This window comes from Dipodomys merriami, unplaced genomic scaffold (genome assembly GCF_024711535.1).
Source record: "Dipodomys merriami isolate MVZ:Mamm:240054 unplaced genomic scaffold, mDipMer1.0.p SCAF_1524, whole genome shotgun sequence".
Lineage (NCBI taxonomy): Eukaryota > Metazoa > Chordata > Mammalia > Rodentia > Heteromyidae > Dipodomys > Dipodomys merriami.
This window is the reverse complement of record NW_027202854.1, coordinates 5716-143478: the sequence shown is the minus strand read 5'-3', so window position 1 is coordinate 143478 and position 137763 is coordinate 5716. Positions and strand designations below refer to the sequence as shown.

Below are 137763 nucleotides of genomic sequence, written 5' to 3'. Positions count from 1 at the left end.
GTTTTCTTTTGCCTGTCCTGGGGCTTGAACTTAGGGCCTGTGTTGCCAGGTTCAGCTGTGGGTCAAGTTCTCTTGCACCAGCATATGGCAAAGGAATTCATACACTTTTCCCAGGCCCTGACTTCAAGCCACAGGACTGGGAAAGAGAACAAGCCCTGGGGCTGAAAACAAACAAACAAACAAAAAACTTAGAGAGTTTGTTGGGTTCTCCTCACCATTTTTTTGGCCAGTCCTGCAATTTGAACTTAGGGTCTGGGTTGTCTCATTCAGCTGTGGGTCAAGTGCTATTGTGCCAGCATAAGACAAAGTAAATTTAAACACCATTCCCAGGCCCCTGACTTCAAGCCCTAGCACTGGCACCAAAATAAATAAATAATGAATTTTTTAAAAACACCTAAAATGGGGGCTGGGAAGGTGGCTCAGTGGTAGAGTGCTTGCCTTGCATGCATGAGGCCCTGGGTTCGATTCCTCAGCACCACATAAGCAGAAAAAGCCAGAAGTGGCCCTGTGGCTCAAGTGGTAGAGCGCTAGTCTTGAGCTGAAGAGCTGAGGAACAGCACCCAGACCCAGAGTTCAGGCCCCATGACTGGCAAAAAAAAAAAAAAAAAAAAAAAAAAAACACCTAAAATGTTTGTTGGGACCTCCTTGCCATTTTCTTTCTATTTTTTTTTTTTTTTTTTTTTTGCCATTCCTGGGATTTGAACTCAGGTCTTGGTTTCCTGTTTAAGTTGTGTGTCAAGTGATAGAGCATCAGTCTTGAGCAAAAAAAGGTCAGGCACAGTCCCGAGGCCCTCACTTTATGACCCATGACTGGCAAAGGGGGGGGGGGGGAACATAAAGCAAACATAGAATGTTTGTTGAGACCTCCTGGCCATTGTTTTTTGCCAGTCCTGGGGCTTGAACAAAGGGCCTCAACTGCCCAGTTTGTCTGTGGGACAAGTGGTAGTGCCCCAGCCTAGTGCTAAGAAAACTCAGACAGTTCCCAGGTCAAGACCCAAGACTGGCAAAGAGAAAATGCTTCAGTATTTTGAAGGGGGCAAAATATGTAAACCTTTTATTGTGATCTCCACACCACTCATTTTACAGTCCTGGGATTTGAACCTAGGGCCTGGGTTGCCCAGTTCAGCTGTAGTTGAAATCGTAGCATGCCAGCATAGGGCAAACAAATCTCAGGCACATTTCCCAGGCCCTAATTTCAAACCCAAGGCCTGGCAAAAACAAAAACAAAAACGGCACAAAAATTTTATTGGATCTCCCTCTATCCTCTTCCTTTTCATTTTTCTTTTTTTTTTTTTTTTATCTTGTTGCAACTCCTGTGATTTGAACTCAGGGCCTGAGTTGAATTTGTTGGGGTGTTGGTGATGTGGTAGATAGAGCACTGGACTTGAGCAAAAGAAGCTCTGAGATAGTTCCCAGGTCCTGCGTTCAAGCTCTGGGACTGGACAAAACAAAACAAAACAAACAAAAAACCCACAAAAACTTTGTAATGATCTGCCTTACATTCTCTTTCTCTTTTTTCTTTCCTTTTTTCTTTCTTTCTTTTTTTCCTACTCCTGGGATTTGAGCGCAGGGTCTGAGTTGCGCTGTTCCCTCAGTTTTTTCACTCCATGGTAGCGATCTAAAAGTTGAGCCACAGCTCTACTTCTAGCTTGAGCTAGCTGTTTGGAGACATGCTTTTCATGGCCTTTCCTCCTTCTAGGGCTGGACTCCCACTGAGATCTTCCTGATTTCAGCTTCCTGAGGGAGCTAGAATGAGCACCACTGCCCCATAAATGATGAACCAAACAAAAACAAAAACACACAAAAAGTTTGTTGGACTTCCCCTCCATGTTCCTCCTTTTTCATTTTCTCTTTATTTTTGTGCCAATCCTGAGACGTGAGCACCAGTGCCAGTGCCCCACATACAAAAACATACAAAAAATATGAATGAGACTCGAGGAGGAAACAAATGAACACCCCTCTGTCCAGCAGACTCCATCCATCTTCAGTCGGGACATGCATGTCCAGAAAGATACTCTGGTTTGTAAAGTAAAAGATGATTGTCAGGCAGAGTGAGGTATTTGGATGTTAAATAGATTTTAATTTAATATGGAAGAGGTTGTGCACTCTCTATAGCTAAAACGAATTGTAAATGTCAGTCTAGAGCCAGGTTATTATGATAAACTTTTCCTGAGGTTTGGAAGGTACTGTCAAGCCAGGAGGGCACTGATATATAATCTTAATTATATATAGTGAACAAATTAATATATACTTTATATTATATAAAATATAATCATTAAGCTGGGTGCTGGTGGCTCACACCTGTAATCCTAGCTACTCAGGAGGCTGAGATCTGAGGATCATGGTTCAAAGCCAGCCTTGGCAGGAAAGCCCATGAGATTATCTCCAATAAACCACTAGAAGTGGCACTATGGCTCAAGTGGTAGAGCACTTGCCTTGAGCTGAAGAGCGCAGGGACAGGGCCCAAGCCCAGAGTTCAAGCCCCACGACTGACCAAAAAAAATGTGTGTATATATATATATATATATATATATATATATATAATAATTATAAAATAATACTAAATATATATTTATGTATAGCACAATACATAAATATATTTAATAAAATGAAGTATATTATAATATAATATAAATGTATACAACATAATTATATAAATATATTAAATTATGTCATATATTAATTAATACACATTTAATATGTTTAATGTAATATTAATATATGTTATGTATTTAAAGTTTAGTATTTGTTGCCAGAGCAGTACTAAACACCTAGACAGCTGCAAGGCACAAACAAATTGTATTAGACCTCTGATACTGAAAGATTAAAAATTACAGTTACATTTTTACAAATGCTAACTGCTGGTTTTGCTTCTGTAAACTTGCTAGCACTGACCCTTCCCCTCCCTGGAGATATAGAAAAAGCTTCGGAGTCTAGGAGTCTAGGTGTCGGCCCTGGGACAAGCCCTGTAGTCGTAAATAAAGAGCTAACAAATAATTTCCCCAAATGGCCAAATGGGACCCAAGATAAGGAACAAAGAGTATGTTCCTCGGCATTCCTGTGCAGAAATTCCCAGTTTAGGGGGCTCAAGATAAGGGCCATCTGGTGAGCTCTGCAGACTAGGCCAAATTGTTAATCAATCACAAACCTGTAACACTGTAAATCTCCTAACCCTTTATCTCCCAGAGTGCCTACCTTTGTCTGCACTAATTGTCTTATTACAAAGAGTGTTATAAACTTCCCCGTGTAGTAAACTGAGCCAATCCCGGGGAACCTGGGGTCTTATGCTAATCCTGGGGCTTTTGTCTTTAAAAGTGCCTGTAACAGCTGCTCAGGGCTCCCTGTCTGCCCTGGACAGAGAACCCTTTTGCGCAAACGCCAAATAAACTCCTCTTGCTTATTGCAGCTGCTGGTTTGGAGTCTTGGTTCTTGGGGTGCCCTCCCATTGAAGAAAGCACCCCAGGGGGTCTGGGGTCTTTCAATACTTTTATTTTGTGTGTATTCCTCTGCATTATTTTATTGAATTAACTTTTGGCATTGAATGTCTCTTATATGTCTAAAAGGTATGTTTCATGAAATCTCATTTTCTGGTATTTTTTAATGTTGTCTCTAAGCTTTTACTAATTTCTCAGACTAATTAAGCTATATATACTAGATTTATCATGTTAAGAAAACCATGGAATGGGACAAACACTAGAAAGTTCATTTTTAGCACCTTTAGAACAGTATAATCATATTAAAACTGATTTGTCCTAATATTTATAAATATGATACTTTTTCATATCAAGTTGAGTAGATATTATATAATATACATATATTATGCATAATATACATATATTATGCAGTTACATCAAAACTTTTTATTTTACTTTACAAGCTCACTCACTCCCATGTACATAGTAGGGGGTTTTTGTACACAATCACACATTCATTTAAGTTCTGGATTTATGAGAAATGAATTAGGCCAATATAAAATCTTCATGAATTAATAAACTTATTTTTGTCAATAGTAGGGTTTGAACTCAAGGCTCAGATTTGCTTGGCTTGTTTGAATAGCACTAAAATACTTGAGCCATGCTTCTAGTCTGGCATTTTACTGGTTACTTAGACATGGAGTCTCATCTTTTCCTGCCCTGGATGGCCTTGGGCTGATAATTAAATTGAACAAATTAATAGTGGCCAATGAACATTCTGAAACTGCAGAGTAGTACCAGATTTGGACAGACCCCTCTGGCTTGGGGTTATCTGTTCCCTTACTTTGTGTCACATCCTCCAGGATTTGCAGAAACACAGAGTCCAGGGATTATAGACTGCTGCTTTCATGCAGAATTATGGGTGAATACTCAACTGATGCAGATATGAGGAGTGACAGAAGCTAATGGCTAGATGTAAGGTGAAGGAATGTGAGAAGAGGACAGGTTACAGAGATAAATATCAGAAACCTATTACCCTCCTCTATAGATAGAGCCTCAGGACTCTCTCCCTTCCAGGCCCTCAGGCACTCATGCGCTCAGTGTTTCCTAGTCACCCAGTTGAATCTGGATCCTATGTCAATGAATGATGACTAGAAACTTCAACTGAATGAAGGAATTTCCAGTGAATTCTTTTTTATTTTAATGCCAATGACAAAGAACATAAGTATTACAAAGCTTTCCCATGTCCATTAAAATATACAATATATTATACATGTACATGGAATAGATATGTAATATATGGAGTAAATATGCAATAGCTATGTAATAGGCATGTGATAGATAGGCAATATGTATTTGTAATATTAAATGTAATATATGTTTAATATATTAATTTATATGTCCTTATTGTACCATATGAAGTCTTTGATATTCAATAACATGTTAAATTCAAATAAAGGCCTTACCCCATATGGTTATGGTTTTTATCCCTTATGATTCATATGAAATTGAGTTTGAGCAACAGCTCTAGGCTGGGCCCCTACATGGGTAGGACTTTTCTCTCCAGTAGAAACTCTATGGGTTTGAGTAAGGTTCCTACAGAGATAAAAAGCTCTGACACTGTAAATATTTATGGGGAAATTCTAAGATGAATGTTTGCTGATGTTTTCTCATATTTCTATACTTAGGAAGAGATATAGAACTCTGCATAGGTGGCAGTACCTTCATGAGCCACCAGAGCCTTTGGAATCCTTGAAGAAGCATCATTGGCTCATCATCGCCCATAATGAAATTTTTTATTGGGTTCAGTTCCTTAGTTGTGTTAGACTCTTGAGTTAAATTTAGAAGTTCATTTGAACTTTGGAGTATAATCTCACACAGGCAGGATAAGTGCATGGAACTTTACCTGCCACAGGATGAGGCAGAATTGAAGGATTTTTGTCAAAAAAGAGGACTGGGTAAAATATAGCTTGGAGTACAAAGAAGCGTGTATCTCCTGGCCTTCAGTGGCCACCTACACTTATCCATAGCCATTGGCCCAGATGGAGATATTTGTTGCATAGTTGTACCCAAGTGGCCTTTTGGTTGGTCCACTGTTCAAACAATGAGTCAGACTTCCTTCCACAGCCTGGGGTACAGAGAAACCCTCAGGCTAAATGGGGAACAGTTAGGAGAGCCCTGGAACATCCACTGTCATATAAAATAATTATATTCCAAGTACATTTCCTAGTTTAGTACCTTTCATCATAGCTACTACTCAGGAGCTTCACCAATAAAAATACAGCCATATATACACAGACATGGAGTTATTGCCATTTTTTGCATGTCATGGGGTTTAAACACTTGGCCTTGGCAATGTCCCTCAGCTCCTTTGGCTCAAGGATAGCACTCTACCACTTGAGCCACTGCCCCACTCCTGTTTTTTTCTGGGATTCATTGGAAATGAGTGTCACAGACTTTGCTGCCCCAGCTGGATTTGAACCTGGATTCTCTACATCTCAGCCTCTTGAGAAGCTAGGGTTACAGGTGGGAGCCACTGACACCTGGCTTTCTTTTCTTATTTTTTAATTTTGAAAATGTGAATGCTTTAACAGTGTCATTCCAATGTTTTGAATTTGTAAATAAACTACCCCATGTTTTTTATAGCTACTTTCTCTGAGAAGGATTTTCTCACCTCATCTTTCACTTTGGTAATAGTTTTCAAACTAAATGGGAGAAATGACTGTCACAGGAATTGGGAGAAAATGTCAGTACAACTTGCCAATTCTGTCTCATAGTATCAATTTGCAGCCCATTTACTGTCTCAGGACAAGAGGACTGAAAGCTGGAGTGGTCTTCATTCTATTGTATCATTCCTTTTGCCTGTAAAATGATCTAATAGTTGTGATTTGTGTCCCCAGCCTTAAGTATCTATAATATGATAGAGGCATCTTCATGTTTCTATTTTTCTCTAATCTTTGTCAAGATTTAGACAAAGATTTGTACAGAGCAGCTCTTCAGTGAATCCCTTGAAAAAAGCTACTTTAAGAGTCCTCAGAAAGAGCACAGCCTAGAGGCTGTCTTCCCTATGCTCCGTGAGGTCATGGGTCAGTCTCTGTTGTTGGCCATTATTGAAGATAGTCACAGAGCTGTCCTTGGTCATACAGTCAGGTTACAGAGCTTAGCCAGGACTTAGCTGACATCAGAAAACTGTAGCCCAGATTCCAGAGATCTTTCCTTTACACTGCCTTACTTAAACTACCTATGCTGGCTTAATAAATTGCTCTGCCCATTGGCCACAGACATGACAGGTGTCCATTTGCTGTTTTGTGTTGTTGTTATTTTTTTTGTTTTTTGGTCAGTAGTGGGGCTTGAACTCTGGGCTTGGGCACTGTCCCTGCACTTTTCAGCTCAAGGCGAGTGCTCTACCACTTAAGCAACAGCGCCACTTCCAGTTTTCTAGTAGTTTATAGGAGGTAAGAGTCTCACAGACTTTCCTGCCCAGGCTGGCTTTGAACCGTGATCCTCAGATCTCAGCCTGCTGAGTAGCTAAGATTACAGGTATGAGCCACCCCACCCATCTCCATTTGCTGTTTTGAATATCTTTATGCTGTCATTCTGGTTTGCCTTTTAGATCTTTTGTGTCAGCATGGATGATGTCAGAGGATAATAACTTGGATATTCCAAACAAATAGAGAAACTGCTGTAGCTCAGGTGTTAGAGCACCAGTTTTGTGTGAGAAAGCTGAGCAAGAGTTTTAGGCCTGAAGTTCAAGACTCAGTATGGGGAAAAAAGAATATAAATGCATTATTGGAAACAAAAGCTTCCCCCCCCCTTTTTAGGTCAGCAGAAAACTAGGTGTAAGGCAGGGAATCTTTTAGATACTAAACCATACACCTTTTTTAAAATTTTTATTATTTTTTTTGGGGGGGGGGTACGTTCATGGGGCCTGAACTCTGGGCCTAGGCGCTGTCCCTCAGCTCTTCAGCTCAAGGCTAGCACTCTACCACTTGAGCCACAGCGCCACTTCTGGCTTTTTTTCTGCTTATGTGGTGCTGAGGAATCGAACCCAGGGTCTCAAGCATTCAAGGCAAACACTCTACCACTGAGCCACCTTCCCAGACCACACCTTTATTTTTTAAAGAAATCTTTCCTCAGTTAATAAGTTACCTTCTCAGAAGATCTTCATAGCTGTTAGGTCAGTCTGTTAGGTCAGTCTCAGCAGATGTGATACAAGCTAGATAACAGATGTAATCTAAGTTACATTGCAAGAAAGGCACATAATTGACTTTTTTTTTTGGTTGGTGGTGGGCTTGGTCCTGGCTCTCAGCTCTTCTCAAGGCTAGCGTTCTGCCATTTGAGCCACGGTGCCACTTCCTGTTTCTGAGTGGTTTATTGGAGACATGAGTCTCCTGCCCAGACTAGATTTGAACTGTGATCCTCAGATCTCAGCCTCCTGAGTAGCTAGGATTATAGGTGTGAGCCATGGGCGTCAGGCCTATAACACTTTTTTTTTTATTAATGGTGCAAGGGTTTGGACTCAGCCTTGTGTTTGCTCAACTTATTTGCTTGGCTAGTACTCTACCCCTTGAGCCATGTCTCCAGTCAGTTTTTTGTTGCTTATTTTGTTGCTTATTTTAGAGATGGAGTCTTGTGGACTTTACTGCATGTACTGAACCACAATCCTGTAATTCTCATCTTACTGAATAGCTAGGATTATAGGCATGCTGTGATTTTTTTCTTTCTTTTTATATCCCAGACGTTGGCAGTAATCCTTAAAAGCAAAATAATCAAACAGCCAGCCGAGAGACTGTGGCTTATGCCTATAATCCTAGTATTCAGGAGGTTGAGATCTGAGTATTGCAGTTTGAAGCCAGCTGGGGGTATAACAGTCCCTGTGAGACTCTTATCTCTAATGAACCACTCAAAATCTGGAAGTGGTGCTATAGTTTAAAGTGGTAGACTTCTACCCTTGAGCAAAAGAGCTCAGGGACAGCACCCAGGCCTGAGTTCAAAGCCCATGACAGACAAAAAAAGTCAAGCAAATTAGCTAAATAGGAAGAAATTATTTATTATTTTATTTTGGTATATGTTCCAAATTTATATATGATCGATATGCGGTATATATGTATAATATTAAATGTAATATGTGTAATTATATTCATTTATATATGTGCTTATTGTACTGTATGCAGTCTCTGGTGTTGAATAATGTTAAATTCAAATAAAGGCATTACCCCATCAGTTACATGGTTATGAGTTTTCTCCCTTATGATTCATATGAAATTGAGTTTGAGCAACAGTTATAGAACTGTTCCTACAACTTGGCTTAAAACATGGCCTAGAACTCTGAGTCAATATTCACCTCCATGTTAAGTTAGTAGTTTATTGGGTTTTGATCTCTTCTTCATTTTTTTTTTTTTTTGGTCGGTCGTGGGTCTTGAACTCTGGGCCTGGGCGCTGTCCCTCAGCTCTTCAGCTCAAGGCAAGCACTCTACCACTTGAGCTACAGCGCCACTTCCGGTTTTCTGGTGATTTATTGGAGATAGGAGTCTCACGGTCTTTCCTGCCCGGGCTAGCTTTGAACTGCGATCCTCAGATCTCAGCCTCCTGAGTAGCTAGGATTACAGGCGTGAGCCACCAGAGCCCGGCTCTCTTCTTCATTTTTTGATAGTTGTTCTTGGAATAGAGCCCTTCTTCTCACTTAATATTATTTTGAACCTTACAGATCTGTATCAGTAGCATAGATAAAGACCAGAGATAATGGATATAATCTTATTGTGTTCTGAAATGTGTTTTATGAAGTTATGTCATGTGGATTTGATTTTTTCTTTTTCTTTTTTTTTTTTTTTTTTTGCTGGTCCTGGGGCTTGATCTCAAGTTCTGTACCTGTCCCTGAGCTTCTTTTGCTCAAGGTGAACACTCTAACAGTTAAGCCATAATGCCATTTCCATTTTCTCTAAGAGTCTCATGGAATTTCCTGCCTGGGCTGGCTTTGAACCACGATTCTCAGATCTGGCTGGCAGGTGAGAACCACTGGCACTTGGCTGGATATTTTGTGTCATTTTTATTCTTTGGTAGTGGTAAGGTTTAAACTCAGGGCTCCGGCTTGCTAGACAAGTGCTCTACCACTTCTCCCATGCTTTTAGCCCTTATTCCTTTATTAATAGACCATTTGATTTCTCCATTCCCATATCCTTTCCAGATATGGTATTGTGCTTTTTTTTTTTTAGTTGTGGGGGCTAAACTCTGGGCCTGGGAGATATCCCTCTGCTCTTCAGCTCAAGGCTAGCTTGCTACCAGTTCAGCCACAGCTCCACTTCTGGCTTTTTCTGCTTATGTGGTTCTGAGGAATTGAAGCCAGGGCCTCATGCATGCAAGGCAAGCACTCTACCACTGAGCCACCTTCCTAACCCAGTATTGTGCTTTTTACCTGGGCTGGCTTTTGTCCATGATCCTACCTACTTCTCCCACGTAGCCTGTAAGGGGCTTGTGCCACTGTGCCCAACTTGCTCTTTAATATAAGTGTCTCATTAACTGTTTTCTGCTTGCAGAAAACAAGTGTATCACGCCACAATATTCCTATCATCAGCTCTATATATTTGTTAATTGAGAATGAATTATAAAATGTTGCCTGATTAATTAAGTCCTGGCAGAAAATGATTTTAGTGATAATTTGTAAATAATTCCTATACTCTGTCTCTCCAACTCCACTTTTTTAGGGGGTAGGGGAAATCATACTATAGTGCTAGAATTTGAAGATATAATCCTTTGGTACACCTGCAAGGATATTGTTCTATTCAAAATAGAACTTGGCCAGTCAGGAAAACATTATTACTTAAGTAAAAGACAGGCCTTTGTGAAAGCTTCAAAAAAAAGATTAATTAGACTTTGCCAGAGAACCACGCAGGCATCCAGATACAGAGAACAAAGAATGGTTTACTGCCAGGAAGAAAGAGATTAAGAAATGTATCCAGAGCTGGGCACCAGGTGGCTCACACCTATAAACCTAGCTACTCAGGAGGCTGAGATCTGAGGATCATGGTTCAAAGCCAGTTCAGGCAGAAAAAGTCCGTGAGACTCTTCCTTCAATAAACCACTCAGAAAACTGGAAGTGGCACTGTGGCTCAAGTGCTAGAGTGCTAGCCTTGAGCTGAAGAGCTGAAGGACAGCACCCAGTCCCCCACCCCCACCCCCAACAACAACAACCAAAAGAAGAAAGAAAGAAAGAAAGAAAGAAAGAAAGAAAGAAAGAAAGAAAGAAAGAAAGAAAGAAAGATAGAAAGATAGAAAGAAAGAAAGAAATATATCCAGGCTGGGCACTGATAGCTCACATCTGTTCATCTTAGCTATTCAGGAGGCAGGGATCTAAGGATCATACTTCAAAGCCAGCTTGGTCAGGAAAGTCCATGTTAGATTATTAGACTTTCCTGGAAAAACAATGCAGACATCCAGGTACAGAGAATAAAGAAAGGTTTATTGCCAGGAAAGGGGCCAGCAAGAACCCTTCTCACAGGGGAGAAGTGAGAAGCAGCCCCAGCTATTGTCTGAGGTGACCTATATAACTTAGGAGGTTTAGGAGGGGCTAGGAGGGGCTAGGAGGCAGAGACCCTGGTGTGGAAGTGTGGGCCGGGAGCTTCATCATGGCAGACTAGGATTTATGGCTGCTGTCCAAATAGTAGATAAGGGGTCCTGCACTGCCCAGACTTGGGGTCACTCTAAGGGGCTTGTGTTGCTTTATATGGTGGTAGCTCCCCCAGAGAAGTACCATCCCAAGGTTAAAAGGGTTGGAAGATGATTATTTACTGCCTTTACTACAAGGGCCTGGTGTTGCCTAGGAAAGGAGCATGCTAAGCTGTGGAGATGGGAAGGAGTGGACTAAGCTATGAGAAAGGAGCTCATTTCACTAACACATTGGGTTAGGAAAAGTTAAATACTCCATTAAAAATTAATTGAAGCTGGAAAGAGTGGCACACACCTGTAATCCCTTCTACTCAAGAGGCTGATACCTGAGGATGGAGGCCAGCCTGGGCAGGAAAATCCTTGAGACTTTTCTTTTTTGGTCAGTTGTGCAGCTTGAACGTTGTGCCTGGGAATTGCCTTGAGCTCTTCAGCACAATGTGAGTGCTCTACCACTTGAGCCACAGCACCACATCTGGTGTGGGTTAATTGAAAATAAGACTCTCATGGACTTTCTTGCCTGGACTGACTTTGAACCATGATCCTCAGATCTCAGATTCCTGAGTAGCTAGGATTAGAGGCATGAGTCACCAGCTCCTGGCTTTGAGACTTATCTCCAATGAAGCACCCTCAAATAAGCCAGAAATGTGGCAGTGTCTCAGGTGATAGAACATAAGCTCTGAGCAAAAAGTCTCAGAGACTTGAGGCCTTGAGTACAAATCCGACGACCCCTCTCCCCACACACATAAGAAAATATTTGAATATTGTCCATTATAAGCCTAAACATTTAAGTATCCAAATATTCACTTGACATTCTGGTTTCTCTGCAGATCATAGCAATCTTTTTGCCTTTTATCTAGAATTCAGTGAATGAAGGACCTCCCCTTACATCCAGTAGAGAGACTATTTCTATTTCTGGGTATGTTCTGGCCAGGAGTTAAGGCAGATGTCATGCCATTCTGTAGGGAATTTGATGACTGAATTAGTTTCTAATTGATGCTGTTCTCAATTACCACAGACTTAATAGGCTCAAAACAATGCAAACATATTATCTCATAGTCTATGTTGGTCAGAAATCCTACATGAGTTTCCTGGGCAAAAATCTAGTGTGGGGGACTGGGAAGGTGGCTCAGTGGTAGAGCGCTTGCCTTGCATGCCTGAGGCCCTGGGTTCGATTCCTCAGCACCACATAAGCAAAAAGAAAAAAGCCAGAAGTGGCGCTGTGGCTCAAGTGGTAGAGTGCTAGCCTTGAGCTGAAGAGCTGAGGGACAGCGCCTAGGCCCAGAGTTCAGGCTCCACAACTGGACCAAAAAAAAATCTAGTCTGGGCCACAGCACCACTCTGTAGCTAATATGTTATTCATTAATCCCAGTGATAATGTTAAAATTGCATAGTTTGAGCCTGGGGGCAGAATCTAAGCACAGTCAATTTGCTTTCTGAATCTAATTCCCTGTGGGTGAGTGGGGGGTGGGGATGGGAAGGGAGGTTCCCACAAAGTTCTTGTTTCCTTACTGGCTTGAAGCTTGGGACCACCCTTAGTTCTAGAGGCCTCTCCTGTCCTTGTCAAAACATGGCAAACAATTCTCGGGGCTGCACTTCTCTCCTTCCTCTTCTGCCACATTTGACTCACTGCTGTTGTCCTCTGCTTTGCAGGTTTCATGTGAATGCATCAGGCCACACTGACCATCTTTTTTGGTCTGGTGATGTCCTGGTGTAAATCAGCATTTGTTTTCCAGAGAATGATTTCAAAGTCAACAAATGCAGAACATACTTCATCCACCCTCACATTTTTATCCATCAATTTTCTATCCTCAAGAAAAGGTTTATCACCATAAACCATCTAAAAAAGCCCTATAGGAAGATTCAAATGATAGACAACAGATAGCTTATATTGGTGAGAATCTCTAAACCTGTTAAGACTGAGGCAAAGCCTTTAAGCACCATTCAGACATTCCTATACAACATCAAACTCATACTAGTGAGAAAGCCTGCAAAACTGTAAAATGGGCAAAGCCTTTTCTAACTAAGGAAGCCTTAGAGAACAGAAGCCATTGATTCTACAGCTGCCCTCTAAATACATAACCTTAAAGCTTCTTTATCTTAATAGAAACATTCCTCCACCCCTACAGAGTTCCTGTGGGATAGAATCCCTACACATGTAAAGAGCAAAGCCCTGAATAGTTACTGAGCCTCCCTTTAATAGAATTCATAGTGGCCGGGCGCTGGTGGCTCACGCCTGTAATCCTAGCTACTCAGGAGGCTGAGATCTGAGGATCGCGGTTCAAAGCCAGACTCCTATCTCCAATAAACCACCAGAAAACCGGAAGTGGCGCTGTAGCTCAAGTGGTAGAGCGCTCGCCTTGAGCTGAAGAGCTGAGGGACAGCGCCCAAGCCCAGAGTTCAAGCCCCACAACCGACAAAAAAAAAAAAAATAGAATTCATAGTGGATAAAAACCTTAGCAAAGTAAATAATGTGCTAAATCCTTTATTCAAATTACACATTTTATACAACCACAGAGAATTCATACTGTACAATAAACTCATGCAAGGTATTAATATGGAAAATCTTTGCTCAAAAGACAAGCCTCTTGTGGGAAGGGATGAATGGAAAAACTGGTAGAGTGAAAGGGTAGTGATAACATTGTCCAAAAAGAAATAGATTCATGCCAGGTACAGGTAGCTAACAGCTGTCATACTAGACGCTGAGATCTGATGATCACGGTTCAAAGCTACCCTGGCACAGAAGTCTGTGAGTCTGTGAGACTTTCATCTCCAATTAACCACTAGAAAACCAGAAGTGGCGCTGTGGCTCACGTGGTAGAGCACTAGCCTTGAGCTGAAGAGCTGAGGGACAAGATCCAGGCCCAGAGCTCGGGCCCCACAACTGTCAAAAAATAAATCAAGTAATATATATATTATATATATGAATTATTAGTAGAGAGAATATCCTATAAAAATGTAGCACATTATTCAACTGTTACCTAAAATGTACCAGACAAAGGGATGTGAAGGGTAAACAAAGGAGGCTGCAATGCTTGGTAAGAAATGTATGCATTATCCTGCCCATGTAATTGTAACCCCTCTGTACAGTATGTTCACAAATAAAATAAAATTAAATTAAAAAAATAAAATTAAATAAAATGTACCAGACAATGTTTGTTATCATGTTATAACTAAAGCTATCTTTCCATGTACTAGAGTGTATACTGATAAATTATTTCTGAAATATATATAGATGTATATCTATATACATCTATATATATATACATTAATTCTAGAGGTAGAGTTAAAATTGTCATTCATCTTGAAAACTTGGAGAAAGTACACATAGAATGGTTCAAGGACCTCAGGAGGAAAGAAGGGATCACTTCCCAGTGCTGAGGCCTTGGGCAGTGTGCCTGGCTGCCAGCACCACCTTCCCACAACCACAGATCAGCCAGACTGCCTCTAAGCCTAAGGTACCAGAGCCAAGAGGGCATGGCCAGGATTCTAATTTAAATACATGGAGACAGCAGAGAAAGAGCCCTGCTCTTCTACTTGGAGTGGGAAATTACATTGAGAATGTTTACTTGGCTCCCTCCCAACAATTCCAATGGTTTACAGGATCAAGGAAGGAAAATGTACTAGCACAGTTAGAGGACAGGCCTTCAAATCTGACTCAGAGTAAAACACCAATTCCCAAAGGCCAGAGAGCAGGGCCCTTGTAGGCTTCTGCTCCAGTGAACTACCTCACTATTGTTAACCTAATGATAGCCTGAGGCTTTCCCAGAACCTGAGGGAGGCATTTTAATTAAAGTCATTACTTCAACAGGCTGAGAAAAAGCCTGACTTCCTGTGCAACTCTGTAACAAATTTTTCAGTTTCCTGCCAATGCTGGCTGTCCTTGTAACCAATTAAGTTGCTTTTACAGCCTGCTTCTGTTTTGAACCTGAAATTCTGCCCCCTCATCTTGCAGACCTAGATCTATGCACCCATTCTGCCTTTGTGAAAATTCTCTATTCTTTATTTTGGGGGGGGTCTGTGAAAGACCTCAGACACCCTGGGGTGCTTTCTTCAACGGGAGGGCACCCCAAGAACCAAGACTCCAAACCAGCAGCTGCAATAAGCAAGAGGAGTTTATTTGTTTGGCGTTTGCGCAAATGGGCTCTCTGTCCAGGGCAGACAGGAAGCCCCAAGCAGCGTTTACAGGCACTTTTAAAGACAAAAGCCCCAGGATTAGCATAAGACCCAAGGTTCCCCGGGATTGGCTCAGTTTACTACACGGGGAAGTTTATAACACTCTTTGTAATAACAGTTGGCTCAGGGCAAGTCTAGGGGGAGCGGTCACCCTGGAGGGGAGTTTACATAGTTACAGGCTTGTGATCGATTAACATTTGGTCTAATTTGTTGGGCTCACCAGATGGTCCTTATCTTGAGCCCCCTAAACCGAGAATTTTTTACACAGGAATGCGGAGGAACATACTCTTTGTTCCTTATCTTGGGTCCCATTTGGCCACCTGTTAGTTGTTTTTTTTTTTTTTTTATTTACGACTACAGAGCTTGTCCCAGGGCCAACATCTAGACTCCGAAGCTTTTTATTTATCTCCAGGGCGGTGAAAAGGTCAGTGCTAGCTCAAGCAAGTTTACAGAAGCAAAACCAGCAGTTAGCAATTGTAAAATGTAACTCTAATTTTTAATCTTTCAGTCTGGTTGGGGGCCTGAACTCTGGGCCTGGGAACGCTGTCCCTCAACTCTTCCGCTCAAGGCTAGCACTCTACCACTTGAGCCACAGCACCTCCTTCAGCCTTTTTTTTTTTTTTTTTTTGCTTATGTGGTGCTGAGGAATCGAACCCAGGGCCTCATGAATGCAAGGCAAACACTCTAGCACTGAGCCACCTTCCCAGCCCAACTACTCTATTCTTGAAATAAACTGTTACACTGAAGAGTTCTTCCTGCTAACACAGCTGTAGGATGGACCCTGAAAACTTCATTTGAACCCAGGGTTGGTTATTGATGTCTCTTTTACACTTCTGGATGCTTAAGAAGTCTAATAGCATTTAAAGTACAAGTAACTTCTTATCACATAAGGCATAGGAAGCAAATTTCTGAAAGTTTGACCTTTCATAACCCTGAAGGACAAAAGGTTATCATCCTAGAGGCTGAGAGGCTGGGCAGACAGATTTGCTGCATTTAACCCCTTTGCTGCATTTAATTCTGGCTCAAATCCTAGTCTATTTCCTAGCTTGATGTGCTTAATCCTAGCTACTCAGAAGCTGGACCTCTGCTTCTGGACCTCTGCCTTTAGTTCAGGGACCATGCACTGGCCATGGTCAGCCCTGCCAGTGTATTGGCATAGGTGACTTTGCCAAGATTTGTCATAGGCCTGTCCAGCCCTTATGTCAGAGTTCTACATAAGCACACATTTCCCACTATTTATTATTTTACTTTGCTCTCTGTTTTGTTTTGCTTTGTGCCACTGCAGGAGCTTGAACTCAAGAGCACTGTGCTTTACCTTTCTCCTGAAAGCCAGTACTTTACCATTGAACCACAGCTTCACTTCAGGCCTTTTGGTAGTTCATGGAAGGTAAGTGTCTCATGAACTTTCCTGTCCAGGCTGATTCCTAATGGTGATCCTGAGCTCTCCTACCCCACCCCTGAAGAGCTAAAATGACAGGTAAAAGCCCCTGGGGCCAGGCACTGGGGGCTCACACCTGTAATCCTAGCTACTCCAATTGCTAAATCACATAAGTCTATTTTTTTTTGGATCCGCTCACACTCACACACCATATACCACTCACACCACATACTCTCACACTCACATTCAATCACACCACACACACACACTAACACCACACTCCCACCATACACACCACACACACTCACACTCAATCACCACCAACTACACTCACACCATACATGTTCACACTCATAATCACACTACACACACCACACACGCTCAATCACACCACCCCCACATCACACACACCACTAACAACACATGCTCATACTCATACCACACACCATACACGCTCACTCAATCACACCACCCACACCACACCTACACCACACTCATACATTACACACACTCACACCACAGACACACTCAGTCATACCACACACACACACCACTCACGCTCACACTCACAATACACCAAACACACCACACCCACTACACTCACTCACACACACACCACACATGCTCACACTCAATCACACCACCCACACAGCACATGCACCACTCACACCACATATGATCACACTCATACCACACCACACACACCACACACACACCACACACGCTCATACACCACACTCACACCACACACCCTCACACTCACAATCACACCACACACACATGCTCACACTCAATCACACCACAGACACACTCACACTAATACCACACTCACACCATACACACCACACATAATCACACCACACACCACTCACACTCACACTCACACACACCACACACTCACACAACCCCTGGTCCGTCACCTGGAATTGTAAGATGTTAATGGAACAAAAGCACAGAACGCAAAGGCTGACATGCTCAGTCACCTATAGACCTGATACCAGTTGGATCTATAGGTGACTTTGAAGCTCTCGAGTGCAACCGTCATAGACAGATGATCTCATAGAATAAAATGTTGTTTCAAGGTACAATTTTATCTATTTAGACAGATGCTTTCACATCCATGTCAAGACACTCATGATGGGAAATGTGTCCATTAAACATCTAATAACTTTTCCCACACATGTAACAGTGCTGGGTACATAAAACATGGACTTTCTTTATTCACAGAGTGAATATAATAGTTTGTGGCAATTACAGATAAAAAGTACAAAAGAATTATATAATACATTTTAACAATGAAAAGATAACATAGCATGTAAAAAGTTCTCAAAGGTGAGAAAAAGCAGATTTGTCAAAATGGGAGAAAAAAAAAAGGGTAAATTAAAGGATTAAAGAATGTTCAGCTGGGTACCAGTAATCCTAGCTACTCAGAAGGCTGAGATCTGAGGATTGCAGTTCAAAGCCATCTTGGACAAGAAAGGCTGTGAGATTCTTATCTCCAATAAACCACTCAGAAAACCAGAAGTGGCCCTGTGGTTCAAGTGGTAGAGCACTAGCCTTGATATGAAGAACTAAGGGTCAGAGTTCAAACCCTACAACCAAAAAAAAAAAAAAAGAGAATGTCCAATTTGTTGCTACGTCCATTTTTAGGTTTATTCATGTTCTTCCTTATTTTTAATATCTCAAGTCTTAATAAGTGGACTTTTATTGATGAGTGAGAAGCTAAACTTCATAAAGACCACCTCTCAGGGCTGGGAAGGTGGCCCAGTGGTAGAGTGCTTGCCTTGCATGCATGAGGCCCTGGGTTCGATTCCTCAGCACCACATAAGCAAAAAGCCGGAAGTGGCGCTGTAGCTCAAGTGGTAGAACGCTAGCCTTGAGCTGAAGAGCTGAGGGACAGTGCCCAGGCCCAGAGTTCAGGCCCCACAACCGGACCCATAAAAAAAAAAAAAAAAAAAAAGACCACCTCTCATAATTCTTTGGCCCTATTAGAAAAACCGGCATGATGATTATACATAGTAAGAATTCTGGGACTTCCATGTGACATGTGACAGTATTTACATAGTTTGAGTCTAAGTGGCAAAATAGAGAAAAACATGTTTAAAATAGCATCAATACCAGGACAGGAAAAAAAAAAATAAAGAGAAACACAGTAATTCCTATTGCATGAGAAAAAACACAAATTGGGCAAAAAAAAGTGTCAGGGGCTGGGAAGGTGGCTCAGTGGTAGAGCGCTTGTCTTGCAAGCCTGAGGCCCTGGGTTTGATTCCTCAGCACCACATAAGCAAAAAGAAAAAATCCGGTGCTGTGGCTCAAGTGATAGATCACTAGCCTTGAGCTGAAGAGCTGAGAGACAGTAGTCAGGCCCAGAGTTCAGGCCCCATGACCAGACCCCCCAAAAGAAAAATTAAAGAGAAAAAGAAAATCCTGAACTGAAGCTGGGCGCCAGTGGCTCACATCTGTAATCCTAGCTACTCAGGAGGCTGAGATCTGAGGATCACGGTTCAAAGACAGCCCGGGCAGGAAAGTCCATGAGACTCTTATCCCCAATAAAAACCACTAGAAAACTGGAAATGGTGCTGTGGCTCAAGCAGTAGAGCACACTCACCTTGAGCTGAAGAGCTCAGGGACAGCACCCAAGCCCAGAGTTCAAGCCCCACGACCGATCCCTCCAAAAAATATCCTGAACTGAACATAGCATATATGTATATATGTGAAATAACATGGCAAAATTCCTTTGTGTAATACACACTTAAAAAATGAATGATAGGAAAGTAATAGAGGCTCTTCTGGGTGATCAGGTACTAGCAGGAGGGAAGAAGGCCAAGGAGAGGGCAAATTAAGTACTTTACACACATATGAAAATAGAATAAAACTTATTTTCAATTATTTGTATGCATGTACGGAAATGTCTGAGAGCTAATATAGTAGAAGCCAGGCACTGGTGGCTCACGCCTGTCATCCCAGCTACTCAAGAGGCTGAGATCTGAGGATCGCCGTTCAAAGCCAACCCGGGCAGGAAAGACCGTGAGACTCCTATCTCCAATAAAAACCACCAGAAAACTGGAAGTGGCGCTGTAGCTCAAGTGGTAGAGCGCTTGCCTTGAGCTGAAGAGCTGAGGGACAGCGCCCAGGCCCAGAGTTCAAGCCCCACGGCCAACAACAACAAAAAAATAAATAAATAAAATAAAATAAAATAAATATTGTAACAGTAAATATACTGTTCAATGTTTGATCTTCACAATCAATTCCAAGTATAGGTGGGGTAAAGGATATGTTCAAGACTGATAAGTCAAAAACAAAGCTGATAAAAAAGAACTGTCCATGGGGGTACAATCCCCTAAGATTCCTGAATAGTACATAAATTAGCCTAGAGACCGCACCGCTAGTTACCAAGGAACACCTTATGGTGGCTGTGGCTATGGTTTTCTCTTAGAAATGTTTCATTTTCAAATGGCCTACAAAAAGTGTTTTATATGCAAAATGGAAATAGGACATAATCTTAATTACATTTTGATAGCAAATACAAAAAAATTTTGAAGCCAGGAACCCATGAATCACACCTGTAATCTAGCTATTCAGGAGGCTCAAGCAGAAAGGCCATGAAACACTTATCTGCAATTAACTTTCAAAAAGGTAGAAGTGAAACTGTGGCTCAAGTAGCAGAGCACCAGCCTTGCACCAAAAACAAAAACACTAAAGGAAAATGCCTAGGCCCTGAGTTCAAGCGCTGGTACTGAAGAGTTAAAAATTAGGAACCTCACTTCACCATTACCATTATTAACTTGCTAACTGCTGACTTTGCTTCTGTAAATATGCTTGCATTCAGACCCCCTTTGACCTGGGAGATAAAATTGGCAGTAACTCAAAGTATTGGCCGATCCAGATGTCCGGATATCAGCCCACCCAGGACAAGGACAGCGGTTATAGATAGCATACGTTCTTCAGTTCCAAATTAATTAAGCCATCCCTGGACAAACCTTGACAACGACAACCTGATCAGACCACGAACCGGGTCAAATGTCAACCAATTATAGACCAACCATGAGCCAATTATATCACGGAAGACATTTTATGCTGATTTTATGGTTTTCTGCCTTTAAAAATGTCTGTAACCTTTGCTCGGGACTCCCTGTCTGCTTGGGACAGAGAGTCCGTTTGCGCAAACGCCAAATAAACTCCTCTTGCTTATTGCATCTGCTGGCTTGAAGTCTTGGTTCTTGGGGTGCCCTCCCGTTGGAGAAAGTATCCCAGTGAGTCTGGGGTCTTTCAGTTGGCGCCCAACGTGGGGCTCGTCCGGGATACGGCGCCCCTAGACCCAAATTCCAAGGCCAGTTGGAGGTAAGATAGAGCTCTAACGTTTCATGTTTCCCGTGTCTGTCATTTTTGTTTTATGTTCTGGGATCCAAATCTGTACTTGGACTAGAGGGAAAAGCAGATGTGCCCAGTACCCTAGTCCCGCCCTGGAGCTCTGCTCCAGGGTCGTCTGAATCTGTATTTGGGCCAGAGGGAAAAGCAGACGTGCCCAGTACCCTGGTCCCGCCCTGGAGCTCTGCTCCAGGGTCGTCTGGAGGAAGGAGGAGATCCGAGTGTCTCTGTTCTGGGGAGTTAAGGCGAGGCCGGCCACTCCCATCTGTAGTTTCCTTCCTCATCTGTACTCACTCGGGCACCGCGTGGCGTTTGTCTAGTCTCGTCTGTTTCTGTTTAGCGTTGATCGTCTTTGTTATCTGTCTTGTAACTTTTAAAGAAATGGGGCAAAGACTAACAACCCCCTTAAGCCTTACACTAGATCATTGGACAGAAGTCGTGACCCGGGCCCGCAACCTGTCGCTGGAGGTCCAGAAGAAAAAGTGGATCAGTTTCTGTTCCTCCGAATGGCCCACTCTTAACGTGGGGTGGCCTAAGGAGGGCTCTTTCAATCTTGATATTCTTTTACAGGTAAAGGCTCAAGTTCTTCAGCCGGGCTCCCATGGACACCCCGATCAGGTCCCCTACATAGTCACGTGGGAAAATCTGGCCCGAGACCCCCGAAGTGGATTAAACCTTTCCTTTCCCAGACACCAGTAGCTTTACCCGCTCCCCCACCTTCTCCCACTCCCCTTGTTCCTCTTCCCCCTCCCTCATCTTCCCTTTATCCCATAAAAGAGGTGTCTCAGTCTAAAACTAAGGGCTCCTCCTCCCAAGCTCCCTCTATTTTACCAGATGACCAGGCGGATCTATTACTATTAGACTCCCCGCCAGTCTTAGCTCCCCCGCCACCTTATGCCCAACCTGCTCCGATGGGAGAACAAAGGGGCCCGCTAGAGGTCTCCCATTCCCCATCTGCTCCCTCTCCGGACTCCACTGAGCTGGAGGTGGAGCCCCAGATGCCCTTGTCACCTCCCAGCAGTCGTCTGCGCCTCTGCCGTGATCGAAGCGGAGAGACAGGGGGAGGCTGGATGGCCCATGCCTTTCCCCTCCGGACAGTGGCCGGCCAGTATCAGTATTGGCCCTTTTCTGCTTCCGACTTATATAACTGGAAAACCCATAACCCGTCCTTTTCTCAGGACCCACAGGCCCTGACGGGCCTGATTGAATCCATTCTGTTAACCCACCAGCCCACTTGGGACGATTGTCAGCAACTCTTGCAGGCTCTCCTCACCACGGAGGAGCGACAGCGAGTGTTCCTGGAGGCTCGCAAAAATGTTCCAGGAGAGGATGGCAGGCCAACCCAGTTGCCCAATGAGATCGATGAAGTGTTCCCGTTAACCCGTCCAAATTGGGACTTCAACATCGCAGCCGGTAGGGAGCGACTCCGTCTTTATCGCCAGGTTCTGTTGGCGGGTCTCAAAGGGGGGCTGGACGGCGCCCCACCAATTTGGCTAAGGTGCCTGCGATAGTGCAGGGTTCTGAGGAAACGCCTGCGGGATTTTTAGAGAGACTAATGGAAGGGTACCGTTTGTATATGCCCTTTGACCCCTCTGCTGCAGACAGACAATCCGATGTCATTATGTCATTTATCGGGCAGTCGGCCCCGGACATTCGGACTAAGCTACAACGGTTGGAGGGGCTTCAGGGGTATACTTTACAGGATCTGGTTAAGGAAGCACAAAGAATTTTTAATAAGAGGGAAACTCAGGAAGAGAAAGAAGAAAGATTACGTAAGTTGCAGGAGGATAGAGAGGACAAGCGAGACAAGAAACGTACCAAAGAGTTAAGTAAGATCTTGGCCACTGTAGTACAACAGCCAGGAGAGAGAGAGGCTAGGTTAGATAAAAACCTGGGGGACGAAAAGAAACCTCTAGTGAGCCGTGACCAGTGTGCGTATTGCAAGGAAACAGGACACTGGGTCAGAAACTGTCCGAGGAAAAGGGGGCAGATGAGAGGACCCCGAAGACCAGCACAAGTATTGTCCCTACAGGATGAAGATTAGGGCAGTCAGGGCCAGGAGCCCCCCCCCCCCTGAGCCCCGGGTAACCCTTCAAGTGGGGGGCCAGCCAGTAACCTTCCTGGTTGACACTGTCGCCCAACATTCGGTCTTAACTCGATCAGGAGGTCCTCTGAGTTCTAAGACATCCTTGGTACAGGGAGCCACAGGAGGAAAATTCTATCGGTGGACAACTAAGCGAAAAGTGCACCTCGGAACGGGGCTAGTCACCCACTCGTTCCTCCTAATTCCAGACTGCCCCTATCCATTGTTGGGGAGGGACCTCCTCTCAAAGGTAGGGGCCCAGATTTATTTCCAAGGAAAAGGGGCCTCCGTCAAGGGACCCCCAAGGACAGCCCCTCCAAGTCCTAACCTTACACCTGGAGGATGAACATCGGTTACATGAAAGCCCTCAGTCAGCCCCAATCGACCCCCAATGGTTATCAGATTATCCCCAGGCTTGGGCAGAGACTGCAGGAATGGGACTGGCTACAAACCAGCCTCCCGTGATTATTGAACTTAAAGCTTCGGCTACCCCGGTAATGATACGTCAGTATCCATTAAGCAGGGAAGCTAAAAATGGAATTAGACCACATATACAAAAACTGCTCCAATTGGGTATCTTAAAGCCATGCCAATCTCCGTGGAACACCCCCTTATTGCCTGTCAAAAAGCCTGGGACAGGAGACTACCGTCCAGTACAGGACTTGAGGGAAGTAAATCGGAGGACGGAAGATATACCCCGCTTCTCCCGGCCGGAGCTCGCCTCCCCAGCCCCGGGAGCGCGGCTTCCCACGCCGGGCCGGGCGCAGGGGGGGGGGGGGTAGGGGGGAACATCAACACAACAACATCAACAACACAACAACAGGACAACACAACAACCACCACAACACAAAAGCCGTGCAAGTTTCCAGCCCCGCGCCCTCCCCACCGACCCCCCCCCCCCGGGCCCGACTGGGCCGGGCGCGGCGGGAAGACGTGGCGCCAGACTTTCCCCGAGGCCCCGGGCCACCCCCCCCCCCCCCCGTCCGGAGTTGGCGGCCGGGCCCCGCCGCCTCGCTGGGGAGGGACGAGCTCCCGGCGGCCCTGGCCCGGCCCCCAGGAGGCTCGCGGCGCCTCCCGCCCGCCCGGTTCCCTGGCGGCCCTGACAAAAGCAGGCTCGACCCCTGACCACAAGCGGGCGCCCCGCCAGACGTACCGGCGGTACGGGAAGCGCCGCCCGCACTCCCCGTGGGCCCCGGCCCCGGCCCCCTCCCTCACGACGCCCCGCTCCTGACCTCCAGCCCGGCCCCGCCGCTCACCTCGATCTCGAAGTCCGGCAGGCAGCAGGCGGTGCAGAAGAGCGAGCAGAAGTGCGCGATGGCCGGCACCTCCCACCAGGAGCGGAGCTCGCCCGCCCAGCCCCGTGGCGCCGCGCTCCTCCGGGCACATTGCCGCGCCAGCCCACGCCCGCTCGCTCGCTCGGTGGCCGGGCAGGCGCCGCGGCTGGGCCGGTCGAGCCCGCGCGCCGCCGGCTCCGGCTCCTGCCCCGCGGCGGCGCCTCAGCGCCTCGCCCCGGCTCCCGCCGCGGCGCCCGCGCCTCCGCGCGACCTGCGGCTGAGGTGCGCGGCTCGGCCGGGCCGGGGGTGGGGGCGGCGGCGACGGCGGCGGGGCCGAGTCTTCGAGGCAGCCGCGGCTCGGGCTGTCGGCAGGGTCCGCGCTCCCCCTGTCCCGCGGCGGCGCTGCAGCCGCCCCTGGTCCCCGCACAATATAATCCACTCAGCGCCCGGGAAAACAGATGGGGGTCGGGGCCGCCACGCGGAGGGGCGGGGTCTGCGCGCCACAACAACAACCCCGCCAACCCCAGGCGCAGCCGACGCTGCGCCTGCGCGGCGCGTGCGAGAGAGCGAGCTGGGGCGGAGGGGAGGAAGGGGCAGGGCCTGAGCAGGTCCCCATTCCCCCTCCCTCCCCGGCAGCGACCCCGAGGGTTGTCCGGGTGCGCCGGCTCTGGCCAGGCCCCGCGGGGTCTCCCCGCTCCTCCCATGGCCCCCGGCCGCGCACGTGTGGGAGGGAGCGCTCCCAGGCCCGCGCCGGCCCCTGGATGGCGGGGTCCTGCCGAAAACAGCAAGGAGTCAGACCCGGCCCGGACGCCGGGGGTCGGGGGCCGCGGCGCCCACTGGGCCTGCCCGGCCCAGGCCTCTGCTTGGGCGCGCTCGCACCGCCCTCCTGCGGGGAAGGCCGGCCCGGCCCGACCCCCCTGGGCCCCGCGGGCCTCTGTGACCAGAGCTGGGAGGGTGGGATTTGAACTCAGGACCTCGAGCTTCCCGGGTGGGGCTCTAGATGCACGCACGCTCACGCGCACCCTCAGGCCCCCCACAGGGTCCTCCATGTGCGCCCCAGCGTGTGAAGGCAATCCTCCTACAAGCGCCCCCTTCCCACCTACCTCGGATGATCCCTCAGTGGTAACAGCCACACCACCAACACACGCGTGCGCACACCACGCACAGATCTGCATCTGCACATGTGCACAGTGGTAACAGCCACACCGCCAACACACGTGTGCACACCTCGCACAGATCTGTGTCAGCACATGGCACAGTGGTAACAGCCACACCACCAACACGCGTGTGCACACCTCGCACAGATCTGTGTCAGCACATGGCACAGTGGTAACAGCCACACCACCAACACACGCATGCGCACACCACGCACAGAGCTGGGTCTGCACATGTGCACAGTGGTAACAGCCACAGCCACACCACCAACACACACGTGCACATACCACACACAGATCTGCATCTGCACTTGTGCACAGTGGTAACAGCCACACCACCCACACACGCGTGCACACAACAGGCACAGATCTGTGTCAGCACATGGCACAGTGGTAACAGCCACACCACCAACACACGCGTGCGCACACCACGCACAGATCTGGAGTTCACAACTAGATCTTTTAGTGTAGAGAGGATGATTAACTAGGTCGTGAGCTGGAGTGTCTTTGATCTTCCATGCTTCTGCGGGGCAAGAGTGTCAAAAAAGGAATTTTGATGAGACTGTATAAGATGGAGAGAAATGAACTTTAAAATTCCCACAGATACTTAAAGTAATTCTTATGAGAAGTTAGAATTGAAGAGATGTAGGTATTAATGCCTACTGTCAGGAACCATCCCTGCTTAGGTGAAAGGCAAAGGAATATATAAAACACAATTATAGTCTCCAAATCTAGAAAATATTCCAGTTCCTCACCTAATGGTTGAGAAGCAAAGCAGCACAATATATAAATTATTTCAAGAAAATTAAAGAACACAAAGCAGCTATTCCCCTATGGTCAAACAAAACAATATTTGAAACAACCCCAAGAATACTAAAGGCAAATTTTAAGTGTTCAGCTTAAAACTTTCACAGTACTTAGTTGAATAATTTGAGTAAATATTTCTTCTGATATAAAAAGAAAAACTGAAACACAGAAAAACATTTTCCATTGCTAAATATCAGTATTATTTTTAATTAATACATTAGGGAGAAATCATGTATCATAAATTAATTCCTATTTTGATCATTGAAAATCTGTAACAGAATGGGAGAAAATATCTTCATCTTTATATTACGGAATCTTTGGATCTCATTTATGTTTTTGTCTTTTTTTTCTTTGACACATTTTAGATGTCCAAGAAATGGAGGAGGTGATTAAGACCTGCCAGGAAGGTCCAGATGAATGTCTGTGTGAAGTAGCAGTCACAAAAAGTAACCCAGTGGAAGAAAGAGTGAGATTGATAACATGTTTATCACAGCATTATTACCATAGTTAAGATGTAGAACCAATCCAGATGCCTCTCAGTAGATGAATGGATCAAGAAAATGTGATACACACACACACACACACACACACACACACACAATGGAATTCTATGCCTCCATCAGGAAGGACATTGCCCCATTTGTTAGGAAAGGGAAAGACTTGGAAAAAATTATATTAAGTGAAGTAAGCCAGGCCCAAAGAAACATAAATCCCATGGTTTCCCTTATTTGCAATAAAAAAGTATGTCTAGGACAACCACAAAAAGTCAAAAGCTATGTACATATGACCATATAAGATGATGTTAAGGGAAATGAACCCCAAGACAGGGACACAAAAGGTCTTTTCTTTCTTGCTATTGTTTTTAATGTATTTAAAGTGTACTGTGTGTTTGTTTGTTTGTTTTTGTTTGTTTCTTTGGTATGTTCCTCCCTCATGGTATAATCCCTGTTTTTACTGTATTTGATTCCAGTGACCTGCATCTTGTATATACACTTTTCTGATCTGGGGAGGAGAAGGGAAAAAATGCTTAAATAAGGATACAGGTTGACCCATTGTAACAATGAGATGTACAAGACACTATGTTGAAAATGAACTTTACAACTTCACCCAGCGGGGAGCCATGGGGGGTCGGGGGAGTAATTGTGGAGGTGGGAAGGAAGGGATGATAGAGGAAAAACAAAGTAGGAGTCAACACTGCTTGATAGGAAATGTACTCATTACCTTACTCATGTAACTGTAACCCCTCTGTAGTATTTTTATAATAAAAAATGTATTTAAAGAAAACTACCCTAATAGACTTCAAGACTAGTATAAGAGACATTCCTTCTAAATTGTTTTTCTCCCAATTAGATCATAAGATGTCTTTTTAGCACCGAGTCCCTTCTAAACTGTCATTTCACTCCAACTTCGGATAAGAACTACTGGGACATCACATTCAGGCAACGAAAAAGGCCTCTAGGGACAAAGCTTATTCCAGTGATGAAGAACCATTCAGATTCTAATAGTATGGAAGTAAGCATTGAGACAGGGGATGTTGTCAGATTCCAAATGGAGTCATTTCTGTCATACATTTCAAAAGTAATTAAGCCAAGAGATTGTAAAGAAATGGTTGATAAGCATGGTTTTCTGAAGCTAAAGCTTGTCGACCTTTCAACTAGCCAAAAATCAGAACTTTAGCTTTTTCTATCACCCACTATTTTGATGAGTATCAGAAACCCAGATACCCCCACCTAGGTATGGATACACTCAGCTTCTTACGGACAGGATGGTGGTCCTACCTCTGTTAATATGCCTAAAGATTGCATAAGGCATAAGGACAGAAATGGAAAATACAAATTTTCCCATTTGATTTATAAAATCCTGTCACTTCAGGCAATTTGAAGGCAAGTTTTACGTTCTAGAATTAGGAAGTATTTCCATGAGAAGGCTTTGATTTTGAAAAATGGAAAAGAAGCCATAAAGAACATTTTCCACTTGTTTTCTTCAGGCACAATTTTCTTGCATAGTAAATATATCAGACTGGTATACTTTCAACTTCTTTACAGTAAAATAAGAAACCTTACATCTTTTCAGACAGAGGATGAGGAGGACTGCAACCCACAACTTCATCTTGGGAGTAACAGAGATTAGAAGAGTAATTGTCCATGAAAAGTTTGTTGTTGTTGTTTAGTTTTGGGTCTTAAACTCAGGGCCTAGGCACTGTCCCTGAGCCTATTTGTCCAAGGCTAGCACCCATGAGCATATTTTATTGCTAGTGTCAGGGCCCTGATTCAGTACTAACAAAATTCTGAGTTACAAAATGAGGACACCTGAATACAAGTACCTGAGAATCTTGATTCAGTAATTCTCCTGTTGAGTCTGAGACTGCAGAAGTGGCTCTTATTGATTGGGAGCAATTCCTACATTTCCTTCACTCCCAGAGACTTGCCCTCTCATCATTTGGAGGCTGCTGGACAAGGACTGATTTGCAAGATACTTGAGTCAGGCAAGTTCTATGCCTGCTGTGTGAGCAGAAGGTACAAATTCAGCTAAGACATGAGGTGGAGCCAGAGGGTTTGCTTGGGATTATGTGCAGAAAGTACACAACTAAGGGCAGAAATAAAGAAGGGACAGGAAGTTTATGTACTAGAGGCCCCTCCTGAGGCACTGGATTTAGCCTCTTGGCAAAGACATGAAGGAGCTATGCAAGCCTGTTTGTTCAATCACTGGAAAAGAGGTTCTACACCTAGTGAGGTAGAATGCCTGAGTTGTGATAGTGGACAGTGTGAGAGATGTGGAGTCCCTTACAGTGCTGAGTAGAAATACTTCTGACAGGTAATGTTGGACTCCTGCATAAGAGAGGTGATTCTGAAGACAGCCTTGTGCACTATGTGTTCAATTGAGCAATACAAGTGTGATGGCCACCAACAGCTAGTCCTGTAGGTCATGACCAGGTGAAGGTGCAGGTAAATATGTTTGATAGAGTCAGGGATGAAAGGACTATGACATGGTATAGTACACTGGTGTGGTATAATACAGAAACTATGTGAATGATAAATGCAAATAGGATCCAGGACAACTTCCATTTGAATGGAGACAAAGTCAATTAATAAAACATAGCAACAACAGGACAAATCATGTCCCCTACTAAGGAGGATTGAATCTGTGTTGAGGTTCAAAGCCAAACCCTATGACTAAGTTTCCTACAGAGACCAATTTGTGCTGTTCAGATGAAAAGCTGCTCAGATGAAAAGCCCTTTGATAAATATCATGAAGAAAAGAAACAATGTTTTCCTTTCTAACATTTTATTATTCAACATAAATATATAAGGAATGTAAACTTAAACATTACAAATAAAATTTTATGCCATCCTTATTTACTCATAGTGAATTTACAGTTTCTTATGCTGAACTCTTTTTGACTAGCACTTATGTAAATTTTCTATTTCTCATGAGAATGTAAAAAGTCAGTAACTTAATATTGATTTGATATAATTGAAAACTACAGTCACTTTCATGAAATGAAAGATCACAAATAATCTTACTAATGTATGACTTGTACCAGGAAATTTGGCTTCTCTAAACATTGAGAATTTTTAGTGGTATTTCATGACTGTGACAACAATTAGTGAATTTCCTATTTTTAAAATGTGCATTTTATTATACTTTCGACTAAGAATCTGTTGAACACATTTCTAAAACACATAACTCTCCAAAAATAAGTTTATGGAAGCATGGATATAATTTTCAAAATATTTAATCCTTAGCTAGGTCAATTTTACACAGAAAATTATATATTTTGAAGGAATATTAGACAATATTTTCATATTAAATAAACATTTTGAAATGGTTACCACCATAAAGCTAACACACTTAACAAAGTACATACTTATATGCATGTGACCAGAACTCAGAAAATTCAAGAATGTATTTTTATTGTAAAAATACTGTACAGAGGTGTTATAGTTACATGAGCAAGGTAATGAGTACATTTCCTATCAAGCATTGTTACCTCCTCCTTTGTTTTTCTCCTACCATCCCTTCCCTCCCACCTCCACAACTACCTCCACCCCCAACCCCCGACCCCCTTCCCTGCTAAAATTGTAAAGTTCATTTTCAACATAGTGTCTTGTACATCTCATTGTTACAATGGGTCAACCTGTATCCCTATTTAAGCATTTTGTTTTTTCCCTTCCCCTCCCCAAATTAGAGAAGTGTATATACAAGATGCAAATACAGTGCAAATATAAATACAGTGAAAACAGAGGTTATACCATGGGGGAGGAACATACAAAGAAACAAAAAAAATCACATGGTACCTTATAAATATGTTAGAAACAATAGCAAGAAAGAAAAAACCACTTGTGTCCCTGTCTTGGGGTTCATTTCACTTAGTATCATCTTATATGGTCATATGTACATAGCTTTTGACCTTTTCAAGAATGTATTTTTGATGCCTTACTAAACAAATCAGTTGGGGAAAAGGAAATAAAAACAAATTATAAATTCTTGACAGTAGGTTAGACCATGCAGAAGATCGAATTTCAGGGATTGAAGATAGCCTAGATATTATAGAGAAAGAACATACAACTATCCAAGATATGATAGATCTATTCAACATTTGGAAGACATCATCAGAAGGCCTAATCTGAGGATAATTGGTGTAGGTGAGCATCTAGAGACAGAAGTTAATAGTCTAGGAAATTTATTTAACAGGATCCTAGCAGAGAACTTCCCAAACATGCAAAAAGATAAGCCAATGCAGATACAAGAAGCTTTTAGAACACCAAATAGACCAGAAAAGGACATCCTACCATAACATTAGAATCAACACAGGATCAATTCAGATAAAAAAGATTCTTAAAGCTGTCAAGGAGAAAACATTAATGACCTATAAAGGGAAACCAATTAGAATAACCTCAGATTTCTCAGCAGAGACAAAGTAAGAAGAGAGTGGAATAATGTATGTCATGCCTTAAAGACAAACAACTATCAACCAAGAATGCTGTACCCAGCTAAACTCTCCTCATAACAGGAGGTCAGATGAAAATCTTCCTTAGCAAAGAAAAACTGAAACTATATCTCCACCAAACCAGCCCTACAAAAGCTACTTAAAAATGTTCTACACATAGAAAACCAACAAGACCACAATAAAGACCAAGAAACCACACCCAAACTGAGAATCCAAGAAGTATAGGAAGAACCCAACTTTTGCATCCCCCAAGAAGGTGAATAACATGTCAGGAACTCCCAAACACCACTCAGTCCTAACTCTCAACATTAATGGACTAAACTCTGCATTTCAGTTACATAGACTGTCTAGTTGGATTAAAAAGCAAGATCCTACTATCTGCTACCTTCAAGAATCACACCTTGCCCATAAAAACAAACATATTCTGTTTTTTTTTCTTTTTTCTTTTTTTCTTTTTTGCTTATGTGGTGCTGAGGAATCGAACCCAGGGCCTCAGGCATGCAAGGCAAGCACTCTACCACTGAGCCACCTTCCCAGCCCCAACAAACATATTCTGAAAGTGAAAGGCTGGAACAAAATCTACCAAGCATAAACAGTCAGGACTTGCAATTCTAATATAAGATAAAATAGCTTTCAAATTAAAATTACTGAGAAGAGATAAAGAAGGTTGCTACATACGAATTAAGGAATCTCTCCTTCAGAAAGATATTACAATTCTAAATATCTATTCACCAAACAAACCCTACTTTCCCTCAAATCTCACATAAATCCAAAGACATTAATTGTTGGGGACTTTAACACACCATTATCCCCACTAGGGGATAAAACTCAACAGAGAAACTGCAAATCTAAACAACTGCCCAGATCAACTAGATTTAACAGGCATCTACCGAATATTTCTCCCAGTCCCATCAGAATACATGTTTTTCTCAGCATCACATGGAACGTTTTCCAAAATAGACCACAAAGCAAACCTGTCCAAATTTAGAAACATTGAAGTTATGCCCTGCATTCTCACAATGGAATAAAAGTAGAACTCAACACCAAAAGCCACCAAAGAAAGCCGTGTAACACATGGAGCCTAAACAACACACTGTTGAATCACCAGTGGGTCACGGAAGAGATTAGAAAGGAAATTCAAATGATCATGATATTCATCAAAATGAACACACAATTTACCAACTCCTCTGGGACACAGCAAAGGCAGTACTCAGAGGCAAGTTTATAGCTCTGAGTTCCTACATCAACAAATTGGAGAATCTGAAACCAACAATTTAATGAGACATCTGAACCTCCTTGAAAAAGAGCAGCAAGAAAAAGGAAATCAAAACAGAACTTAGAGAGTGGAAAAACCTCCCATGCTCCTGGATTGGAAGGATCAACATTGTGAAAATGGCAATACTTCCCAAGGCTATCTACAAATTCAATGCGATACCTAGCAATATTCCAACCTCATTCTTCAAGGAAATAGAAGAGGCAATCCAAAAATTCATATGGAACAATAAAAGACCCCAATAGCAAAAACGATCCTTAACAGAAAGAACAGTGCTGGAGGAATATCAATACCAAATTTCAAACTCTACTACAAAGAAATAGTAATCAAAACAGCTTTGTACTGGCACAAGTACAGATCTCAGGACCAATGGAATAGAATTGAAAACCCAGAAATGAAACCACAGAGCTATAGCCATCTAATCTTTGATAAGGGAGCTAAAAAAATAGAATGGAAGAAAGACAGCCTCTTCAGTAAATTGTGCTGGCAAAATTGGTTAATCACTTGTAGAAAACTAAAGCTAGATCCTTATATATCACCCTGCACCAGAATCAACTCCAAATGGATCAAAGACTTCCAAGTCAAAGCAGACACCCTGAAAACATTACAGGATGGAACAGGAGAAACCCTAGGTCTCCTTGGCACAGGCCAAAATTTTCTTAAAGAGACTCAGAAACACAGCAAATCAAAGAAAGGTTGGACAAATGGGATAGCACGAGATTGCAGAGCTTCTGCATGGCAAAGGACATAGCTAGCAAGATCAATAGAAAGCCCACGGATTGGGAGAAGATCTTCACTAGTCATACAATGGACAAGGGTCTCATATCTAAAATATACCTGGAACTCAAAAAATTAAATCCCCCAACATCAAATCTTCAAAGAAACAACTGCCCAATAAATAAGTGGGCTAAAGTCTTAAAGAGAAACTTCTCTGAAGAGAAAAGAAGGATGGCCAATAGACACATGAAGAAATGTTCAACCATAAAAGAAATGTAAACAACATTGAGATACCACCTCACCCAATTAGAATGGATATAATCAGGAACTCTAATAACAACAGATGATGGAGGGGATGTGGACAGAAGGGAACCTTACTGCATTGTTGATTGGAGTGTAAACTTGTTCAACCACTTTGGTAAGCAGTATGGAGGTTCCTCCAAAGACTCCACATAGAGCTCCCCTATGACCCAGTAATCCCACTTTTGGGCATTTATCCAAATGATCACAAACATGACCATCCTAAAGCTACCAGGACAACTATGTTTATTGCAGCATTATTTACCATAGCTAAGGTATGGAACCAATCCAGAAAAAATGATTAAAAAATAAAAAATTAAAAAAGAGGGAATAAATTAAATCTGTAAAAAAAAACCCATTGTTTCTTTTGAAAATATCTAAATATCTCAACTCCATACCTAGTGGACATTCTTAAAACAGACATGAAAATATTCAAGAATTACCTCCTAAAGGGTAAGATGACTTATCTGCAAAATTCCTTAGACCAGATTTTCTTTCAGTTTTGCCTTTTGATATGTACACATGATGATATCCATGTTGGGTAGGGACACTGTCTTTGGACTTTACAAACATTCACCTTCTGAAACTGTGTCTTGGGTAAAATTACCAATTCTGTGACTGAAAAAAATAAAAATCTTGTAAATAAATTGAGTATCTCTTGAGAATGTGCTTCTTTAGAATGATACTAATTATAGAATTATATTTTCAAAATTAGAACATGGAGAAAAGAAAAACCTCATATACATACATAAAATATTAAATGAGTGTTTTAAAAATTATTTATCTACCAATAACTACTAAGATCATATTTTCTATAATCTTTTATCGTTTTCTTTAATTGGTATGTATTAGTTGTACACTATATTTTTGTTTTGCTGTCTCTATGCATACATAGAACATACCATTGCTGTTTACCCACTTTATTACTCTTTCCTATGTCATGTTCAGCTTTCTGTTTACAATTTTAATTGGCTTCATTTGTATACATAGATATAGTATACTTTGATCATGTGTTCTCAACACTGTCTCCTTCCTCTTTCCTCCTATTAACCACCCTCAAATAGTCTTTTTATATTTGTATCATATATTTATCTCTCTAGATTCCACATATAAGAGGAAATGTAATATTTATTTGGAATCTTGATCTATAGCTTTATATAATTAGATTCAAGTTTTATTTTCAAGAGTGATTATGTTCTGAACAGTGTGATATAAGACCACAAAAAATATTAACATTACATAAATACAGTTCATTAATTCTTGTCAAGGTTGTCTAACCAGTCAGTTTAGATGAAGTAACTTAAGTATACCACTATAAACTAACTGCAAGAGATACTGACCAATATGTGCTAAATATCAAATTGGGTAATTTATCTTTACTGGTTGCCCTAGCTTACATTTCCACTATTATTATGTTATGATGTCTTTTATTATATACTTTCCAGCATGTTATAACTTATTTTCTTAATGCTTTCCAGTTTGATTGGGATTTAATGGAACCTTACTTTTAATATTTATTTAATTTACATTAATGTCTGTAATATGTTGGCAATTTCTTCACGTGTTCACAATTTGTATTTTCTGAAACCTATCAACTCATTTACACATTTATGAATTGCAATAGCTTTTAATTTGAGATCTATTTTTGAGCTTTGTGTGTTTTACATAAAAATTCTTTCTCTACTCAATAGTTCTAATTTGATGCAGTCCTATTTTTAATTCTTGCTCTTATTTTTACTCAGTTAAACTTTTATATAATAAGTAGATACAAATGTCAATAACTTTCAACGAGTTTCCTATGTTTTTTTTTACCTCTAAAGCTATGCAGTTTAAAATTTTTGATATTGACTTGAATTTTGTAGCGCCTAGGAGATTATGTCCTATTTTGTCTTCTTCATATAGAAAACCAGTTTAGTTTTTCCATCACCAATTTTTGAAAAGATTGTCTTGTCCATTGTATAATTTCCTCTCTTTTTTTGGAGGGGGCGTCTGGTCATGGGGCCTGTCCCTCAGCTCTTTAGCTCAAGGCTAGCGCTCTACCACTTGAGCCACAGCGCCACTTCCGGCTTTTTTTCTTTTTGCTTATGTGGTGCTGAGGAATCAAACCCAGGGCCTCATGCATGCAAGGCAAGCGATCTGCCACTGAGCCACCTTCTCAGCCCCAATTTCCTCTCTTTTTTCAAAGGTATGCCTTGTCAAAAATATTTGTAATCACTTGATATTTTATATTATTTCTATTTTAAATATATGTGCTAAAAATTCACATCTGTTTCCAAAAAGAATGAGTATATGATATTGAAAATGATTGTATCTTTGAAGATGAGACCTAAATGGATTATGGCATATCCATAAAATGGAACTCTGAATAGGATGAAACTAAATAAAATAAAACTCTACAAATTTACAAAGATAAAAATTTAAAACATAAAACTAAATAATAAATTTAGGATAAAACAGGTATAAAAAGTATATTTACAATAAAATTTAAAACTATGAAAAATAATAATCCATTTCACATTTTATATTCTGCTACTTTGCCAAAGTTTCAGGTCAACTCATTTAACTTGGAGGAGAAATCTATAGCATTCCTTAAATACAGGATCATGTCATCTGCAAAGAGGGATAGTTTAACTTCTTTCCATATTTGTATTACCTTTATGATTTTCCCTTGCCTTATAGTCCTTGATAGGAATTCCAGTATTATATTAAAGAGATACTGAAAGAGTGGACATCCTTCTTACTGATTTTAGAGGAAATGGTTTTAACTTTTCACCATTAAGTAAAATGCTGGTTTCAGTTTGTCATGTAAACATTTACTATATTGAGGAATGTTGTATGTATTCCTAGCTTCTCCAGATATTTTATCATAAAGGGTTTTTTGGGGGGAGGGGGTCTGGTCGTGGGCCTTAACTCTGGGCCTGGGCGCTGTCCCTAAGCTCTTCAGCTCAAGGCTATTGCTCTACCACTTGAGCCACAGCACCACTTCCGGCTTTTTTTTCTCCTTATGTGGTGCTGAGGGATCGAACTCAAGGCCTCATGTGTGCAAAGCAAGTGCTCTACCACTGAGCCACCTTCCCAGCCCCTCATAAAGGGGTTTTTAATCATGTCAAATGCTTTTTTCTGTTCTGTGCTCATTCTTGCAAAGTCTAACTCCAATCTTGTTCCAGATCACCATGGTCCACATTGTTCCATCCTATTTATTTTCAGGATTTCACAAGTGATGGAGAAGGTGGAATTTGCACAGTAGCCCAGTAAAAGTATAGAGCAGGAGAGGTCATTGGAGGACCACAGCCCATAGTTCTACTCAGAATTCTTCTTAGCAAAAGAAGGGTGAAAATGAGAAAGAATGAAGAATAAAGAAGATGAGAAGGAATGAAGAAAGCCTCAAATGTACTAACAGTGCATGGAGAGGAAAGAGCTTTCATCATGTAGAGGAAAGGTTGCCTGGTTATTGAATCAGGAAGACACATCCTGATGATCAAAAGAAAGAGAGGAAGGAAAAATATAATTGCAAAAGCAATTAAAGTCAAAGAGATAAATGTCCCCAGTCAGTTCCATACATGCTGGCCCTCTTACAAAATGTAGGCAAGGTAGTTAACTTAGCCAGTGGAAGGTAATTCATCCTGAATTACCATCAACTCTATTTTTAAAAGATAGCAAGGGGTCAGAACTGGTGATAAATATTTGTAATCCCAGCATGAAATGAGTTTCAAGATCAGCCACAGTAAGATTTAATGATAGTATGAGATAATGTAGGTGATCCCTCAGCTATGCCTGAAGGGTAAGTAGGAACATTGTAGTCTCAGCTTAGCTCCAGGGGATAAAAGGATAAAATGGTAGCTAAAGATAAGTCAAACATAAAAATGGAGGCATTGCTCAAGTGGTTGAGCACCTTCCTAGCAAGCACCAGTCCCAAAATTTAAACCTCAGCATTAGAAAGTAATAAAAAAGATGGTAAAGAACTGGAAAGGGCATGTGCCTATGAAAGGTGATGATTGCAGAATTCTCTGTATCTGCAGCTATGGAACTAGACATGTGCATTCATATTGCTATGAACCTATTCATCACTTCATCTATCTATATACACATTTATTTTGAAGAATTAGTTCATGGAGTTGTGTGACTTGTTCCTAAGTCCAACTTTTCAGGAGGCTGCTAGACTCCACACACATTGAAGTCTGCCTCAACATGGAGGCATGGAATGATTTATTTCACCCAAAGCGTACTGGTTAAAGTACTGATCTTCTAAAAAGAAACCTCAAACTCACATACAGTACTGTTACAAATACTTGCATATGGTGGCATATCCAGGTAGACACATAAAATCTCATCTTTTTCAGTTTCATTAATTCTTTCCTGAAAAAGTATTTTGTCCTTTAAAAATAAATTATACAGCTCTTTTTTGATTTTGAATGTGTATCTTTTCCATTCCCTTTCAACCTCATTGTACAGTCATCTCTGTCTTACAATAAGTCCCTATATACCTATAGTGTCTAAATCAGGGGAAGAATCACTAGCCTGCTGGGGACAGCCATTGCTTCTATCTGCCTTGGTAAGGATGTCCAAAAACACAGGGCTCAGGTTCTTCTCAGTCATGCATGTGATAGTGAGAGGAGCTTTGTTTTCTAATGAAACTCAGAAGGGAAGGAATCACAGCTTCAAGCCTTAAATTCCTTCATTCCTTGGTTATAAAACAAAATGTCAGTCTGACCCTGTCCTCTTTATTTCAGGAGCCAGCATGGCCCAGAAGGTAGCTGAAGCTCAAACTTCAATTCTGCTGGTGGAAAAGGAGGCTGTGACCCTAGACTGTTTGTATGGGAATGGGGAATCCTATTATTCCATCTTCTGGAACAAACAGACCCTCGCAGGGAAATTAATTTTGCTTATTCATCAGAACTCTTATGAAAAGGAAAAGGTAACAGAGGGTTGTTACTTCCTGAACTTCCAGAAATCCTCAGACAGACCAAGAGATCCAGTCAGAGAAGCAGGGCTTCAGGCACAGGTAGGAATTACAGAGGAACTTTAGGGCAATTCACATACAATGTCTAGACACACCACCTAGTTGACATGTATGTCTACTACGAGATGTATGTCTACTACATCTCGTAGTAGACATACATGTCAACTAGGTGGTGTGTCTAGATGTAATAGACATACATGTCTACTAGGTATGCATGTCTACTAGGTATGTCTACTACATCTAGAATAGTTTTCCAATGATAAAAGCATACACACTGTTTTTTGTTTTTGTTTCTTTTTGGGTCCAGTCGTGGGGCCTGAACTCTGGGCCTGGGAGCTGTCCCTCAGCTCTTCAGCTCAAGGCTAGCACTCTACCACTTGAGCCACAGCGCCACTTCCAGCTTTTTTTCTTTTTGCTTATGTGGTGCTGAGGAATCGAACCCAGGGCCTCATGCATACAAGGCAAGCGCTCTACCACTGAGCCACCTTCCCAGCCCTTGTTTACTATTTAAGTAAACATTTAATATGCATGCCTAGCCTTGAGGCATTTGCTCTGGGACTTCTGGGAAATCACCTAATTTTATAGATACAGAGTTCTATATGAAATCATCCTATGAAGAAAGATCTCATCCCCTTGGCCTGCTCCATGTGCTTGCCCAGGATGTGTTTATCTATTTCTCTCATTCTCTGTATCTTACTCTGTCTTCCTATCTCTATGTATATATACATATATAAATTATGTATTAGAGAAAGCTATCTATCTCTATATAAATAGAGGTAGATAGAGAGATAATAATGGAAAGAAATCAAGACACTAGAGACCAAAAAAAGCAAACCAAAACTGAGTTTGAGAAATTAAACTGAGAGATTGGACAAGCAACAATCAATAACAGAGCAACTGAAGCATTATGTTCAAGTTTTTAGGTCATAAGAACGTAAATAAAAAGTTATATATAATTCATAAATTTATTATATAATACATATGTAATCTCTGTCCACAGAGAACATAAAAATTCTCAGCCAGTTCCAACGAATTAATTCGTAGGGCCATAAGATCACCACTTCAGTGGATGTTGTCCATATCGAATATGATTACTGTATCTTACAACTCAAGAATTGTGATTCCCAATATCATACTGGAAGAATTCCCTAACCAAAAAATAGCAATAGAATTAAAAGTTAACAACAAAGCATAGCAGCAGAACAAGTCCAAGATGTTTCTGACTCCATAGCTTTATACTCAGCAGGTTGAGTCAGCAAGATCAGAAAAACAAATATAAACATTGGATAGGACATAACAAGGTACAAGCTGAATTAGTACTCTGAGGAAAAGTAATTCATGTGGAATAAAATTGTAGGAAACTTCAAAGCTATTGCACTAAGCCTGAAAGAATAATATTTTGTGAGACTAAATCATGAAGGGGAAGATGAAGAGATCCTTGAGTATTGATCCTTATGAGTGAGAACTGTCTGCTCAGCCTGTGAGTCAACAACATGCTCTTACCTTGTAACTCACTTGATGGTTTATATCTGTAATTCCTAATCTAGGCTGTTGGCTACTAAGAGGCAAAGTTCTTTTTTCCATATTTATGTTTTATTGATTTCTGTATCAGACAGAGAAACTTACCACAACTGCTTATTCACCAAAACAAGACATTACAGAAAGCAGATGCAGAAACAGGAAAATCCAGCTGCATCTTGCAAAAGTCTTTTGTAAGAAATTTGCAAAGATGGGAAACAAAACCACTCTTCTAATTTATTTGTTTTTGTCTTTACAAATGTGGTTATATTTTGTAAAATAAGTTCTTTCCATATTTCATATTAAATTTTACTATCATTGTTAATTAAGTTTCATAAATTTAACAATAGATCATTAATAAATTAGGGATTATTGTCATTTAAGTGGATAAATGAAAGTTAAATAAAAGTGGATAAATGAAAGTTAAATAAAAGTGGATAAATGAAAGTTAAATAAAAATTAATTCCTAATATGATAAATATTTGTACATATTATTCAGAAAACAAAATCTATTTTGGGGAATCAATCTTCAGAATTTTAGATGGTCAGATCAAAAATGGGCAAGAACTTCCTCAAATGAAGCAAATTTGATCAGGAGATAATAATGCCATGTATCTTGGTACAATTTTTTCAGTAGTTTTGCTAAAATAAACTACAAAGACTAGGCCAGAGACATGCCTAAAGAACCTTTCTTTCTGGTTGGCATAATTTGAAGTAGAAAAGATCTGAGTATTGAGTAGCTCAAGCTTATTATCTTAGCTGCCCAGGAATCTGAGGTACATAGGATCAGTCCAGCAAAAAGCTGGACTGGTGGCATGGTTCAGCTATGAGAGTTCCAGAAAATCAAACAAACTGGAGTGAGAATGCACTACCTGCAAATTAATAAAAAATGAAACAAGAAATTCTCATCTCAGAGTGAGTAGCATTGATTAAGTATGTTTAGCACTTAGTATGGAGCACATTCTATCATATACTGCAAATCACTTGTAGAACACAGAGTGAAGCAGAACTCTTCTGGTTATTATAATTGACATTTATACTAACAATATCTAGTAACTAAACAGGGACAGGAGCAAATTCCAAGCAGAAAATAGTGATCACCAAATAAAGTACAAATTCTTCTTCTATTTGGAATAAAGCATGATGCATCAACATGTAAACTATTTATTACTTTAATCCAAAATATGTATATATTTGTTACTGAGCTGTATTTTACTATATCTGCAAATATAAATTATTGGTTTTACTCCATAAAATTTTCCACGTCAAAGTCACACACATACATATGCACACACACACGTATGCATGCACACACATAGATGCATACACACAAATACTTTCCTACATTCTGTTGAATATTGATTCAAGAATCTCAATTGGGGGGTAGTGGGATGGGAAGAGCAAACAAAGGAGGAGGCAACAATGCTTGATAAGAAATGTACTCATTACCTTGCCCATGTAATTGTAACCCCTCTGTACGGTATTTTCACAATAAAAAAAAAAAAAGAATCTCAATTGTCACTCAGGCCATCTAGCATGTAAGGAAAAGCTAATAAAGACTTTCAATACACTAATGCTACTTAGATATATACCTATGATTTACTAAATGATATAGAAATAATGATATCATGACTTCGAATATATAAAAGCTATAATACCCATTCAGCCTATTATTATTTAAATGTCAAAGTTCTATTCTAGAGGTAAATTTGGTTTAAAGTAGAACGTTTCAAACAAAAGAGCAAGAAATATGAGGTTAAGCAGAGTGAGGAACCAAAGCTTCTGTCTGTGGCATGAAGCTTGATAGGTTATGAATTGATCTCTTGATATACTAAGAGAGGGAGGCCCTCTGACCTGGCCTACAGGGAGTAACTAGAGCAATCTGGAACAAGGATTGTGTGAAACAGCTGGTAAGTGACAGAAGAACTGTGCCTTGGACTACCAGACTGTCATAAATATTGCACTCTTAATCAGAAAGCATCTGTCTTTTTATTTCCTTCCCAGCCATCTCTGCCTCACGTTTAATCGATGCAAAATGCTTCTCTTAACAGGTGCACTAGTGTTTACAAATTTAAACCCTTATTTAAATGAAGCTTACAACCAGAGATGTTTCAATTAACAGTACAATACCTTAGAAAAAGGAATCACATTAACATTTGTGCAAATCCAAACCTTGTTTTGCACTGGTGAAATTTTGTTAATAGAAAATTAAGAGTACAGATGCCACAAGGAGCTAAAGAAGACTGGAGTTTAAGTAATTTTAGAGAAACAATATATCTGAATGGGACACACATAAAATATTGGAAAAAGATGTTTAAAATGTCAAGGTCCATTAAAAATAGAACAAATAATGTCCTGCCAACCTGTAAAAAATTATTTTTATATCATTCACTTTTTCCCTACAGTATAGTTTTCCTCTTATCAAGATTTAATCATTAAAAAGAGGTTTATTTTGTTATCCATGGTTTTGCGGTTCAGCTTCAGTTACATATAATTGATCATAATCTGTAAATATTCAGTGAAAAATTCCAGAAATAAACAATTCATTAGTTTCAAGTTGCATCCTTTTATTACTGATAGCATAGTGAGATTGGGAGCCAGGTTTCCTCATCCTGACACACAGTGTAGCTCACTTCTCTGCAGTGTATCTGTACAGCCTACACTACTCTCCTATTGATTACCTAATTCTGTCAGTCATCAGGCTGACTGATGCTCTCACTGCAAAAGAGCTCAAGTAGCCTTTCTTTGATTTAACATTGTGTCCTAAATGTACAATAGTTTAATTGAGAGCTGTATTACAGCATATTATGAAAACAATTATCATTTGTCACCATTGTTATTCACTACCTGGCACCAGTTTGTATGGAGAAACCAGTCTTACAGAGCTCAGGGGTCTCTGCCATTTCAAGCATGCATTAGGGTTCTGGAAAGTGTCCCCAGTAGAAGGGTAATAGTCTCATATTTGTTCTTACATGGTAAAGAGCATATATTTTCAGAAATTCTAATATATACAACATAGCAACATGGGCTAAATTTTAGGTTATTCCTTCAAAATGTGGATGAAATTTGGTTAATTTAGAATACATATACTTTTGTGTGTGAAAGCAAGAGAATTGTTCATTGTAGATATTTGTTTAAAATGAGTACACATAACCTGAGTTTCAGTGGTTCATGTCTGTAATACTAGTTACTAGGTGGCTGACATGTAGAGGATCACAGTGCAAAACAAACTTGGTCTGCAGAATCTATGAGATCCCATTCTAAAATAAATAGCAAAAAGCCACACCAGAGGTGTGGCAGAACATCAGCAGGAATCATCCAGCAAATAGAATAAGAACCCTGAGTTCAAATCCTGGAACCGGCATCCCCCAAAAATGTCATAGATAATATAGAGAAGCCAAGTGAATATTGAATGTGATATAAATCTGTAAAACCATAGCCTCTCTGTACTCTATTCTCTCTTATTTATTTATTTATTTTACAGAAAGAGGAATTGAACAATTACTCTTATTAACTAAAGTTTAATTTTCTATTTTTGGGGGAGGACTATCAGTATTGGGGATGGAATTGAGGGCCTTATAGTCTCCCTCACAGCTAGTGACTATCTGCTCACAGCTGTTGCCCTACCACCTGAGCCTCACCTCCAGTCTATTAACTGCACTCTTAGACAAATACCATGGCAGATTCTTTGGGAGAGATCATGGCAAATTTGAGAGAGCAATGTTCAGTCAGCTGATTATTTCCATGGAAAAGGAAAACCCCAATATTTCCAAAAATTTATTTTTAATAAGGAAATTAAATTGGTGGACTTAATCTTGCCGTTGGGCTTCTAATTTGGAACCTTTATGCAATAGTTTAAAATGTGGCCTGAATGCCAAACAGATCTGAAGGGAGCTTCTGTACTGACTGTTTAATGTCTTTGTGACTTTGATATTAAATTCCATTTCATTTTCAGTGAAAAAAGAGTTAATGGTAGTAGCTGGATTATAACTTATAAAAGATTAAATTATAAAAGTGGTATACCTTGTTATAATAGCAAGCTCTCAATAAATGGTAGACATTTCCTAGATGAACATAGAGAAACACTTGGGGGCTGGTAGCTCATGCCTGTAATCCTAGCTATGCAGGAGGCTGAGATATAATACTCAAAGTCAGATGGGGCAGGAAAAAAAGACACATCTCCAATCGATCAACAAAAAAGCCAGAATGGAGCTGTGGCTCAAGTGGAAGAGTGATAGCCTTGAACACAAAAAGCTCAGGGATAATCCCAGGCTCTCCGTTCAAGCACCAGTACCATCACTAAATACATAGACTGGTTCCAAGTTTGAGGCATAGGTGTGCTTTGAAGAATGTACAGTCAGAGAGTAAAAGGATTTCTGTAAGTTAGTAGCTGGTGACCTTTGTGTCCTGGTAGATATTTATTTAGTGTCTGGGGACAATTTACCACAACCAGTAAGTATTGTTGATGTTTTGTTGCTTGTATTTATTGAATTAGCATTTTTGTGGTTATCTTTGTGTTATAGCATACATTCTTCTCACAGCCATGCATCAATAACATCAGAGATTTGTAGGGGTATAAAATTTGAGACAGAAATGTTATTAGCTCTGAATTGCCAACACAAATGTAAACTGAGAAGAGTAATCCATTAAAAGGAGAAATTGCAAGTATGTACTATTGAAAAGCTGAGTTTAAATGATTTATTACATATGTATGTTGTTTGATAAGAAACTTTGTAAAAGTAGCTACAAGAACAATGATGTTTTCTTCAATGGCATTTCCACAGAATGTTTCAGGACATATTTTGTAAAACTAAGGAAATGGATTAAAAAAAATGACTACCACAGACCTTGTGTCCAGAAACCTAGACTTACTTGTGTAAACTTGGAAAATAAGTTAAATTCTAAAAGTTTTAATTTTCTCACTAGAAAGTTGGGGTAAGAAAATACTTAAATCTCTAGCAGGATATAAAATTAACCCCCAAAAATCAATGGCTTTTCTATATGCCAACAATGAGAAAAGTGTGGCTGAAATTAGGAAAGCAACTCCATTTGTAATAGCCCCACAAAAAATAAAATACCTAGGAATTAACTTAACCAAAGAAGTGAAGGACCTCTATGATGAAAACTTTAAAATCTTGAAAAAGGAAATCAACACAGAACTTAAAAAATGGCAAAACCTCCCATGCTCCTGGATTGGCAAGATTAACATCGTGAAAATGGCAATACTTCCCAAGGCTATCTACAAATTCAACGCGATACCTATCAAAATTCCACCCTCATTCTTCAAGGAAATAGAGGAGGCAATCCAAAAATTCATATGGAACAATAAAAGACCCCGAATAGCAAAAACGCTCCTCAACGGAAAGAACACTGCTGGAGGAATATCAATAACAAATTTCAAACTCTACTATAAAGCCATAGTAATCAAAACAGCTTGGTATTGGCATAAGAACAGACCTCAGGACCAATGGAATAGAATTGAAAACCCAGAAATGAACCTACAGACCTATAGCCATCTAATCTTCGATAAGGAAGCTAAAACAATAGAATGGAAGAAAGACAGCCTCTTCAGTAAATGGTCCTGGCAAAATTGGTTAACTACATGTAGAAAACTAAAGCTAGATCCTTATATATCACCCTGCACCAGAATCAACTCCAAATGGATCAAAGACCTTGAACTCAAAGCAGACACTCTGAAAACATTACAGGATGGAATAGGAGAAACCCTAGGTCTCCTTGGCTCAGGTCGAAATTTTCTGAATAGAGACCCGGAAGCACAACAAATCAAAGAAAGGTTGGACAAATGGGATTGCATAAGATTGCAGAGCTTCTGCAGGGCAAATGACATAGCTGGCAAGATCAATAGAAAGCCCACCGATTGGGAGAAGATCTTTACTAGCCATACAACGGACAAGGGTCTCATATCTAAAATATACTTGGAACTCAAAAAATTAAACCACCCAACAACAAATCCTCAAAGAAACAACTGCCCAATAAATAAGTGGGCGAAAGACTTAAAGAGAAGCTTCTCTGAAGAAGAAAGAAGGATGGCCAATAGACACATGAAGAAATGTTCAACATCCCTAGCCATAAAAGAAATGCAAATCAAAACAACATTGAGATATCACCTCACTCCAGTTAGAACAGCAAAAATCAAGAACTCTAATAACAACAGATGCTGGAGGGGATGTGGACAGAAAGGAACCTTACTTCATTGTTGGTGGGAATGTAAACTTGTTCAACCACTTTGGAAAGCAGTATGGAGGTTCCTCAAAAGACTTCACATAGATCTCCCCTATGATCCAGCAATCCCACTTTTGGGCATTTACCCAAATGTTTACAAACAAGACCACACTAAAGCTACCAGCACAACTATGTTTATTGCAGCATTATTTACCATAGCTAAGATATGGAACCAACCCAGATGCCCCTCAGTAGATGAATGGATCAAGAAAATGTGGTATATATACACAATGGAATTCTATGCCTCCATCAGAAAGAATGACATTTCCCCATTTGTTAGGAAATGGAAAGGTTTGGAAAAAATTATATTAAGTGAAGTAAGCCAGGCCCAAAGAAGCATAGGTCCCATGGTTTCCCTTATTTGCAATATCTAGTATAGGTATGAGTCAAGCGGAAAAGGCCAGATAATGTGATGTTAGGAAAATGAACCCTTAAATATGTATTTTAATGTTTTCGTTTCTTTCATGCATGTGTTTCTAATGCATTTATAAGATTATTTCTTTGTTGCTTTGTATGTCCCTCCCCCACAGTGTAACCCCCGCTTTCACTATATTTGATGTCAGTATAACATGTGGAGGAGATGGGGACAAACAAGTCGTTTAAGGATTCAGGTGGACCTGTTGCAACAATGAGAAGTACAAAATGTCATGTCAAAACCAGCTTTACAATTTCGGTGTGGGGGGGGAGGGGGGTATAATTGGGTGGGGGGAGGGGGGTAAAATTGGGTGGGGGGAGGGGGGAGGCGGGGAAGGGAAGTGAAGGGTAAACAAAGGAGGAGGCTGCAATGCTTGGTAAGAAATGTATGCATTATCCTGCCCATGTAATTGTAGCCCCTCTGTACAGTATGTTCTCAAATAAGATAAAATACAATTTAAAAAAAAAAAAAAAAAGAAAATACTTAAATCTCAGCAGTAGTGAAAATTAAAAATAAATAATATTTAGAACAAATATGAAAGTTTCATTAAGTGTCTTACAAGAAGAAATATTGTTATTGCTTTTATTGTTATTGCTCCTGTATTATTGCGACATATTGGAAAAATTACCTGTAACAATGTGCATTATAAAAGAATTGAAAAAAATGTATTTTAACATTCAAGCAAATTAATGATGGGATTCTAATTTCCTTAACTTCTTTACTAATTGACATAATATAAATATTATTACCACAGATAAAACTCTTCTATAGTTACAATTCCTCATTAAAGCTGTATCCAAGTGTTTTGCTATAGGCTAACACAGAAATAAAGGTTAGTATTTGTTCTTTGGGGATTTCACACAAAATCCTCTCATCCTAAGCATTCACATTTTGTAAGGGAAAAATCCATTAAATAATTCTCTCAATCTTTGCTACTCATTAGGCTAAAATCTGAGGACCAACTTTGAAGCCAGCACAGGCAGATAAACCTGTGAATCTCTTCTCTCCAATTAACCTGCATGGGAAATGAGGATCTGACTAAAGTGGTGAAATACCAGCCATGAGCCAAAAAAACTTATAGGACAGCACCAAGGCCCTGAGTTAAGCCCCAGTACCCAGTAAACACACACACACGCACACACACAATTTTCTCTACAAAATCAGTATGAGCAAAGTTAATTTTCATAAATGATTGGGTCTCTTTTTAGCTACTTTTACAGAATGGTAATAAAAATATTTTTGATGTTGAGAGTTAGATGTTTGGGTGTCACTGGAATATTTGATTAGCTCCTTCAGACTAAGCCAGATCAGCACAGTGTTGTGAGTTCTCACCACATCACCAGGCCTTGTTTCCACATCTTCTCCTATTCACACCTGAGATCCACCCACTGTTGTTCATCAGATGACATCCTAGGAAATTTTTTAGTTGTCAATTGTTAATAAGCTCCTCCCTTGCCAGGAAGTGTCCCAATCTTAAAAGTTGGAAATTTTCCACCAATACGTTGTCCTGCAGTCAAATAATAACTACTGTGATAGTTATAGCTGATGGAGCCACAATCTGAGCTCAACATTATCTAATGTTCAGTTTCATTTAAACCTCACCATAGTTCTATGAAGTAGATTCCTAAGTACACCTAAGAATCTCATTTGTAAAATTATGCTGAGCAAAGTCCAATATTTTGCCTACAAAGTGTCAGAGTCAGAATTTTGTCCAATTCCCAAGGCTATACTAGATTAGTTCTAAATTCTTGGCAGAAAAGTATAGCAAAATGAATTAGAAACATGGAAAAACTGCTGGTGTTCAACTTGCTAATGAGATAAGAGCTGAAACATTGGGATGGAGGAAATGATATGAGGTATTAGAGATATATCAGGCAGGAAAATGGAAAATGACTTGATTTCTGAATTCACTGGAGATTTCACAGGAGAAGAAATACTTCTCCAACTGTGCTTGTTTTTAACCAATGGCATGTTAAAATCCTAACATACAAAACCAGACAAGTCCAAAAAAATGATCTTTCCCATTTCTTATATTTCATCTCAGCACAACAGGTTTCATCCATAGTTTCTCTGTTTCATGAGTTTGGGTTGTCATTATTATGTATTATATGTTATGTATTAGAGTTAGTGAGGATTGACTATTTCCATGGCATTTAAAAGGGGAGGGCTGAGAGGATCGCTACAGAGAAATGTGAACTAAAAGTTGCTAAAAAGCTACTATGTAACTAGAATCAAGTTTTCCACAGATCATGGAAAGACATTTGGCCCATCACTATTTCAAGAGCAATGTAGGCTTCACTCAGTTAAATAGTCATAATTATTTTAATGTAAAAATTATTTCAAACTGACTATTCTCTATACTTTCAAATAGTACTCAATAATGTGTGACCAATTTGTAAATAAAGATAAAATATCCCAAAAGATTTATATTTATACTCTACAATGATATAATTCTGAGATGAAAAGTAAAGACATCTATCCCATGGATGAACACAAGCTAATTAAGATAAATCATACTTTTGAAATATTTCTTGGGATTAAGAGGGTGGTTTCCTTCTTCAGAAACTGTCAGCTCTTTTCCAAGCAGGCAAACTATTGACAGATCTTGGGTGGCTCATTCACCAGGCTCCCATAACATAAAGCTGATGAAATGCATTTTTCCTCAGGCCAAGAATGGAAGATCTATGGCCTATGTCATCTGTTTCTGTGAATACCAAAGATTACAATTATGTTTTGATGTTAATCCAACAACTACAAATTTCTGGTTGCAAAGCATACCGTGAAAATGTGAGTGACAGCATAAATCTTTTCCAAATTGAATTCGACAAAATTGGAAAGAGCTGATGTTTTCAAATACTGTTAAAAGTCTCTGAACAAGAATAACTCTCTCATTGAAGCCACTTTCTAGAGTGACCTGTTTGGTATGACAGACCAGAAGCCATAATGAAATTGAATTCTTCCCAACAGCTTCACTGCCTATGACTGTGTTACATTGCTTAGAAACAATCACCTCCAAGGCCTTCTTGTCCTCATAAAAGAACTGCACAGTGGGAATTCCAAGATCGTTGATGAAGTACTGGGCATCACCTTGGATCTGTACAGAACTGACATTGTTCTCCCAGCAATGTGCTCTTCTGGTACAGTTGAACTTAATTTTCTGAAAAAATTAAATGTTTAATTGGTATTATGTTTTGCAGGCAATCTCTAAGTCATTGCTGCTCAATATGGTCCATGGTTCAGAGCATTAGTGTAGCGCGGGAGTATAATACTTAAAACATACATTCAGAACACTCAGGCATCAATCCACAGAAGAGTAAGTCAGAAAATGATAGAAACAATGTACCATACTCTTTATAGTGTCCAAGCTATACAAAGAGCCCGGATGAGCCACAACTGGGTGATGTATCAAGAATGGGACATATACACACATATAAATTTATATATATATATATATATATATATATAATATATGATACATATATTACTACATAACATGCACACACAGAAAAGGAATATTATTAACCAAGAAAGAATAAAATATGAAACAGATGGGTCTGCCATCCATTATATTATTTGGAATATATTATATGGAATCCATTATAGTAAGCAAAGTAAGCCAGATTCAGAAAGAATTTTTTTGGTTTTTGGTTGGTCGTGGGGCTTAAAATCTGGGTTTGGGCGCTGTCCCTATGCTCTTCAGCTCACGGCCAGTGCTTACTGCTTGAGCCACAGCGCCACTTCCGGTTTTCTAGTGGTTTATTGGAGATAAGAGTCGCACGGAGTTTCTTGCCTGGGCTGTCTTTTGAAATGCGATCCTCCGATCTCAGCCTCCTGAGTAGCGAGGATTACAGGCATGAGCCACCGGTGCTCGGCAGAAAGAAAATATTGTAGGTGTTTTCTCCTTTAGAAACACTAAACCTAAAGCAGAAATATGCGCGTTCACACCTAAGCGTGACATATGAGCATATATAAACCTATGGACACGCATGTACATGAACATCACATATCGTTCTGAGTACAGACTATGCAGGTAAGAAACCTGATAGGATCCCTTGAGACAACTTGTAGTAGAACAAGAATGACTGTGAGGGAGTGGACAGCTGTGTGGTGTGTAGGAGCTAACAGGTGCGGTAGGTGACAAGAGAGAAGAAAGGAGAGGAATATGGTCACAGTACTTCCTATACATGTGTGGAAATGCAACTGTGAAGCTGGCTGAAACTGGTTTGGGAGAGGGGAGAGTAGGTGTAAATAAGGGGGGACTCTAATCAAGTTGTGTGTTTATATACATATATATGCATACATATGCACATATATAAATGCTCATATTAAAAATGAATCCCAGCCGGGCGCTGGTGGCTCACGCCTGTAATCCTAGCTACTCAGGAGGCTGAGATCTGAGGATCGCGGTTCAAAGCCAGCCCGGGCAGGAGAGACCGTGAGACTCCTATCTCCAATAAACCACCAGAAAACCGGAAGTGGCGCTGTAGCTCAAGTGGTAGAGCGCTCGCCTTGAGCTGAAGAGCTGAGGGACAGTGCCCAGGCCCAGAGTTCAAGCCCCACGACCGACCAAAAAAAAAAAAAAAATGAATCCCCCTTGATGCTAATAATAATAAATAAAATTTATGACTAAGGAAACATGCAAGTGCTCAGTGTTGTGTGTGGTGGGCATGTTTGGAGTTGGAGGCAGGACTATTGAAACCCTGTTCTGAGGTCCTGATATCACCAAATTGTGACAGGCTTTGGCCACTCATGGTTTCTGATTTCGTTTTTGAAGTATTTTATTGTTCATGTATTTTGACTAGAACAAGTTTAACTTGATTTTTTTTATAAAAGGAATTTTGACTCATAAATGTTATACATAGAAGTTTTTCTATTAAAGGATAGAAAAGTAGCATGTAACTCTATTCTTAAAATATTTTTCCCCAAACTATAGACCAAGCAAGGAAATTCATGCCTATAATCTCAGCTACTCAGAGCTATCTAGAGAATCACAGTTTAAGCACAGTCCAGGCATAACATTTTGAAGACTCCATCTAAACCAATAAATCTGACCTCTGTTCTATTGTCATAATTATGCAGGAAGAATGAGTAGGATCTCAGTTCAGGGTAGTCTGAGTAAAAATATAAGACTCTATTTGAAAAAAGGCACCAAAGCAAAAAAGCCTATAAGCATGATACAAGTAGTAGCCCAACTACCTCATAAATGCAAATCCTAATATAACCAAAAACATAAATGATAAATAAGTATTTTTGAAAGAGCCTACAGAAAGAAATCCTTCATTAAGTTATATATGCAGAGAAGCAGCCATAGAGAAGGGAAACTTAAGTTTGTGCCTCTGTGTGTGTGTGTGTGTGCGCACGCACACACGGGTGCGTGCGTGTGTGTGTGTGTGTGTGTGTGTGTGTGTATGTGTGTGTGTATGTGTATGTTTGTGTATGTGTGTGTGTATACCAGCTCTGGGCCTTGAAGTCAGGTCTTGGGCGCTGTCCCTTAGCCTTTTACAGTCAAGGCTAGCATTCTACAATTTGAGTCACAGTTCCACTTTGGGCATTTTGGGGCTAATAGGAAATAAGTCTTCCCAGGCTGGTTTTGAACAGAACTCCTCTGATCTTAGTTTCTTGAGTGACTGGAATAACAACTGTGAGCCATTCAGGCTTAGCTAGGTATTTCTTTTTTATTTTATTGTAAAGGTGATGTACAGAGGGTTTACAGCTACATAATGAGTACATTTCTTATCCAACAGTGTTACCTCCTCCCTAATTTTCTACCACGTTCCCTCCCCTTGACTCCATTTATTCCCCAAGTAGTAAAGTTCATTTCCAATATAGTGTCTTGTGATTATCACTGTTGCATTGGTTCACACTTTGTCTTTTGCCTAAGTAGCATTGTCTAGCTTATAAAAACAAATATTTTACTTTGCAAAAATTAATTAAAACACTAAATACTATGAAAGGATTACTATTTTATTATCTTTTTAATATTTTTATATTATACAGTTACTGTATAGAGGAGTTACACTTACATGAGTAAGGTAATGTGTACATTTCCTATCGAGCATTATTACCCCCTCCTTTGTTTTTTCCCTACTATCCCTCTCTCCCCACCTCCCTAAATCCTACTCCCCTCCGCCAAGTTGTAAAGTTCATTTTCATCATAGTGTCTTGTACATCTCATCGTTACAGTGGGTCATCCTACATCCTTGCTTCAGCATTTTGTTATTTCCCTTCCCCTCCCCAAATTAGAAAAATGTATATACAAGATGCATTCACCAAAATCAAATAGAGTGACAACAGAAGTTATACCATGGGTGAGGAACATACAAAAGAAACAAAAAAATCACATAGTGCATTGAAAACAACAGCAACAAAGAGAAACCTCTTATGATTAATTGTTATCTTTAAGTAGTGGTACAAACTGTTTTAATTCTACATGTCAGTGTATGAGTTGAATGTATCCTAATCAAATATCTCCCCTTCTTTCATTCTCTCCTATCTCCTCCAACCTCATCCATCCCTCCAAGTTACTTCATCCATGTTCACATATGTACATTGAATATTATGACTCACCCACCCTTCTCTCCATTTGTCTATTCCCCTTCCCATAACTTTGCCCCCAAACACATGCTCTGGCTTCCTACTATTCATTTTTTATTAAACTGTAAAAACAAGTTTTTTATAGCTAGCATTATTAAAAATGCCTTCTTTAAGTTGTTCTGAAATCTAGAGTCTATGCACAATGCAGGCATCCTAGTCATCAGACAGAAGAAACCTAGTTTTCCAGGCAGTTGCTGTGGGTCATGGGTATAACATTTACTGTTGGGCATGAGGTAGGGGCTCATGGCATCTTGACACTGAATCATTACACTGACTTTGTAACTTTGCATGTTCCTTTACCATGGTATCATTCTGAAAATAAATTCAAATATATCCTTTCAAAACACTTGAAGGTCAAAGTGTGGTACCACACACTGAATGTCCCAACCACAATAAAAGTGGATTTTGTTCCCACATGTCTGGTATCTTCTGCAGCATGTCACTAATAATTTCATTTCAGATATTCATCACTCTTAATGTTCAATGCTTTCAATGTCTGCTGGGCATTACTCTAAAGAACTAAAAGATATATCAACAGAATAATGAATAAAATCTATTCACAGAAGAAAAAAATATAAATGGCCAATAAATTTAGAGATCAGTTTTAAGTGTTATCTGTTTTGACCTAGCAATTCCTTATCCTATTTTTTTTTCCTTTTTGGTGATGGCCCTGGGATTTGAACACAGGGCTTTTCGCATGCTAGGAAGATACTCTAAAACTTGAGCCACATATCCTAGCTTCTTTTGTTTTTGTTCTTTTTCAATTAGGGTCTTCTGCTTATGTCTGAAGCTGGCCTTCACTCCTGTACAGGCATGTATCCTCAGGCCCAGTTTATTTGATTGACATGGTAACTGTTGATCGGTCATTATTGATTGCTGTTTGCTTGAGCTGCTCTCAAACATGATTTTCTAATCCCTTCCCCAGAGAAGCTGGGATTATAGGTGGAAGTCACTGCACCTCACCAAGCAGTTCCTCTTAGAAAAGTCAACCTTAGTAGACTTGCAAAAACTTCCTTATGATTTCCTTTGAAGACTCTCTTATATATTAACTCCACCACAGGTAATAGAGCTTAAAGCAATACATAGTGAGCTTACAAAGTTCTTTCTTGATTTGCTGAGGAGAGAAATTGTGAGGATAGAGCCAATGAATGCTTTGAAAATATAGAAACCATAAATAAAAATAAATACCTTAAGAATTAAGAATGAGTTTCTTAGATATCAGTTTCAAGTTCTGCTAATGGCTCGGTACAGGGTTATCTTTGTCCTTTCTTCTGTGTCCCTTATTAATTAGTGTTTCCTCCTTGTCCTAGCACCAAGAAGTGTAATTTGCATACATTTACAGTACAGAGAAGACCTCTTCTGGCCAGAGTCAGTGCTAAGCTAACATCATGGTTGACAGGAATCCCAGTTTTCCAAGTGAGCAACTATTTTCATTAAGTCTTTCACAAGACAGAAAATCAGCTTTGTGGATTAGGTTGTTTGGTTGTTTTCAGGACAATGGAACTTTCAGGAGCAATACTTGGCCCTTGCAAGTAAGGAAATAGTCTAAAGATAAAGTGGCTTGACCACAGTTCCACAGCCTGATGTTATTTAATGTGACAGGCATTAGAACTTGGGTGGATAAGGAAACTCTTACTCCAGTGCTCTTGTGGAGAAAAAAAAGCATCCTCATTTTTCCCAAACATGAATGAATTGTCTGTGTCTTATGAGGTGGGAAACAAGAACAGCATGCTCTGAACTATTGGCCAATTATACATAAGTAAGTCGAATGAAGATGTAAGTACCCTACCCCAGAAAGTACATGTGCACAGATAGCCACAAACAAAACAGAGGATGTTCAAAGAATTATCATGATCATCTATCTCTCTTTCTCAGATCACACTTGCTTCGTGTATTAATTTTGTGGGAAAGTAAAGAATACTTCTTTCTGTTCACTGAACCTGCATGCAATGTGGTGACAGCATTATGACTGAATATTACTCTAGCTGAGGTTTTGGATTCTTAGAAAAAAAATCAATCAGATCAGAAATGTGCACTCACCCCAGGAAGCTTTGACCCTACTGTGCTCTTCAGTGTGGCCATGGGTTAAAGCTACCCCACCATCCCTGTTACAATTGTGTCTACCTTGTATCCCTTCCAACACATAGAGAACTTAGAACAGTTTGGATGTGATCAAGAAGAGGAAAGAGAAAAGTATCTCATCAATAGGATGTTGAATAAATACAACATAATGCTGCATCACATAAAGGTAAAGTAATACATATTAGTGTTTGACCAAGAGCTTGTTTTTTGGTGTCTCCAAACATACTTCCCAGCATGTACAAGACAGACCTAGTCAATTTGTATTTAAAGGCAAGTTGATTTAATATTTTTGACAAAACCATTCAGTTAATTCACAGGAAGTCCAGATCTCACTAGAGAGCCTTCTCTGAATTTTTTTTTTAATTTTATTTTATTTTATTTGAGAACATACTGTACAGAGGGGTTACAATTACATTGGCAGGATAATGCATACATTTCTTACCAAGCATTGCAGCCTCCTCCTTTGTTTACCCTTCACCTTCCTTACCCGCCTCCCCCCTCCCCCCCACCCAATCATACCCGCCTCCCCCCCACACACCGACATTGTAAAGCTTGCTTTGACATGACATTTTGTAATTCTCCTTGTTGCAACAGGTCCACCTGAATCCTTAAACGACTTGTTTGTCCCCATCTCCTTCACATGTCATACTGACATCAAATAAAGTGAAAGCGGGGGTTACACTGTGGGGGAGGGACATACAAAGCAACAAAGAAATAATCTTATAAATGCATTAGAAACACATGCATGAAAGAAACGAAAACATTAAAATACATATTTAAGGGTTCGTTTTCCTAACATCACATTATCTGACCTTTTCCGCTTGACTCATACCTATACTAGATATTGCAAATAAGGGAAACCATGGGACCTATGTTTCTTTGGGCCTGGCTTACTTCAACCTGTACTACATGGAGAGATCCTATCTCAAGAAAAACTAGAACAAAAAACAAACAACCAAACAAATAAACAATTGCTGAATCTAAATAAAAGGGAAATAACTTTGTATCAGTTTTGCAAATATAAATTTCAAATTATAATATAAAAATTACTAAAAGGCCAGGTGCCCATGGTTCACACCTGTGATCCTAGCTACTCAGGAGGCTGAGGTCTGAGGATCATGGTTCAAAGCCAGCCCAGGCAGGCATGTCAATCAGACTCATCTCCAATTAACCACCAGAAAACCAAAAGTGGTACTGTGCCTCAAATGGTAGAGCACTCGCCTTGATGCCCAAGCCCAGAGGTTCAAGCCCCATGACAGACAAAAATAAATAAATAAAATAAATGGAAAAATTATAAGGTGGAAGGTTTGCACAGAAGTAAAATTGAAACAACATTATTCCAAGGGCAATAATAATCATCTTAAGGAAATCTTTTGCATTTGTAATTAACTATGAATAAAATTTCTAAAAATGCTAATTTGTCTGTTCTCATTTTTAGAATAATTCCAACATTGTCCTAATTCTCATTTTAAGGAGGAAAAACTTGGAAAACAGAATAAGTCCAGTTTAAAAGACTTTGCTTCATATATATATATATATATATATGTATATATATATACATATATATATATATATATATATATATATATATATCTGGTAACTCTACCACAGACTGTGTGATTTGCCCTCATCAAGGTCATAAATCCAAGCTGGTGGTCTGTCCTGGTTTTACTAGCCAGCTGTCAAGCTGCAGGAATTTGGGTGGTTACAGATCACTAAGCAGCTCTATAATTTAGAACCAGTTTTGTAAGCTGTCTTGTCTTTATTTTCATAGCACATTATTGGTTTTCATTCCAAGGTCGCACTGGGTCATCGTGGCAAGATCAACAGTGCAGGTGACAGTTTAAGGAAGGAAATGCAGGAAAGACTATCATCTCGTGCACCATTACAAGTAGAAAAGGGGAAGAAATCAATGTTGGACATGTAGAGTTGAGAAAATCATTAGGAAAACAAATGGGTCTTTCATACTTTCACGAATAACATCAAAGAATGTAGATTTTATTTTGAAAGGCATAGATGTCAGATGGGGAGAGAGAACATGAAAGAAAAGTGAGTTTAGAGGTTGCTATTTGCAGAATTATTATTTTACTAGAAGGTGGGCATGCTCCACTGAATTTAAAATGCTTCTATTTGTAAATTAATTCATCTATGTCTGATTCTGGTGTGTGGACAAATATTTTAAATAAATGATATGTCTAACAAAAATGACCAGACAATCTCAGCTTTAATGCCCTTAGAATGGTGCTAACATATGGGTAGGTGATTTCTTGTTTTATTAAACAAAGTTTCTTGAATTCATACAAAAATAGGACATCATGATAACTAGAAGCAGGAGCTTTCCAACTAGACTCTCTGGATTCTTTTGTTTTTTTTTTTAGAAAATGAAGGACTAGTATTCATTTTCTTATTTATGTAATGGTCACCCCTTCTGAACAAAATATTTACAAGAAAAAGAAAAAAATATGAGAGACTGGGGCAAGTTTCTGGCAGTTCCTCAGTTTCCACAGAGACGGAATGAGTGTCATGACTGGGTCTCTCTCACTGGGCCAACGTGACAGTTCACAAGAACAAAGTGCAAGTGAAACACTCCCAACAATGCTTGAATGTACTTAACATTCACTTGATTGTACTGCAAATCACAGGATCAAAGCTGAGGAACAGTACTCAAGCCTTGAGTTCAAGTCTCATCACCAGCACCCATCCCCCACCCTCCCACCACACAAATGCACAAACACACACACATACACACAAAATCAAGAAAGATAATGTAGAAGGAATCATTTACATAGTAAATGAAATGTGAACAATATATGAAACTAAATAAATGGGCATAGAACGGTGAACAACATAAATTGCTTTAAGAATTACAGGTAGTAGCTGGTGCCTCACGCCTGTAATCCTAGCTACTCAGGAGGCTGAGATCTGAGGATGGCGGTTCAAAGCCAGCCCGGGTAGGAAAGTCCGTGAGACTCTTTTTTTTTTTTTTTTTTAATTGTATTTTATTTTATTTGAGAACATACTGTACAAAGGGGCTACAATTACATGGGCAGGATAATGCATACATTTCTTACCAAGCATTGCAGCCTCCTCCTTTGTTTACCCTTCACTTCCCTTCCCCCTCCCCCCCCCCCCCCCCAAAGTCCGTGAGACTCTTATCTCCAATGAACCACTAGAAAACCGGAAGTGGCACTGTAGGTCAAGCGGTAGAGTGCTCGCCTTGAGCTGAATTGCTGAGGGACAGCACCCAAGCCCAGAGTTCAAGCCCCACCACTGACAAAAAACAAAAAAAGAATTACAGGTAGTTCTTTGTAACTAAGGTATGAAGTACATGGGATACTGATCATTCTTGTTTTTGTTCTTTTCCTTTATTTTAGCTTATATTATTTTATAGTGTGAGATTTCATCGTTACATTTCCATACACATTTACACAAAATTCTAAATAATCTTATCCCATCTACCACTCTCCTCCCCTCCCTTATACCTCAAACAATTTCAACAAGTTTCATTGTTCTATTTTCCTATGTGCAAACAATATATTTGGACCATATTCATTGCTTTCACCCTACTTATTAAAAACCAAACTCCTACCACTATTACCCATACCAACACAGCCTATTAAGACTAGTCTTAGTTACAAGACATTTCCTCTCCTCTCCTCTCATGACTTATATGTCCTCTCAGAGAGCCTGAAACCTTTTATAACATGGATATTGAAATATCATTTACCAACCTAACTGACAATTTATGTTCAAGTTTCTGTTTTATTCTCTTAATTCAAAGGTATAATAAGAGGATAGTGGTATAAATGAATAGCCTTCAGTAATGAATAATAAATTCAAATTCTGTAGCATTTGTGTTTTTATTTCTAATTTTAATATTTTTGTGGACATATTCAAACATATATATATTTTACAATAGTCACCTATAAATTTAGCCATAGAAGACATAATCTATATAAACTGTCCGTAATGGACATATATAGTCAATTATTGCTTATACAAATTCTCCAAATAATTTTTTGCAAAGAGAATTTTTAATGGTTTTCTTTATAGACCAAGAAAAAATTGCACATAGAAACATTCCTCCGTAAGTCAGGACCATAGTAATTTGAATTATGTAAAAAAACTTTCAGTCAGCCCCGTCTTGGAAGCCACTCACAAAACAAACCTATTTCAAGCATAAATTATATACAGATCCAACCCTCTAAATAAACTTTGTCCTAATATCAAATATGCAGAAAGATTCTATATGTCTTAGGAACTTTATTGACAATATGACAGGTGTGAAATTTAGTGTTACTTAAATAAAAGTTTTATCCTCAAATTTTCCCAATAAGCACATAAAAATGAGCAGAGTAGTAAAATATCAAATTCTCATCATGCAGATTCAAAAGCTTATCAATATTTTTAATCTACATTCTCCTTAACTAAATAATTTTGAAGAAATACTAAGTATTGCTTTTATTTCCACTGTAAATATTTCATGGTTAATATATCTGCTTTTTCATTCAAAGCTTGTGCTATACTATTTGGGCCATATCAACAGTTCCAAAAGTGTTTTCATTTTTTGTACCTTTACTTATTTTTTTTCACTCAAGGCTATCATTCTATCACTTGATCCATAGTTCTACTTCTTCAGTGTAAATCTTTAAATAAGAAATATCTCTCTGTAATATCAGGAAAATTTAACATCTAGTCCCTTGTTGTTGTTGTTGTTGTTGTTATTATTATTAGTAAATACTTTTATTCAGTTGTTGAATTGCATGACACTCTGGGTAGGTTTTTATGTGTCATTTGAATGAAGGATCATCATAGAACTTTTATTTCTGTAACCAGTTCTCCTTTACTCATTTGCCATGCATTTTTTAAAAAGTGGTTATTCCTAGGGTATTACTGTGTTTAGTAATAGTTATTTTGGCCTCCACCACCATTGTGATGCAAATTCTCATATAGGTTTTGTGCAAACTAACTCGAAATCTCAGAATGCTGATGTGGCTAGATTAAAATTTCTATGAGTGCATATTAGTTGCTGAAAATGTGCTTCACTGTAGTATTTTATGTATTCATGTGCTTCATGTTTATTAGAATATACTCCTCTATTGTTTTCTTCCCCCATGATACACACAGTGAGTATGATTCAGCATAAATAATGATGTTATGCCATTTGCAGGAAAATGAAAGAGACTGGAGATCACTATGGTTAGTGAAAAAGGCTTGGTGTTAAAGGATAAATGTTAGATTTTCCTCTTGTATGTGGAATGTAGACTAGTCTACCTGAATACAAATGTGGAATATTCGAAGGATAAGCAAGAGGGCTGAGGGGAAGAGAATCATGAAGGAATATATTGTGTCTATGTATGAAGACATCGTAAGAAAGCTCACTAGATTTAATTTTTTTCACAGTAGTCATAGGTGTGTTATAAACTTCCATTAAGTGGCAGCTAATTCCCCATCCCTCACAACCTAGATTCATTACTTCATCAGGAATTGAAAATGGTAGTATTTCAAATGTATTTATATATTAGCAGGATTTTTTTCTAGAAAGAGGAAATTTCCCTTTGGTATAGACAAGTAAAATCCTTGGTTTTTTTTCTCCTTATTTACCTCCATTGAGAGTGACAAATTTGGTCTCTAGCAATCTCAAAATGCACTCAACAGACTAATATTTCCACATCATAAATTCAGAGATTGTTTCACATTCACATCTGTGAAACATGTCAGATTTAATTGTCTTAATTTCCCTAAGAAAGTATTTATTGTACTAAATATTACAACAAGATGATATCTACACTAGAAAAGTAATTTTGATTTATAAAACAAAAATACTAGATTAAAGGATTGGAAATATGGCTCAGTGGTGGTACTTGACTAGCATGAGTCAAGTACTACTTTCAGTATATATTTTCTATTTGACTAATTAATTAAACAAAATAAGATATATTAGAAGATGGAAGATGTACATATTGAGGAATGTTATACATAAGAAAACACTCAGACTTTTGAGGAACCTACTGTTTTCCAAAGTGGTTGAATAAGTTTACACTCACACCAACAATGCAGTAGGGTTCCCTTTTGGCCACATTCCCTCCAGCATCTGTTGGTATTAGAGTTCTTGATTATAGCCATTCTAACTGGGATGAGGTGGAATCTCAATGTTGTTTTGATTTGCATTTTTTATGGCTAGAGAAGTTGAGCATTTTTTCATGTGTCTATTGGTCATCGTTATTTCCTCTTTAATCTTTAGCCCACTTATTAATCGGGCTGTTGTTTCTTTGAGGATTTGTTGTTGGGGGATTTAATTTTTTTTTGTTCTAAGTATATTTTAGATTTGAGAACCTTGTCTGTTGTATGGTGAGTGAAGATCTTCTCCCATTTGGGCATTTACCCAAACCACCACAAATAAGGCCATACTAAAGCTACCAACACAACTATATTTATAACAGCATTATTCACTGTAGCCAAGATATGGAACCAATCCAGATGCCCAACAGTAGATGAGTGGACCAAGAAAATGTGGTATATATTCACAATGGAATTCTATGCCTGCATCAGAAAGAATGATATCACTCCATTTGTTAGGAAATGGAAAGATCTGGAAAAAAATATACTAAGTGAAGTAAGCCAGGCCAAAGAAACATAGGTCCCATGGTTTCCCTTATTTTCATTAACTAGTATGCATCTAGGATAATCTTACCAGACAAGTAGAAAAGCTCAAAAGCTATGCACATATGACCATATAAGATCATGCTAAGCAAAATGAACCCCAAGATAAGGAGACAAGAAGTTTTATCTCTCCTACTGTTGTTTTTAATGTACTTATAATGTACTATGTGATTTTTTTGTTTCTTTTGTATGTTCTTCCCCTATGGTACACCTCTTGTTTCACTGTGTTTGATTCTGGTACCCTGCATCTTGTATATACTTTTTTTCTAATTTGGGGAGGGGAGGGGAAATAACAAAACACTGAAACAAGAATACAGGTTGACCTATTTTAACAATGAAATGTACAAGGCACTACGTTGAAAATGAACTTTACAACTTTGGGGGAAGGAGGAGTTGGGGATATGGGGAGGGAAGGGATGGTAGGGGAAAAAAGCAAAGGAGGGGGGTAACAATGCTCAATAGGAAATGTACTCATTACCTTATTCATGTAACTGTAACCCCTCTGTATAGTATCTTTACAATAAAAATATATATAAAAATAAGTTTATAGGATGCTAATAATACAAAACTTGTTAAAATAAAATAAAATCATGAAACTCTACTAATAATTTTATTTCAGAAAATCTACTCTTATTTATTTATGACCATTTGTCATATTATATCCCAAAACTTTTATATGATTTACCCTATAGGCTATTATCAACTGAGTAATTGGTGTATAAGGGTATCTAGTCTTAGAAAGGCTATAATAATTGTTATTGTAACAACTTGTTTAATTCATGACCTTCAAGTCTTCAAGGTATCTGTGAAAGACTCCAGGCATTTGGCCTTTTCTCAAATATATCAGTGTGCATGTGTGCTTACCTAATTTACTAAATTTTGAGAAGAAACTATGCTTTCTCATTCCTCTACATTTCCCCAAAATGTCAGAAATCAATGACACACTTGACTTGATCAATGAGCTGCAATGAAAAGATTAGAATTGGGAATCAAAGCTTTTATTGCCAGAAAGAAAGATTTACTTTATCTCTCTGAATTTACCATCCTTTGGCTATGTTTTTTTTCAAAACTTATAGGATCTAAAATAATATTTAGTATACTTTTATTTTAATTTTTGGCCCAATAAACTTCATAGCCATTGAAGACATTGCTATACATTATGAACTTTAGCTTTGAAATTCCAGGAGCTATTCATTTGTCAGAGCCATTAAATCCAAAATTTTATGGGAAACAAATTTTAGAGGAAAAACAAATATTTTAGAAAGCTAAAATTGATCATAAAATACAACAATCTAAATAAAATATGGATTGAAAATAATTACCACCTACTTTTATATGTGTTTTGACAAGAGAATCAGGAATAATAATAATTCAGAGCTTATTTCAACAATAAATTATAAAGTTATTATATACACTATATTTTATATAATTATATAATCTAAATTAATTATAATCATCATTCAGTATTTTAAATGTTTGAATGTTTTCCAATGGATTGCTTTCTTTGTACTCTTTATTTTTCCATATTCCTGACTCTGTAGCTATCAGAACTAATTCTCAATAGCAAATATTCACTGGTCATAGAATTTCATAAATATGTTCCTCATTTCAGTGAAGATTTTAATTCTATATTCTATATACTGTATCCTTTTTTTTTAAATTTTATTTTATTTTATTTGAGAACATACTGTACAGAGGGCCTACAATTACATGGGCAGGATAATGCATACATTTCTTACCAAGCATTGCAGCCTCCTCCTTTGTTTACCCTTCACCTCCTTTCCCCGCCTCCCCCCTCCCCCCACCCAATTATACCCCCCTCCCCCCACCCAATTATACCCCCCTCCCCCCCCCCACACCGACATTGTAAAGCTGGTTTTGACATGACATTTTGTACATCTCATTGTTGCAACAGGTCCACCTGAATCCTTAAACGACTTGTTTGTCCCCATCTCCTCCACATGTTATACTGACATCAAATATAGTGAAAGCGGGGGTTACACTGTGGGGGAGGGACATACAAAGCAACAAAGAAATAATCTTGTAAATGCGTTAGAAACACATGCATGAAAGAAACGAAAACATTAAAATACATATTTAAGGGTTCATTTTCCTAACATCACATTATCTGACCTTTTCCGCTTGACTCATACCTATACTAGATATTGCAAATAAGGGAAACCATGGGACCTATGCTTCTTTGGGCCTGGCTTACTTCACTTAATATAATTTTTTCCAAACCTTTCCATTTCCTAACAAATGGGGAAATGTCATTTTTTCTGATGGAGGCATAGAATTCCATTGTGTATATATACCACATTTTCTTGATCCATTCATCTACTGAGGGGCATCTGGGTTGGTTCCATATCTTAGCTATGGTAAATAATGCTGCAATAAACATAGTTGTGCTGGTAGCTTTAGTGTGGTCTTGTTTGTAAACATTTGGGTAAATGCCCAAAAGTGGGATTGCTGGATCATAGGGGAGATCTATGTGAAGTCTTTTGAGGAACCTCCATACTGCTTTCCAAAGTGGTTGAACAAGTTTACATTCCCACCAACAATGAAGTAAGGTTCCTTTCTGTCCACATCCCCTCCAGCATCTGTTGTTATTAGAGTTCTTGATTTTTGCTGTTCTAACTGGAGTGAGGTGATATCTCAATGTTGTTTTGATTTGCATTTCTTTTATGGCTAGGGATGTTGAACATTTCTTCATGTGTCTATTGGCCATCCTTCTTTCTTCTTCAGAGAAGCTTCTCTTTAAGTCTTTCGCCCACTTATTTATTGGGCAGTTGTTTCTTTGAGGATTTGTTGTTGGGTGGTTTAATTTTTTGAGTTCCAAGTATATTTTAGATATGAGACCCTTGTCCGTTGTATGGCTAGTAAAGATCTTCTCCCAATCGGTGGGCTTTCTATTGATCTTGCCAGCTATGTCATTTGCCCTGCAGAAGCTCTGCAATCTTATGCAATCCCATTTGTCCAACCTTTCTTTGATTTGTTGTGCTTCCGGGTCTCTATTCAGAAAATTTCGACCTGAGCCAAGGAGACCTAGGGTTTCTCCTATTCCATCCTGTAATGTTTTCAGAGTGTCTGCTTTGAGTTCAAGGTCTTTGATCCATTTGGAGTTGATTCTGGTGCAGGGTGATATATAAGGATCTAGCTTTAGTTTTCTACATGTAGTTAACCAATTTTGCCAGGACCATTTACTGAAGAGGCTGTCTTTCTTCCATTCTATTGTTTTAGCTTCCTTATCGAAGATTAGATGGCTATAGGTCTGTAGGTTCATTTCTGGGTTTTCAATTCTATTCCATTGGTCCTGAGGTCTGTTCTTATGCCAATACCAAACTGTATCCTAAACAGACTTTGTTCTTCAATAAAGAAAACGCTCTTTATTCCCTGAGGGGTATTTCATTTCAATTCTGCTTAATGGCATTTCTTATCATTCTATTCTTTAGGATGATAATGCTGGAAGTAAAAATGCACTCAATGAAATGCTTTGAGGACAGGTTACCAATATTTCTAATTAAAGATACCATTGGCCATAAGCAAATTAGACTAAACAACATTTAAAAAAATTTTAATTGTGAAAATAATGTACAGAGGGGTTACAATTACATGGGCGAGATAATGAGTACATTTCTTATCGAACATTGTAGACTCCTCCTTTGTTTCCCCTTCCCATCCTCCCCTCACCCCTCCAATCCTCCCCGTCCCCCCCCAACAAAGTTGTAAAGTTCGTTTTAGACATAACGACTTGTACATCTCCTTGTTGCAATGGGTCCACCTGTATCCCTATTTACACGATTTGTTTTTTTCCTTCCCCTCCACAAATTATACCAACATCAAATACAGTGAAAGCAGGGATTATATTGTGGGGGAAGGACATACAAAGCAACAAAGAAATAATCATATAAATGTGTTAGAAACAATCGCATGAAAGAAAAAAGGACATTTGAATACATATCTTAGGGTTCATTTCCCTAACATCACTTTATCTGACCTTTTCTGCTTGACTCAGACATACACTAGATATTGCAAATAAGGGAAACCATGGGACCTATGTTTCTTTGGGCCTGGCTTACTTCACTTAATTTAATTTTTTCCAAGCCTTTCCATTCCCTAACAAATGGGGCAATGTCCTTCTTTCTGATGGAGGCTTAGAATTCTATTGTGTATATATACCACATTTTCTTGATCCATTCATCTACTGAGGGGTATCTGGGTTGGTTCCATATCTTAGCTATAGTAAGTAATGGTGCAATAAACATAGTTGTGCTGGTAGCTTTAGTGTGGTCTTGTTTGTATAAACAACATTTTCAACATGGTACAAAAACTGTAAAATTATAAATTACTGGAATTAATGATGGTACATATATGAAATTTTACCAGGCTTCATAAAATACTTTAATATTGAGGTCAAAGTAATGTTGGGCTAGATTTGCTTCCTTTGAATTTTATTTAAATAATCTGCTATTTCTGATGAAAGCCAGCCTTGGCAAAATTTATTCCTTAGATTCAAGAAGAATTCATGACACTCTACTTTCATTGATACTGTATTTGGGTTTGTGTATGTGTGTTTTACTTGTCTTGTTTTCTTTATCACTCTAGCTCTGTAAGTTAAGTGTTGAGTTGGCATTTCAAATTAATATTAATATAATTAATATATTATAATTAATACAAACAAATTAAAACTTTTACTAAAATAACTTAAGTGAACTTTTTCTTTGGTCCTGAACTAAGAATTGGTCAGTACTAGAGCTAGGTTGAAAGAAAACTTTACTGAATGAATGAATGGTACTCTGTGTACAGAGCCTGTCTTTGTATATAAGTCTTAGATTAAATGGGGAAAGAGCTTGTCAGGAAAAGTCAACCTTTAGAAAATGGGGTGGGAAAAGGGAAACCTTGGCTGGAGGTCAGGTTCAAGGGCAACCTTTAAAAATTATTTTTATTTCCTTTAAGTAGTTGTACAAAAGAGTTGCCATTCAACAGAGTGGTTAATGAATACAGTGCCTACAAACCTCACCCACCACACCCTTTCCCTCACTTTTCTTATTTTTTGCTATTTATTTTTTGTCACTTAACAAATTAATATATATGTATATAATGCATCTTAATCTGTGTCATCATCCCTTCAACAACTTCACTCCCCTTCGACTCACTCCTTCTTTTATTTTTCTAAATCCTCTAGCATATACAATTCGTTCTTGCCTGCATTCTACTCATTTCCCCTGTTCATTCTATAGATTCTCCTAAAGGGCCGAATGGACCAAGAAAATGTGTCATATATACACAGCAGACTTTTATTCATACATCAGAAAGAATGGAAAGACTAGGAAAAAATATATTAAATGAAGTAAGCCAGACCTAGAGAAGCAGAGGATGCATAGCTACCCTCATTAGTGGGAACTAGAATGTGCCTATGAATCTAGAAGTAAGCAGACTGGGTAGCACCCAAGTGGGTATAAATGAATTAACTGAAGTATAAAAGAATATATGGAGAAAGCAAATAGTATAATTTTTTAGAAAGACTAAGTCAAAGTCTAACTAAATAACAACGAGGAAATAGGACAAGCAAGGGGGTAAGCAACAGGAGAAAGGAAGATGAGTAGTCTTTAAAAATGACAACAACACATTTTTGTCAAGGTGATCTACAGAGGAGTTACAGTTACATAAGTAAGGTAGTGAGTACATTTCTTGTAGAACTTGTTACACCTCTCTCATTTTTCTCCCACTTTCCCTCTCCCTACCCCCCCCCAAGTTTTACAGATTATTTCCAACATATTGTCTTGTGAATATTGCTGTTCTGTGACACCAATCAATGACACCATGAAAGGGAAAATTACTTTTTATTTTTTTACAAAATACCAGGAAGAATATATCTGTTTGAGCTGAATGTGAAGAGATTTTAATTGAATTTTATATCCAAATAAAATGGTTGTTATTCTTGACCAGTAGAACTATAGTTCACACAAGTAAGAAGATCAGAAATGGGTTTCCATGTTTAAGCAACTCCAAATTATCAGGAAATAAAGAGTTTAACTTGTATCAGAGTTATTTATGCCATTTTTAGGATGTGAGGAAAACCACAAAATTGACATCCAGTGATTTTACAAATTTATGAAACACATTATGATGTTTTGTTAAATGTGCATATTGTATTTGAGTAATAAACATAGTCTACATTTCACATAATTCTCATTTCTTTATGGTAAACCATTCAAAAATGTTCTCTTGTAACTGTTTTAAAATATATACTGTATTATTATTGATTATGGAACCTATCTGACCACATCTTTTACTTAATGTCCACTACTAATATTATTATTACTATTATTTTCCACTCAAGGTTGATGCTCTACCACTTGAGCCACACCTCAAGTCCATGTATTTGCTGATGAACTTTTCTGCCCAGGATGCCTTTATATCTCAATCCTCCACATTTCATTGTCCTGAGTAGCTAGCATTATAGGCATGAGCCACTAGCACCTGGCTCAGCACTGCTCAACAAGTTTTGGTGAGGTCTCATTAGCTTATTTAAAATAAAGTTTGAGAAATACTTTTAATAATTGTGTGGCTCAAATTGAACATACAACCAGCCATGTCAAAAATATTTTACATAGAATAAACTAAAGTTATGAACATACTGCCTTATAGTTATTGTAATCAATCTTTGAGAAATATACATATATACAAAAATAATACATATATACATGCACACATGTGTATTAATTTTATTGTAAAGGTGATTTACAATGGAGTTACAGTTACATGACAGTTAATGAGTATATTTAATTTGGAACAGTGTCACCTCCTCCCTCATTCTCTCCCAGTTTTTCCTCTCCCAACTTTCCCCCCCCCCCCAAATTGTATAGTAAATTTCCAACATAGTGTTTAGTGGGTTCCACTGCTGAATTGGTTTACCCCTTGTCCCACTGTTTCTGTGCTTCCCCATCACTTCCCAAATCAGATAAACTTATATACAAGACAAGGGGTACAGAAATCTAAAACAGAGAGAGAAGGGAATAAAATAATGAAAACAGGAGAGAAGAAAAGGGGGAAAAGGGGCCACAAACAGTATAATAAAAAGAAATTCTCTTAAGCCAGGAGCTGGTGGCTCACACCTGAAATCCTAGCTACTCAGCAGGCTGAGATCTGAGGATTAAGGTTCAAAGACAGCTCAGGCATGAAGTCTGTGAGGCTCTTACCTCCAATAAACCACTCAGAAAATTGGAAGTGACGCTGTGGCTCAAGTGGTAGAGCACTTACCTTGAGCTGAACATCTCAGGCCCCACGACTGACAAAAAAAATCTCAGTTACATTTCTTGGAGTTCATTTGGATAAGGATCATTTTCTATGGCCATATACACGTAGTTATTGAGCCCTTGCAATCCTCTCCAAAGAATATCCTCCTTTGTTCTCATTGTGTGAATGTTTAGACTGATGTTTAATTAATCATGTTCAGGTGTAATTACTTACCTTTAGAAATAGGAATGGCTAATAGATGCATAAAGAAATGTTTGTCATATCTGGCCATAGAGTAAATGCAAATCAAATCAGCATTATGATTCCACCTCATCTCAGTTAAAATGACCATTATCAAGAAAAATAATAATACCAGATGTTGGTAGGGATACTGCCCTAAGAAATGCTACTGCACTGTTGGTAGAGTTGGTAGAGTTCAGCTACTCTGGAAAGTGTGGAGGTTCCTCAAACGACTAAACAGAGTTCCCCTATGACCCTTCAAACCCACTTTCTGGGCATTTACCCAATTGACCAAAAACCAGAGGCTATACGAAAACCAACTAGCATGACCATGTTCATTGCAGTATTATTTATCATAGCCAACATATGGAAACAAACCCAGATTCCCTTCAGTGGATGAATGGATCAAGAAAGTGTGGTATATATATATACAATGGAATTCTATGCTTCTATCAGAAAGAATGACATTTCCCCATTTATAAGGAAATGGAACGACTTAGAAAAAAATTAAACTAAGCAAAGTAAGCCAAACCCAAAAAAATAGGCTGCATGGTTTCCCTCATTTGTAATAACTAGAACATGTCTATAAATCTACAAGTGAACTCAATGGATAGTAAAAAAAAACAATATATATTATATATGACTAAAGAAAGTATATATAATAAGGTGATGTTAGGGAAATAAACATAAGATATGTATTCAAATGGTTTTTTTTTTCTTTCAGGTACAGGTGGACCCATTGCAACAATGAGATGTACAAGTCGTTATTTCAAAAACGAACTTTACAACTTTGGTGCCGGGGGTGGGGGATGTGGGGGGAGTGGGGAGGTGGGCCCGCGGGGAGGATTGGGTGGAGGGGGCAGGAGAGGATGGGAAGGGAGGGGAAGGGGAAACAAAGGAGGAGGCTAAAATGCTTGATAAGAAATGTACTCATTATCTTGCCCATGTAATTGCAACCCCTCTGTACAGTATTTTCACAATAATTTTTTTAATAATAAATAAAAAAAAGAAAGTATATATAATAAAATTTAGCTATTTTAAAAGTAAGCAAAACTTGAATTTATCATATGAAAAAAATGTGTAATTGCTAACATACAAGATATAGGACATTTGTTTTAAAAAGTTAATTAGGCCGGGCATGGGTGGCTCACACCTGTAATCCTAGCTACTCAGGAGGCTGAGATCTGAGGATCAAGGTTTAATGCCCGGGCAGGAAAGTCCATGAGACTCTTGTCTCCAATAAACCGCTAGAAAACCAGAAGTAGTGCTGTGGCTCAAGTAGTAGAACACTCGCCTTGAGATGAAGAGCACAGGGACAGCACCCAGGCCCAGAGTTCAAGCCCACAACCGACAAAACAAACAAACAAACAAACAAACAAAAATTTTTAGAAGTACTCTCTTTTCAACCTTGTATCATCTAATCAACCTTCATATCTATGTATTTGTGGTCTTTACTGTTATTATTGCTACACAGAAATGAATCATATGGTAACAACTTCTTTGATATAACATCATTTGCTTGGCAAGTTTTTTTGTTTTTAAAGATCATATCATTAAGTGCATCATCCTTTTCCTGATTGTGTCTGAGTATATTTTGCTTTATGTAGTTAATTAAGCTATACTGCTGTTTGCTTACTGACATAGAGAATATATCAAATTGGGGGCTATTAGGAATAAAATAAGTGTGAATTTCATGTATAGCCCTTTCCTATACATCTAAATTGTCATTTATATTAGTGAATAGTTCAATGTGTAACCATTGGATCAGGTAGCAGGTCAATGTTTAATTTGACAAGAAAATGGCATTCTGTGTTTTCAAAAGTGTGTTCCTCCTTGCTTTCCATCCTCTAAGCACTTATATTCAATCTTCATTTTTAACATTCTAGGTGTAATTGCAAACAAAAGTAGTTTTATAATTTATATGTGTTGATGGAATTATTTTACCTGTCAATGTTGGGACTCAGCCACTGTAAGGACAGCTTAGTGTGCATCTAGACTCTGGAGTCCTTGGGGCCGTCTTATGCAACTTTTTGAACAAACTCGTTCTGTCTCGACTCAAATACAAGAAGTCTTATTTCCTCAAATCAAAATTTTTCTTTTTAGCTTAGTATAGGTACCATGTTGTTTTGTCTTCTTGAAACTATTTCTAGGCTGAAAATGTGGTCATCATAGGTCTCATCTCTTTGTGTCCTACTTAAGGTATAAAATGCTATCTATAAACCATTACTTTTCAATTTTCAAGCTGCTCACAGCAGAAGGACTGTCTTGTACCAGCTACTTCATCATGGATCACACACATTTATATTATTTGACCATTGGTCATATCCTTAGCAAGCTCTCCATGGGATTTATTGACTACCTGTTTCCCAGGGGTCAGCAGATTTCTACTATCAGACCACAGAATCTTGGGAGAGTAGTGGTCATGTTAGATGCAAAGTAAATGGCATAAATCTGCGACCTAGAGTGAGCATTCTGTGGGGAAATTTCTACATTTTTTACTTTATAGTATGTGACTTTGATCCCTTTCCATGTATTGTTCACTTTTCTGTATCTAAACAGTCTACTTTTTACATCTTGTTACAGGCATATTATGAAAAATAAAGGAATGAACATTTTACATGGAAAGAGTTTATAACAGTATCTGTACAGAGAGTTAACATTTAAATTCTCATTCATGTTTCCATGCTCTTCCTTCTAATCTACCTTTTAAAATGGGCTTTGTGTTTATGCATTTTCCTGTGGCCTCTGGTGATAATTCTCCAAACTTTTGTTTATCTCCCTGTTTTTGTCAATCTTCCTTATCATTTGACTGGCTAAGTTTGATTATCAAAGTTATGATTTAGAATATTCATATTTATCATCTTGTTGATTAATATTCACAAAATCATAAGAATTAAATATTTATATTCATATTTATCATCTTGTTGATTAATATTTACAAAATCATAAGAATTAAATATTGTAGAATGCTGCACTTTGGTAGCAGAGTTGTTGGGGAGTCACATACGCTTAGCTAGTGGAATTATTTAACCTACTTTCATCCATGTTGTTTTATCTCCACCTCTTTCCTATCTGACCCACAAAATGGCTCTGTATGTTTATTGAAACATTATAACCTTGTGTTTCTGATAAGCATTTTTCTCTCTTTTAATACTGGAGGAAATATAGCAGCAGAAGGTTTTTTTTCCAGCTTGACATTTTTCAACATCAGAGTTCAATAAAATATAAAGTCACTTTATTTCTTTATCATTTTGGTCTCTTTTTGCCCCATTTTGTCTCTAATAATACCACATGAAGAATAATGTCAAAATTCTTGATAGAACTCCTACGTATGTTATCTACAGCATTCTTTCATATCCCATGATATTTAGATGGCATTTAAAATTGTTGTTCACTGAAACAATGCTACACTATGTTTTAGAAACCACTTTCTTCTTAGCACATATGCAGAATTAACACATGTAACAATGTAACAGGGATTTTTTATAAAGCTTTACATATGGTAAGAAACTTCTGAAAACACACTATGGTTGTAGAGACCTCAGTTAACTACAGGTCTTTTCCTGGAACATGTAGCATTTTACAAAGTTAGGAATTCTATGTCAGAATTTCGATGATGAAATCTGATAAAAATTTAACACTAAAAAATACCCAGTATCTTTTTTCCTATTCATACAGATGCTGGTTATTTAATAAAAAATACTCCTTTTCTGTATGTAATTACTCATGAAAATATATTTCAATTGTAACATTGAAATGAATCAAAGGATTTTATATTTAACAACCCCAAATTATATTTCATTGTATCATATAAGTACTTGGCTGACATCTTATACTTTATGTCAGATAAATAAAATGTAAGTTAATATCTATTTTTACAAACATAATTAGAAGGGTAAAATTCTTTATATTCTCAAAAATATTTTAGATATGATGTTCTTTTTATATCTTAGGACTTAAAACATTATTGTTCATAATTATATTCTATACAGAATGATTCTTTTATCCTTAGTCAATAATTCAAACTAACTGGAAAAGCAAATATTGGATATTTTTTCACCCCAAATAAATTTAGTAACAAATAGACATTACTTTTTCTTTTCTAGAACTATTTCTGCATTTGAACATTTCTCAATGATGTAAATTTTTATATTTGCTTTGAGTCTCAAAAGTCTGTATTTATTTGAGGTATAACAATTTCAAAAATAATGTAATTCACCCATTTCTATTAACTCAATGTTTAAGGATGATTCCGAATACATAGTCTAAATTCCTAGTACATTTATTTACTGATTATTATCATGCAGTATAGGACTCAATAAGAATTCATAGAGGTGTAACTGGTCTGGCACAGATAGCTGATATTTCTTCTTTTTGTCTTAGAAGGACACCAATTTGTAAGATTAAGTGTGAAGAGGACTCAAAGAATACCAGAGAATGCCTTTCTGCTAGGCTCCTGTCTCATTTCTGGAGCAAGAAAGGACTGCAGGCTTGTATGGAGAGAATCTGCCACAGGTAGTGCAGCAGAATCCTGACAGCTAGAATTCTGATGCCACCTGTCAGTGTGCTGAGATTACTGTCTTTTGAAGGATGGGCCTCATTGCCCTAGTTTTCCCATTAACCCACTTTCTACCACACTGCTCACTTGCCCTTCTCTTGGACTGACTGCTGTGTCTTGTCCTATCTTCCATACAAAATCTTAAACAGTTTCAGAGGAAGCTCTTAATTTAGGATATCAGTACCACGGGAGGCAAGTGCCTTAGAGAAGTGAAACACAGTTCTATCTCCCCACCTTCCAGGATAAAAGCATGCTGTTTGGATAAGCACTGAAAATGGTTCAAGGAAAAGAGTCCTAGCTAAAAATAGATATATAAATGAAGTCAGACATGAAGAAATCTTTTCAAATGGTTCATAAATCAGTATGCCACTCTTTTATATGTCCTTAAAAATTGAAAAGTTTGAAGGGTAAATTCATGCTGGTGGTCTGAAGCAAAAAAGAATTATTCATGTTTGCAAAATAAACATTTCTAGACAAGAAATTCTCTGAGTTTAAAAAATGTGATGTTATGGGGAAATGATGGAAAATTTTGAAGCCTGTGTTTATCCACCTTAGAATATATCATGTTTTGAAGAAATTTATTCAGAACAGACCAAATAGCTAATAAAGTAAAAATGACCAATATTAGTAAAAAAATCATCAATGCATGAGTAAAAGGCTTTTCTCTAGGCAAATATAACCATCATATTCAAGGTGTAACTTGAGGAGAATGAGTGGGGTTCAGATAAATCTGGAAGACTGTGACTGGAATGACACTGATTAAGATGCATTTATACATAAACTAACATGTTAAATTAAAACCTCCTTGACAACTAATTATAGAAAATAAAAATAAAATACATTTAAAAATAAATGGCCTGGTCCAATAAAAAGTTTGCTAGATTTGAGGTCTGAAATCTGAACTAATAGACTAATATTTTTTAACTATCAACTTAGTAATGTAGTTTCCCACTGTAATTATAAATATGCATATTTATTATAAATAGTACATTTTAATACTTTAAAAAACAATATATTTTCTTATTTATTCAAAAGATTATGAACAGAAGGGTTACAACTATATAAGCTAGGTGAGGAGTACATTTCTTTCTAGACACTGCTACCCCTCCCTCATTTTCTCCTGGTTGCCCTTCCCCACTCCATTTCACCCAAAGTTGCACAGTTTGTTTCCAACTTAGTGTCTAGTGAGTATCATTGTTGCATTAGTTTATCCTTTGTCCTGCTTGCTCTGTGATTCCTGTTTCCTTCCATGGATCAAATAAAGTTATATATAAGACAAAGTGTACAGCAAACAAAACCAAACAAAAAAAGACAAAAACACAAAAAAAGAAAGAAAGAAAAATGAAATAAATGCAAACAGTACATTATAGAAACATGTTTCTCCAATTATTGGAGTTGATTATGATGTACTTCATTATGTGTGGTTATATGCAATTAGCAATTGGGCTATTATGATCCTCTGCTACGAATGATATAAACATAATCCAGTTATTACAAATGAGGGGAACTGTGCAAGCTATGTTTCTTTGGCTCGGATTTGCTTCACTTAATATAATTTTTCGAGGTCTTTCCATTTCCTTATGAATGGGGCAATGCCATTCTTTCTGATGGAGGCATAGAATTCCATTGTGTATATATACCACATCTTCTTGATCCATTTGTCTACTGAGGAGCATCTGTATTGGTTCCATGTTTTACCTATGGTAAAAAAAATGCTGCAGTAAACATAGTTGTGCTGGTAGGTTTAGCATAGTCTTGCTTGTGGTCATTTGGGTTTTAAACGCTTAAGAGTTGGATTGCCGGCTCAGAGGGAGCTCTATGTTTAGTCTTTTGAGGAACCTCTGTACTGCTTTCCAGAATGGCTGAACCAGAGCCAGTTTACATTCCCACCAACAATGTAGTAGCATTCCCTTTTGGCCACATTCCCACTAGCAACTGTTATTACTAGATTTCTTGATAAGGTCATTCTAACTGGAGTAAAGTAGAATCTAAATGTTGTTTTGATGTGCATTTCTTTTATGGTCAGAGATGACAAACATTTCTTGATGTGTTTATTGGCCATTCTTATTTCCTCTTCAGAGAAGTCTCTCTTTAAGTCTTCAGCCCACTTGTTTAATGGGGTGGCTGTTTCTTTGAGGATTTGCTTTTGGGTGACTATTTTGAGCTCTAAGTAAATTTTAGATATGAGCCCCTTGTCTGTTGTATAGATAGTGAAGATCTTCTTCCAGTCTGTGGGCTTTCTATTTATCTTGCTAGCTATGTCTTTTGCCATGCAGAAGTTCTACAGTTTAATGCAATCCCATTTATCTAACCTTTCTTTGATTTGTTGTGTTTCTGGGTCTTTATTAAGAAAGTTTTGACTTGTGCCAAGGACTCTTCCTGTAATATTTTCAGTGTATCTGCTTTTACCTCAAGATCCTTGATTCATATGGAATGATTCTGGTGCAGGGTGATATATGAGGATCTAACTTCCACTTTCTATACATACATAACCAATTCTGCCAGCACCATTTGTTGAAGAGGCTGTCTTTCTTCTATTCTGTTTTTTTCTTTATCGGCTCCCTTATCAAAGATTAGGTGGCTACAGGCCTGTGAGTTCATTTCTGGATCTTCAGTTCTATTCCATTGGCCCTCAGGCTTCTTCTTGTACTAGTACCAAGTTGTTTTTATACTATGGATTTGAAATAGAATTTGAAGTTTGGTATTGATATTCCTCTAGCACTGTTCTTCCTGCTAAAGATTGTTATTGCTGTTCAGGGTCTGTATCAGACCTAGTGTAAATATGTGTCTTTATTTTGGAGGGGAATACTAATGGCTGAAATTTCTCGGCTTGGAAGATGGATGTTTAAGTTTATAAGTAACTTTCACACAGTTTCTCATTGTGGCTGAGGCATTTTACAAGCCCATTCTCACATGACACATTACTCATCCTTTGCCAAACTTGACATTGGTGATCTTTTGAATTCTGACCTTTAGAATAAATGTATGGTGCTATCACATTGTGGTAATAGATTACATTTCACTAATGTTAATTATGTGGAGCATATTTGTCTGAAATTCTTAATCAGTCAAATGTTTGTGAAAGATGTCTATTGAAGTTTTAGACCATTCTTAGAAAACTGGCTCACTTATTTGACTGAGTTACAAAGTTCTTTCTCTATTTTCAATGCAAGTTATCTGACAGATTATTTATTGTGAAAACGACCTCCATTTTGTTGCTGGAATTTTGGTTTTTACATCAATTATTTTCAAAGAAGGGACACATTAATTTTGATGGTCTACGTTTTCTGATTTTTTTCTTTATACTTTATGCTTTTTACATTACAATCAAGAACTTTTAGCCTACCTAAACATGTATAGATTCTTCACATATGTTCTACTTAAGAAGTTTCCCAGTTTGGGCTTTTATATGTAGGAATATAATCCTTATTCCAAGTTCAGCTTTACAAATCATTTAATCGCAACTAAATGTTGATCTTAACACTTTTCCCTTGATTTTTAATTCATGAAACTATTACAAAGAAACTCAGCAATGTAAACAAAGCTTCATTTCTTACTGCATGGAGTTGGGGTAACTTTAGTTCAAGACATTTTCTGCTATCCAACATCTTAGTTCCCATTAACAGAAGGGAAAAAGATGAGGAAGGACATGATGCAATATAATACAGGTAAGGCCAGCTTTGTTCTTAATCAACATAAAACCTGAACACAAAAATGGTCCCAAAGATGAATAATTTTGAATTCTTTATATAATAATTATAAAATTTTAACTAAAGAGTTGGATGACTACATTTATTTTAATTGATACATTAAATCACAAAATTGTACATGGTAATATAACATTTAAATACATGCATGCACTGTGTAATATTTAGACAAATTAAATATGTCTATCTTTAAATACTTAATTACTTCTATATGGCAAACACTTTCAAAAATCCTTCCTTCTAGCATTTTTCATTGAAATAAACAATCCATTATTGTTTATAGACATCCTGATGTACAACAGCACACCTGAATTTCTTCTCCTCTGTATCTATAACTAGGGACCCATCGACCAACTTCTCACACTTCCTTCTTCTCTACTTTCCCCATATCTCCCCCATAAACTACCATTCTTCCCTTGCCTTCTACACAAGGGATTTTTTGTAAATCCTTCATATAAAGTGAGATTATATTGTATTTGATTTTCTGCACCTGCCTTATTTCAGTTAACATAATGTCCTCGAGTTCTATCCAGGTGGCCAAAAATGTTAGAATTTCTTGCTTATTTATGACTGAAAGATATTCAAGTCCATATGTGTTCACCTTTTCTTTATCTCTTTGTAAGTTGATAAACAATTATGTAATTTCCAGGTATGGGCTATTTTGAATAATATTGTTATGACTACGACAGTCCATTTGCAAAGAAAATGCAGATGTCTCTGCAATATACTTGTTTCATTTCCGTTGGATATATATCCCCTAGTGGAATTTCTGGCTCATATGGATGAATGAATTTTAAAGACCCTCCATACTGTTTTCCATACAGCTGGATTACTTTAAAATTCATATCAACTTGTGTATGGGGTCCTTTTTCCTTCATATCCTTACCAAAGCTTGCTGTTTGGTCTTTTTTGACAATAGCTTTTCTTTGTTGGATACATAAAATCTCATTTGATTTTTATTTGCATTTCCCTGATGATGACTGCTGTTTATTATATATGGCTACTATTTGTCCCTTTAGAGAAATGTCTATTCTGGCCTTTTTCCTACATTTTACTTGGTTCATTATTTTAATTCTCTGTTGGGTTGAGTTACACCCACATATTCCTATATACATATGCACATATATATTTACATATGTATGCCAATCTGTAAATAATTGTTTTACTCTTTTAACGGATTCATTTAACAGGTGTGAGGCACCAGTCCCTGGCTTATGGATTCTTTAGTTGACTATGTCTCTTAGTTGTTTTGAAGAGTGGTGACAGATACTATAAATATAAATACATGTACAAATATGTGTGCTCAATTGTAGGACAATAAATAAAACAGTTCCTTGCAAATATGCATTGTACATAAGAAATATGAAAAGATCTTATATACAAAAAGATTCATTATTTAAAAAGACCCTCATTTGTTCATGTAGAAGTAGCAATGGGTAAACAAATGCTTCAATAGTACTCACTGGACACCATGTTGAAAATGAGCTATACAACATGTGGGTAGAATGGGAGGGAAAAACTGGGAGACAGCAAGGGAAAGGTTGGCATTATTGAAAAGGAAAGGTACCCTTTGCCTAATTTATTTCACTGTAGTTCCTCTGTTTTCAGCATTTTCAAATAAATTTTTAAAGAACCCTACTGTAATAGGGTCAATACTGTAAACTGTAAAGTATTAGACAATTCTATAGGAAGCTAATATAACCTCACATTTTATACCTAGCCCAGATACCAGCCATGTGTATGACAGAATAACATTTTTAAATATGTATTATCCCAATATTTTCACCTCCCAATTTCTCTCTCAGAAATTACTAAAGAATAGCTTCCTCTATAATGAAGGTAGAAACAATAAAGATAAATAAACCAGATCCAGGAAAACAAGCAAGAAGTGGGGGACAAATAGAATTACCAGATTTTTAAGCATATAAATTAGAAAACTGTAAAGTCAAAGAGAACAGATGGACAACAAATTCTAAAAATGAGGCTCTATCTCAAAGAGGACCAGAAGTGGCTCAGCCTGCAATCCTATCTCCTGAAGAGCCTGAGATCTGGAGGATCACAGTTCCCAGCCAGCTCAGGTAAAATGGTCTATGAGATTTCATCTCCAAAAATAAAATCTAGGCTGGAGGTACGGCTGAAATGGTAGAACATTGGTTAAGTTAGCAAGCTGAGCAAGCATGAAGCCCTGAGTTCAAACTGTGGCATATTATATAGATAGACAAATAGAATGATATAGACAGACAGACAGTCAAACAGATAGATAACAGGAAACTACATTCATGGCTCAGATGATAGAACAAGTGCTAACAAGTGTGCGGTCTTAAGTTCAAACCAGAATATCATAAAAAATGATGTATAACTAATTAATCGAAGTAGACTATATCACGTACCTATTTGGAATCTAATACTTACATAGTCATAAAATAAGCCTATTAAATAATATTTGATGTAAAACTTGAATAAAGTATTGAATAAATAAAATAAAAAGACAGAGAGAAAGGATTGGAATATCTTGACTGTTAATAAAGATTTGCAATTATGTCCATTCTTAGTACACTAATTCAACATTCAAAAATAACTATATAAGATATTTGAGTCAGGCACTGGTGGCTCATGTCTACAAACATAACTACTCAAGAGGCTGAGATTTGAGGGTCCTCATTCAAAACCAACCTAGGGAGATAAAAAGATAAATGAGAAAGTGAGGTCCTGGGTACAAGCCCCCAAACTGACACAAGAATAAAAGAAAAAAAAGTACCTGAAATCATAGCCTTATATTAAAGCATAGAATTAAATAATTTAAAGGGATTTCCTTTAAGGAATGAGCTCTGAATTTTCGAAGAGTTTGGACTATACTTTTTCCCACCTCCCTCTGCTGTTTCTTTTCCTTCTTTCATTCTTTCTTTTTCTGGTTCCTTCCTTCCTTCCTTCCTTCCTTCCTTCCTTCCTTCCTTCCCTTCCTTCCTTGCTTTCTTCTTTCCTTCCTTCGTTCATTTCTTCCTTCCATCCTTCAATTTCTTCCTTCCCTCCTTTTTTCCTTCTTTTTTCCTTCCTTTCTTATTCTAGGATTTACATTATTAATTCACTCCTTAATGAAGTACATCTATTGAACCAAGAACAAAAATTAAATAAAAGATAAATTCCTATACATTTAATGCTCTTTCTATATTTTGAATAATTTACTGTGTACTTTCCAAGGAAGGCATTGCTTTCTCATTTCATTGTAATTATGTGTAGATGAGCAGAGATGGTTTTATTTAATTGCTCCATATATCTAGCTGATTGTTTTCCACTGCTAAGATAGTAAACTAGAAGCACAAGGTATGTGTACATGAATATTTCATGACTTGTTCAAATTTATTTACTAATTTTACTATTTTGCTATATTTATTAGGTAGATATTATACTGAAGGAGGAAATTAAATTTTAGTTATCAGTAAAATTGTATTTAATAATATAATATTTAACAGCTTAATTTAATAACATTTCCCCAACTTCACTTAATACAATGAAGTGGTTGTATTATTGCTATTTTCATTTAAAATAAAATAAATATCCATGACACGTATTTCTAACATGCAATTGCAAGAATCCCTAATTCAAGTTGGCAAAAAAAAAATTCCAAGACAATTTGCTTTCTAGGAAGATAATTTAGTAAGCTGTTCGATTATTTAGTATTTTCAATGACAGTGCCATATTGGGAAGAATTGGATATTTAAAGGTACTGAGTTTAACCGATAGTACAGAGGCTTTACTTTGGAGCATGTGGTAACTCCTAGTGTCCATATAATACATTTAGTGAGCACTAGGGGAAGCAAATTAAATCATCATTCTCAGAGAAAGTTATGATAACTTTCTTCAATGACCAGTTGTCCCAAAGGCATAGTCTTATAACACTTCAAACTATTGTGCCATGCTTGGGAAGATAAAGATGTTTTATACTATGTTCAAACTAGATCTTCATAGCCCTTAAAGTTGGGGAATGAAAAGCATGGCTGTCAGTCCCCTATCTTGTGTTACGGGGAACAGTTACTTCCTTATGTTGAGTGGGAACACATAGGAAATCAAAGGATGAAACAAGAAAATAGAACTTACATCCCAGTTTTAGAACAAGTTAAAACACTGCTGAATTTCACTTCTTATCAGAGAATGGCATTCTGTTATTTCCTACATTAAAAGTAACATCTCAAGCTCTTCACCTCAGACCTATTTAGAGATGTCTTTAAGTCATGTTGGGGTGATGATTTATAAATAAAATAGCATAAAATGGAATGGCTTCTTAGCCCATTGATTTCATCAGATTTCCCAAGGCACTAATTATTTCTGTATAAATAAGAAATTAAAAATTACAAAATACTATAAAAATACATTAAAAATTAGATATTCTCAATCAAGGTAATAAAGGTGAAAGATTAAAATAATTGCTTGTCAAAACCGAAACAACCAACTCATGTATGCTCATTGATAGAAAAAAAAGAGAGTTCTTCTGAAAAGTGGGAAATGTTATAATAGAAAAAAATCAATAATCCATTTCTTCTGCTGCTTAGTTCTAAGAACTTTATGAAAACCAATTATTTTAAAATTTATTTCCCGGGATTTTTGTGGTTTATAACAACAATAGAATACATTTTGTTTCTTAGAGTTCTTAACTTGAAAATCTGCAAATTAAATCCACTGCTCCCCATATTCCAACCCACCCTTAGGAGCCCACATTATCTTTGCCAGGCTCTCCTTCATGTTGTTAGCCGATTCTGGTGACAATTGCTTCCTGTTGTTGCTAATCTCTGGTTGTTGTCACCATAGCCAATGCTTAAGGTCCCTAAGAAGCTAATTCCCTTCATCATAATCCCTTCTTATTACAACCCTAAAGCACATCTTCTTGAGAATCTTCACCATAAAGCTGTAGTTGATAGAACCAGAAAAAAAATTTTTGCATAAAGAGACAAAAAATGTATAATCATTTATGTTACTTTACATCTGCCAGAATCTTAAATGAGTTCAAGTAATGTGAGCTATCTGGATGTGTACAACAAATTGTTAGCATGAAGGAGGGCTTATTTTTAAAGTACATAGGGCAATTAGCTTTAGAATTTACATTTACATTGAAAATAGTATATTCAACCAGGTGCTGATGTCTCAGGCCTGTAATTCTAATTACTCAGGAGGCTAAGGTCTGTGGACAAGGTTCAAAGCCAACTGAAGCAGACAACTCTGAGAGACTCTTTTCTCCAACTAATTAAAAATGAGAGAATGAAGGTGTAACTCAAATAGTAGGGCACTAGCCTTGACTGACAAAAACCAATCCAAACTACAAGGTCCTGGGTTCAAGCACCAGTACCAATCAAAAGAAAAAAAAAAAGACAGAGGGAAAGACATCTATGGGACAATATTTTTCTAATAAGAGGAATAACATTGTATGTATTTATGTCATCTAATGTATATCTGATATTTATCTTTAATAAATAAGTAGAAAAACAAAATACTGTAAGAAGAATGTTGGCAGCAGTTTAAGAGGGACTTTTTGGTGTGAATTCTTGGTAATTTCCTACTTTTTCATGATAAATGTAACACACAAGATGAGTCAAGCCTAAATAATGCAGCAGTATGGGCTGTCACTCTTTCTCCATTGATCTTTGTGACCTATTTCTTAGTATAGGTTACATTTCTCATTTTTCAAAGAGTAAGGTGAAAATGGATGCCATGTCAAAGGAATATGTCTATTAAAGTAAGCCAAATGGAATAAAAAATAGCAAGTTAAGGATATAAAAATGTTTAAAGGGTGATTTTTCACTTTAAAAAAGAGATTACTCACTGAGAATAAAAGAGATGACTGCCCGGGAAAATGATATGGTTTGAAAATAATCTAAGCTAAAGGACTCCACTGTAGACATAGGGATCTGAACTGTGGATGTTATAATTCAACCCACACCTTCCATGTCCCAGAACCTAACCCTGATGCATGTTGCCTTTAGGAAGGAAGAATGACAATAGTGATAAAGATGATAGTATGAACACAGACACTTCCACTGCTCTTCCATTTGTCAGTGTATTACTTTGAAATTAAGGTCCATTCCCATGAATTTAATGGCTCCAAACTTATCCAGAGCTGATACAAATGATCAAAATGCCTGATGAAGAGCTTCCATCTGTCATGGGTCTTTATCATGCATTGCCACCTAAGTCCCTTTTTGTTTTGCAGCTTCCAATTCTTCCTCCTAACTAATGTCTGGATCCTCATTTGCTTTTCATCTTACATTCTGCTTCTCATTTGGGCTTTCCTAACACAAGTTCTTCTACCCAAGGACTTCTCCATGGAGAGAATTTTCTCTCTTTGGCCCAGAATGCTGTACACACTCTTGACATTTCTCACAAAATTATTAGGCAACATTCTTATAATTTCTGCTATACCCAGAGACTTAAAGACATTGTTCTTTTCTTTTATTTTATTGCTCATTCCACTCACAGTCAGCTAAGTGCAGGGATGAGAAAGTACTTGGTAAATACAGTGAATAGGTTCTCTGCATTAGTTGAAGCTATGTCAAATTGAGCTGTCTCACCTTTCTGAACTACCTGCCACTGTCCAAAATATGGAATTCTCACTCTTGTCAACCTTTTTCTATTACCCTCAAAAGTCTCATTCTCAGTGGTGGCTCATCATATCTACTACTCCAACTACTCAAGGGGTCGAGTCCTAGAGAACAGTGCAACAAAGTCAGCTGGGACAGAAGAGTCCATAAGACCCATTTCTAATAAACCAGAATGTTGGAGTGGCTCGAATGGTAGGAGCCAAGAGGAAGCAAGCCAAGCCAAAGCTCCAGGACCTGAGTTCAAGCCTTCCTTGATCCATCTAGCACTCAAGTGTGCATGTGCATATGCACACACACACACACACACGTCATTTTTTAAATCATATTTTTGTATGTGATTTTTATCATAGAAACAATTTTTTAGTCATCTGTCCAACCATTTGTCAAGCTTCTTTAAAATTTAATTTAATTTCAAAGTGATGCACAGAGGGGTTAGACATACATAAATAAGGTAGTAAGTACATTTCTTGCCAACATTGTTACCCCCTCCATTTTTTTTCTCCCAATTTCCTTCCCTCAAATGCACCCATCAAGGTTTTATTCAACTTCCTCTACTCACATTTGACAATATTTCTAGTTATTTTTCTGATTTTTTTTGGTCGGTCATTGGGCCTGAACTCTGGGCTGGGTGCTGTCCTTCAGCTACAGTGCCACTTCTAGCTTTGTCTGCGTATGTGGTGCTGAGGAATTGAACCTAGGAGCTCATGCATGCAAGGCAAGCACTCTACCACTGAGCCACCTTTCCAGCCCTTCTAGTTTTTTTTCTATCATAATAAAATTCATTAGTTGTTTTGTATTTCATCTCTATTGAGGACAAAATAAGATTTACTATAACTAAAAGCATACTTCAGGGGAGTGGGGGTGGAAGGCAAAGTACTGGGTAATATTCACTGCTCACACTAAATCCTCATCTTCCAAAGTACATATAATGATATTATTATAGTTGTCACAATTTTACAGGTGAGGAAGTTCAGAATTTCTGTGTTTAATAAGATTTCTAACTTCATAATAAGTAGCATAGCTAGAGTCAAAGCTGAGGTTTCTGATACACAAGCTGGGGTGTACAAGTCTTCCTTGACACCTCCATTAGCCTAAATGTACCTAAAGACAGTTACTATGATATTGTTTTCTCTCTTTTTTTTCCAGAGTGTCTAAAATATTGAACCAAAGGAGTTTGCTGGATGGCCGCTTAAATGGATATCACATTCTGCAATGTTTTTTTTCCCCTTCTAAGTCAACAATACTCAAAAATAATACACATGAAGGTAAAATACTTTAAGTTAAATAAAAATAAACATTTCCTCATTATTCACACCTGTTGTGAATGGGGTATTGTAGTCACACCTTTAATCCCAGCACTCAGAAGGTAAAGGAAGAAAGTTTCAAAGTGCCAAGCCACCTGGCCTGCATAGCAAGACCCTCTCTTAAAATAAATAAATAACCAGAAGGAGGTGGAGAGCAAAAATGATGGGGGATGAAAACAGCACAATAATATTTATTAATCAGTTATAATATTAATTCAGTTATAAAAAAGGAAGGAGAAGAACAGGAATTAGATAAGAGTAACATATGGGGTGAATTTGATCAAATATATTATATGCATGTATATAAATGTCTCAAAACTTCCATGTATAATTCATTTATGCTAATAAAATGACAGTTAATTGATTGCTACATTATTTATTTTGTCAGTTATGGGCTTGAATTCAGGCCTGGTTGCTAATCCTGAGCCTCTTTGTACTCAAGGCTAGCACTCTACCACTTGAGCCACAGCACCACTTCCAGGGACTTTTCTGCCTGGGAAGGTTTTGAACCATGATCATCAGATCTCAGCCTCTTGAGTAGCTAGGATTACAGGCATAAGCCACTAGTGGCTGGCTAATTGCTATATTTTATGATAGATTATGAAAATCATGTTTGGATAACCATCATTGCTGAATATAAATTGTGAGCATTTTAAAGGTGTCCTTAACATTTTAGTAGAGCAAGATCCTAAAAATAAATATGTTCTTTCCATGTTCTATTATTCATTAAATATGAATAATGGATCCAAGATTTCATTATCTACCTACTCTCAGTTGTAAATTTATAAACTGATCTTGTACAATGAATTTAATTTTGACCTGAGTTTTTGACAAACAACAATACATGGAAAGATACTTTCTGGTCTTGTTAAACAGTAATATTCTCTAAATAATTTATATCAAAGGTCCCAGTGTCAGTGATAATATATCTGACTTTAGTTGGAAAATTATCTTTGAAAATGTGTTGTTACACTATTAACAAGCTAACAGAAATGAAAGGCAGAGAAAACATGGGCCATAGGTATTAAAAGTGTTGCAGTGAAAGATTTAAAGAGGGAAGCCAGGCTTTAGTGACTCATGCTTGCACTCCTAGCTTACTCAGTAGGCTGAGATGTGAAAACCACAGTTTGGAGTCAGACCAGGCAGACAAATGTCTGAGATTCCTATCTTCAGTCAACCTATAAAAAGCAGAAAGTGGAAATGTGGCTCAAGTGGTAGAGTGGCAGCCTTTAACAAAAGAGCCAAGTGAAAGCATGAAACCCAGAGTAGGTACACACACACACACACACACACACACACACACACACACACACACACACACACACACACACACATTAAGAGAGAGACAGCATCATCATCTTCATCCTGGAAACATTTGTAGGTATGTAAACAACAAATGTTTTGCCCAGATGATGCCAACCTGCCAGCTGTTGGGCAATTCCAAGTGACACCATTTCCATATGAGCCTTGCTTATTATGAAAGCATGTCTTTGATAGTTTTAGTTTTTGCTTGCCTGTTTCACAGATACACAGAATTTATTTTTATACCCTAACAAGTTTGACAAAATATGTTGAGTGAAAAACTTGTTATATTTGAAACTAGATTTGAGGGCACTAGATAAAATGTTTCAAAGCCAGTGCTTGCTAGATCTGAAATGATTTTTGGGGTTTTTTGTTTTGTTTTGTTTTTGTTTTCTCTCCAGCCACCCTTCATATCAAGAAACCTAAATTTTCCTGGAAATGCTTTGCTCATGATACATAGTAGGACAACATGAAACTAAAAAGCAAGAAATCATCTCAACTACTTTTGACCTGGTTAAATCATTTAGAATCAACATGTCTCATCTTTGAAACTTTTAAACTCTTTATAGGTACAACCAATGGTACTATTTGGAAAACTAATGCTGTTTAATTTTAAATTTTTAAACATTTTTGAATAATTTGGGATGAAGGAACACCCCTAACATGAAGTGACTATAGACTGAAGAGCTACTAAAATCCATAAAAAGAAAAAGAGGAAAGGATCTGGTTGTTTTATCTGGAAATTAACATACGAAACTGCAAATGAGCCATACAGAAACACACATACACAGACACACAGACACACAGACACACACATATACACAGACACACAAAATTTGATGCTTTAAGGAAAAGAGCAGAAGCTTCACAGCATTCTTTTGACTTGAACATTTGTCTCTCTGAGCTGATTGATTTTAAGAAAACAAAAGCTGTCCAATTAATGAGTATCTGTAAGGGTCCAAGTATTCCAGGAATTGGGACAGATACCATTGAGACAACTCTGAGAGCATGTCTTGTACTAAACCCTGTCTTTTAGTTTTGTAACACACACACACACACACACACACACACACACACACACACACACACACACACACACACACACACACACACACACACACACTGTTTTCTCGACCCAAGAAAGCATTTTCTTTTCTATTGAATTTTCCTTCTATGCCTTTGTGTTCCTTTTTACTTTCAGGCTATTCCTTAATTCTCTCTGCTTCAACAGAATCCACAAGCAAATTTTGAACTTCACATTCTGCTAAACAACTGTCTATTAAGGGATTGTATACTTTATACTTTCATTTCTAGGGGTAGATCTTTATACTTTTAAGACTGGTGGAAAAGAAAATATTTGAGGATGTCATGTTTGTCTTTCCACTAACAAGTTAAGAAACTTGAAGGGATATTTTTTCAAGCCACCTTAACTGTGGACTAAATTATCAGCCATTGGAATTTTGGGGAAATGATGACTGAGTACACCATTTGTTGCATTCCCTTTGTATAGTTCAGATTCTCTCCCCATTTCTAATGTGACTTCTGATAAGCCTCACTCTCCCTCTTCCTTATGACCCCACATCATGCCCTGCTGATCAGAAAGGTAAAGGCTCCTTCTTTGGTGAAAAACTTCAAGCCACAAACAGGACCCCAACGCTTAGCTTCATCATACAACCACTGCTAACAAACAAACAAATTCCCTTTCTTACAACTTTTAACATTTTAAGAACTGCTTGAAAGTCATTTGATTTTCCCCATAAAGGAAAACATCTCTTCATACTCTCTTAGTGAATGGAGAGCACTGTGGGTTTTTTTTTTTTTTTGGGTCGGTCATGGGGTTTGAATTCTGGGCCTGAGCGCTATCCCTGTGCTCCGCAGCTCAAGGCAAGCCCTCTACTGCTTGAGCCACAGAGCCACTTCCGGTTTTCTAGCAGTTTATAGGTGGTAAGAGTCGAACAGACTTTCCTGTCTTGGGTGGCTTTGAACAGTGATCCTCAGATCTCACCCTCTTCAGTAGCTAGGATTACAGGGGAGAGCCACCAGTGCCCGGGTAACAGGGGGCTTTTTGTTTGTTTAATTGGTGTTGTTTGGTCATTCTGAGGATCAAACTCAGGGCCTCGTCCTACATGCTAGAGAGTGCTCTGTCACTGGACTATATTCACGGTGGCAAGCATTCTCAGTCCTAGGTAGCCAATCAAACTTTGTATGAATGTCCGTTCCTTTGTTTTATACTGTCCACCACACTATGACAGCTGTGGTAAACTGAGTGATGTCCCATTTATTTTCACAGTGGTAATTTGTAAGTTCCTGGAAAACTTTCCCATTCTCCTATTTTTTCCTTCTATTTTAATCTGCTGCCATATTTTCCCAAATTTGATTTTTTGCTTAGATAAATTTAACCATATTTGTGAGTACTTTAAATCCATCACAACTCCTCTTGTAACCTTCCTATCTCTGCAAGTATAGTTGGGAGGGAAACATGGGAGGGTAACACTGCTAAAAAAAAAAAGTGTTCATTATTTTATGAAACTGTAGCCTCTCTGTATATCATCTTTACAATTAAAAAAAAGAAGAGTTTACCCACTTCTCTACAGATCCCAGACCTATAGATGTTTTTGATATTTTCTTTTCTTATATCTTATTTTGTTCATTTATGTTCTGATACTATGGTTTAAACCCAGCACCATGGCTTTTGCTTGACTTTCTTGCTCAAGCCTGTTTTTATTATTTTGCTAGTTAATTGGAGTTTCATAAATATGTATTCCTTGTCTGGTTTTGAATGGCAATCCTGGATCTCAAGCTTCTGGGTAGCTAAGACTATAGGCTTGATCCATCAGTACTAATCTTATACCTCTTATACTTTCTTCTTATACCTCTTCTTTTTTTTTTTAATTTTTTTATTGTAGAGATACTATACAGAGGGTTACAGTTACATGAGTGAGGTAATGAGTACACTTCCACTTCCTCTTGAACATTGTTACCCCCTCCATTGTTTTCCCCCTACCATCCCCTCCCTCCCTCCCTTCCCCAAGGTTCTTTTTTTTTTTTTTTTTTGATCGTGATTAAGTGATTACTTAATTTCTGGAAATTCACAGTATTGTGGAATAATGATGCTCATTTAAAGTCACAAGTTCATTCTAACTTTCCTGGAGCAAATTGTCTATCACAGTCTGTAATATATAACGGTGCTCATATGTTATATACCATATATGTGATCAGCAGCATGGGGATATTTAGTAGTGGTTCAACCAGATGAGTGGGAGTTCTTTGTTTCTTAAGTCCTGTTAGTTTTGTCATATCACCTAACATTTTGGATTCATCATCCACTTATCAGGGAGACCATGTACTGTTTGTCTCTTCGTTCTTGGCTTACCTCGCTCAACATGATTCCTTCTAGCTCCATCCATTTCCCTGCAAATGCCATTATTTTGTCATTTCTAATGGCTGCATAATATTCCATTGTGTATAGATACCACAATTTTTGGATCCATTCATCTGTGGTGGGGCATCTAGGTTGTTTCCATATCCTAGCTATTGCGAACAGTGCTGCAATAAACATGGAGGTGCACGTGTCCTTGTATATTGGTTCCTGTTGTTCAGGGTAGATGCCTAGAAGTGGTATGACTGGGTCGTAAGGGAGGTCAATCTTTAGCTTTCTAAGGACCCTCCAGACTGCTTTCCAAAGTGGTTGTATGAGTGTACATTCCCACCAGCAGTGTAATAGCGTTCCTCGTTCTCCACATCCCCTCCAGCATTTGTCGTTGGCTGATTTGTGGATGTGGGACATTCTGACTGGGGTAAGGTGGTATCTCAGGGTTGTCTTTATTTGCATTTCCTTCACCACCAGGGATGATGAACATTTCCTCATGTGTTTCTTTGCCATTTTTATTTCTTCATTTGAGAAGTCCCTCTTTAGTTCCCTTGCCCATTTAGTAATTGGTTTGTTGGGTTTGGGAGGGATTAGTTTCTTGAGTTCCCTGTATATACAGGATGTTAACCCCTTGTCTGATATATTGCTGGTAAATATTTTTTCCCAATTAGTTGGTTGTCTTTCTAGCTTGGTTGCGATAGCTTTATCTGTGCAGAAGCTTTTTATTTTAAGGTAGTCCCATTTGTCGAGTCTCTCTCCAATTTGTTGTGACCCTGGGACTCTGTTCAGGAAGTTCCTTCCTGTGCCTATTAGTTCAAGTGTCTCTCCTACTCTGTCCTGCAGTAGTTTCAGAGATTCAGGTTTAATGTTAAGGTCTTTAATCCATTTTGAGTTGATGTTGGTGCATGGTGATAGGCTGGGGTCCACTTTTAGTTTTCTGCATGTGGCTGCCCAGTTTTCCCAGCACCAGCGGTTGAAGAGGCTGTGTTTCTTCCATTGTATGTCTTTGGCTCCTTTGTCGAATATCAGCTGGCTGTAGGCCTGTGGATTTATTTCTGGATCTTCTATTCTGTTGCATTGGTCTTCGGGTCTGTTTTTGTGCCAGTACCATGCTGTCTTTGTTATTATAGCTCTGTAGTAGAGTTTGAAGTTCGGCATGGATAGCCCTCCCATATTGTCTTTATCCCCTAGAATTGTTTTGGCTATTCTAGGTCTTTTGTTGTTCCATATGAATTTTTGGACTGTTTTCTGTATTTCAGAGATGTACGTCATTAGGATTTTAATAGGAATTGCGTTGAATTTGTATATTAGTTTTGGAAGTATTACCATCTTTACTATATTAAGTCGGCCTATCCAGGAGCATGGGAGGTCTTTCCATTTCCTAGTGTCTTCTGCAATTTCTTTCTTTAACTTTTTATAGTTCTCATTAAATAGTTCTTTTACATCTTTGGTTAGGTTAATTCCTAAATATTTTATTTTTCGGGAGGTTATTGTGAATGGGGTTGCTCCCTTTATTTCCCTCTCTTCCTGTACATTATCAGTGTATAGGAAGGCGACTGATTTTTGTGGGTTTATTTTGTATCCTGCTATTTTGCCAAAGTGATTTATGATTTCTAAGAGTTTGGGGATGGAGTTTTTGGGATCTTGGAGGTATAGTATCATGTCGTCTGCAAAAAGGGATAGTTTAACTTCTTCTTTTCCTATGTGGATCCCTTTAATGTCTTTTTCTTGCCTTATTGCCCTGGCTAAGGGTTCTAGGACTATATTGAAGAGGAGTGGAGACAGTGGGCATCCTTGCCTTGTTCCTGATTTTAGGAGAATTGGTTGTAGCTTTTCCCCATTAAGTATAATATTGGCTATTGGTCTGTCATAAATGGCTTTTATTGTTTTTAGAAATGTTCCTTCTATTCCTATTTTCTCCAGAGCTTTTAGCATGAATGAATGTTGAATTTTGTCAAAGGCCTTTTCTGCATCTGTAGCGATAATCATGTGATTCTTGACCTTGGCTCTGTTGATATGTTGGATTATATTTATTGACTTACGTATGTTAAATCATCCCTGTGTCTCTGGGATGAAGCCTACCTGGTCATAGTGAATTATTTTTTTTATGTGTTTCTGGATTCTGTTAGCTAGAATCTTGTTAAGGATCTTTGCATCTGTGTTCATCAAGGAGATTGGCCTGTAATTCTCCTTTTTGGTTGGGTCTTTGCCTGGTTTGGGGATGAGTGTGATATTGGCTTCGTAGAATGAGTTTGGGATAGCTCCTTCCTTCTCTGTTTCTCTGAAGAGCTTGAGGAGTATGGGTATTAGTTCTTGTTTGAAGGTCTTATAGAATTCTGCTGTGAATCCATCTGGTCCTGGGCTTTTTTTTGTTGGAAGACTTTTGATAGCTTCCTGTATCTCATTATAGGATATTGGCTTATTTAATTGGTTAACTTCTTCTTTGCTCAGTTTGGGCAACTTGTATTTCTCTAAAAATGCATCCATTTCTGCCCGATTTTCTTCCTTTAGAGAGTATAGCTTTTGAAAGTAGTCTGTTAGAATTGTTTGGATATCTTGGGTACGTGTGGTGATGTTTCCCGTGGCATCCCTAATCCTATTAATATGGGTTTCCTCTCTTCTTTTTTTAATTAATCTAGCCAATGGGCCATCAATTTTGTTTATTTTTTCAAAGAACCAGCTTTTTGTTTGGTTTATTTTGGTTATGGTTTTCTGATTTTCTAATTGGTTAATCTCTGCTTTTAATTTGGTTATCTGGCTTCTTCTAGTAGCTTTGGGTCCCATTTTTTCCTGTTTTTCTAGCTGTTTTAATTGCAACATGAGATTATTTACTTGGTCTGTCTCCATTCTCTTGATGTGGGCACTGAGGGCAATAAATTTGCCCCTCAGGACTGCTTTTGCTGTGTCCCACAAGTTTCTTTGTGAGGTGTTTTCATTTTCATTGAGTTGTAGGAAATGCTTTATTTCTTCTCTGATCTCTTCTGTTATCCAGGCATTGTTAAGGAGTGTGCTGTTCAATTTCCATGTATTGGAGAAATTTCTGCGGTATGCTTTGTTATTGAGAGCTAGCTTGATTCCACTGTGGTCAGATAGGATACAGGGGATTATGTCGATCCCTTTGTATTTGCTTAAGTTCCTTGCATGAACTATGATATGGTCTATTTTGGAGAAAGTTCCGTGAGCTGCTGAGAAGAATGTGTACTGTGTTGTTTTAGGGTGAAATACTCGGTAGATGTCAGTTAATTCCGCTTGCAGTATGGCCTCTCTTAATTCGGTAGCTTCTTTGCCAATCCTCTGGTTGGTAGACCTGTCCTTTGGTGAGAGTGGTGTGTTAAAGTCTCCTAGTATTATCGTATTGGGATCTATTTTATTCTGTAAGTTTGAGAGCATTTGTTTGACATATCTGGGTGCACCCATATTTGGGGCATATAAGTTGATGATGGTTATATCCTCCTCTTGGATTGTTCCCTTTATTAATATGTAGTGTCCGTCCTTGTCTTTCTGTACTGATTTTAATGAAAAGTTTATTTTGTCAGATATCAGGATAGCTACACCTGCTTTCTTACTGGGGGCGTTTGATTGGTAGATCCTTTTCCACCCCTTCACTCTGAGTTTGTTTGTATGTTTGGCTGAGAGGTGGGTCTCCTGAAGGCAACAGATGGATGGGTCTTGTTTTCTTATCCAGTCCTCAGTTTGTTTTCTTTTAATTGGCGAATTCAGCCCATTTATATTAAGAGAAAGTATAGAGAGATGCATTGTTGTCCCTGCCATTCCGTTTTCCTAAGTTTTTCTTTTTTCCTTTCCTCCTGTGCTTGCTCAGTTAGACTTTGAGTAACGCCTGTTTGGGGCAGGCCCCAGTTCCTGGCTGCTTTCTTCAGGTTGTGTCCCCCCTCTTAGAATTCTTTGTAATGCTGGCTTAATGTTTATGTATTCATTTAGTTTTTCTTTGCTATTAAAAGTTTTCAGTTCTCCATCAAATGTGAATGCTAGCTTTGCTGGGTAGATCAGTCTGGGTTGGCAGTTATTGGCTCTCAGGGCTCGTATGGTGCTTTCCCAGGTTCTTCTTGCATTCATTGTTTGTGTGGAGAGATCTGCAGTAATTCTTATTTTTTTCCCATTGTAGTATAGCTCCTTCTTCATTTTTGCTGCATGCAGGATTGTTTCCTTATTCAGATCTATCATTTTTACTATAATGTGTCTAGAAGTGTTTCTCCTGGGGTCTTGCTTGTTGGGTGTTCGATAAGCTTTTGTGATGTAGTTAAGATGGTCGTTTTTGAGGTGGGGAAAATTTTCATTGATTATATTGTTAAATAGGTGTTGCATTCCCTTGCTCTGGAATTCCTCACCTTCGTCCACTCCAATTATGCGAAGGTTAAATTTTTTAGCATTATCTGCTTGCTCTTGAATATCCCTTTGGTTTAATTTGAGTAATTTTTCCATATCTGTCACTTTTTGGTCCAGTTGGTGTATTCTGTCTTCTGTATCTGACACTCGACCTTCCATTTCATTCACTCTGTTGACAGTGGCTTCTATTGTGGTTTGCATGGAGGAAATGGATCCCTTTATGGATTCAATGTTGGTTCTCAGAGTACTGATCTCACCTCTCAATGAGGTATGCATTACCTCTAATTTGGCGTTTATCTCACTTCTTACTGAGGTTTGTGCAGCTTCTATTTTTGCATGCATCTCTTGTTTGATACCCTGTATCTCTTTGGATAGTTCATCCTTGTGCTCTTTCAATTTCTGATCAATTTCTCACTTTATTTCTTGAGTCATTGCCTCCAGCAACCCTTGGAAGTAGCCTTTGTCTTCCATTCCTGCTTTGCTCCCCCTGGGGCTCTCCCCTGTGTGGCTGCTGGCTTTTGAGGTGAGCTTGCTGTCCTGGGTGGTAGTAAACCTTGTGATTTTTCTCTGTGATTTTCACATGGAGGTTCAGGAGACTGCTCTTCAATTTTGTTTTGGTGTGTCTGTCTTTGCTTGGTTGCTGATTCTGTATTGGTAGAGAGAGTCTGTGCCTGATCTGGGTTCTGTTGGGAGCCTATTTCCAGCTGCTATTCTGACTTACTTAGGATTCTCAGCTCTCTGCTGTAGATTGCTGGCAGTTCCCGCCTTTGGAAGGGTTGAGCAGCCTAGACTGCTTGTGTTTGCTCCTACGGGTGCTCTTGTGAAGAACAGATGCTCTGGATGCACTCTCCCAAATGCTGGAGTCTGCTATGGGCTCCTGATGTGTTTTTGTTTATTTGTTTTGGGCTGGTTGTGGGCTTGAACTCTAGGTTTGGGTGCTGTCCCTCAGCTTTTCAGCTCAAGGCTGGCACCCTACCGTTTGAGCCACAGCACCACTTCTGACCCTTTTTGCTTTTGTGATGCTGAGGAATCAGATGCAGGGCCTCATACATCCAAGACTATCACTCTATTGCTGAGCCGCCTTAACAGTCTGAGCTCCTGCTTACTATCAGGTGCTGGTAGCCTGTGTTGCCCAATTCCCAGTCTAGGGTATATGGGTGGAGTTTTGGTGGGGTTTGGGCTTCTCTTGTCCTGGGCCTCCAGGTCTTTTGTTGTCACAGGCGTGCTTCCCGGGGGAGTGTTGTTTCCTGGTTTTCTCCCCTCTGTTGAGGCGTATGCTCAGCTTTTTACTTCAATTGGGAGGAGTTGGTTGTGTTGTTCAGGCGCCGGATCCCCGGGCCTGGTTCCGGCCCCAGCCTGGAGCGCGCTTGTTAGGCCTGTGCTGATGTGTATACCACCTAGGTTATGCAGCCTGGAGCGCACTCATTAGGCCTGTGCTGATGTGTATACCACCTAGGTTATACAGCCTGGGGGACACAGTTCAAATTTCTTCTACTGTTGGTAGTCTTGACCCAGGGGCAATGTTCCTGGCTTGGGCATTTAAGCTCCCTTCCAGGGGTGCTCTTGCTCTAGCCTGGCCAGCTGAGTGTGCTCCATGGGCTGGTGGAGCTCTCAAACAGTTCCCAGTTTTAGTGGGTCCTGTGGTCCGGGTGCTGGGGTAGGGAGTCTAGGTCAGGGTCTGGGGATTCCCTCCAGCTCTGGTCTCCCTTGAGGGATACACTTCCCCTGTGGGGTACTCACCCTGGAGCTGGTTGTTTCTGTGTGGTGTAGGTCGTCAGTTGTTGTTGCAATCCGCGCTGGGTTGGGCGGTGGTGGCTCTGTGTGATTCTTTTCTGTCTCTGCCTCTGTCGAAGCTGTTGGGTCAAGAGTGTCCACGCTCAGGCAGCTTCTTCTCGGTACCTCTGGGGCCCAAGTGACCCCGCCGGGTTGTTGCCATCGTGATCGGGTGGGCGGGTGGTCTGCAGACAGGACCCTTTGTCCCGCCGAGCGGCTTTGGCGGGATGGAACCTCTCTGCTCGGGTGGAGAGTGCTGGATCATTGCGATCGCGATCAGGTGGGCCGGGTGGTCTGCCGCAGGTCCTTTTGTCACTCTGCTGATGCCGAGCGGCTTTGGCGGGATGGAGCCTCTCTGCTCGGGTGGAGAGTGAGGGGTGGGGGTGGGATCCTCGTGGAGACTACCGGCTGGTAGGTTTCTCTGTTCCTGGCGATCTGCTGTTCTGCAAACCAGTACCTGATGTTCTGAAAGTGGCCCCCTGTGTCTCTGCTGTTTCTCTGGGGCTCCCACAGCCCCCGCCGGGCCGGCTGGCCGGCGGCTTGGCGCGCTGCCGCGCGGCCAGTAAAGGTTGGGGGAGGGGTCTTCGCTTTTCTCTGTTTTGAAATTCTTTTCCTCTCTTTCTTTTTTTGTTATTCTCCACCTCTGGTTTTTCTCTGAGTGTTCGTCTTTTTGTTGTTGTCGGTCTCTTGGGGAGATTAAGCGTTGGAACTCGAACTCTCTTTTTGGTTGGAGAGAGCTGTGGCGTTTCCCTACTGCCCCGTTGCCATCTTGGTCCCCCCTCCCCTTATACCTCTTCTTATACCTCCATTTATTTTAATTTCCATTTATTTTTACATATGTTGCTAATTATATATGAAGAAAAATATTTTTGTCTAGAGAATGCCTGTTTTAATGACAGCATGTTTATCTATAATGTAATTCAAACAAAAACTTACAAATATATAATATATCTGATTATAAAAAGTATATGATATGTAACATGTACTTATGTTTTTCCTTTACACATATGATTATAAACAAACACTGGTGGACAATATATATATATATAATTACAAGTATATTTGACTAAAAAATGTACCACTGTTTTTAAACAATAAACTGTATCATAGATAGTATTAGTATAACAAAATGACTTTTATCAGATTGAAGCCAATTCTTATTACATATCTGCTAGGTTTCCAGAAAAGTGAGATTCATGGAAGTGATCCAGTGAGCAACACTGCAGTTTACTGCACAATTACAGTGCATATTAATTCACACTCCAACTATGAGACAGATACATTTTTTCCTTCAGAGTTACTTTTCATTATTTTCAAGAAAACTATTTCTATACTGCCATCAATTCTAAGGTCATCTTTTTCCATTTTTAATACAAAAGTGAACCCAAAAAGTTTGGATATGTTCATGAAAGCAAACAACTTGAGAAAAGGTATTAAATTTTTCATAGAGATTATTTTTAACTTTTTTTTCAAGACATATAACTTTATACTATACAAAGTATATTTATTATTTTTAGCATTTTAGAATGTCAATGAAATGCAGGTTTTGAAAATAAGTCTTCCATCACAACACCATTAGATTTATTTTTTTTAAATGAAATGGAAAGGAGACATTCTTAATTTTTTATGTTGTTCCCATGCAGATGTTTTAAATTGAGAAGCTATCCTTCCTAGGAGAATTTTATGATATAATTTTTAAGTCCTACTCCACCAGGTGTTAATAAAAACTCTCACCTGAATCTTTAGCAGAAGGAAAAGACTCTTGTAGGCAAGCAATGCACAAAGAAAGTAAGAGAAATGTCAGTGTTCCCCATCCCCGGGGAATGGCACGTGGGCTGCAATTGATCCCTGTAGAATGTGATTGCTCACCATAGTTTAAAAGTTCAAGTGCATTCTCCACACACCATCTAAACAAGCAGGATGTACCAAAGGAGAAAAGGTGTGGCTACATCTCCTTTGTTCATTTACCCCCTAAAACAGAGACATACTACTCATACATCTCCTCTAATCCAAATCCAGAGTAATAGTCTAGATTACCTTAGCAATTTTTTGAGAGAGAAATATACTTTTGTGAATGTTATTCCTTCATATTTTATGACTCCTCTTTTCAAGACACAATGAACAAAAAGGAAAGAGTACCAAAGTGAGGGAGTTGGGCACCAATGGCTTACACCTGCAAATCACGGTTTAAAGGCAGCTGGGGCAGGAAAGTCTATGAGACTCATATTTTAACTAAGCTACCCAAAGAGTCAGAAATGTAGCAGTGAGTCAAGTGGTAGAGCAAAAGAAGCTTATAGACAGTGCCTACATCCTGAGTTAAGTCCCAGGATTTTCATAAATAAATAAATAAAACTAAATGAAAAAGAAATGGAAGGAAGAAAGTTTACTCAAAAACAAGAGAAGGTAGTTCTAAGATATCTTTCCTGATTGAATAATAAACTTATTCATTTTTACTTGTGTTTTTCCATCAAGTCTTGGATTTGTAACTAAAAAGCATGAGAGGGGCCTAAGGAAGTCATGAATATAAGAAAAGACTCAGGGATTAATGGTAGTCATGTCTGGCTGAGAGTAAAATAATAAAGTCAATCATCTTTCCATTCTTGCCACGGTGATGTGTGAGACACTGTGACAAGTACTCACACATGCAGAACAGAATCTGGCCTGCGTCCTCAACTCCCGGAAATTAACAGCTCCGACTGCCAGGTCCAGTGGACCCACTGCACATGATCAGCAGATCCCTGCCACTGTGACGTGAAGGTAGCAGTGGGCATTTTGTCCCCAGCCGTTCACTTTGCTTTAGAATCACAACCTGCTGGCTTAGTTTCAAAGAAAGGGAACACGGTTGCCATGCTGCATTCAGAGTCCTTCCCCCCAAACAGAGAAATGATGCATTTTGGTCTCCATACACATTCACCTTTCCCCACATACTCCCTTAAAAAGAAAGAAAATAAGCAAGTTGGTCTTCTTCCTCAAAGGAAAACACAAAACCAAATCAAAAAACAAAATATAGTTTACGAAAGAAAATTTTGCACCAGTTAGATCATTTGGTGACTTTCTAAGCCCTAAGTGATGGTAATCCCAACCTTACCAGAGCCTACAAGCCTCTGCTACCTACTTCGGAGCTCAGAGCTTCAACTTCCATCCTCCCACAGACACTCCAATGTCAATAGGATTTATTCTGTGTCTGACAAGCTCCTGCTCCAGGGCTTTGAGACATGCTATTCCTCTGCCCAGCAAACTTCAGCCTCTCCTCATGCCATAGTCAGTGCCACATGTATTTCACATCTGGATTCCACTGTTTCCCTCAGTCTCTACGACAGGTTAGGCTGCACCCCACTTTTGTTTTTCTTCATTTTTTTGTCTTTAAATAGTTTACAAAGTAGTTACCATTTAACATTCATTTTTGGATGCAATGTGTCTTAAAGTTATTCCTAGCATAATTTTCCCTTATCCCCTTAACAATTTGTATTTTAATCATGATAAATATATCTATCCAGTGTTCTCCTTTCCATTTACCTGCTTCCCTTCTACTCATCTTCCCATTCAAATTATTTCAACTTTCTAATATCCATTTTGTTAATTGTCTGTTACTTATTCAGAAGGTTTATTAACTCCTCATATACCATACTTTAGTTGCCATGATCACATGTATAGGCATATGTCCCATTTTGTGTTTATATAGGAGTTTATGTTTAGGGTCTCAGAACTATATGTGAAAGAAACCTTGTGCTCTTTGTTTTTCTGGGTCTGAATTACTTTGTTCAATATTATGATTTTCCCAAACCCATCTATTTTCCTACAAATTACATGAATACATCTTTCCTGATAAAAGAATAAATTTCCATTGTGTGTGTCAGTAAAACACACACACACACACACACACACACACACACACACACACACACACACACACACACACATCATGTGTCCTTGATCCACATTCATGCATTGTAGGCTATACAGGTGCTTTACTTGTTTTCTGCCAGGAAATCTTTCATATAAATATCCCCAAAAGTGGTATCACTGAGTCATACATTTCCTCAGTGGAACTGAATTGTCTCTATATGTGCTTGTTGACCATGTATTTAGCAGAAAGATGGTCTAAAACAAGATAAAATTATGTATGCATGCATTTTTCTGTATGCATGTAGACAAAAATCGACAAATATTAAGCATGAGATTAAATGGTGCTTCATTTCCTTCTCTTTGCATCTGTACTTTTTGAAACATTATAAAGTTATTCTGCAATGACAAAATAAAATCAATGAAGATAAGGGGAGATAACAATGAGTAAAATTGTGTCCACCAAATGTGGTGGACCAGCTCTGTTGGGACGACAGGGGACACCTAGTGGAGGAACTGGAATAGGTGGGGAGATGGCAAACAGACACCTCACACACAAGAGGAGTGGATGCTGAGTGCAATTTAATGCAGAGGATAACAAACTTTTCTAGCAAAAAGTCTCCAGAAGAAAGGGCAAAAGGTTACACAATCTTGCTGCAGGGCTTCATTCTTGGGTGGTCACCAGCTGGTTGCCTGATAGGCACTTGTTTCCGGCTTTACCTCTATTTTTAAGAAATACAATGGGTTTCGATGATTGTCACCAATTAACCACTACTTTTTTCTATAGAGGCCTTAACTGTCCCATTAAGATCTTTCCTGTTCCTTCTTTAGTAGTAAGCAACACGATGTTTGTCACCAATTAACCACTACTTTTTTCTATAGAGGCCTAACTGTCCCATTAAGATCTTTCCTGTTCCTTCTTTAGTAGTAAGCACCACGGAGGCCTAGATCTAGCAAGTCTCTTAGTAAATGACAGAGAGTAACAGGAAGTTCTTTCTCCTAAGTAGTTATCTCAGCAATTGCCATACATTCTTTCTGTTCTAGCCGCGCCTACAGCTTCTTGCAAATCTCTTACAAACAATTCCTTCTGCTGAAGTGACGTCGTGAAACCCCCAATACTTTTATATTTACTTATGACTTGTCTACTAGCCTCCATAAGAGGGGCTTTCAGGGTAGCACTTAACTCTGGTGAGTTAGTCATATTTTTAAGACACTCATCAGATGTTGGAGTCGTCAACACTCTTAAGAAAGAGCTTTGAGGGGCTGGGAAGGTGGCTCAGTGGTAGAGCACTTGCCTTGCATGCATGAGGCCCTGGGTTTGATTCCTCAGCACCACATAAGCAGAAAGAAAAAAAGCCGGAAGTGGCGCTGTGGCTCAAGTGCACTGAGGTACAGCGTCCAGGCCCAGAGTTCAAGACCCACAACCAGCAAAAAAAAAAAAAAAAAGAGCTTTGAACAAGGGAACGTTGAGCATAAGTAAGTACAATGAACAGCAGAAACAGTGAAAGATTAATAGGCACTCTTATACAGTGAAGAAAAGAAAAACAAGAACAGAAACACATCTTTCCCAGGGGTTTGCCAGCCTTTCCAGGAGGTAGGCCTCTTTGAAGCCCCATTCTCTGAGGTAGACTTCGGTGAAGTCCCATTCTCAGAGATAGGTCTCTGTGAGCCCCATTCTCTGAGATAGACTTCAGTGAAGTCCCATTCTCAGAGATAGGTCTCTGTGAAGCCCCATTCTCAGGTCTGAAAGCAGGTTTCCCATGCTAAGCAGACTCTACTGGAGTAGGCATGGCAACCAAACAAATGCTTTAAAGCCCTATACCCAGAGCATGAAAATTTAACCTTATTCAGATAGAATGCATCTTTGAAGATGTTATTAAGATGTAAGATACACAGATTAGGGTACCCCTAAATCCAGTTTCTGGTGCTCTTATAAAAAAGACACAAATACAGGGCCACATAGAGGAGGAGGAAGGCCTTGGGAAATCTGGGCAAACATAAAAGACATGAGGCAAACCAGGATGCCCCAAGGATTATACTCACAACCAAAATAAGCCAGGCAGAAGAAAGAAAATCCTCCCATAGAACCTTCAGAGGGAGTAAGATTCTCAGAAACATCTGAACTTGAGAATGCCAGAATACACTTCTGTTGTTTTACAACATTGTTGTTTCTTTCTTTGTTACAGTAGTCCTGGGGAAACCATTCAGAGCATTCAGCGGCCTATGAAAATCTTCTACTCATATCTTTCCTTCAATTGGAACATTCTGAACAAGGCAGTGCATTTTATATGTATAATTAACATTTTAAAATCAGGGCTGATGACTTAAGCCTCACATCTTTGTGATCTGTATGCAGGTTTGTGTTTAAATTTGTCTGTGTATCCTATACACCAATTTCATCTCTAAAGAAATGTGTTGGCAGGAGGGGGTCAGACAGGGTTGCTTGACACTCTATATGAGAGTGTCAGGGTCCTTTCCTAACTAAGCACAACCCTGGGTAGCACATATTTGTTAAAAACTAACAGTGGTTAATTTAATCAGTTTTACGTTTTCCTATCTTGAATAACATATACCGCCTTAAGGGGTAGAACTAGTACATTTTTTAAATACTTCCTTTAAGTGAATAGTCTATAGTCAGTTCACATTGAATCAATTCTGTTTATAAAAACAAAGCATCAACTGACTTTACCAGCCGGGTAGCTCCCAGGCTAGCCAACTGGGAAGAGATGAGACAATCCAAGAGCTATTTGGCAAGATTCAGCACTTGACAAAAGGGAGAGTTGTCAGCAGCATCAGCTGAAAGCTGAAAATGAAGGCAGAGGGTATCTTAGCAAGTACAGCAACGCTAGCCTTCTGGTTCGTGTGTCGCTGCGTTGGATGGCAGCCCAGTGCAATCACAGCAGCTCAGCCTTTGCAGTCAGGAGCAGCTGGTCAGGAGCTAACACACTGCCTTCTCTAAATCTCATTTTCCCTCTCTTCAAAATGCTAACAATGACACTTGCCTTGTGGCAATACTACCATTTGAACTCATGGCCTTGTGTATGCTCAGCAGATACTCTGCCACTTGAGCCATGCCCAGAACATTTGCCTTCAGCATCTTAAGTTTCTACAAAACCCCAGCACGGATCTGGTCATTTAATAGTTGCTCAAGAATAATAAAATTATTATTGCTGTTATTGTTATTGTTTTGTTTTGAGGAGCAGTTGTTCAACTGACAGAATGTGTTTAGTTTCATGGATGGGTTCAAAGAAGGCAAATGTAGTTTCTGTTTCTAGCAAGCATTTAAAAGTCAAGGCATTTGATCTGCTCACCCTCAGACTTTATCAGCTAAGATATGAGAAGGTTGGAGGGGGGTTTTGAGAGCACCAACCTCATATGACCTGAACCATAACTCAGAGAGAATAAAAAAAGATGGCAGTTTTCTTTCCATTGTTCACTTTCACAGTCATTGAACCATTTTCACAGTTTTTGGGTTTTTTTACTCAGATGTAATATATAATGTTAACTCCACTCTGGGGGCTAATAAGACAATAGAAAGAAATCCTCAATTGGGTGCCTATGGCTCATGCTTGTAATCCTAGCTAGTAAGGAAGCTGAGATCTGAGAATTACAGTTTGAATCCAGTCCAGGGAGCTAGGGTAGAAAAGGCCAGGAGAATCTCATCACTAGTTAACAACTAAAAAGCTGGAAGTGGAGCTGTGTGGCTCAAGTCATAGAGTACAATCCTTGAGCAAAGAAAACAAAAACAAAAACAACTCAGGGGCAATGCCCAGGCCCTGAGTTCAAGTCCCAGGACAGGAACTAAAAAGTCTCCTCAATTTTTATTGACAAAATATTTTAAATAAAATTAGAACTATCTCCTCTACATGGTAGAAAGAGGCTGAGTTTGAGGTGCTGACATTAGAGAAGATGGTAGAAAAAACATTGTAACAATTGTATGATTCATAAATAATCCATACATTTGTCAAGATGGATTTTCTGTGTATGTATAGAGAAGCATAAATGCAAGACCATTAAAACAACAGGAAAGAAGGATTACATTATCAAGAAGCACTGAATTAATAAATTGATACCTTGAACTGAAAGTCCTTTGTATAACTACTTAAAGATAATAAAAATTAAAATAAAATAAATAAGACAACCTTAGAGATGTCCTCATTGTGGCAGAGTTTCAGAATTTTTTCTTCATATTGAATGTTCTATAAAAATGAAATTTGAGTTGCACACCAATGGCTAACACCTGTAAACCTAGTTACTCAGGGGCTAATATCTGAAAATTACAGTTCAAACACAGCTCAGGGAGACAAGTCTGTGAGATTCATATCTCCAATTAACCATTAAAGCCAGAAGTGGAACTGTGGCTCAAGTGGTAGAGCACTAGCCTTAAGCACAAAGCTCAGAGACAGTATCTAGGCCCTAAGTTCAAGCCTTAAAACTAGTACACACACACATACCCACAATACATACAGTATCTTTCTCTCTTTCTCTCTCTCTATATAGTATTTTATAGTTAATGTATCTTATGTGTATATTCCCCAAATTACAATGCAGCTACATTCTTTGCATGTAAATGATACTTATTCTATATTTAAATCTGCAAGAAATGTTAAATTAAAATTTTTATGTCAATGCAGCTACTCAGTCACACTTAATAACTGACTTCATCATTGCTCTGTTCTGTTATAAATGTTTGCACACAACTTCACGCTGCCCATTAAATCATTTATTGGTACCATTCTCAGGTGTACTTTATGAGGTCCACCAAGTCAATCCTGCACAGCCTATATCTCAATGACTTCTATTCCAGTGCTATCCAAGATTTCTCCTTGTCTAAATACAACTCAGACTACTCACTTTGTGGGCTCCAGTGGACTCAGGTAATTTTTCTATTCTAGTCTTTATAACTGGGTGAGATCATTTCAGAACTTACCTTGACTTCTGCTCTCCTTTTCTGTAACCAGAATATATGCTCATTTCTTTTGTTATTTTACTTTTTATTTCTTTGATGGTAATTGGAATTTATTTTTTGGTACTTGGAAGTTTTGAACATAAGGCAGGTACTGACCAGCTTGGTTTGGATGAACATTTATATTAAAATTTTAGTACGTAATACATGTTTAATAAACAATTGTTTTTCAGAACTGTTTGAATATTAAATAACAAATGGGAGTTGTGATTCTGATGGTTTTATAAACTAGGTTATTTTACTACCACAGCCTATAATATACCATCTATGCCTACTGTATAAACATTTCGGGATTAGGCAGGAAGGATTGTTTTATAAACTAATGTTTCAACATTCCACAGTTGCCAACTAATAATACAAAATGCAAACAATAGACATTATCAAATTCTTGAACTGTGTCCAAAAAGATTTTCCATTAAAGAGAAAGGAAATAGGAAAGGAAGAGCTCTTGGTAAAATACAGGTTTCTCATATCTCCATCAATAGGGTTGCTTTCACAATATCATGCTTTATTTTCTGTGGTTATAACAGATTACTTGAGATTGGGTAATTGACAAAATAAGAAGTGTATTTTGGTTCATGGACTAGGATCTGGGTAGACCAAGAGCAGGCTACTGATTATGGAAAGTCAAGCAAGCATGTTCAAAATAGCAAAAACAATAGACACAACTGGTTAAGTAAGAATTTGCTCTCCCAACAACTAATGAGGTCCCAAGAGAAAAACATGAATCCTTACAATTCCCTAATCACTTATTAAGACTCCACTCTAACACCATTAAATTGCCAATTAAAATTCACATACACGTTGTTAAACCACATCTAAGACCTAGCAGGTTGAGTAGGCATGCCTTATGAGCAGTATTGGTTATGTAAGAGGAGTTAACAACAGGAAATGAATCATGGCTTCCTGCCATTAGCACTACTGACTTTAAGCAAGTACAAAGTTTGATGTAAGCAAATTGCAAAAGTAAACCCAATTAAGTAAACTAGGAAAGATGATATTAAAGAGAAATAGTAATTTGTATGCATCTGGTAGGAAAATGGTCAATTATGTTGGTATCTGCCTACATGGCTGCCAACACAGACACTGACTTCTTACTTTGGCACTACCAGAAATCTTCTGGATTTTTTAAATAAGCACTTCACGATCACAAGAGGTCGTGGCAGGAAAAGTACCATTCAGCCTGTCAATACTAAAGCAGTGTTTTGCAGAAAAGGGTTTTGATGTAGAAATGGAACTTCCTGCAGGCACAGAAGGCATATTTAAAGCAATATAAAAGTAAACTGGTTCAATGCTCTTCTTTTCAGATGAAAACACAAGTCACTTTTGTTCACTAGATCACTTCCTTGCCCTTCTATTATCATCAGCTACATTGAATACATGTTAACAGAAATGTAATTTTAACACTTCCCTGCACAAACAGAATAGTTTTATTTTTTTTCTTTTTTTGTCGGTCGTGGGGCTTGAACTCTGGGCTTAGACACTATCCATGTACTCTTCAGTTCAAGGCTAGCACTCTACCACTTGAGCCACAGCACCATTTTCTATTTTCTGGTGGTTAATTGGAGATAAGAGACTCACAGGCTTTCCTGCTCAACCTGGCTTTGAACCAAGATCCTCGGATCTCAGCCTCCTGAGTAGCTAGTATTACAGATGTAAGCCACTAGCACTGGGCTAGTACCAATCCATGTCCATAAAAAATATTTTATGTTTGTGTAAATTCTTTATTTTAGTTACCAGTCAACCAAGTAGGCTAATATTTATAGCAAACATTTAAACAACTATGTGCAATTCAATAGGGAGGAAGTGAATTATAAGTAGAGAAAAAAAGTCCTAATTCATTCATTATCATTTTATGTGGAAATGAGAAATTCTATGCACCAAAGTGCCTTTACCAACCTGAAAGCTGTTTCAGATTAAAAACCCAAAACAAAGAATAATGTTACTAGTATTTTTTACTAACACAGAACATAGTCTCAATGAACAGAATTTACCATAGGACAAAGGAAATGTTGTTAAATTTATAATATTATTGTTATTAATATTGTGTCAAATTTCACTACACTAAAAAGACACGAGACTGGTTATATATTATATTGGACATTTGCATGAGCATAAAGTTTACAGCATAATTTTGAGCAAGATGGAAAGACATATAGAAAGACAATATCAGGTATGAAGTCTGATAAAGTGCCTATGCAGAGAAGAGAAAAACACAAGGAACATAAATGGAAGTTCGAAGACTGAAGAAAAATGAGAATGATAGCTTTTTTTTATTTGTTGATAATTTCTTAGTTTTTGACTATAAAGTTAACTTAAGAAAGCTAAAGCCACTACTGAAATTTAATAGAGTTTGTCTTGGATAATTAACTGTAAAATATTACGTGTACCTCCTGAACTTTATGTAAGTTATCCTCTATACTATTTGAGAAGCTAGGCTAATAAGACAGATAAACAGGTAGATAAGAGATGATATGTAGATAGATAGATATATACATAGATTTATAGATACATAGATGATAGATAAAAAGGATAGGTAATATGAATAGATACAGATGAGCTGATAGGTAGATATATTAGCACAAGTTCAATGTTGAGAAAATAAAGGGATAGAGTATTCGGTTTATACTGAAATATAAACATACATGATAGATAGGTAGGTAGATAGATAGATAGATAGATAGATAGATAGATAGATAGATAGATAGATAGATAGAAATGATAGGGAGATAGAAATCAACACAAGCTCAATGTTAAAAATTATGAAGATGGATTATTCACCTTTGTGCTGCAACATGTAAGTATTGCCATCATTAATGGTGTCCTCTGCCTAGTGGGTGAGGTGATAGTGGTCTGATTTTGCTTACTGTTCTATTTCTACTGTGACTATTACCTCTCATTTATTCCACCCACAATAATCATAAGTCTCTGGTTTCCTCTGGTCTTAGTTCTTATTATTGTACAAGTATCTTCATGCATGTAAACCATCTCACTTTTAGAATGTTATTTACCACATACAGACAGCTCTGCTGCCTCTTTCTAGAAGCATTTAATCTTTTCATGGAAAAAAAATTTGATGTCTTGTCTGACTGGCCATTTTCCACTTCAACTTTCAAAACTTAATTGAGGGTTCAAGAACAAAAAAAGGGACTCAGAACTGTGAAAACAAGAATACAGTTGGAGGACTCACATTTTCCAATTTAAAGTCTCTACAAATTTTCAGAAATCAACAAAACAACAGACAAAGATCAATCTGAACAGAATTTATAGCTAGGAAAGTATATATTTATAATATTTTATAATGTGTCATGTTAACATTATAATATATAATATTCTACATAGCTGTGAATAAAAGTGAAAATACATATTTTTCCATATAAAAATCTCCTCAAAATTAGAAAATTTTGTGCATAAACAATATTACAAATGCAGTGGAGAGAGACAACTTGCAGATAAGAAAAATATTTATAAAGCAAATCTGAGCTGATGAGCCGAATAGCTCAAAGGTTGTGCGCATATGACCATATAAGACAATGCTAAGTGAAATCAATTCCAAGACAGGGACACAAGAGGTTTTTCTTTGTTTTTGTTGTTTTCAATGTACTATGTGATTTTTTTGTTTCTTTTGAATGTGCTTCCCCTCTATGGTATATCATTTGCTGTCACAGTATTTGATTTTTATATCGTGGTATATGCATTTATTTGAATTAGGGAAGGTAAGGAGGGCAACAGAATGGTGAGACAAAGGACTGGGGTTGAACCAATGCAGCATGATGTACACAAGACAATATGTTGGAAGTGATCTGTACAACTTGGGGTTTGGGTAAGGGAAAGTAGGAGAAAAATGAAGGAAAGTGTAACAAGTTTGACAAGAAAAGTACTTATTACCTTATTTATGTAACTCTAACCCCACTGTACATAACCTTGACAATAAAAAAGCAAATAGCAATAAACAAGTCAGAACTGGAGACTAAAAAGGCAATGAAAATTAAATAAATACCTCTACTCCAATGAAAAACAGATCTAATAATAGGTATTTCTTCAAGAAAGATACTTAAATAGCCAATGAACACATTGGGAGTTTTTCAACATCATAAGTAATGAAGAGGAAGCAAATCAAAACCACAGTAACTTTTCTCATTAACAGGATTTCAATTTAAAAGACACAAAATTCCAAATTAAAGGATATAGAAAAATTGCACTTCTAATATATTATTGGTAGGAGTTACACTCTCTGTAGCTCCTGTAGAAAATGGCTTGGTTGTTCTGCCAAATGCTAAATCTGGATTTACCATACAATCCAACATTTCTATTCCTAGATGTATAGGGAAAAATTGAGAGTATAAAAATATGCTCACACAAAACTTGTATATGAGTATGTGTAGCATGATTCATAAGAGCTAAAAAGTTAGAAAAGCCCAAATTCCTATCAGTTTGTGAATGGATAAAGAATAATGAAATCCTACTCAGCCATAAAAGGAAACAAGATGATATAGATATATACTACAAAATATATGAGCCTTGAAAAGACGACTCCAAATGAAAACAGTCTATTGCCAGATTTTACAAAGCACATGGTTCTATTGATTTAACATGTACAGAAAGGGAAATTTATAGAGACAAATGTGCAGCAGTTCTGTTCTCAGAAGCTAAAGGGAAGTTAAAATGGAAGTGACTGTAAGGGCCTCCAGGACTCTTTTCAATTGTGATGAAAATTGATTGGATCAGGCAATTGACATATAAATTGAGGTTACCTTAAAAATCAGTGAGGTCCACACAGTTGAAAATGGTGAATTGCATTGTATGTGCATTGTATCTGTTCTGAAACTAATTAGCCAAATTTGTATCTCCTGTGATTGACTTTTTAAAGTAGGGAAGGAATTTATTCTTGTACTATCTGCTGTTCTATTTTAGATGCACTGTGACTATCTCCCACCTGTGCCTTAGTTCTTTAGACTTCTTACATCTTGAGGAAGAGGAGTCTTCCTTTTACTTTCTTGTGTTTCACTTAGAATCCCTTGGGTAGAGTTTACTAATTTTGAAGAAAAGTACCCCTGCCAAGAGTAAATATATCATGAAAAAAAGAAAAAGGTATGATTGCTTCTTTAGTAAAACCAAAAGAGTGCTAACCAGTATTGTGAAGAGTATGTTGTCTTTAATGACCATTTAAAGAGTGGCTGTACTATGCCCTAACCTTAAGGTATATTTTCCAGACCTGTTTAACACAGTACTTGGGAAACAGAAAATTGTCCATCTGCTCTAGGTCTCCTCAACAGGGAGGGTGAGATAGTAGGAATGGGTAGTCGTTCTAGCAATGGGGAAGATTCATTAAGGCACGGGATTTTATTGCACAGCTTAAAAAATAAATCTTACTTAGGTTTGTCACCCTGTATAATGTGGCCCAGAAAAGAGTCATATTTCACATGTATCTACTTCACATTTACATGTGTGTTACAGTAATCTTAATTAAATGAGTTATTTTCATATTTATGACATTCCCGATACTTTACCCATTTACCCTTGCCATGAGAAAAATATTCAGCATTTCTTTCTTTTATTTATTATTTATTTCTGAGCTTCAAAAGGGTATATAATTTATTTACATATTTACTTATTGCTTTGAGTGCTGGTGTTAAGACTTTAACTCAGAAGCTGAGTACTATCCTTTCTTTTTTGCTCAAGGCTGAAGCTCTACCACTTTAGCCACGCCTTAATTTTTGGTTTTTTGGTGTTAATTGGGGATAAGAGCCTCAAGACTTTCTTGCCTGGTTTAGCTTTGAACTGCAATTCTCAGATGTCAGCCTCTTCAATAGCTGGGATTACAGGCTTGAACCACTCACTACCTTACTTATGTAACTGTATATCACCCCTCTGTACATCACTTTCCAATAAAATAAACATGAACAAGAAACAAAAAATAGACAAATTAAATTTAAAATAAGTTTTATTTTTCTGTAGTTCTCTGGGAAGAAATATACTACTCAACCCATTCAGCACATCAAGTAATGATGTTCCATTTTCTGCTTTTTCTCAAACATAATATTCACTCTTTTACTCAAGACTGATTTGTTCAAGTATCTAGGTAGAAGTTGTAAGGACTAAAGTTGAAATGCAAGACATCAGTTTGTAGACACAGTATTTAATCATGCATCTGAAGAGTCAAGCATTTTACTTCTTTATCTTTAATATGAACAGTAATGAGAGGATTAATTATCTCCCAGATTCCTAGCATTGGCAGAATTCTAAAACTGTGAATCATTGCTCATAGACAACTGAAGAATTAGGAAACTGGGGGGAAAATAAACAAAAGGGCATAAATATTCCAGATCTTTGGACCTTTTCCAAGGGCTCTCGGCCAAGGGAAACTCAATACCTGCCGCACGACCATCCAGCCCAACCTCCTCTTTGTCCAAAAGTTCTATCTTTTGATTAGTGATTGTCATCGGTGTGGGATGTGACTGTCATTATTCGCAACATTGACTCTGAGCTTTCACTTTATTCTCCTCCAGTCTGCTGAATGATGACTTAGAACTGTCTGTTTCCCTCAGCCTGCCAACCGGGGCTGCTCCTGGCCCCTCCGGTGTTCTGCTGTACTGCCAGAGGCTGCACTAGAGGCTGCACTTCATTGCCTCTTTCAAACACCAGCCCTGAGCTCATTATTCCACTTCAACTTGGTGCCACGCCAAAGATGGCTACTCTGCTGCCTGCCTGGAATTCATTCTAGGCAACATTCTGTGTACAAACTCCAGATAAACGTCAAGACTCGCATCCTGACCTCCCTCTTTAAAAAAAAAAAAGTAATTTAATTGTAAAAGTGATGTACAGATGGGGTTACAGTGATGCATACATTTCTTGTCAAAACAGTGTTACTCCTCCCTTGTTTTCTCCCACTTTCCTATCCCCTTTCAAGTTATAAAGTTCATTTCCAACATAGTGTTTTTTGAGTGTCCCTGTTGCATGGTTTCACCCTTTGTTTCACCATTTTGTGATTTGCCTTCCCTTCCTCAAATCATATATATGTATATGCAAGACACAGGGTGCCAAGAAAAAAAATCACTGACAACAGGGATAAAACATAGGGGAAAACAAAACAAAAGAAAAGAAGAATTTCATACAGTACATTAAATAAACACACACACACACACACACAGAGACATCGTGGAGTTCATTTTTCTTAGCATCATTTTATACCATCATATATACAAATCATATTGTAAAGTAAACCTGACCCAAGGAAGCTTAAGTTCCAGGGCTTCTTTCATTTGTAATAATTAGTATATGTCTAGGATAGTCCTGGCAGAGGATCATAATAGCTCAATAGTTATGATCACCTCCTTCTTTACTTCATCTGATGTTAGAGGATCCCAGACATAAAAGAGGACCGGTTAGCATCATTTAAGGGGTTCTCATCATTTATGGGGAGCACAAGGTAGTCCTACATCTTTGTCTCATTCTAGGAGGTCTCTATACCAGCTCTCCATACCAGCACAGTTATTCAGTCCTGGTTGGCTTATTTTGCTGTTGGTGATGTTTTGTATTCTTATTTTTTTGCCCTCTTAAATTGCCTCTCATTCTATAAAACTAGGACCTTTTTATACTTATTGTAATATTCCAATTGTAAAAACACCCTGATGTAGCTAGAACACCAATAACTCCACTTTCCTACTTCCTATAAATATTGTTCTCTTCTGAAGTCACCAAGTAGATTTTAATATAGAGCTGGTGTTTTCAGGGGGCTGTAAGTAAAGTTTGGAATCATACACAAATGAAATGTAATAAACATAAAATGTGTTATCAACTACCATTACACTTGAATATATCAAAATCTTCTTATCATTGAGATCTATCTGGCCCATTTCTTTCTTTTTTTCTCTTCAATTTTTAAAAATAATCTTTAAGTAGTTGTACAAAGGAGTTGCCATTTACCAAAGCAGTATAGGAATGCAGTGCATCTTGATGAATGTCACCCCTTTCTACATTCTTACCCATCCTCCCTCCCAACCTACCCCTCCCCTTACTCATCTTAATTTTAGGTTATGTATTGACTTTTTTTGCCTTTTAACCAAGTAGTTTATGTGTACAATGCATCTCGATCTGTGTCAGCCCTTCAACATCTTCACCCCACTTCAATCTTTATATCTCCCTTATATTTCTCAATCCTGTGGTAAATAAAATAAATTCATGTATTTTCCCCTCTTCCCCCTTCATTCTTTTTCCTCTCTTTCCTTAGCCCCACACTAACCTCTTACAAGTGCCCATTTCCTGGTGCTTATTTTGTTGGACTTTGACTTATGTTTTTAAGACTCTCCATAGAGAGTCTAAAAAGTATAGCTCTTTTCAGTTCCTAGCTTCAGTCACCCTAATTCATTACTTCTTGGGGAATGACAGGTTAGTCTTCCCTCACACAACCACACTGTTGCCATAAGAACTAAACTGTGTGCCAGGGCATCCAAGATTAGAGTAGGAGTGCAAGTTCTGAATACTTGTCTCATCAGACCTGGCCGTGTTGTAGGTGCTAGTTTCTTCTCGGTAATACTGATTTGCTTGGGGAGTATCAAATCATAAGCCAGAGCAGGACAGTTAACAATGAACAGTTAACGTCCTAATAAGGAACAGATACCCACAAGCTACCCCAATGGTGAACCTAGCATATTTTTAAAATTATATTATCTTAGAGGCATGCTAAACATCTTCCCTCTTTCCTTTCACTTTTTATAATAATAAAGTCAAAGAAGCTGCTATTAAGGTTTCTTCTTATATGAGTTTTCTAGGGAGATGACAGAAATGATCACAGAGGAGATGGCATGAACAGCAAAAAGTTGTATCCTCACAGCTGCAAAAAGTTATAAGTCCAAGATCAAAGTAAAAGGGAAATCTCAACTAGTATACTTCCTTAGAAAGGCAAAAGTAAAGTTCAGCAAAATAAAGCACCAGGATTCAGATACTCAAAAGGAATGGGGTGGAGTCAAGAAAAAAAGGGTCAAAAGAGTGGGAGAGGGCTGGGTGAGACTATTGAAAGGGGTGACATTGATCAAGGTATACTATAGTCATAAACTGCTTTGTTGAATGTCAACTACTACAGGTAATAATATAAAACAATTAAAATACATCTGTAAGCACAAAAAGAAAATTCCATTCTAACACAATAAAAAATAAATTTAGTACTGGTAAGGTTGGTTTCTTCTAAGCCCTCTCTCTTTGGCTTTCAGGTGCCCATAGTTTCCCTGTGACTTACATGGTCTTTTCTCTGTGTGTGTCTTCATCTATTCTTATAAGAGCAACAATTGTATTAGACTAGGGCTCATTGCAATTTAATTATCTCTATTGCCAAATATAAATGCATTCTGCGGTACCAGGGGTCAGTATTTCAGCATGAGAATTTTAGGGAAATGAATTTCTTCCAAGATCACCTCTGCTGAATATCACCTAGATTACACAGTCACATATTTAGTAAATGTTAGACTCAATCTAACTATGATCAACATACCACCTGCAAAATGCTTGTTATTCATTGTGATTACTCTTAGAAAACTTTTACCTTATAAACTGTTCTGGTTGGTCCATATAATATTATGTTATTTGACTTTTAATACTGGTTGCTTGGTTTGGTTCAGTTGATTTTATGTGGCAAAGCCTTTTCCGGTTCCTGGGACATAACTGTGGAAAAGGTTTCTCCATACTAATATACAGGTTGACATTTATGAAGAATTCCAAACCTCTCTTACAATATTGAAATGAATGAGCTTTTCAAAGATGCCATGGTTACAACTTAAGTGCGTTTGTAGAACAAGTGAAAAAATTTCAGTAAAGTGTATTCTAATAATACACCTTCTAATACACATTCTAATAATAATTGCCTATGTTATCTGTTAGGCTGAATAGTTGAAACTGTACATATCTGTATTATATTTAAAAAAACTGTCACTTTTTCCCCAGGATAAAATTATATATTCTATTTTATGACTGGAATTGAAAAATCACCCCAGGGAATGGGTAGAGAAGGTGCATAAGAGTTTTGTTAAGATTTGTATTTAAAATTAAAAAGCAGATTTTTTTAACGTGGTTACCAATGGACTGGAACAGAGCATGCTGAGTAAAAGATTAGTTCAAATACACAGATTTTCCAGACTTTACATTATTCCCCAAATTCAATTACAAATCTAAATTGCAACTTTAATTTTTAATAATCACTTGGATCTGCGTTTCGTTTGCTTGTTGATTTTGGTTTGTTTTGGACTCCTTTGCTTCCTCCTGTCTCATAAAGAGTGTCTCCAGGAGATGTCAGTTTTGCTATCACCATGCCACCATTCCTACTTTCCACACTGCTTTTAACATAACATCTTACATAACATACTACAAAATGTACAATCTTAGGTGCAGAATGTACATTTTTTGTACAGACATAAAACTGCAGAATTTGTGGCTGGAACAGGGCAGCAAACCCAGGGTATAATTAATTAAAGAATAATAATCCATTCAATGATTTATCTAAAAAATTAATTCCATGGTCAAATATATTTGAGAGATCTTTCAGAATATATACAAAATTCATTGCATACAAAACTAACCACAGCCATAAAAAGTCTAAAATTTCCATTACAAATAAATTTGTATAACCCACTTTGGCTTTCATCTTTCTTAGAATTTTTAATGAATATACACTTGATAATATTATCAAGTCACAGGTTCCAGGGAATTGCAGAGTATGGGAGGGAGAAAGAAGAAAAGGTTCCAGCTCTCATATATCTAACAGAAGGGAATAGGTGTGCAATCATCACACAGCGTGTGGACATGTGTATAAACTGCTATGTTTGTGAATGTGAAGATGACCTTAGTTCTTCTTCCTTGGGTGTCTGGAAAAGGGCAGTTCATGTGTTACAGTTGCCTGTAGACAGAGTTAATTTCACATGCAAAAGACCTAATAATTTATTGCAAAATTAATATATGATCATATATCTGAAGCCTAAGGCTTAGATGATTTTCCTTCAAAATTTAGTATTCCAAAGTTTTAATTTTTCAACTGTTTCTGAGAAATTTAGGACTGAATGGCTGTTGAGAGACAAAACAAAAGTAGACCTCATTTTTATTCTCTCATCTAGGATACATCTCTCAAATAAAATTGTATAGGACTAAAATTTACAATGCCAGCAGTTTGAAGCAAATGCAATAGCATTTTAAAGTAGCATTACAAGATTTATTTTCACATACTTAAAATTTAATACCTCTTCAGAGAATTCTGGAATTGGAAAATGTTTACTTTAGGAACACTCAACTATGTGTTGGTTCAACACTAAACCATGTGGCTCTTAGAATCTGCTTTGTATATTCAGTTTTCACATAATACAAGGGTAAACACACACACACACACACACACACACACACACACAACAGTCCTTGGTTATGAAGATTGTGTACAAAAATGGCCTTACAGAAATATAAAACATAGATAACCATCACATTCTACATAAAGTCACAATTTTAGAGGTCTACTTCCACTTGATTTACACACCAATAAAATGTCTCTTCCTGAAAAGAATCCTCAGTAGAAGTGACATTGGTATCTAAGCTTTTGGAATTTAGCTAGAAGATTGGATTTTAAATTTTACTTGGTTTTAATTAATTTAAATTCAGGGCAACACATTGCTTTTGGCTATCATACTGCCCAATACCAGTCTGTCTCGCCTTTCTAACACATAAGCAGAGATATAGTTAATGTTTCTGTGGTCAACGTAGTAGTGTCCTCTTCAGATGCTATCAGGTGATGTTTCATCTGACTAGGGAGCTTGCCATGGTTTCTGTGATGTTTAGTGGCAGAGATCCTCCGGATTTTAAAATTTTCAGTGTTGCTTTTAAGTACAGAAAATTACATCACTCAATATGATGTCATGCTTGGAGATGCTTATCTTCAATGCCTAGTTGCAAAAGGGACAACAAGACTTGGCCATGATGGTGGCATGTGGCTCATGCCTGTAATTCAAGTTTTTCAAGAAGCTGAGATCTGAGGATGACAATTCAAAGCAAGCCTGAGAAGGAAATTCCATGAAATGGTCATCTCCAATTAACCCCTAGAAAACCTGAAGTGGTTCTGTAGCTCAGTGACTGCTAGCCTTGAATGAAAAAGCTCAGTGAGAGTGCCCAGGCTGTGAGCTCAAGCCCCAAATTAAAAAAAATAAAAGAAGACTTGACCTTATTATGAGAGGAATATTGACTCATGTATGTAACCTTAGCCACTGAGAAGCTTTCAATCTGGAAGATCATGGTTCAATATCAGTCTAGGCATAAAAACCACTAGACTCCAAGACCAAAATATAACTAACAACAACAAACAAAAGAGGTTATAGAAGTTTAACTCCTTCAGGAGAATGATGACCTAGCCAGTGAGAAGAGCTGAGTTCAAATTCCATTCCAGTGACATATAAAAGTATTAATAATGGGCTGGGAAGGTGGCTCAGTGGTAGAGTTCTTGCCTTGCATGCATGAAGCCCTGGGTTGGATTCCTCAGCACCACATAAGCAGAAAATAGCTGGAAATGGCACTGTGGCTCAAGTGGTAGGGCCTAGCCTTGAGCTGAAGAGCTGAGGGACAGTGCCTAGGCCCAGAGTTCAGCCCCCACAACCAACAACAACAACAAAAAAGTATTAATATAAAGGACTGGGCGTTTGGCCCACTAATGGTCCTATCTGTTAGATCACAAATTCACTTGTGTTTGGATCGCTTTTCTTCTTCCTCATCGAGCAAGGTATGTTCCTAACAGAGAGCTATGTCCTCTGTTTCCTGCAAATGTTAAGGTCCAATAGAAGTCCTATAAACCAAATCCACTCTCACAACTTGCACCTGGAGATGTCAGCCAAGTTTACTTTCTAAAAAAACAAAACAAAACAAAACTTGTGTCTCTTTAAAATACAAAGTATGGAAAAAATTAGAGATGACAATTTATCCTGTGTGACAGTTTATATGAATTAAATGGTCACAATAGAAAATACACATGTATTATTTTATTTAAAAAGGAAACATACAATTAGGGGAAAGGGAAGATTTATCAACTTTACACATCTTTGGTTGGAACTGAAACTATCAGTATCTGTGTATATATAGAGAGCACTGTATTTGTACTACCTATGCAATTCTGGGGCATTGCACTCTTGCTTGTGTTTTTGGCTCAACCTGGCACTATACTACATGAGCCATACCTTCACTTCCAGCAAGTTTCTGGTTACTTGGAAATAAGAACATCAGTGATTTCTCTTCTTAGGCTAACTCCTATGTCTCGGCCTCCTGAGTAGTTACTATGATTACAAATGTGATGCACCAGTGCTTAGTTTTACAGCTTTCTGTCTTCCAGCATCTATTTCCCAGACCTCTTCCCTAGCTTTGTCAACTGAAATGACTTAAACAGTGATAGTTCAGCACTGGTCGATAGACTCAGCAATTACATATTTATTTCTAAATAACTTTCTCAACTGAAATAGTACTAATTCTCTTCTATTTACAAATGAAAAGAATTAGTAATATTTAAAGTAATAAATTGTTCTTGATATAAAACAGAACAAAGATAAATGCACAAACAGAGGAAGCAAATCTTTTACTTACAGTACTATGATCTTTAATAATATTTTAAAAGAACTGGGTTTAGAAAATTTATATCTGGAAACCAACCTAGTAATGAATGACTTAGGCAAGAATCATTAATGATTGTTAAAACTAGTGGGTAAAGTTTGGAAAAATAGAATACCTATACAGTCTCAAGATATAGCTTCCCATATTATTTATGTAATGGAGAGGAAATAAACTATTGTCGAAACGTGTCACATTCCATGTTAAATAACTAAATATTAGCAGTGTCAGGACTGACATCTCCTGATACAATGACTTGAGAAGAAAAAAATGTAACTATGAAATATTTCTGCTAAAGAAAAATATGTAATCTGAATTAATTAGAGAGAAACACCAAATAAACCAGAATTGGGAGATATTTCACCAAGGAAATGATATGTACTCTTGAAAAAATGTGAAGACATAAAACCCAATTCTGGATCAAGGAACTGATCCAGATTACAGAATATCAAGATGCAATGAAGCAGCCATGCTCACAGAATGCCTCTGGATTAGGAGTAAAAGCACCTGTAAAATTCATTTTTGCAACTAATGAAATTTGTACACCATGATGAAAACCTATTTTTGTATTAGTATTAAGTTTCCTGACACCTATGGCTTTATTGTAACATTATCTGTGACTCTATCTGTCCTTACATATTACAGACTGAAATTTTCAGAAAAAAAGAGGAAGGATAGCTACCACTCAGTGTCAAACAATGCATACACATGTACATTAAATGGTACTTGAATATTTTGAATACAGTTAAGAACAAATTTACTCAGGTTTGAACTCAGGTCTCATGCATGGTTGCACTCTCTTTTGATCCATGAGCTCACCTCAGCATATGTAGTCTTCCTTCTTTCTTTTTCTTTCTTTCTTTCTTTTTTTGTCAGTTGTGTGACCTGAACTCTGGTCCTGGGCACTGTCCCTGAGCTCTTCAGCTCAAGGCTAACACTCTACTACTTGAGCCATAGCACAATTTCCAACTTTTTCTGCTTATGTGATGCTGAGGAATTGAAACCAGGGCCTCATGCATGCAAAGCAAGCACTCTACAACTGAGCCACCTTCCCAGAGGACAAATTGTAATGCTGATGGAACAAACACAAACAACTGATGAATCTGGGTAAATGCTATGAGAAAGCTTTGCACTACTCTTGCAATTTATCTTCACACTTAACCTCAAAATTTCAAATAAAGGGATCCAAATAGGGAAAATGAAATAAAACGCTCCCTCTTTGCAGATGACATAAATGTACATTGAAAGAACCCCATTGACTCCACTCTCAAGTTACTCGAGCAGATACAAAATTTTGACAAAGTAGCAGGGTATAAAATTAACCTTCAAAAATCAATGGCTTTTCTGTATGTTAATAACTAGAAAAGCAAGGCTGAAATCAGGAAAGTAACTCTTTGTAATAGCCCCACAAATATTAAAATACCTAGGAGTTAACTTAACTAAATAAGTGAAGGACCGTTATGACAAAAACTTTAAAATCTCGAAAAAAGAAATTACAGTAGAACTTAGGAAGTGGAAAAACCTCCCATGCTCCTGGATTGGAAGGATCATCATTGTGAAAATGGCAATACTTCCCAAGGCTATCTACAAATTCAATGTGATACCTATCATTATTCCAACCTCATTCTTCAAGGAAATAGAAGAAGCAACCCAAAAATTTATATGGAACAATAAAAGATGCCAAATAGCAAAAACAATCCTTAGCAGAAAGAACAGGAAGGAATACCAATAACAAATTTCAAATTCTACTACAAAGCCATAGTAATCAAAACAGCTTGGTACTGGCACATGAACAGACCTCAGGACCAATGCAATAGAACTGAAGATTCAGAAATTAATCCACAGACCTACAGCCACCTAATCGATAAGGGAGCTAAAAAATAGAATGGAAGAAAGACAGCCTCTTCATTACATGGTGCTGGCAAACTTGGTTAAACACCTGTAGAAAACTAAAGCTAGATCCTTATATAACACACTGCACCAGAATCAACTCCAAATGGCTCAAAGACCTCAGAGTCAAAGCAGACACCCTGAAAATATTACAGAAAGGAATAGGAGAAACCCTAGGTCTTCTTGGAACAGGCCAAAATTTTCTTAATAAAGACTCAGAAACACAACAAATCAAAAAAAAGATTGCCCAAACGGGATTGCATTAAACTGCAAATCTTGTACTGCAAAGCTTCTGCACGACAAAGGACATAGCTAGCAAGATCAATAGAAAGCCCATAAATTGGGAGAAGATCTTCACTAGCCATAAAACAGACAAGGGCCTCATATCAAAATATAATTAGAACTCAAAAAATCAAATCCCCCAACAACAAAGCCACAAAGAAACAACCGCCTGATTAATACGTGGACTAAAGACCTAAAGACAGAATTCTCTGAAGAGGAAATAAAAATGGCCAATAGACACATGAAGAACTGTTCAATTTTTCTGGCCATAAAAGAAATGCAAATCAAAATAACATTGAGATTCCATCTCATCCCAGTTAGAATGGGTATAATCAAGAAATCTAATAACAACAGATGTTGGAGGGAATGTGACCAAAAGGAACCCTACTTCCTTGTTGTTCGGAATGTAAACTTGTTCAGCCACTTTGGACAACAGTATGGAAGTTCCTCAAAAGACTCAGCATAGACCTCCCCTATGACCCAATAATCCTACTTTTGGCCATTTACCCAAAGTATCACAAACTAGGCTATACTAAAGCTACCAGCATAACTATGTGTATTACAGCATTATTCACTATAGCTAAGATATGGAACCAACCAAGATGCCCCTCAATAGATGAATGGATCAAGAAAATGTGGTGTGTGTGTGTGTGTGTGTGTGTGTGTGTGTGTGTGTGTGTGTGTGTGTGTGTGTGTGTGTGTGAATTTTATGCCTTCATCAGAAGGGATAATATGATCCCATTAGTTATGAAATGGAAAAACTTGGAAAACTTACAATAAGTATAGTAAGCCAGTCCCAAAGAAACATAGGTCCCATGGTTTTCCTCATTTGTAATAACTAGCATATGTCTAGGAAAATCTTACCAAACAAGCAGAAAACCTCAAAAGCTATGCACATATGACCGCATGAGATTATGCTAAGTGAAATGAACCCTATGATAGGGACACAAGAGGTTTTTATTTTTCTTGTTGTCGTTTTAAATGTACTTGTAATGTACTATGTGATTTTTTTGTTTCTTTCATATGTTCTTACCCCATGGTATAACCCCTGTTTTCACTGTATTTGATTCTGGTGCCCTCTACCTTGTATATACATCTTTCTAATTTGGGGAAGGAAAGGGAAATAACAAAATGCTGCAACAAGGATACAGGTTGACCCATTGTAACAATGAGATGTACAAGACACTATGTTGAAAATGAACTTTACAATTTAGAGGGGTGAAGAAGGTGTTGGGGAGGTAGGGAGTGAAGGGATGGTAGGGAAAAACAAACGATGGGGTAATAATGCTTAATAGGAAATATACTCATTACCTTACTCATGTAACTATAACCCCTCTCTATGGAAACTTTACAATAAAAATAAATACAATAAAAATACAATAAAATACATACAATACATACAAATACACACAAAATACATACAATAAAAATGAAAAATTCAAAATTGCAAAAATTAAACTAAAAAATTTCTTATTTCTACCAGTATTGTTGAGAAATACAAGAAGTTCCAGTATACATTCTTTTGTGACTCTTCTCTCTGTGTCTGTTTCTCTACATATACATACTCACATAAATATTATAATATAATGTACATATAATATATACATATCTAATTATGTTACATATATTATTTATGTGTTATATATTTATATATTGTATGTATTTTAAATAAAACATAGTACATACATTATATTGAATGGTAAATACAAATAATACTATGGTTTAGCATTGTTCTAGTTATACAAACTGAAATGATTTTATGCAAATTTTTGGGAAAAATTCAGAAGACCTGATTGTTAATGAAATGCAATAATAGGGGTTGTTATTAACTTGAGGGCTTACAAGGGGATTGCTATTGTCTTTATGTTGTTTTACCATTTGATTAGTGAATATAAAAATAACATATGGAATTTTGTCATTTTATACTTGCATATTAGTCATGCCTGCAATATTTTCTGTAGGATTTTTAAGATTATCAAGAGAAAAATCCCACATTACAGATAAGAAGCCCTCAACATTGTAGATTTGGACACATGAAAATTGAGTGGGAGGATGAAATATGTTGATCAACAGACTTTTTGATTCCTCAGGTCTATTCCTATTCTTTAGATTATTTTATGGATATTTCCTCATTTATTGCCAAGACCCATGAATTGTACTCATTATTAAAGAACATTGTGAGTCTTTGAGAAAGATAACTGCATTTTCCAACAATAAGTATAACTAGAGAAATGACAGATTTTAAATTTATTCCAACAAAATATCCTACATAATTTCATAGATGAACAAACTCAATTTTGTTAATATTGTTCCTTTTTTAAAATTAATTAATTGTTCTATTTATTCACTTTACAAAGTGTGGTTACTGTTTGTGATAGACGTGCTCTCAGATTATGGTTACCACAAATAGTTCAATCAAATTTTTGATGCTATAATTGGTACAGTTTATAGGTTTAGATTTTTCTATCTGTATTTTATATTTTTCCTTGAATGCTGCCCACCAGCATATATTGAATGTAAAACGAAATCTCAACTTCTTCAGCATTAAATTTAAATTGTTGATTTGATATCAGATCACATTGTCTCCGTTATTTTCTTACCTCCCTTATTTAACTTGTATGATAAAGACAAAATCATATTGGTAGAATATGGCTAGAACACAAGTTAAACAACTCAGGATTCATTGGTAAATATTTTTAAGCAGATGGTTTTTATTATTATCAGAATTCACTACATATTTATGTAGAACTCTGATAGTAAAATCTCATTATTGGCCACTTGTTTAAAGTAAAGATTTCCCAGCACAACAATAAAGAATATTTTGAATGACAAATGTATTAGGGAACACACTGATCTCTTAAGAACAATAACCACTCAAAATTGTTCTCCATAGGCTATAATCTTAGGTATTTCAATGATCAACAGGAAGTTTCCTTGCAGAGAAAGATGAAATTTTTGTTAACAAAACTGGCTTTGAACTTATATAACTCATATTTTTCATACTTGATACTTAAATTTATGAAATTTTTTGGTGCTTAATAATCCTCTTTACGGTTTCTAACAGTCAAGTGGAAATATATATTTCATGCACATCTAAGGTTTTAAAACACATGCCAAGAAACACAAGTCAGAGAGAGTGAAATGGAAAGAACGCAGGCACATTTTATTTTTCCCCAACCAAGTGTCAAGGCATTTCATGCTGTGAATATCAAACATATTGCTTTGACAACTAGACACATATTTATATTTTCTGCTGTTCTAGTCAGGGCATAGTTCAACATTGTCTCAGTTGATTTAGTACTAACTCATGTCAGTCTTTAGACATTTGTCCTGGTAACTGGACCAGGAACTCCTGGTGAAGACTTGTCACAAATTACAGTGATGCTCTTTATTCTTTGAATGGTTTTGGTTGGCAGGGGTAATATGGAATGAGAAGTAGATAAACAACACACATCCACTGAATTGTAACACTGGGAATATTAAGTAAACTGTGTTGTTTGATACACTTCACTAGAGTAAAACAACTGAGAAGTCATTCTTCTGCAGAATTTCAACCAAAGGATAAAAAGATTCATAAGAGCACAGAATGGTTCATAGACACAAAGCTTCAAATCTATACGAATTTCAGTAAATAAAGTATAAGGACATTTCAACACCAAATCAAATGGAAAGAAATAGCTTTGATTTTGATTTATTTGCCAGGCAGTTACTTGCTGGTAGCACTAAAATTAACATCATAACCAGCATAAAATTTGTAAGAAAAATGAAGAATGGTTTTCTATTACATATTTTAGCCCTACCAAAAGACTGTTCATTAAAGATAATTCTCATTTCTATTTCTCATTCTCTTATTTTTATATTTATACCACAACTCTCTAGCTTTCTTTGTGGTTTTAACATATGTAGCTAACGAATGATTTTAGAGAATATACAACTCCTTCTAGAAGTTACTGATAGTGTTATAGTTATGGTTTTACCGTAACTCACACACCATTTATTTGAGTGTCTGGCTAAGCTATTCAGTGCTTATATGCTTTAAGTTTGAGGATATACTTTTGGTATAGAAACACTTAAAACACATACACATATATACACACAGGTATGTATGCATGTATATGCAATGTTGAAACATACATTGGTATAGTTGAAACAGCAAAAGAAACTAAAGACATCCTCACAAAGGTGATCATCAAAGCTGTGCGCCTCCCATCTCCCTCACCGTCCATCAGGCTTAGACTCTGGAAAGGCATAGGAAGGATTCTCTACAACAAAGTTTACTAAATCAAAACATCTACTCACAATTGGCGGACCATGAAAGGTTAAACCCATTGTTCTCCACACTGTCATTTAAAAACAAATACTTTATTGACACCTGCCACCTTTGACATACTCTGCAGGGATTTCCACCCACCTCTGTATACTCTGCATGAGGTTGTAACCACTTTTTCTTCTTGTTACTCTGTCTCCTGCAGCCTATTTTGAATCACCCCCCTCTCACACAGTGCAAAACTTGATTCACTACCAAGTTGTGTGGTTCCTTCTTGCTCTACATAGTTAACAATAAGATGGTTTTTGTCAGTTACTGGGCTTGAACTCAAGGGCTGGGCACTGTCCTTCAGGTTTTTTTTTCTTGCTCAACACTAGCACTCTCCCACTTTGAATCAAGGCTCCACTTCCAATTTTCTAGTGGTAGTGGCAATGGCTTCCAACTGCGATCCTCAGAGCTCAATCTCCTGAGTAGCTAGAATTACAGGCATGAGCCACCAGTGTACAGCTACAGCAGAATATTTTTTTGTATATTTGAGAAGTATCAAGGGATTAAGAAAATACATTAATGTGTCTGATGAACATAAAAGATTATTTTAGTTAAAAGAATTTCATATTATTTAATGTACATATATGAATGGAATCAAGAAACTTGGGTGGGGTGAAGATATGGGTAAAGGAGGGAAATGGTGGTATTGTCACAATGCATTGTACCCAGAGACGAAACGTTGATTTGACTCCTACTACTTAATGAAAATAAAGCTTTACATATGTACAGAATATCTCAAGGCATTCTTTTCTGAATTATGGGAAGATGGGTAATTTAGCAACAATTTACTCTCTGCTCTAATTCCATACTAACAAATAATTATGAGGGTATTAACAAGATGGGATATCATGTGGAGTTTCCTTTAGACAGCACAATCAACTTGCATTATATTCTGTGGAAATGAACACTGATATTCTCTTTTATGCAATTTATTTAATTTTTTATTATCTCTAAATAGTTATACAAAGGAGTTTCAATTAAGAATGCCAACTTATGAGTACAATGCAACTTGAAGAGATCGAAATATTTGGTTATGCTCCCTAGCAATAAACAACTGATACTGACACTGAATAAATATTCCATAAGACACATTTTGAGCTTAAACAGTGACAGCATGTGCACTATGTTTGAAGTGTTTTATTTCCAAGTTTTAGCTTGAAAATTTTGTATCACGAGAAAAGTCAGTCTTGATAATCTAAGGTTTATTATGGTCAGTGAGTAATTGGACTCAAAACTCTTTGAAGTGGTATATATACACAATGGAAATCTATGCCTCCATCAGAAAGAATGGCATTTCCCCACCTGTTAGGAAATCGAAAGCTTGGAAAAAATTGTATTAAGTGAAGTAAGCCAGGCCCAAAGAAACATAGGTCCCATGGTTTTCCTTATTTGCAATAACTAGTATATGTCTGAGACAAGCAGAAAAGGTCAGATAAGTTGATGAAATAAACCCTAAGATAAGTATTCAAAAGTTTTCTTTCTTTCTTGTGATTGTTTCTAACATATTTATAAGATGATTTCTTTGTTGTTTTGTATATCCATCCCCCACAGTATAACCCCTGCTTTCATTGTATTTGATGTTGGTATAATTTGTGGAGGGGAAGGAAAAAAACAAATTCTTTAAACAGGGATACAGCTGGACCCATTGCAACAATGAGATGTACAAGTCGTTATGTCAAAAAACGAACTTTACAACTTTGTGGGGGGAGAGATGGTAAGGGGAAACAAAGGAGGAGGCAACAATGCTTGATAAGAAATGTACTCATTACCTTGCTCATATAATTATAACCCCTCTGTACGGTATTTTCACAATAAAAAATAAATAAAAAAACTCTTTGAAGTGATGAGGCATTCTTAACTAAGTAAGGATGGGGATACAGGAAGTATCCATTTGTCATTTATGGTACAAATGTTTAATTGGTGCATCTTTTACATAGAAAATAGTAAATGGTAGTGTGAAATGTAAGATAATGTACAGAGAAAACAAAAATGTTAGTATTTTAATAGGCTGAACAATCTAAGTGGATCAAATAGACTAGGCATTACACCATTTGATTTACTTTGTTGATAGTGAAAACCAAATGATCCAGTTTAAAAATAACCCTTGGGACTTTCATTTGTTCTAATCATCTTCATTAGAACTTTGTTTCTCTAAAATTAATTACAGAAATAGAGTTCTTAATATTGTAAATCAAAATAGTTTTAAATTAAGTTCATCTAATAATTTAACTGACAGTATTGTAGTATAGGAAGTCAGTTAATTGGTTGACGTTAAAAAAAACATTATTTATAGGTTTTATTCATAATCCACACCGTTCATTCTAGTTTATTCCTACCCCTAAGGTAAAAAAATCTATGAAGTATTGGATTATATTTTTAAAGATCAATAAAACCATAAGACTTAAAGATATTGATAATGTTTCAGAGAATATTGAGAATATTTGAATGAATCAAAGCCAGCAATATAAATCATGGTAGTTAGTCAGAACTTCTTCTATTCTAGGCCAAAAAATAGAATGAATTTTAGTTTTACCTTTTCTTTCTACTATATAAAACTACATGTGTAAGTAGGAAGTTTTCACTCCATCAACATTATATTTTTAATGTAAGTTTTCTTGTGAGATCTATACAAGAGAATTGAAGAACATAGTAGATATTACCATGTACTTCACTGGTATATAATCATTAGAATTAAGAAGCCCATCTAGTAATTTTTGCATAAATTTTTGCATAGTCATTCACTATTGTTTAAGTATGTAGCCAATGTGATTACTCAATATTTTAGAAGTATTCCTTTACACATTCTAAATAAATAAGAGAAATAGAAAAACACCAATTGAAAATACCATATGAATAGTTGCAACAGACAGGAGCTATTGATAATTCTTCATATTCCTAGGGTAAAGTATGAGGAGAAATAGGATGCTCACAGCCTCATAGCATCTCTCAGGAGATACTTACTGTTCCAAAGAAAAACAACACAGCAGGAAACCCAACCAACATCACAGTAATAGAAGGAATAAAGATAAGCATCATGAGGTGAGACATGCAAAATCTGTGGACCTATTGATATGCTATCAGTAGATCAGAAGATTTTCTTACTGCTCCTGACTCTATTCATTAGAAAGTTTCAGACATGCTCAATTGAGGGACCTTCTACAAAACATGTTAGCATTCAGATGTGCCGAAAGAATAAATGGGGAAGAGAGAGGAGGAGGAAAGGGAAAAGGAAGGGAAAGGGAAAGAGAGGAATGAAGGGCAGAGGTTCGGAAAAGACTAGTAGCAAACTGGGGAGCTTTGAATAAAATCTGTAAATCTTTTATTACATTGATTGTGTGAATTTGATGATTTTAACATTCTTATTACAGGAGAATGGAAGATAAGTACCAAGAGTCTGTATATACCACATTTGTGAATTTTCAAATAAAAAGAAAAAAATCATCTTAAAAGTCCTTAAGACTTTGCTAAAATTTTGCTATGACTGAATTCTGCTTTTATAAAATAATCTGGGTCTGTAATGTAATGTCGGTGTCCTTGGCGCAGGCCGAAATTTTCTTAATAGAGACCGAGAAACACAACAAATCAAAGAAAGGTTGGAAAAATGGGATTGCATTAAGCTACAGAGCTTCTGCATGGCAAAGGACATAGCTAGCAAGATCAATAGAAAGCCGACGGATTGGGAGAAGACCTTCACTAGCCATACAATAGACAAGGGTCTCATATCTAAAATATACTTGGAACTCAAAAAATTAAATCCCCCAACAACAAATCCTCAAAGAAACAACTGCCCAATAAATAAGTGGGCTAATGACCTAAAGAGAGACTTCTCTGAAGAAGAAAGAAGGATGGCCAATAGACACATGAAGAAACACTCAACCTCCCTAGCCATAAAAGAAATGCAAATCAAAACAACATTGAGATACCACCTCACCCCAGTTAGAATGGCAAAAATCAAAACTCTAACAACAACAGATGCTGGAGGGGATGTGGACAGAAGGGAACCTTACTTCATTGTTTGTGGGAGTGTAAACTTGTTCAACCACTTTGGAAAGTAGTATGGAGGTTCCTCAAAAGACTCCACATAGAGCTGCCCTATGATCCAGCAGTCCCACTTTTGGGCATTTACCCAAATGTTTACAAACAATACCCCACTAAAGCTACCAGCACAACTATGTTTATTGCAACATTATTTACCATAGCTAAGATCTGGAACCAACCCAGATGCCCCTCAGTAGATGAATGGATCAAGAAAATGTGGTATATATACACAATGGAATTCTATGCCTCCATCAGAAAGAATGACATTGCCCCATTTGTTAGGAAATGGAAAGGTTTGGAAAAAATTATATTAAGTGAAGTAAGCCAAGCCCAAAGAAACATAGGTCCCATGATTTCCCTTATTTGTAATATCGAGTATATGTATGAGTCAAGCAGAAAAGATCAAATAAGGTGATGTTAGGAAAATGAGCCCTAATATATGTATTTTAAATGTTTTTTTCTTTCATGCATTTGTTTCTAATGCAATTATAAGATTATTCTTTGTTGCTTTGTATGTCCCTCCCCCACAGTATAACCCCTGCTTTCACTTTATTTGATGTCATTATAATTTGTGGAGGGGAAGGGGAAAAACAAGTCGTTTAAATAAGGATACAGGTGGACCTGTTGCAACAATGAGAAGTACAAGTTGTCATGTCAAAAACGAACTTTACAACTTGTGGGGGGGGGTAAGATTGGGGGAGGGAGGATGGGAAGGGATGGGAAGGTAAACAAAGGAGGAGGCTACAATGCTTGATAAGAAATGTACTCACTATCTTGCCCATGTAATTGTAACCCCTCTGTACAGTATTTTCACATTAAATAAAAGAAAAAAATAATCTGCGTCAAGAAATTTATTAAGAATAAATACTGTCAACTAGACAACTTACCAAAATAGGTAGATATAGTCTATTTTGGGCAACTTGATACAGACAGCTGCCAAGTGTAGCCTACTGAATCAGAGTAATTATAGCACATTACAATAAGATTAATGAATGAGAAGCTAGACTATTTACAATGAAATCTAGAAATTGTATGTAGACAACTAATAATCTTTAGTTCAAAATTTGAAAGACAGATAAAAGGCCCACAAAGTATAGTGAGTTCCTAAAAATATATGCTTGTGTGGATTATAATAGACAAAGCAGTAAATCACAAACTATAAGTAATTACATTAAAAAAACGTTTTTAATCTGATTCAATGTACTATCCCCTTGGAGAAAGTTACTAATTGATTGGTAATGCTAGTACAAATAGAGAAAAGACAGCTGGATTTGAGAAAGATGAATAACATTTTTTTATAATATTTGGTGGAAAGAAGGAAAAACACTCACAGAACATATGGACAATTTTATTTTGATAAGTTTAATTACTAATTAAATTGTCATGGTCAATAAGTATCACTCTGGATAAAAAGTGTAAAGAGGCAAGCTGGGAAGGTGGCTCAGTGGTAAAGTACTTGCCTTGAATGCATGAGGCTCTGGGTTTGATTCCTCAGTACCACATAAGCAGAAAAGGCCAGAAGTGGTGCTGCAGCTCAAGTGGTAGAGCCCTACCCTTGAGCTGAAAAGCTGAGGGACAGCGCCTAGGCCCAGAGTTCAGGCCCCCGACTGACAAAAAATGAAAGTGTAAAGAGGGCTGAGAAGGTAGCTCAGTGGTAGAGCACTTGCCTTGCATGCATAAGGCCCTAGTTTGGATTCCTCAGCACCACATAAGCAGAAAAAGCTGGAAGTGGTGCTGTAGCTCAAGTGGTAGAGTGCTAGCCTTGAGCTGAAGAGCTGATGGACAGTGTCCAGGCCCAGAATTTAGGCCCCACGACTGAAAAGAAGAAAAAGAAGAAAAGAAAGAGAAAAAGTGTAAAGAGCATTTTTCTCAACCGAATTAAATGTACAGGGTATTTGTCAGTGATACAGCCATTGGACAGAAACTCAATGGTGCAGAGAACTGCTCCAAAATCAGTCCTTTTCTCTTGGACACAGAATCCCGACTACCACGAAACAAAACAGCTTACTGAGACAAAGGATATGTGATACTAAGATTGTGGTCAGATGCTGCCAGAAACAGGAGGAATCAATAAGGCTCCTTCTCTTTGGGGAGACTTCTCTAGCATTTCCTTTGACAGCTTCCCTAGCCTTAGAAATGGCTGACATAGACTGTCATAGAATTATTACAGCTGATTTAAGGCACTTTTGACATTTCACATGTATGTATTTGTTCATGTGTGCAATAAGATATTTGCTGTCTCTTTAAAAATGTGTAGTTGTGCAAATTTTGATTTTGTTATTTCTTGGTTAATTTAGCTAGCATCAACTTACAAATCACAACCCAAAAAGTCCAAGAACAAATTCACCAATGTTCGGATAACCAGGTGTGGAAGGGTCTCCTCGAGGGTTCAGGTTCACCATGAAAATGTCATGTTTATAATTTTTTCCAAGCCAGTGAAGTAAGCCAGGCCCAAAGAAACATAGGTCCTATGGTTTCCCTTATTTGCAATATCTAGTATAGGTATGAGTCAAGCAGAAAAGGTCAGATAATGTGATGTTAGGAAAACGAACCCTTAAATATGTATTTTAATGTTTTCGTTTCTTTCATGCATGTGTTTCTAACGCATTTATACGATTATTTCTTTGTTGCTCTGTATGTCCCTCCCCCACAGTGTAACCCCCGCTTTCACTATATTTGATGTCAGTATAACATGTGGAGGAGATGGGGACAAACAAGTCGTTTAAGGATTCAGGTGGACCTGTTGCAACAATGAGAAGTACAAAATGTCATGTCAAAACCAGCTTTACAATGTCGGTGTGGGGGAGAGGGGGTGTATGATTGGGTGGGGGGGAGGAGGGAGGCTGGGAAGGGATGTGAAGGGTAAACAAAGGAGGAGGCTGCAATGCTTGGTAAGAAATGTACGCATTATCCTGCCCATGTAATTGTAACCCCTCTGAACAGTATGTTCTCAAATAAAATAAAATAAAATAAAAAAAGAAAATGTCATGTTTAAAATTTTCAGTCTTTGGTAAATCACAAGGATCAATATATAGAAGAACACCTCCAAATCCAGCCTTTTCCAACAAGGAAATCTAAAAGGGAAATAAACTATTAAAACTATTACCATATACATAGCAAGTTCAGGTATTATCATTCACAAATGTAGTTAATAGGATGATTCTTGTTTATTATTGTTATTAAGAAGACAATTATCCCATGCAAAGATTTTTTATTGCTTATCTCTGCCCTTCCCTCCTGTAGGTTCTATGATATGTGTAATATTTAGTCAGCATTCTCACATTATTATGTGAAATATCACTCGCTAGCTCATGGAATTTCTCATCATTTCTTTTGTAATTGTCCAAGTAGATTTAGACTTTCTACTTCCATGAAATTAAGAGAGCATCAAAAATATGCAAGGCTCTACAGTAAAAACAGTGGTTCTGATCATCTCCCTGCCTTTCCCTAAAGCAGGAATCACAGCAGCATTGTGATACATTTCCTCCAGTGCTAAGCCTGTCAAGCTAGTTACTAAAATGAAGAAACCATTTCCCACTGTCAATGTTGTGAACCTTCTAGATGTCCTATCATATCAGTCATCTATTCTCTACCATGGATGCTCTGCCAGACCTGACAGCCAGGTTAGTAAGGGATTGTCTCATAACCCCAGGAGGAGCCTAGGGATCAGTTTCTATCTATCCTGTCCTTAAAGGTTTAGAAATAGTGCTGGGAAGGTGGCTCAGTGGTAGAGTGCTTACCTCTCATGAATGAGGCCCTGGGTTTGATTCCTCAGAACCACATACACAGAGAAAGCCAGAAGTGTGAGCTGTGGCTCAAGTGGTACAGCTCTAGCCTTGAACTGAAGAGCTCAGAGATAGTGCCCAGGCCCAGAGTTCAAGCCCGACTACTGACAAAAAAAAAAAAAGAAATTAGAAATAGCCCAGCTTACCTGAGAAGGCATTTTTAATATAAAGAGACCATTTCACTCTGTTTTTTATCTTTTTTGTTTTTTTTTGTCAGTCGTGGGGCTTGAACTTTGGGCTTGGGCACTGTCCCCACTCTGTTTTAGTAAGTGTGCAATATGTAACAGGACAGATGAACTTAACCTGCTTATGTATTCCCTGTTCTAGCTCAGTAAACTCTTATTATTATTTTTGGAAAGCATCTTAGCATGACTCACCTGATATGAGGAACAATAATTATTATTTTCTGATTCTATTTGCTTCCCATGAGAGAATAAATTAAATTAGATGATATTAAATGAGAGTAAGATGAAAGGTTGAATAAAGACAGCTACTGCTGATAGTGTGGCTTAACTTACCACCTATATCTCACTTCCTAATTATTGCTTATATTGTTTAGTGAGTTTTGCAATATGTAAGAAACAGAGGCCCTTGTGGCCTTGGAAGGACCATTAAAGAAGGTAAGGGTCGCCGGCTGCCCATGACTCACGCCTGTAATCCTAGCTACTCCCAAGGCTGAGATCTGAGGATCGCGATTCAAAGCCAGCCCGGGCAGGAAAGTCCGTGAAACTCTTATCTCAAATAAACCACTAGGAAACCAGTGGCTCAAGTGGTAGAGTGCTCACCTTGAGCTGAAGAGCTGAGGGGCAGTGTCCAAGCCCAGATTTCAAGCCCCACGACGGACTAAAAAAAAAAAAAGGTAGGGGTCATGCTAATTTTCTCTATCATTGCACATTCTGCATTGACTAAACAGGCTTGGAGTAAGCATTGAAGGGTAATGGTAGCCAGGTGCCAGGGGCTCATGCCTGTAATCCTGGTTACTGAGGAATCTGAGCTCTGAGGATCAGGTTCAAATCAAGCCATACTAAGAAAGTCTGTGGAAACCCTTATCACCAATTAATTATTAAAATAATGCAAATAATGCAGAAGTGGAGCTATGGCTTAAATGGCAAAGCCTTGAATGAAAAGAAAAGAGAAAGAAAAACTAATGGACAGTGTTCAGGCCCTAGTTCAAGCCCCAATACTGGCACACATAACACATTAAAAAAAGAGTACTGTAAGGAAGAAAGTACATGAAACAGGTGTTAACACCACAGCTATTCTTAAAGAAAATGGAGCTTGAGGAAAATTCTTACTATCCATTTCTACTGGAAACAAATAGACAAACATATCATTTTACATACAACACGACTCTAACTGCATAAAGGAAACAACTGAAAATGTAAACCACCTAAAAACAGAATACACACATACTACACTAACAGCATTTTCCTTATACTTTATAACAAAAATTTTAATAGGTAAGATTGAGAACCTAAATAAGTTGTAGCTGACTAATGAGGCCAATTTGAATTCTTTAACAAAAAACTTAGATTGAATAATTCTCTCTGTTTTCTAATGGAGAACAAGAAAGAATTTAAGGGGAAAATAGGGATGATGAAAGGGAAAATGATCAACAGGAATATGAAAAAGAGGGCCAGATTTAAGATTTACTCTTCCAAAGTCCACCATAAGTCCAAGGAAGGGCATCAAATGGTCCACATGCTGTAATAGCATGCCGTGTGTGTTTGTGTGTGTGTGTGTGTGTGTGTGTGTGTGTGTGTGTGTGTGTGAATGAGGATTCAAAGCTTCTCATTTCACTTGATCTTTTCACTTATAGCTGGCTCCCTATCACTTGAGCTGCACTTCTACTTCCGTTACTTTTATTGGTGGTGGTGGTACTAAATTGGAGATAAGTAAAGAATATTGTAGAATTTTCAGCTTGACTTGGGTTTAAACCACAAACCTCCGATTTCAGCCTCTGGAGTAGTTAGCACTATAGTTATGAGCTATTATTATCCAAACTGAAATAGTTATTATTTAAAAGAAAAGTTTTATTTTGTAAGTTCTACTTACTACAATAGAATATATAAAGAAAAATATGAACGTGTCTAACAAAAATTGTGTTAAATATAAACATGTCTAGCAAAAATTATTTTGAATATTAAAAATTGGTTTCTTGGTATTGAAGTGATTCATGTGCTCAGACAGAAAATGATACAGACAAAAAAGAAATTCGTAGATGGGTGCCAGTGGCTCATGCCTGTAATCCTAGCTACTCAGGAGGCTGAGATCTGAGGATGGTTTTTCAAAGCCAGCCAGGGCAGGAAAGTCTATGAAACTCTTATCTCCAATAAACCACCAGAAAACCAGAAGTAGTGCTGTAGTTCATGTGGTAGAGCGCTAGCCTTGAGCTGCAGAGCTGAGGGACAGTGCTCAGGCCCAGAGTTCAATTTCGTGGAACAATCTCCAAAGAGTAGTAGTTACATACAAGTACACGAAACATTCTACTAACAATACGTACACACTTGCCTATATTAATAAAGACATTTTATTTTTAATACATGTGTAAATTATAAATAAATAATTTTACATCATATATGTAGTATATCACATATATTATATCATAATATTATATATATGTGATATAAATAATATAATACTACAAGGCAAGAAATTATTTAATTCTGCTAGTTGTACAGATAATTTTTATTTGTTTTATATTATACTACAATAAAATCCTTGTAACTAAATCTTGGCATAAATGCCTATTTTTAAGAAACATTATCATAGGTGCAATGGATAGGTCAAAATATTCTTTTATATATGATATTGCAACATGTGTATATATATATATATATATATATATTAGTACAGTAGTTCTCTTATTTATGCTTTTAATTTTTATAGTGCCAGTCTCCCTTTTAATTATTGTCCACAAATATGACATGGTAATGTCTAGAAATAAAAAATCCATATGCTTGAAGCACTCTGTGTACAACACATTCATAACCTGTATGTGATTATTCATTAGTCATAATCTTCTTCCTGGTTATTAGACCAAGTTTCACAGTATTGAGGTGCTTGTGTTCATGTCCCTGTGTCACAGTGCCTCCATCATTCATTTCATCTCCTCCCATGAGCATTGGTCATCTCAGTTCATGAAGAGAAGAGTGAATGCAGTGCAATAGAAACCATATTCATATACATTTTGTTCTACAGAAATTCCACCTTTTGTTGATAGATCACATATAGTTTAGTCTAAGCATTGTAAAATTCAACAGATGAATGAATAAATGAAAAATCAAGGCTTATGACATGGCTCAAGTGGTAGAATACCTGCTTAACAATTTGTAGTCACTCACACAGCTTTTGTCTTAGAAAAAAATTATGTTAAGTGAAGTAAACCAGATCCACAGAAACATAGGTTGCTTGGTTTCCCTCATTTATTCTAACTAGAGCCTACAAATCTGCAAGTAAACACACTGGATGGTAAAACACCACAGTGAGACCAAAGGAGGAGATTTTTAGGAGAGGATCACAAAGCCACAATTGATATGTGCATATGATCATCTAAAATGCTACACATAAAAATAAATGAGATTTTTCATTGCTTTTTTCATTTTAATTGTATTTCTCCTTTGTTGCTGTTATTGTTTTCTGTAATTTTTGTCTTATATGTAAATTTTATCTATTTAGGGGAGACTAAGGGTGGAGGAGAGGAATGGTGGAACAAAGGGTGAACAAATGTGCTAGTGATACTGGACACTGTGTTGAGGAAGTATACTGCCGCGGACCGGGTTCTGTCGGGACGACGGAGGACACCTAGGGGAGGAACCTGGAATAGGATGGGGAGATGGCAAACAGACAACTCACACACAAGAGGAGTGGATGCTGAGTGCGATTTAATGCAGAGGATAACAAACTTTTATAACAGAAGTCTTCATGAGAAAGGGCAAAAGGTTACACAATCTTGCTGCATGGCTTCATTTTTGGGTGGTCACCAGCTGGTCACCTGATAGGCACTTGTTTCCGGCTTATCTCTAAGAAATACAACGATTACGATGTTTGTCACCAATTAACCATTACCTATCTTTATAGAGGCTTTAACTTTCCCATAAGATCTTTCCTGTTTCTTCTTTAATAGTAAACTTCAAGGAGACCTGGATCTAGCAAGTCTCTTAGTAAATAGCAGAAAATTCTTTCTCCTAAATAATTATCTCAGCAATTGCCATACATTCTTTCTGTTCTAGCTGAGCCTACAGCTTCTTGTAAATCCCTTACAAACAATTCCTTCTGCTGAAGTGAGTCGTGAAACCCCCAATACTTTAATATTTGCTTATGACTTGTCTACTAGCCTCCATAAGAGGGGTTTCAGGGTAGCACTTAACTATGGTGAGTTAGTCATATTTTTAAGACACTCATCAGATATTGGAGTTGTCAACACTCTTAAGAAAGAGCTTTGAATAAGGGAATGTTGACAATGAGTAAGTACAAAGAGCAGTAGAAACAGTAAAAGATTAATAGGCACTCTTACAAAGTGAAGAAAAGAAAAGCAAGAACAGAAACACATCTTTCCCAGGGGTTTGCCAGCCTTTC

The 137763-nt window shown here is 37.9% G+C and overlaps 1 protein-coding gene across 3 annotated transcripts; it reads left to right on the top strand.

The window, feature by feature from the left end:
* Positions 1-16505: 16505 nt before the first annotated feature.
* On the top strand, positions 16506-104196 carry LOC138827254 (uncharacterized). Of its 3 annotated transcripts, none has more exons than XM_070022740.1 (4): positions 16506-16635; positions 20456-22407; positions 26678-26778; positions 102482-104196. In XM_070022740.1, exons 2-4 carry the CDS (start codon positions 21906-21908, stop codon positions 102482-102484), a joined length of 606 nt encoding a protein of 201 aa, XP_069878841.1. In that variant the 5' UTR covers positions 16506-16635; positions 20456-21905; the 3' UTR covers positions 102485-104196. The 3 variants fall into 3 exon arrangements, with proteins under 3 accessions (XP_069878841.1, XP_069878840.1, XP_069878838.1); XM_070022739.1 differs by lacking the exon at positions 102482-104196 and adding an exon at positions 38284-38343; XM_070022737.1 differs by lacking the exon at positions 102482-104196 and having other exon boundaries at positions 26678-29978.
* The last annotated feature ends 33567 nt before the right edge of the window (positions 104197-137763 follow it).

What these genes read in the sequence shown, in the direction of transcription:
- LOC138827254 (XM_070022737.1), top strand. Translation starts at nt 21,906, where the DNA reads ATGGGAGAACAAAGGGGCCCGCTAGAGGTCTCCCATTCCCCATCTGCT. An exon ending in GGACTTCAACATCGCAGCCG is followed by an intron (nt 22,408 to 26,677) that starts GTAGGGAGCGAC and finishes GACACATTTTAG; the next exon opens with ATGTCCAAGAAATGGAGGAG.